The 114609-nt window shown below is 41.3% G+C and overlaps 4 protein-coding genes across 6 annotated transcripts; 2 read left to right on the top strand and 2 right to left on the bottom strand.

The window, feature by feature from the left end:
- Positions 1 to 13923: 13923 nt before the first annotated feature.
- On the bottom strand, positions 13924 to 70376 carry LOC128467562 (uncharacterized). The gene is made up of 5 exons (XM_053449224.1): positions 70078 to 70376; positions 67876 to 68205; positions 67676 to 67777; positions 66807 to 67241; positions 13924 to 14315 (listed from the first exon to the last, which is right to left on the bottom strand). Exons 2-5 carry the CDS (start codon positions 68153 to 68155, stop codon positions 13924 to 13926), a joined length of 1209 nt encoding a protein of 402 aa, XP_053305199.1. The 5' UTR covers positions 68156 to 68205; positions 70078 to 70376.
- Positions 70377 to 76631: 6255 nt separating this feature from the next.
- On the top strand, positions 76632 to 100881 carry LOC128467561 (uncharacterized; the record flags this gene model as incomplete). The annotated part of the gene is made up of 6 exons (XM_053449223.1): positions 76632 to 76980; positions 78913 to 79242; positions 79345 to 79446; positions 79855 to 80289; positions 80710 to 81062; positions 100270 to 100881. Coding segments are annotated over 6 exons (1680 nt in total), but the record flags the coding sequence as incomplete, so codon positions are not given.
- Positions 91111 to 98273, top strand: LOC128467979 (natural cytotoxicity triggering receptor 3 ligand 1-like). 2 transcript variants are annotated; one of them, XM_053449755.1, is made up of 3 exons: positions 91111 to 91245; positions 97482 to 97835; positions 98110 to 98273. In XM_053449755.1, the coding sequence occupies exons 1-3, from the start codon at positions 91167 to 91169 to the stop codon at positions 98175 to 98177; spliced, it is 501 nt and encodes a 166-aa protein (XP_053305730.1). In that variant the 5' UTR covers positions 91111 to 91166; the 3' UTR covers positions 98178 to 98273. The 2 variants fall into 2 exon arrangements, with proteins under 2 accessions (XP_053305730.1, XP_053305731.1); XM_053449756.1 differs by having other exon boundaries at positions 98076 to 98183.
- Positions 100882 to 102214: 1333 nt separating the features above from the next.
- NUCB2 (nucleobindin 2) lies at positions 102215 to 113459 on the bottom strand. 2 transcript variants are annotated; one of them, XM_053449752.1, is made up of 13 exons: positions 113377 to 113459; positions 108592 to 108735; positions 106960 to 107067; positions 106562 to 106688; positions 105289 to 105392; positions 104890 to 105075; positions 104498 to 104588; positions 104270 to 104328; positions 103952 to 104044; positions 103751 to 103840; positions 103327 to 103497; positions 103104 to 103185; positions 102215 to 102422 (listed from the first exon to the last, which is right to left on the bottom strand). In XM_053449752.1, exons 1-13 carry the CDS (start codon positions 113395 to 113397, stop codon positions 102313 to 102315), a joined length of 1386 nt encoding a protein of 461 aa, XP_053305727.1. In that variant the 5' UTR covers positions 113398 to 113459; the 3' UTR covers positions 102215 to 102312. The 2 variants fall into 2 exon arrangements, with proteins under 2 accessions (XP_053305727.1, XP_053305728.1); XM_053449753.1 differs by lacking the exon at positions 102215 to 102422 and having other exon boundaries at positions 103096 to 103185.
- Positions 113460 to 114609: the final 1150 nt, after the last annotated feature.

Genomic DNA, 114609 nt, shown 5'->3' with positions numbered 1-114609 from the left:
CATAAAAGTCACATTTCTTTCCATTCTCAGGTTGTTTTCCCAAAAGATGAAGTTCTGGAAGTAATCCGCCGCCGTCACATCGAGGAGGCCGCAGACCGCGAGACGGAGGCTGGAGATGGCGCCGCGCGGCAAATAAGATCACGCTGGTTGGCAGGATTTATGAAAAGCCTCCGCACCTGGCTCCGGGGGCAGAAATTGTGAATCAGACCTAAAATTAAATTGTTTATTGTTCGTTTGGAAACTTGCGTGTGAATGAATTATTTTATGAATGGTTGTGGAGTCGCAATACGAGCCTCGGCTCACCCTATGGGCTTCCTCACCCGGGCAACGGGGCGAGAATCGACACTTAATAAGGACGGTGTTTTCATTCTAAAAACTCAAAAATACTCAAACATCTGATAGACGTCACAAAAGATTATTTATTTATTAAGATAATATCGTCGTATAAGTATCTCTTACATCTCATCTCAACATAATGAATGCTGCGATACTCTGCGAGTGATCGAGACTCAACATCCACAAACTAAGTTTAACCCTCCGTTTATTGGTTTATTTAAACAAATGATAGAGGGTAATACAGCGAGGGGATTAAACATGCGTGGGATAGACATCCGGCTCCTGAATCTAAGACGAGACCAACGACTGGAAACCTGAATGAATTCAGTTAAATTTCCATAATATAGGGTCTAAAATTTCCCCAAAACCTTTTAGTAACAGCTTTACATATTAAATGTTTATTATCTTGTTATATTGTAACAGCAACCCAAATACTTTATTTCTAAATAAAATACTTGTAATAAAATGTTATTCTGTTTGCGAAGATTCCATTAAATGTCCGGCTTTGTTGTACGATGTTCTGCGCATGTAACTCGTTATGCTAAAGCACATAAGCAGCTTCCCGTTGCACCGAAATGGAAGTTCAGTTTAAGGAGAAAGTAACAAACGGCATCATCCCAGATAAATGTTAAATGTAGCGCTCGGTGCAGGGCCTCACGTGAGTTTCAGAACGTAGGTCTCCTCGACTGTCTCATAGTTGAAGGACGCTTCGAACCTGACGGCGCATTCTGTCTCTTCGGGTCTGAAGGTGATCGTGGAAGTGCAGCCGGAGCCGTCCGGATTGTCGGAGTTTTCTATTTCGCCATCGATTGGGAAAATTTCGTTGTACCAAGAGAAATTCCCGTCTTCTGCTTTGCGACCTTTAACGAAACAGGATAGCACCGCGTCTTCTCCAGATCTGGGATTGTCCGTCAGACATCGAATTTTTGTTAACTGCAGTTTCTCCTGTTCCTGTCCTTTAAAATAAAAATATTTTTGTTACACTCTTAATGTCCCTGTATATGCGGCCAACATTTTCTCCCATCACTCCCATCACTGCCAGGAAGGAATATATATTCCGAATAGCATTGTGAGTTATAGACAGGATAACATTTACATAGAAGACAAGTTATAATAAATGAACTAAAGCTCACTGGGTGTTGAAGCTTCTTGAGCTGAGGGTTCAGATAAACACCTGGCGCTTCCTAGAAACACAAATAAGAAATCAGGTGTGAATTCAGAGTGAAGACAACCAGATGAAACTAATTTATCCGATAAAGAGAAAGGATCCAACAAAACTAATAAAAATTAATGTCAACACAAAGTTTGTCAAGTTTCATTCATTCATATGCCTGCTACAGATAAGTAATTTGTTTTTGTTGCGCATGTTTTGAGATGGTTGCCAGCAATTACAAGATGTTGCTTTATCTGGGGTCAGACAGGCATAAACAAGCTTTGTTTAGTATTTTGGGCAGACAAAGTGGGTAAATGTGTTAAGCATTCAGGACTCCAATAAATCTAACAGGTGCTGCATATTAAGTATCATCAGATGCAAACTCCACAAGAAACAATTAAGGTCGGTGTGAAAGAGGTTATCTACAGCAAAAGAAAAAAGACGTCTATGGATAACCATTGCAATGCCAGAGATATCTATACTGAGAAAAACCTGAACTCAGATCATTCTAAACCTTAACTTTTTATAATATTGTCCAAAATCTTCTGTTGGGAGGTTGTTCCACATCCCCCACCCCTTCATCAAAGGAAATCTTCCTTATATTAAGTAAGACTTAATTACATTAAATAAAAGTACAAATCTCAGGAGGAGCATAATTAATGTGCAAATAACGATTAACCATTTTAGTTCCTATAAGGAAGGGTGTGCATTAATTTACCTCTAAAGACAAGCAAGGACTATATTATAATTTTGGGCAGCTTGCATTGCAGGCAGTGTGTGTTCTCACTGCACGTCCCATGTTGTTTTTTAATATGAAGCAGGACACTGTCTCACATACTGAATCCCCCTCCCCCCCCGCTCCCTGTCAGCATGCTCTCTGCATCTGCCTAGAGATCAGAGGATATTAGAAAACGGCTGTAGAAGGTAAGTAAGCAGGTGAGGGGGACAAGGCAAGGGGAGCACAGAAAAGACTGAGCGATAGAGAGAGCGCAACAAATTTTGTTTCTGAATAAAAAAAAAAAGCCCAATACTTTTGTCAGAACAGAAAGGGCAGGAAACAGAACTAATCTTCCAAAAACCAATGTGCCAAAAACAAATCGAAAATATTAGTTTGGGCTTCTTGCATAAGTCTTGCTAATACAGTAAGGGGATTTAAACATTCATGAGATAGTCATATGGCTCCTCAATCTAAGACAAGACCAACGACAAATGGGGCCGAGTTTCTGGGTTTCTGCCCACCCATAATAATTTGCTTACTTAAAAAAAAATCTAAATCTGTAAGATTGTTGTGCAGTTGCTCTGTTGGTTTAGATATATTAAATATATAAGCTGAAATAAGGATCATTAACAGCTCCTACCTTTGACATCTAAGAGGAAACATTTTTCTGTTGTTGTTCTGCTGGGTCTTTGGTTCATCTCACACCAAATCCGCACCTTTACATCTCTATCGCTCGGGGTGTATCTCAGTGTACTTGCGCAAAGAAATAACCCATCGCTTCCGATCAGCGGTTCTGATGTTTGGGTGTTTTCATTGAGCTCCTGGAGTTCTCTGAACCATTTCACTTGCAAAAATTTTGGTGCAAAACCAGAAATGTTTATGGCAAAAACGGCTTCTTTGTTAACTTCAGGCCTCGCCGGATGAACCGTGATGTTAGAGAGTGTTGGTACTTTTACGGGAAAACAAGTATGTGGCACAGTATGTAAATTCATTTTGTCACCACTAATAACAGCCAACACAAATTAAAAACAAATTCTCCTGATCTATTTGTATAATAGGACAATATAAAGATAATTTACATGCTCTTCGTCCTCATTACAAACACTATTTAGGTGCCAGGGGTCTTCATTACCTGGAAGTTTTAGAGAAATACATTTCCTTATCGGTTCTATCATGTCTTTGTGTTTCACGGAAAAGGTGAAAACCCTGGCGAAGTCTTCCGCTGTAGGCGTAACGATCAATGTGAATGTTTTTGATCCCGTCTTGCTGTTCTCATGAGTGGCCGCCTTCACTCGGCTTTTCACTTCAGTTTTACTCTCTAACCATTCGCCGCTGATGTCTCGAGGATCACAATTTTCTACTTTGCAGGAAAGGGTTAAAGGTTTTCCATACGTTGGAGATTCCCTGTCACAGGCGAGGTCATGAAAGATCGGAAGTCCTTAAGGATCAGGGAATACGTTTAGTTAGTAAAATAATCACAGAAACTCGAAAAGAGAATAACAGATAGGAATGGAGTTACAGAACATTAAAATTATACAGAATGTTTGTCCAATCAGGAGGAAGCAACCAGATGCATCCTGGGAAATCTGACCCAAGCACTACTAATATTAGGTATTCCAAGTATCTTAAAAACTGATGGACGTTGCCATAAAGGGGACACTTATTGCCCCTGTTGGAGTGGGACCCGCTACGCACCTTTTAATGTCATCACAAACGTTCTTTGAGTCGTCCTCCCGCAGTGAGTGAATTTCATTATAAATTCTGCCGCGTGATCTTGTATTCTAGGAGTCAACAGCAGTCGAGTGATCCTTAAGATCAGCGCTGGAGCTTCTTCTTCATGTTTGTCTTCTGTAACTTCTTCAGAATGAATCTCCTCCGAGCCCCGGTACCACTGAATAGTGCAGGCTTTGGGGTAGAAGTCTTTGATCGCGCATGATAACACGACGGGCTGCTGGCACTCAGGGAATTTGGGGATACATTGAATGTTACTTATATTGGGGGAAGAAACTAAAATAAATAAAAAAACAACAAATTTAGTTTTTTTTAACTAGAACAAAAAAAAACACACTTGCAGCGACGTCCTGCCTCGATTGGCTGGGGAGTGACATCACAGCAAGTGAAGGCAAAATGACAGCTCGATTGGAGGACTGGGAAGTGACAGAATGACAGTGTGTTAGGTGACGTCCTCTCCCCTGATTGAAGGATCGCAAAGAGGACGCCACCACATGTGCCGCCATTTTGACAGATGTTTCCCCCGTTTTATGTCTGTGGAGATGTGGATGAAGAGAGAAGATAAAAGGTAGAAGATGAAGAAAATGAAGAAGTGGTCGGCAGAGAAGGTAGGGAAAGAGACAGCATGAGAAAGAGAGTGAATGAGAATGAGTGTGAGAGAGTGAGTGAGAGTAAATGTAGACATTGAGCAAAACATTTCTTCCTGAATTAAAAATACCCCCGAACTTTCAGCCGAACAAAATGGGCAGGGGACAGAATTTGTTGTCTGAAAACTAAAAAGAACTGAAATATTTGTCATTTTTGGCCCATTTGCACGTCTAAAAGTTATTTATAGTTTATAAAATAAATCCACATCATGGCTTTAGCTGCTTCCATTATAAATAAAAGTCGTTCCATTTTACTTACTCAGACTTTTCATTTTCCAGATTACGCTTTTAGGGGCTTCGAGACTCCGGTGTGTGATTTCACATCTGATGGCCTTCCTTGCGTCGGTTATTTTGGGGATAAACGATAAACGGCTGGTGAAAGATAACAGGCCGCTTCCGTCAGTGAGCACTTCGCCGGTTTGGGGGTCCGTTTCGATCGGATCGCTGCCTTTATACCAGGTGACGTTCACAGGTTTGGGGTGAAATGAATGAATTCTGCAAGTCTATCTTATCTCCTAAATGTATCTCGCCTTCAGTACCTTGTATCGGATCCAGTACAGGAGGAGCTGAAACAGCAATAAAGGCAAAAAATTGTTACTGGCAGAGTCATGAAATTCTTTTGTAAGTTCTTTTGGTATTTATTACTTCTATAGAATTATTAATGTATCAAATCTATATCAAGATCACCAAGTGATACATTTTTATTTTTCTAGCCAACCTGTGCCCTCCTTGATTGATTCAGAAGGCATCCATGGCATGATATTTAAGGTGATATCGGAGCCTCTAAGCTTTGTATCAGTCTATAGGGTTAAGACATTGTAATTTGTCTAAAACCACATTGTTCGTTTAAATCCAGAAATGCAACAGGTCAGAGTCTAGGAATCTTTGTTGAATATATGTCACGGAGCCATGATTTCCGATAATTTAGGAGGAACTAAACCAAGAAATATAAACTTTCAAGACTTTTAATAAACAGTGAGTATTCTAACTTACAGAATAATGCAGACAGTGGAAACTAAATATAATAATAATAACAATAATAATAACAATAATAATAATTATTATTATTATTACCGGTATTATTATTATTTTTATTATTATTATGATTATTATTATATTATGAAAGTGAACCTGATGTCAGGGTTTGGAAAAAATTCTGTTACCTAAAAGCTGACTAAAAGGAGGGAAAAGAAAGGGTTGGCTCCCCAATAATTTGGACCCAGTTTACAGTAAAGAATAAAGATGCCCAGAGGGGACAAATCTCACATCGCTTCTGCACTGGCAGTCAATACTAAAAGAAGTTGAGTAATCCCTAAATCTTGAAGCTCTATAGCCCTCGCCGCACAGACTGATCTTTTCTGTTTGAGTTGGATATTATTTCAGGACACAAAAAGGAACTGGCGCAGATCATTACTTTTTCACATTGTAGTAAGATAAATAAAATGTAATCATATTTTTTAGCCGCTTGAATTCTCTCTCAATGCGTCCCACCTCTGGATTCGTTATTTTTCTCTGCGGTTTAAAACCCAGTATTCTTACCTCCGATCACTTTCAGGGTACAGGTTTCAGAGATGGGATGGTTTAGGGAGTCGTGTCTGACGCTCACTGTAAGTTCTGCTTCATTATCGACTTCTATGTCAGGAGTTATAAAAATGGAGCAATGATAATGATACAAACGCTTTCCTCGGTCAAACTCCCCACTTAGAATCACTTCCATCTGCATCGGTAAAGAGGAAGAAACTCCACGTTCCATTAACTGCTCTTCCTCGTCAGATTTCATTTTCTTCTGAGATGAGGTTATAATATCCATTTTTTCACCTCCTCTTCTTTTTAGAGATACACAAATTTCAGTGGATCTTTGTCTGACATTCATTATGTGACATGATAACGCTGCTCTCTCCATGTGAATCAACTTCTTATTTCCCGTAATCATTGAAAGCGTTGAGGTTACTGTAACAAAAATATAAATGTATATGCGAGTTATTGATACGAAGATATTCAGAAAAACAGCAATTCTGTATTTTTATCATAATAATAATAATAATGGCGTTTATCCAAAGCAAGAGATCCCAGCAGAGGGCACACAATTCTCAAAACAGTAAGAGAAGGGATGAAAAAAATGGGGAAGAGACCCAGAAATATTCCCTCTCGGGAACCATGATGCTTTGTGCCCCTTTCTAGCTGGGAGGACACATTGTATCACCTGAAACTTGTAGATATTTTAATATTACAGCAAAAAAAAAAAAAAAAAAAACACAACTTCTTACCTTTTCTAAACATGAAGAACCAGATGAAACACACAGTAAACACTAATAATATGGCAACAGATACCAAAACTCCAATGAGTACATTTTTGTTGACTCTTGGTTCTGTAAGAAAAAAATGTAATGTAAAAACTGAAATAAAGTAACAGATGATAATAAAAAGCCATTGTTCTTGGGTTTTGTTTTTCTACATAGTATTTTAGATAGAATGTAAGGAAGTTTTGGGTTAATTTGAGGTTAGTAGATAAGTGGAACAGCCTCCCAGCAGAAGTGGTAGAGGGTAATACAGTGAGGGTATTAAACATGCATGGGATAGACATACGGCTCCTGAATCTAAGACGAGACCAACGACTGATTAAGGTTTGAGTCTTCACAGCAGGAGAAACCAGCAGACTAGCTGCAAATATGGCACATATAAGCTGTTTGTGGGTTAGGGTGTCACTGACAAGCTGCTTGGGGCAAAGGTGGGACTCATAAGCTGTTTGGAGGCAAAGGTGAAGTTAGGGGGCCCTGGAGCAATTCTCACAGCAGGGCCCTATAGGTTTTTTTTGTTACGCCCCTGTCTATAAACTCTAAACCCTAATTTATGTAGACTCTATGCGTTACCTTCTACAGAGAGAGTAAAATTCACGGCACGTTCTTCCGTCAGGGATTTGTGTTTCACGAGACATTCATAGGTGGCACCATCGTCGTCGGTGCTTAGAGGATTTAATATCAGATAACTTGTTACGTTGTACGTCCCATCCTTGTTTACAGTAGGCTGGCCGACGGAGATCTGTCTCTCTAACATAACAGAACTGCGTCCATCTTTCAGATACCGAAGCCATCTTATTTCAACGGTCACACCGTTGAAATAGTTGATGACATCACACGTAACAGACTTTTCCGTTCCAAGTAAAATACTTAAGGTGGGAGGATTCACTGCGACAGTCGGTTGAACTGAAATAAAGTTTCATTTCTCTGATTATGTTTCTTTTATGGCAGTTCGCATGCATTGTTTTTACCCAATCATAATGCTCTTAGCAGATTCTGATATCATCTAGTGGCCATTGTATTCGTAGCACCAAACCAGGTTTCAGTGCCTCAGTGATCTCCTCCTCAGAGCTGAAGTGGGATTTTTGAACAGAGACGGATTTACCTTTTGTGCTGCCCTAGGGTCACGTCCCCAGCTGCTCCATCCTCTGTTGGGATCTTTTTCACATTAAAAGGCGTATTGTGCTTTGAAGACATGGAGCGCCAGGATATGAATTCATATTCCAGCGCTCTGTGTCTAAAAGGTCCATGGCACCTTCCAATGCTGTCTACGGATGCCATGTTGAGCCAGCACAGTCTCCATAGTGTAACTGGGCCAAAGATCTCCTCTGCTGCCCTAAACCTAGTTGGCTTGGCCAGAATACATCACTGGCTTTAATGTCTTGGGAACTGAAGGCATGAGCTGGGTGCAGTATTTCTCAAACACCTCCTGCCCATAGTTAAGACACACGCATGCAAACTCGTTCTAACACCATACACTTCCACATACATACCCCCTATCTCCCTCATCACGCTGGCACCACTAATCCTCGGCTTCCCTCTGACATTCTAACACCATGCAATGACACGCACACTCACGATAACTCTATAAAAGTATACACTCAAAATGACACCATACTGTAACACTCACACATGCTAACACCATGTATTCACACATAACACTGTACACTAATTCAATGCAATTCAATAACATTTACTCGCTCTAACACCATGAACTGACACATACTCGAATAATACATACACACACTCTACCATCATCAGTATAGCTGTTCCTTCCCCTCTCTCTTACTTTGAATAGAGCTCTTTACTACAGATTTCTCCCTACTACTGCAGGGTCAAGTGACACACATTGTGTGACCCAGATAACACCTTGGTAACCAGGGCCCCTGGGTGCACTCATGGCACCTGCCTTAATGTGCCCTTGGCTGACGGGACTCCTCTGTGAATTCACATGTAGAATAACGTCAGGCTGATAACTTGGAGAAAACCAAGCAAGGGTTGCTGTTGAAAGACATCATTGTCCCAGCTCGATTCCAACTAGAGGTTCCTATGGGCTCCTCACGACCCTCAAACCTTCGAGCGCATGAGACATTAGTGAGCGAGTGGAGAGTTGTGTCCAAAATCTGGTGACCTCAGGAACTTTTCTTTTGGAAAACCAACCCCAAGAGCTGCTCACCTGACACATGGAGGGTGGATGAAGCTTCTGCTTTATTCGGTGTATAAAACACAGTGCAGGTGTACTCCCCGCCATCAGCGACCTGGACCTGCGGGATGTATAACGAAGCGTCTCCTTTTTTAATGTCCTTTTCTGATACATTTGACCCCGGTCTGCCAATTTCATGACCGCGAAGGAGTTCGTATCTATAAACCTCCGACGCGCATCCATTTGGGGACTTCCTGATCCATCGGACTGAAACGTACTTCAGATCCACTTCGGGGGTTTCGTATCCAGATAAAAAACAAGGGATTTTAACATCTTGGCCCAATAATCTCTCAATCACTGGGTTATTTGTTGTGACTGTAAAGGCATCTGAGAGATTAAGGAAACAATTTATTAAGGACACAAATATTCCACACATTTTATAACATACTTCCAAACCCTTCTTTCTGTTTTGTGTCTCTTGTACACAAAGGTTTAAAACATTTAATAGATAAATGCAGAGGCTGATCTATACTGGATACAGTGTTAAATAAATGTATCCATTCAAACAGTAGGGTAGCTTATTGAAAAAAAGGGAATTGGTCCAGTGACTGTCTATAAAAATCCAGGGCAGTTGTCACAGTGATAAGTATAAACACTAGCCCAGAATACAGGAAAATTCTAATGTGGGGAGCTTCTTATACCCAGTAAAGCCAGTAAAGCCCCCTTCCCTGCCCAGTAAAGCCAGTTCCCTGCTTACCCAGGTGGGTGATGAGTAACGAGGAGACGAGGCCGGCAGACACTGAGAGGAGGAAATTCTCTCTCTTTCTCCTTTTCTCTCCCATCTTCATAAGTTTTTAACAGACTTTCACTTTCAATCTAAGTTCAACTACTGCTTTACGGGGAGTGTGTGTCCTACATACAAAACATATAATTAATTACATACAAACTCACCCAGAACATTGGAGAGAAGAGGAGAGAAAATATCCCCGTCTCAGCGGCTGCCGGTCCCGTCTACGCCTTACTCATCATGTCCATCGGTAAGCAGGAGAACTGGCTTTACTGGGCAGGGAAGGGGAGATTTACTCTCTATTCATTGATTAGCATTTCCCTGTGTTCTGACCTAGTTTATTTATTTATCATTGTGACAACTGTCCTGGATTTTCCCTTTATTGATTAGTCTCCCTAGATTTTAAGATGGTGTGATTGCTTAAGACTTTACCCGGCATAGGCAGGTCTCTAGGCGCATACATTACAAGTTTCATTTTAACCCTTGGTATACTCAGGTGCATACTGTGCCACACTGTGATTAATTAACTTAAAAAAGTGAAATGGTTCCGAAAATTCCGGGGGGCTCAACCAGAATAGAGAAACATCAGAACCGCTGATCGCACAACTACATTGAGATACACCCCGAGTAACAGGATAACAGTAATAAAGGATAATGGGAAAAATTAAAAAAGGAATAAAGGAGGAAATAGAGGAAAGAGCAGATTTTAGGTGAAAAAAACTTGATTTGGTCTTGTCTCACTCAAGATTCCTACGTGTAATCTCCGGGTTGTTGCCCTGAATTCGATACCGATCTCAATAAAAGAACAGGTTACACTGAACTGACAGACCTATTAATTACAGTCTCATTAGAACTGTGGCAAAGTTCCTGAAATTTTGAAGAGCCAAACGAAAGAACCCCCAAAGAACCCATATGAAATAAAGACACTGGACACCATTTGTGGGATAGGGCATTTAGGCCACAGCTTTTCCAAAAAAACAACCTGCCAGCCGATGAGCGTTCGGCACAACAGGCATTTAATAACCACCGATTAACCAAGAGTCCCAGGCCTGCGGGTGCCATAAGCCGCCCGCAGGACACGCCTATGGGCAATGCTATGGGCCAAATGATCCAAGTTATCTGAAAACTGCGCTGGCCAGGGGACCCAGACCGCAGCTGTGACAATCCAAATGAATGAACATAGCAGAGGAAAAGAACAAATAAAGAAAATACACAATGCAACCACAAAAATCATAATTTTTGAAGAGACCCAGGGCGGGCGGCAACGTCTGGAAGCTCGCTGCAGGCGCAGGAAAAGAGGTAAGAGTCACCGCTTCACCTTCATATAAACCCTCTTAGCTGCAACATTGTTACAGCTCTCCACCAATGGAAAAGGGGCTTCCTGCAGCCACCTGCATGGGCCAGCAGTCATGATCCAGGGGGCCCACCTTACTTGCATTTGTTTATAGCCATATAGTTATCCATCACCCATAGGGTTGCCACCTTTCTTGCAAAAAAAAATACAAGCCATGCTAATTTGCATAGTTAATTATATATGCATGACATCACAAAAACATAATGTGCACCTACCCCCCCAATATTTCCTGTCACAGAAACATAATGTGCACCTACCCCCCCAATATTTCCTGTCACAGAAACATAATGTACACCTACCCCCCCAATATTTCCTGTCACAGAAACATAATGTGCACCTACCTCAGTTCACTTGTATCAGTGCAGGCAGGAGTCGGCACATAAGGCTTTTTCCTCAGGCAGCGAGCTTGCACAGGCCGGCTGGTCTGCAGATGCTGCCAGACGCCAGAGCGCTGGGGGAAGTGACGTCATGAAATTAAACATCACTTCCCCCGCGCTCAGCATCCGCCAATCACGCTGTTGCGGCACGTAGTGCTGCGCTAAAAACACCCTTGCATTGCCGGTATTTTTAATATACCGATACCCGCCAGGTGCTCTAAATGCCGGCTGTGCCGGTGAAATATCGGCCAGGTAGCAACCCTAGTCACCCACGGCAACAGGACTTTGGCAGTTATCTGCTTACATGCCTCGGTGATGTCTCAGTGCCCTGCTGATGTAAATCGGACCTAAAATTAAATTGTTTATTGTTCGTTTGGAAACTTGCCTCTACGAGCCTCCACTCACCCTATGGGCTTCCTAACCCGGCAACGGGGTGAGAATCGACACTTAATAAGGACGGTGTATTCATTACAAAAACGCAAAAAATACTCAAACACCTGATATACGTCACAAAAGACTCCGAATCATTAAACACATCAGCAAGTGATTTAGAGCCAGAACTCTTTTTATTAAGATGCCCGTCCTATCTCCTGCATCTCAGTGTAATGAATGCTGCGATACGCCATCATTATTGGTATTTAAACGAGACAAACAACTGGAAACCTGAATGAACTCAGAGTTTTAAATATTTATTTTCTTGTTATATTGTAACAGTAACCCGAATACTTCATTTCTAAATAAAATACACGTAATAAAATGTTATTCTGTTTGCGAAGATTCCATTAAATGTCCGGTTTTGTTGTGCGATGTTCTGCGCATGTAACTCGTTATGCTAAAGAACATAAGCAGACGAAATGGAAGTTCAGTTTAAGGAGAAAGTAACAAACGGCATCATCCCAGATAAATGTAGCACTCGGTATACGGCCTCACGTGAGTTTCAGAACGTAGGTCTCCTCGACTGTCTCATAGTTGAAGAGCGCTTCGAACCTGACGGTGCATTCTGTCTCTTCGGGTCTGAAGGTGATCGTGGAAGTGCAGCCGGAGCCGTCCGGATTGTCGGAGTTTTCTATGTCGCCATCGATTGGGAAAATTCCGCTGCACCAAGAGAAATTCCCGTCTTCTGCTTTGTGACCTTTAACGAAACAGGATAGCACCGCGTCTTCTCCAGCTCTGGGATTGTCCGTCAAACACCGAATTTTTGTTAACTGTAGTTTCTCCTGTTCCTGTCCTTTACAACAAAAGGCTGTAGGTTCAGACAAAAATCCGGGGCGTCCTAGAAATACAAATATGCAAGAAAACAAGAATTTCTAGTAAAGGCAACCAGATAAAATCAATGTTATAATTAACCTAAAGTGTCTTACTTTAAGTCGAACAATCTCCCAGCAGAAGGATTCATGCAAATTTGTTTTTTAATGAAAATTTGCCTGTTTTGTTAATTCGTACAAATCTCCAATATCGAGGAGGGACCCAACAAAACAAATGGAAATGAACGTCAAAACCACTCAAAAGTTGTGCTTTAAATAAGTCATCTCTGTCTGTTGCACATGTTTTGGGACAGTTGCAAGTAATTACAACATATTGCTTCATCTGGGGTCAGGTAGGCATTAACAAGCTATGATAAGTATTTTTGGCAGAATTCCCTGAAAATGTGGTTAAGGTTTAAAGTGGGTACATGTGTTAAGCATTTATATGTCCAATAAATCTAACAGGTGCTGCATTTTAAGTATCAGCAGATTCTCCACAAGAAACAGCCAAGGTCAGGGTAAAGGAGATTACATGGAAAAAGAAAAAACACCTTCACATGAAATTAAATCGTGAAATAATGTGAATAAAAATGATAATAATAAATATACTCCTACACGTTCTGCAGCTCCCTGGAACAACACTCCTCACAAGTGTACAGCAACAATATATCAGAAAGAGGGGCGCATAAACATGTGGAGAAAAATAACAACACAAAAGAAACTGGTGATCACAATCTTTGTATCAGTTTATTGGGTTAAGACATTGTAATTTGTCTACAGTCACATTGTTTGCCTAGTAATTATGTCCTTTCTTCTTCTTGAACCCCCAGAAAAACAAGGAAGAGCTGCTAGGACACTTTGCTGAGTTTGGTCCCAACCCTGCGCAGGTGGAGGTGTATGTTTATGGAGGAGTGCATGCGCAGACACCCAATGTTCGCTTCACTAGTCCCTCACACAGCTGTCCCTTTAACCAAATAGTGGCTTCAGCGATAGAAAAGGAATTTAGTTTCATCATTTAATGGAGCGGCCGCCTCATCCTCAAGGACAAGGAAACATGGCTGCTCTTGGTGATCTCCGCGGATCTTGTTCCTTAACGGCTACAAAAATATTTCAATCTACACGGATCTGGAGAGCGTTTAGAAATTCAACCACAGCAGTAACGTACCGGTGACCTCCATGTCTATGCATTGTTCCTGACGGCTGCCGGTCGCAGGGTGGGAAACCCGACAGATGTATTTTGCCCCGTGATCTCCTTTTATATTTGGCTTCATCGTCAGAGAGCTTAAAATGCTGTAGGAGTCGTCGTCATGCTTATTTTCCCTCAGTCGATGAGAATATTTGGGATCGAGGACCTCGGTTTCACCGGAATCGCATCTCAGAAGTTCTGTTTCGTTGCTGGCGGCGTCTCGTTTCAGCCATGTAATAATTAAAGGTCTCGGTTTAAATCCAGAGATGCAGCAGGTCAGAGCCACAGAATCTCCATGGATTATATGTCGCGGAGCCACGATTTCTGATAATTTAGGAGGCACTAAACAAAGAAATATAAAGTTTACAGAGGGAAAGACTTTTAATTTTAACAAAGATTATTCTAATTTACAGAATAATGACAGTGAAAACAAAATATAATAATAATAATAATAATAATAAAATATATAATAATAAAATATATAATAATAATAATAATAATAATAATAATAATAAAATATATAATAATAAAATATATAATAATAATAATAATAATAATAAAATATATAATAATAAAATATATAATAATAATAATAATAATGTTATGAAAGTGAAACTGATGCCAGGGTTTGGAAAAAAATCTGTTCCCTAAAAGTTGACAGACAGGGTTGGCTGCGAGACGCAGCAGGGACAATTATTCCCAGGATCCCCAATATTGTGTAATAATAATATTGTTTCTGCACTGACAGTCAATACTAAAAGGATTTCAGTAAGTTGTAGTTTGTAACACTGAGGAGAGTTAAAGGAAGCAAATTCTATGCGGTTGATGTTGTTCCAATTGGAATTTTATGTTTATTCCAAGGAAACCTAATCAATGGCTACAAACAAGCCAGGAATTCCATGTATTCTTCCAGGAAAACAACTTAATGGATTTTTAATTGAGACGCCCGTGCTGGGATAGCCATAAATTGTGGTCTCTTTGCGGCCCCCGGTCCATTCATGTTTAAATTCCTTCACTGTATTAGCTTCTACCACTTCTGCTGGGAGGCTGTTCCGCTTATCTACCACCCTCTACCATCTATTCAGATCTGTTCTGCTTTTTCAGGACATCCTTTTCTGTTTTTATGCGCTGATTTGGCCAGAAATGCTTGACTTTGAACCCAAAGATTGTGCGTAAAAATAATGGCTCTGGGAGCGGAGGGCTTTAACTAATTAGTGTGATGGAAATCCCCCAGGATTTGATATCAGAAAAGATCAAATTAGTTAAAAAAAAATAAAATAAAAATAAAAATGGGGATTTATTTATTAAGTAATTGGGTTCCGTTCTGCATAAACACCCGCCAACCCCCCCCCCGCTCCGCCAGACACTTCCGAAAATAATCCTGCTTTATTTCAGCACGGAGTGTCAGGGATTTTATTCCGAAGAAGAAGAATGAGGTTTTTATTTGGCGTTTCTGCAAAAATACTCTTCTCGGGAATTTTACCGAATTCCAAGAGTTTTGTTATTATTCAGATTATGTTTAAAAAATCGTCATTTCCCTTTTCCCTGATAAGACTCGGACCTGAATATAGTTGGCCCAAATTCATTTAAATCTATTTAAACATAAAAATTTTAATTTTATTCTGTAAAACCTACAATTATTGGCCACATAAAAAAGCTTTATGATCGATACATTTATGGAAACAAATTTACAAAAAAAAAACAAATTAAAATCTCTTGTTTTGTTTATGTCGATGTCCTCCTTTTATCTGTATTTCGGGATAGAAAGGGATTTATTTACCCGCCGCGGCCCGAGGATATTATCAGTAGACGCAGCCTGCGCTCATCGTAGAGACGTTGTTGCGGGATAAACGTTTGATTTTCTGTCGCTCCCGGCCCGCGGAGGCTTTTGTCTTTCTCCTGAATGATCTCCGGAGCTGGAATTCGGGGCCACTGTTGGAAATATTGAGGCCCAGATAGGTCCTTCTGCCCCATTCCATCTCATGCTCCTCCAAAGTTTTCAGCAAATAGGAAGCAGATTCTGCCCCAGGCTGGGATTTTTCACAAAATAAACAAAATGTTTTCAAATATTTCTGAGAATGACGATAACGTTCAGCAGCTACGATGTTACAACCAGAAAGAACAGAAGCCCTTCCCAAACATTCTATCTAGAGAATGAACCAGAAGCTCGTTGGTTGTTTCAGAATACTAGAGTTTCGTTATCATAATCAGGGCCGGCCGAAGACTTAACGCCGCCTGGGGCGAAGTTTAAAACGCCGCCCCCCCGCCGACGCCTGGGGGGGGCGAAGTTTAAAACGCCGCAGCCCCCCCAGGGCGTCGGCGGGGGGGGGCTGCGGCGGTTTAAACTTCGCCCCCCCCCGGTACTTACCTTTAAACAGTCCTGCGGCGAGTCTCCCTGCTCTGCCACGGTGCAGGCTTGTAATGCTGAGCGCCGGAAATTCACGTCACTTCCGGCGCTCTGCATTACAAGCCGGCACCGAGACTGAACAGGGAGACTCGCCGCAGAGGAGAGAGAGAGGGGCGCCGAGCGGGTAAGCAAAAACCACTCGGTGCCCCTCTCTCTCTCTCCTCCGCTTCAAAAAAAAAAAAAAAAAAGTGCTTGGGGCCGCCCCTTCTAAAGTGCCGCCTGGGGCAATTGCCCCAGTCTGCCCCATTATAGGGCCGGCCCTGATCATAATAATCCATTTATGATCTAATTAGCATATATTATATCCCAGCATGCACCTGGCCCTTATACTTTATAGGACTGGTGCGAGATATAAAACGCACAAAAAAATCTGAAAGAATTATTGAAAACAAACTAAAAGAACTCCTAAAAGCTTATAGTACGCAACTCACACCGGGCCCCTGGGACAGGCTCCTCAAGGGCCCGAAAAGCATTAAAATGACAGCAGAAGACTTTGTAAATCTAGAATCTAAATTGACTTCTTCAGGATGATTTTGTAGAATATTACATAGCATTCTTTTATTCAGTTACAATGTTCCGTGTTTTCTCTTTATTTTTTATTTTTTTTATAGGCTTCCATTAAATTATTTATTGATTTAGAAATCGCTCTCATATTCCGCGGGGGGGGGGGTTTCACGCGCTGATCCTGCGCGGGCTCTGGGAAGGTGAAGCCGTTACCGCAGACTCATCGGAGGACTCGTTATGTTCATTCTATTTGTTTCATTACATTCACATTAAGGCCGGTTTTTCGAAGCTGCGTTGAGGATCCTGCTCTGGACGGCGGTAATTACTGCTCTGAACGCAGATAATCAGATTTCCCCAGAAAGACTCTTTTTAAATTACTAGAGAATGTGCGCACGCGAGGAAATAGATTCCCTGAGAAAAAGCAGCGAGTGCCGGAGGAATGCGATGTATGGGAACTACACAGAAACATAGAGCCTGCCGGCAGATCGGCCCCATTCGGCCCTTCTCGTCTGCCCACTTTTTTGCTGTAAAGACTCAAACCTTAATCAGTCGTTGGTCTCGTCAGGAGCCTTATGTCTATCCCATGCATGTTTAATCCCCTCACTGTATTACCCTCTACCACTTCTACTGGGAGGCTGTTCCACTTATTTACCCTCCCATCAGTAACGTAAAACTGCCTTCCATCTAAGTTTCTGCCCCTCTAGTGTTAGATTATGGCCTCTTGTTCTAGCATTTCTCCTCCTTTGAAGTAAACTCCCCTCCTGTTCTTTGTTTCTAGTATTTTTGAGTGAATGCTTTATTGTCAGGTGGCTGGTTGTTTGTTGCCATAGAAACAGAAAACGCTTCTTATCACTTAATCTGTGATTAATCTTAATTGCCATTTAAATTTCCCAATGCTCATGCCACCTCCTTATGCACATACCCATTGTACAGCGCTACGGAATTTCATGGCGCTAAACAATAAATAATAAATAATAATAATATTCTTGTGCTCTCACTGCTGCCCTCTGGTGGCGGAGAGACCGATTTGCACGTCCAAGAACCGTTATTTGCAGATCCTATGATACGGAATCCAATCAAACGAAAGCGGAAGGACTGAAGTCAGAAGGGATGCCGAGTTCTATCGATAACAGACATTGTCCGTCATTTAATAAATAGGAGCTCAGAACTAATTTCCAACCTGATTAATCAACGCGTTCCCAGCCGCCAGGAGTTATGGATTTCCAATAATTACGTGAAATCAATCGGAGAATTTACTGCAAAAAACGCACTTTACCTAAAGAATACGCCATAAAAAGAAGGAGAACTCCTAACGCATGTTCTAACGCACATTGTGTGATCTGATACATAAGAAAGGAGCAGAAAGAGTAACAATGAGTTAAATTCTCCTTTTTGGTTACTTTTCTTTTTTGGTTACTTTTCCAAGTTATTCACACAAGTCGAATTTTGAATCATTACAGAACATTTGGAGAATTTTTTTTGTATTTTATTTTAAAGGGAGGTATATAACATATTCTAAGTGAAGAGCCAGATACAGAGGTTCCTGGCGGCTGTAGCAATTCCGCACGTGGCGTCCTCCACAGCCTCTTCCTCGGAGACCACGGCCCCCTCGGTGTCCTGCGGGATCGAGGGTTTACGCCATTCTTCCTTAGTGAAAATAATCTGAAAATGGAAAGAAATGTGACTTTTCTGCTTATTCCGGGAAAATATTCCATATATCACCTTATTGTTTTAAAATGATATAAAATAATAAAAATGAGACCAACTAATAAGATCCCATTAAACGCGGTGACCTCAGAGCAGCGCTCTCACCTCGTCTGACTCTGTCAGGGATATGACATCATACGCAGCCTCTTCCTCGGAGACCACGGCCCCCTCGGTGTCCTGCTGTCCTAAAGCTTTAAGCCATTCTTGCTTAGAAAAAATAATCTGAAAATGGAAATAAATGTCACTTTACTGTTTATTCCGGGAAAATATTCCAGATATCACCTTATTGTTTTAAAAATTAAAATGATATAAAATAATAATAATGATATCGAGTAACAAGATCCCATTAAACGCGGTGACCTCAGAACAGCGCTCTCACCTCTTCTGACTCTGTCAGGGATATGATGTCATCAGCAGCCTCTTTCCCGGGGTCCACGGCCCCCTCGGTGTCCTGCGGGATCAAGGCTTTACGCCATTCTTGCTTAGAAAAAATTATCTGAAAATGGAAATAAATGTGACTTTTCTGCTTATTCCGGGAAAATATTCCATAAATCACCTTATTGTTTTAAAATGATATAAAATAATAATAATGATATCAAGGAACAAGATCCCATTAAACGCGGTGACCTCAGAGCAGCGCTCTCACCTCTTCAGACTCTGTCAGGGATATGACGTCATCGTTTATCTAGAAACAAAAAAAAAATGGTTATTTCCAAGTATATACTTATAAAAAACTCATATCACGTTGTGGAAGGGCTGAGAGGGGAGCAACCGATAAACGGGTTTCAGCTTCTAATCTGAACTCACCCCTTCCTCCGGCTCGGGGGGGGGGGACAGTTTTCGCATTTTATCCAAAAAAACAGGGGAGAAAACCAAAGAAAATGGTGAATAAATATATTATTTGTCAGAAAACGAAACAAATATGTATATATATAGGAGGGGGTATTAAGGTAATAGCAGAGAATGAATCAGATAATAGCGGGTGGTGAATAAAGCTCAATAACTAAATCATTCACTTACCCCGTAATCGCAGCTGCACCACGACTCGCACCAATTCCCCAAATCCATCCAAAACTGCAAACACAAAGTCATTCATCTCATTTACAATATTCAGACGATTTTTTTTTTGCCCAAACCCTCTTCTGCCCCATGTCTGCCTCTTTTGCCCCATGTCTGCCTCTTCTGCCCCACTGATGCCCGAGACAATCCCACGTAAATGACCCAAATCTCAATAAAATATTTTAACTTTGCCGGAGACGCTCGGGGATGTGTAACGTATTTAATGCAAATAGAAATGTTTTAACCTCTATTAATCGCTTTATATTATTAATTCGCAGTAAATGAAGTTACCTTGCCAAAAGACATGTTTCTTTTGCAGAAAAATCAACCAATTTATGCAAATTCCCTGCTTTCACAGAAAAGCCCAACGAACTCTCTGATAATCCAACAGTGAATGAGGTTCGTGCAGCAAACGGAACACTGAGCGTACTCTGACATCATCAGGACACTGTGACATCACCGAGGCAAGCAGGCAGATAACTGCCAGAGTCCTGTTGCCATGGGTGATGGATAAATATATGGCTATAAACAAATGCAAGTTGGTAGCTGTAACCAAACTAACCCCAATATATATAAATCTATATCATTCTGTGGATGATTTATTGATAAGGTTACATTTTATTCACAAACTAATAAAACAATTTATAATGAACTGAAACTGGATTTATCTCCTATTTCTATTAATAACAAATGGTAAGGAGCTAAAAAAAACATTTTACATTTCCAGTTAAAATCAGGGACTTTATCTTAAAATCATGAGTTATGGATCATATTATAAAATATACATAATAATAATATAATATAATATTATAATCATTCTGTTTTTTTTGTTTTTTTTTAAAAAATATCTGATATTTCCAAGAACACAAGAACAGAAAGCATGGATTTTCATAAACCGAAAGCCATTTTCCACCCAAATAAACCCTCAAAATAAATATTTATTCATAAAATAATAAAATGTTCTAATTAATCGAAGCGACATTTGTTGATAGATTTCTGTTAAAATTAAGGAGTTTGGGAATAATAGGGCAAAAGAGAAATAAATATCTTAATATAATATTACTGTATATAAATTTCTCTATATGTCGGGCACTCGCTGGTTAATGATCTCTGGTATCGTTTGTCCCAAACCGTGTAAATATTAACCCACAAAGTGCCCTCCAGCGGCTGCTCTTTTATTTAATTTGTATGAAGAAAACTGCGATGCTCGGGATAAACATTACGGGGATAAAACCAGGAAATGTATCGGGGAAAAATAACGTTTGATCTGTTATGTTATATACTACTAGTCCTGTCTACCCATTGTACCGCGCTACGGAATATGATGGCGCTTTGTAAAACAATAAGAAACAGAAAGAAATATCTGCAGTTTTCCCCCATACTAGTCAGAAAATGAAAAGGTTGGCATTTAAACTGGGAGGGGCTTCTACTAGGCCACACCCCTTATCACCAACTGGACATCGTGGCTTTTAAATTAACGGCTCCCGGTTCTGGACGGTAAATCAGGATCCGGATAAATACAAACAAACAGCTCAGAATAACAGAACCCTGGGGACGGGTTATCTATCTGTCTGTCTATCTATCTATCTATCTATCCGTCTGTCTGTCTGTCTATCTATCTATCTATCTATCTATCTATCTATCTATCTATCTATCTATCCGTCTGTCTGTCTGTCTGTCTTTCTATCTATATCTATTATTTATCTATCTATCTATCTATCTATCTATCTATCTATCTATCTATCTATCTATCCATCTATCTATCTATCTATCTATCTATTTTATCTCTATTTCTGCCGCTTTCCATTTCTTATTAATAGAAATATGAAGACAAACACCGTTTCACTTAATTATAAATGATTTTATTAGTTTGGGAATAAAATGTAAATCACCCATAGAATGATACAGATTTATATATTGGGGGTAGATTGGGTTGTAATAAATATGTTTTGGTACAGCTACCATCGTGCATTTGTTTATAGCCATGAATTTATCGGTCACCCATGGCAACAGGACTCTGGCAGTTATCTGCTTGCTTGCCTCGGTGATGTCACAGTGCCCTGATGATGTCAGAGTCTGCTCAGTGTTCCGTCTGCTGCACTAATCTCATTGACTAGTGCGCTTGCTGAGAGTAAACTAGGTTCCTGTTCGCAGCTTATTTATTGATATATTTATTGCTGAAAAAAAGGATGATGTTTTTTCTAAAGGTAACAATTTACTGTCAATTAAAAATAGCTAATGATTGTTATGATAAGATTGCTGAAAATTAGTTATTTCCTCCCCAAAGTAGGACTCCCCAAAATCCTTGTTAATAACAATTATACCCCGAAGGTCCCAATCTATCCTTTCTGTATAAGAGGAACCGCGTCCGTCTATTAATGGGAAATAAATTACTTTTTAAAAAATTGTTTCTAATTCTCATTCTCCCAGATGCTAAAACTCTTCTTACCTCTTTATACCACCTCCCCCTAAAATCTGATTCAGTCTCCACTAATACCTTAGTAACCCTTCCCTAATACATGTAATCTGGTGTGGTTATTTTAACCTGTAAAATGTTTATTCTGTATCCAGATGTTTGAAATAAACATTTTCTTTTGATTTTTTTCCACAGTTTTTTCGATATTTAATGACATTTTTCCGGTCTGATATTGAAGAGGAGGTGAGTTCAGATTAGAAGCCGCTAAATCCCTCAGATCCCCGTTTATCGGTTATTTCCCCAATGTGATATGAGGTTTTTATAACTATGTATTTGGAAATAACCAAGTTTTTTTATTTTTTGTATAGATACCGGATGAAATCATAATCCTGACGGCGTCAGACGAGGTGAGATCGTTAGTAAATACGCAGTCTGTAACCCTCTGGTTTTAGGCTGATATCGCGATGTTCTGAGATTTTTGCATTTAATGGGATGTTTACATTTATATCATTTTAAGAAACAATGTAAGATGCGGAATATTTTCCCGGAATAAGCATAAAAGTCACATTTCTTTCCATTCTCAGGTTGTTTTCCCAAAAGATGAAGCTCTGGAAATAATCCGCCGCCGTTACATCGAGGAGATCGCAGACCGCGAGATGGAGGCTGAAGATGGCGCCGGGCGGCAAATAAGATTACGCTGGTTGGCGAGATTTATGAAAAGCCTCTGCAGCTGGCTCCGGGGGAAGAAAATGTAAATCAGAGTCCTGTTGCCGCGGGCGACGGATAAATATATGGCTATAAACAAATGCAAGTTGGTAGCCGTCCCCAAACTACCCTGTATATAAATCTATATCATTCAATGGATGATTTATTGATAAGGTTACATTTTATTCACAAACTAATAAAACAATTTATAATTAACTGAAACTGGATTTTTTAAGAAACAACGTAAGATGCGGAATATTTTCCCGGAATAAGCAGAAAAGTCACATTTCTTTCCATTCTCAGGTTGTTTTCCCAAAAGATGAAGTTCTGGAAGTAATCCGCCGCCGTTACATCGAGGAGGCCGCAGACCGCGAGACGGAGGCTGGAGATGGCGCCGCGCGGCAAATAAGATCACGCTGGTTGGCAAGATTTATGAAAAGCCTCTGCAGCTGGCTCCGGGTGAAGAAATTGTGAATCAGACCTAAAATTAAATTGTTTATTGTTCGTTTGGAAACTTGCGTGTGAATGAATTATTCACAATACGAGCCTCCACTCACCCTATGGGCTTCCTCACCCGGGCAACGGGGTGAGAATCGACACTTAATAAGGACGGTGTATTCATTATAAAAACGCAAAAATACTAAAACAGCTGATAAACGTCACAAAAGATTATTTATTTATTGAGATAATATCGTCCTATAAGTATCTCTTACATCTCATCTCAACATAATGAATGCTGCGATACTCTGCGAGTGATCGAGACTCAACATCCACAAACTAAGTTTAACCCTCCGTTTATTGGTTTATTTAAACAAATGATAGAGGGTAATACAGCGAGGGGATTAAACATGCGTGGGATAGACATCCGGCTCCTGAATCTAAGACGAGACCAACGACTGGAAACCTGAATGAATTCAGTTAAATTTCCATAATATAGGGTCTAAAATTTCCCCAAAACCTTTTAGTAACAGCTTTACATATTAAATGTTTATTATCTTGTTATATTGTAACAGCAACCCAAATACTTTATTTCTAAATAAAATACTTGCAATAAAATGTTATTCTGTTTGCGAAGATTCCATAAAATGTCCGGCTTTGTTGTACGATGTTCTGCGCATGTAACTCGTAATGCTAAAGAACATAAGCAGCTTCCCGTTGCACCGAAATGGAAGTCCAGTTTAAGGAGAAAGTAAGAAACGGCATCATCCCAGATAAATGTTAAATGTAGCGCTCGGTGCAGGGCCTCACGTGAGTTTCAGAACGTAGGTCTCCTCGACTGTCTCATAGTTGAAGGACGCTTCGAACCTGACGGCACATTCTGTCTCTTCGGGTCTGAAGGTGATCGTGGAAGTGCAGCCGGAGCCGTCCGGATTGTCGGAGTTTTCTATGTCGCCATCGATTGGGAAAATTCCGCTGCACCAAGAGAAATTCCCGTCTTCTGCTTTGTGACCTTTAACGAAACAGAATAGCACCGCGTCTTCTCCAGATCTGGGATTGTCCGTCAAACATCGAATTTTTGTTAACTGTAGTTTCTCCTGTTCCTGTCCTTTAAAACAAAAATATTTTTGTTACACTCTTAATGCCCCTGTATATGCGGCCAACATTTTCTCCCATCACTCCCATCACTGCCAGGAAGGAATATATATTCCGAATAGCATTGTGAGTTATAGACAGGATAACATTTACACAGAAGATAAGTTATAATAAATGAACTAAAGCTCACTGGGTGTTGAAGCTTCTTGAGCTGTGGGTTCAGATAAACACCTGGCGCTTCCTAGAAACACAAATAAGAAAACAGGTGTGAATTCAGAGTGAAGACAACGAGATGAAACTAATTTATCCAATAACGAGAAAGCATCCAACAAAACTAATAAAAATTAATGCCAACACAAATCTGTTTTTGTTGCACATGTTTTGAGATGGTTGCCAGTAATTACAAGATGTTGCCTTATCTGGGGTCAGACAGGCATAAACAAGCTTTGTTTAGTATTTTGGGCAGACAAAGTGGGTACATGTGTTAAGCATTCAGGAGTCCAATAAATCTAACAGGTGCTGCATATTAAGTATCATCAGATGCAAACTCCACAAGAAACAATTAAGGTCGGTGTGAAAGAGGTTATCTACAGCAAAAGAAAAAAGACATCTATGGATAACCATTGCAATGCCAGAGATATCTATACTGAGAAAAACCTGAACTCAGATCATTCTAAAACTTAACTTTTTATAATATTGTGCAAAATCTTCTGTTGGGAGGTTGTTCCACATCCCCCACCCCTTCATCAAAGGAAATCTGCCTTATATTAAGTAAGACTTAATTACATTAAATAAAAGTACAAATCTCAGGAGGAGCATAATTAATGTGCAAATAACGATTAACCATTTTAGTTCCTATAAGGAAGGGTGTGCATTAATTTACCTCTAAAGACAAGGAAGGATTATATTATAATTTTGGGCAGCTTCTAATGCAGGCATTGTGTGTTTTCACTGCACGTCCCTCCCCTTTCTCTTGTTGTTTTTTAATATGAAGCAGGACACTGTCTCACATACTGAATCCCTCTCCTCCCCGCTCCCTGTCAGCATGCTCTCTGCATCTGCCTAGAGATCAGAGGATATTAAAAAACGGCTGTAGAAGGTAAGTAAGCAGGTGAGGGGGACAGATACAAGGCAAGGGGAGCACAGAAAAGACTGAGCGATAGAGAGAGCGCAACAAATTTTGTTTCTGAATAAAAAAAAAAAGCCCAATACTTTTGTCAGAACAGAAAGGGCAGGAAACAGAACTAATCTTCCAAAAACCAATGTGCCAAAAACAAACCGGAAAAAATTATTTTGGGCGTCTTGCATAAGTCTTGCTAATACAGTAAGGGGATTTAAACATTCATGGGATAGTCATATGGCTCCTCAATCTAAGACGAGACCAACGACAAATGGGGCTGATTTTCTGGGTTTCTGCCCACCCATAATAATTTGCTTACTTAAAAAAAATCTAAATCTGTAAGATTGTTGTGCAGTTGCTCTGTTGGTTTAGATATATTAAATATATAAGCTGAAATAAGGATCATTGACAGCTCCTACCTTTGACATCTAAGAGGAAACATTTTTCTGTTGTTGTTCTGCTGGGTCTTTGGTTCATCTCACACCAAATCCGCACCTTTACATCTCTATCGCTCGGGGTGTATCTCAATGTACTTGCGCAAAGAAATAACCCATCGCTTCCGATCAGCGGCTCTGATGTTTGGGTGTTTTCATTGAGCTCCTGGAATTCTCGGAACCATTTCACTTGCAAAAATTGTGGTGCAAAACCAGAAATTTTTATGGCAAAAACGGCTTCTTTGTTTGCTTCAGGCGTCGCCGGATGAACCGTGATGTCAGAGAGTGTTGGTACTTTTACTGGAAAACAAGTATGTGGAAACAGTATGTAAATTCATTTTGTCACCACTAATAACAGCCAACACAAATTAAAAACAAATTCTCCTGATCTATTTCTATAATAGGACAATATAAAGATAATTTACATGCTCTTCGTCCTCATTACAAGTGCTATTTAGGTGCCAGGGGTCTTCATTACCTGGAAGTTTTAGAGAAATACATTTCCTTATCGGTTCTATCATGTCTTTGTGTTTCACGGAAAAGGTGAAAACCCTGGCGAAGTCTTCCGCTGTAGGCGTAACGATCAATGTGAATGTTTTTGATCCCGTCGGGCTGTTCTCATGAGTTGCCGCCTTCACTCGGCTTTTCACATCTAACCATTCGCCGCTGACGTCTCGAGGATCACAATTTTCTACTTTGCAGGAAAGGGTTAAAGGTTTTCCATAAGTCGGAGATTCCGTGTCACAGGCGAGGTCATGAAAGATCGGAAGTCCTTAAGGATCGAGAAATACGCTTAGTTAGTAAAATGACCCAAAAAAAAAGAGAATAACAGATGGAAATAAAGTTGTTAAAATGTTAAAATGATACAGAATGTTTGTCCAATCAGGAGGAAGCCACCAGATGCATCCTGGGAAATCTGACCCAAGCACTACTAATATTAGGTATTCCAAGTATCTTAAAAACTGATGGACGTTGCCATAAAGGGGACACTTATTGCCCCTGTTGGAGTGGGACCCGCTACGCACCTTTTAATGTCATCACAAATGTTCTTTGAGTCGTCCTCCCGCAGTGAGTGAATTTCATTATAAATTCTGCCGCGTGATCTTGTATTCTAGGAGTCAACGGCAGTCGAGTGATCCTTGAGATCAGCGCTGGAGCTTCTTCTTCGTCTTCTGTAACTTCTTCAGAATGAATCTCCTCCGAGCCCCGGTACCACTGAATAGTGCAGGCTTTGGGGTAGAAGTCTTTGATCGCGCATGATAACACGATGGGCTGCTGGCACTCAGGGAATTTGGGGATACATTGAATGTTACTTATATTAGGGGAAGAAACTAAAATAAAAAAGAAACAACAAATTTAGTTTTTTTAACTAGAACAAAAAAAAACACACTTGCAGCGACGTCCTGCCTCGATTGGAGGATTGGGAAGTGACAGAATGACAGCGTGTTAGGTGACGTCCTCTCCCCTGATTGGAGGATCGCAAAGAGGACGCTACCACATGTGCCACCATTTTGACAAATGTTTCCCCCGTTTTATGTCTGTGGAGATATGGATGAAGAGAGAAGATAAAAAGTAAAAGATGAAGAAAATGAAGAAGTGGTCGGCAGAGAAGGTAGGGAAAGAGACAGCATGAGAAAGAGAGTGAATGAGTGTGAGAAGAGTGAGAGTAAATGTAGACATTGAGCAAAACATTTCTTCCTGAATTAAAAATACCCCCGAACTTTCAGCCGAACAAAATGGGCAGGGAACGGAATTTGTTGTCCGAAAACTAAAAAGAACTGAAATATTTGTCAGAGTCATTTTTGGTCCATTTGCACGTCTAAAACGTATATATAGTTTATAAAATAAATCCACATATTGGCTTTAGCTGCTTCCATTATAAATAAAAGTCGTTACATTTTACTTACTCAGACTTTTCATTTCCCAGATTACACTTTTAGGGGCTTCGAGACTCCGGTGTGTGATTTCACATCTGATGCCCTTCCTTGCGTCGGTTATTTTGGGGATAAACGATAAACGGCTGGTGAAAGATAACAGGCCGCTTGCCTCAGTGAGCACTTCACCGGTTTGGGGGTCCGTATCGATCGGATCGCTGCCTTTATACCAGGTGACGTTCACAGGTTTGGGGTGAAATGAATGAATTCTGCAAGAGAGATCTATCTTGTCTCCTAAATGTATCTCGCCTTCAGTACCTTTTATCGGATCCAGTACAGGAGGAGCTGAAACAGCAATAAAGGCAAAAATTGTTATTGGCAGAGTCATGAAATTCTTTTGTAAGTTCTTTTGGTATTTATTACTTCTATAGAATTATTAATGTATCAAATCTATATCAAAATCACTAAGAGATACAATTTTATTTTTCTAGCCAACCTGTGCACTCCTTGATTGATTCAGAAGGCATCCATGGCATGATATTTAAGGTGATATCGGAGCCTCTAAGCGTTGTATCAGTCTATAGGGTTAAGACATTGTAATTTGTCTAAAACCACATTGTTGGTTTAAATCCAGAAATGCAACAGGTCAGAGTACGGGTTTCAGAGATGGGACGGTTTAGGGAGTCGTGTCTGACGCTCACTGTAAGTTCTGCTTCATTATCGACTTCTATGTCAGGAGTTATAAAAATGCAGCAATAATAATCATACAAACGCGCTCCTCGGTCAAACTTCCCATCTAGAATCACTTCCATCTGCATCGGTAAAGAGGAAGAAGCTCCACGTTCCATTAACTGCTCTTCCTCGTCAGATTTCATTTTCTTCTGAGATGAGGCTTCTGTTACTTCACATTTCCGGGTTATAATATCCATTTTTTCACCTCCTCTTCTTTTTAGAGATACACAAATTTCAGTGGATCCTAGCCTGACATTCATTATGTGACATGATAACGCTGCTCTCTCCATGTGAATCAACTTCTTATTTCCCGTAATCATTGAAAGCGTTGGGGTTACTGTAACAAAAATATAAATGTATATGTGAGTTATTGATACGAAGATATTCAGAAAAACAGCAATTCTGTATTTTTATCATAATAATAATAATAATGGCGTTTATCCAAAGCAAGAGATCCCAGCAGAGGGCACACAATTCTCAAAACAGTAAGAGAAGGGATGAAAAAAATGGGGAAGAGACCCAGAAATATTCCCTCTGGGAACCATGATGCATTGTGCCCCTTTCTAGCTGGGAGGACACATTGTATCACCCGAAACTTGTAGATATTTTAATATTACAGCAAAAAAAAAAAACACAACTTCTTACCTTTTCTAAACATGAAGAACCAGATGAAACACACAGTAAACACTAATAATATGGCAACAGATACCAAAACTCCAATGAGTACATTTTTGTTGACTCTTGGTTCTGTAAGAAAAAAATGTAATGTAAAAACTGAAATAAAGTAACAGATGACAATAAAAAGCCATTGTTCTTGGGTTTTGTTTTTCTATATAGTATTTTAGAGGAAGTTTTGGGTTAATTTGAGGTTAGTAGATAAGTGGAACAGCCTCCCAGCAGAGGTGGTAGAGGGTAATACAGTGAGGGTATTAAACATGCATAGGATAGACATACGGCTCCTGAATCTAAGACGAGACCAACGACTGATTAAGGTTTGAGTCTTCACAGCAAGAGAAACCAGCAGACAAGCTGCAGACTAGCTGCAAATATGGCACATATAAGCTGTTTGTGGGTTAGGGTGTCACTGACAAGCTGCTTGGGGCAAAGGTGGGACTCATAAGCTGTTTGGAGGCAAAGGTGAAGTTAGGGGGCCCTGGAGCAATTCTCACAGCAGGGCCCTATATTTTTTTTTGTTACGCCCCTGTCTTTAAACTCTAAACCCTAATTTATATAGACTCTACGCGTTACCTTCTACAGAGAGAGTAAAATTCACGGCACGTTCTTCTGTCAGGGATTTGTGTTTCACCAGACATTCATAGGTGGCACCATCGTCGTCGGTGCTTAGAGGATTTAATAACAGATAACTTGTTACGTTGTACGTCCCATCCTTGTTTACAGTAGGCTGGCCGATGGAGATCTGTCTCTCTAACATAACAGAACCGCGTCCATCTTTCAGATACCGAAGCCATCTTATTTCAACGGTCACGGGGTAGAAGTTGATGACATCACACGTGACAGACTTTTCCGTTCCAAGTAAAATACTTAAGGTGGGAGGATTCACTGCGACAGTCGGTTGAACTGAAATAAAGTTTCATTTCTCTGATTATGTTTCTTTTATGGCAGTTCGCATGCATTGTTTTTACCCAATCATAATGCTCTTAGCAGATTCTGATATCATCTAGTGGCCATTGTATTCGTAGCACCAAACCAGGTTTCAGTGCCTCAGTGATCTCCTCCTCAGAGCTGAAGTGGGATTTTTGAACAAAGACGGATTTACCTTTTGTGCTGCCCTAGGGCCACGTCCCCAGCTGCTCCATCCTCTGTTGGGATCTTTTTTGCATTAAAAGGCGTACTGTGCCTTGAAGACATGGAGCGCCAGGATATGAATTCATATTCCAGCGCTCTGTGTCTAAAAACGGCACCTTCCAATGCTGTCTACGGATGCCATGTTGAGCCAGCACAGTCTCCATAGTGTAAATGGGCCAAAGATCTCCTCTGTAACAGGCTTATTGAGCAGTAATGTCGCCCCCTGGCCGTGCTTCCCTAAACCTAGTTGGCTAGGCCAGAATACATCACTGGCATTAAGGTCTTGGGAACTGAAGGCATGAGCTGGGTGCAGTATTTCTCAAACACCTCCTGCCCATAGTTAAGACACACGCATGCAAACTCGTTCTAACACCATACACTTACACATACATACCCCCTATCTCCCTCATCACGCTGGCACGACTAACCCTCGGCTTACCCCTGACATTCTAACACCATGCAATGACACGCACACTCACGATAACTCTATAAATGTATACACTCAAAATGACACCATACTGTAACACTCACACATGCTAACACCATGTATTCACACATAACACTGTACACTAATTCAATGCAATTCAATAACATTTACTCGCTTTAACACCATGAACTGACACATACTTGAATAATACATACACACACTCTACCATCATCAGTACAGCTGTTCCTTCCCCTCTCTCTTACTTCGAATAGAGCTCTTTACTGCAGCTTTCTCCCTACTACTGCAGGGTCAAGTGACACACATTATGTGACCCGGATAACACCTTGGTAACCAGGGCCCCTGGGTGCACTCATGGCACCTGCCTTAATGTGCCCTTGGCTGACGGGACTCCTCTGTGAATTCACATGCAGAATAACATCAGGCTGATAACTCGGAGAAAACCAAGCAAGGGTTGCTGTTGAAAGACATCATTGTCCCAGCTCGATTCCAACTAGAGGTTCCCATGGGCTCCTCAGGAGCCTCAAACCTTCGAGCGCATGAGACATTAGTGAGCGAGTGGAGAGTTGTGTCCAAAATCTGGTGACCTCAGGAACTTTTCTTTTGGAAAACCAACCCCAAGAGCTGCTCACCTGACACATGGAGGGTGGATGAAGCTTCTCCTTTATCCGGTGTATAAAACACACTGCAGGTGTACTCCCCGTCATCAGCGACCTGGACCTGCGGGATGTATAACCCAGCGTCTCCTTTTATAATGTCCTTTTCTGATACATTTGACCCCGGTCTGCCAATTTCATGACCGCGAAGGAGTTCGTATCTATAAACCTCCGACTCACTTCCATTTGGGGACTTCCTGATCCATCGGACTGAAACGTACGTCAGATCCACTTCGGGGGTTTCGTATCCAGATAAAAAACAAGGGATTTTAACATCTTGGCCCAATAATCTCTCAATCACTGGGTTATTTGTTGTGACTGCAAAAGCATCTTAGAAGTGAAAGAAACAACATTTGTTTAGGACATAAATATTCCACACATTTTTTTAACATACCACTTCCAAATCCTTCTTTCTGTTTATGCGTCTCTGGGAGATCTGTCAGTTCGTTTTTAGGTCAGAAATTAATCTGTAGTTTAGTGAGTAGGACTTTTTAGGAATAAAATTGTGTTCTGCTATATATTTAGTCTAGCTGTAGTTTACCCTTGGGTGGTAGTAAGTGCTATATGGAATGTACCGTCAGCTAGGCCTACTGCGTCATTAGACCATGGCAGGCTTGGGAGACGAGCATGGCCTGCTTGCACTTATATAGGGGAAGATTCAATGCGATGGTGCCGGCCCTTTTAAGACCTCTGTGGTGGAGGCAACCTCCGCGCCGCCTGAGCCCCAGTCCTGGGACTAGCAGTTCTCGACTGAGCCGTCGATCTGACAGGGATGCAGCCTCGTCGTGCACGCACTGCGCTGCCCAATGGCCATGCCTCAGCACTTCTTCCCACATCTTAAAAGGGAGACCGATAGTTTGACAAAACAGACACAAACGGTAAGGGTCGCAGTTTAGTGTTACTGCGGATTCTAGGTCCTGGATTGCCTGTGGGACGCGGTTTCGTTTGGCATTGGGGCAGCGTTCGAGTCGGGTTCATGTGAGAATGACGTTAGGAGGATTGGTCGCTGGCGTTCTCACAGATTTAGGAGGTATGCGCCCCCGCGAATTCTTTGATTAATTCTTTGTCGTTGCAGGTCTCCTTTCCCCATGTGTATGGATTATAGGACACTCATTTGTATTTTGGGCTACAATAAAAAAATATATATATATATAAAAAAAAGAGCTTCCAAACCAATACTCAGGGCAGCCGTGAAGACTCGCGAAACGCGTTGTGCTTTATCCTTTTTGGACCTCTGGAAATTCCGTCTATCTGAAACGTCACAGACGAGAGCCAGGATACTATTCAGCGCCTCTAGTCGCGAGGAGAGAAAACGCTGATCGACTACCTGGAACTGCTATTCTCGTTTACTGATTTTCCTCTGGAAATTCTTTTTATACGCATATGATGTGATCAGATCTCGATGTTGAAGTATACGGATAGTTACACGCAGGGCCGGCCGAAGACTTAACGCCGCCTGGGGATTTTAAACTTCGCCGACGCCATAATCTACGATCCCCCCCCCCCGGTACTTACCTTTAAACAGTCCTGCGGCGAGTCTCCCTGCTCTGCCACGGTGCCGGCTTGTAATGCTGAGCGCCGGAAATTGACGTCACTTCCGGCGCTCTGCATTACAAGCCGGCACCGGGACCGAACAGGGAGACTCGCCGCAGAGGAGAGAGAGAGAGGGGCGCCGAGCGGGTAAGCGAAAACCACTCGGTGCCCCTCTCTCTCTCCTCCGCTTCAAAAAGCAAAAAAAAAGCACTTGGGGCGGCAAAGTGCCGCCCCTTCTAAAGTGCCGCCTGGGGCAATTGCCCCAGTCTGCCCCATTATAGGGCCGGCCCTGGTTACACGCAATACATGTTCTACTACCAATCGATTTTTGTTTTATACATTAAACTCTTACTCCCTTTCCCAAGTGGTTTTGGACTGCTTCTCCATTAATATATTTTTACTACGAGTTACGCTATGTACATTTTATTGTTATTACGTTTATTTGTTTTTCATGTAAATTATCCATACCAACTTGAAAGAAGAATCGTGGAGTGATATATATAGATACATAAGTATATATTTTTTTATCTTATCATGGTGGTGTTTTTTAATATACTTATTTCAATCACTTACAGCTCACCTACTCTCACTTTATTTTAGACTAAGTTTGGTACATGCACACTTGGGTGACAAGCGGCGGGCATTCTTTACACGCCCATGAAGGTTCATGGGGGGCAGTTTTATAAGTGGTGGGTGGAATTTAAAAGATGGTTATAAACTTGGTTATTGATGGTGATTAGAAGATTTGGTTTAGAAGACATTAGCCGGGTGCCGTTGCCGCCCCCACCCCACACTTTGTAGCAGGTTATATTAGGTCCAATGTCAGGTTTATATATATGCAATTGTATGATGTATTCATGTTATCATTGTTACAATAAATGTTTTCAATATATTTCTGTGTCTGAATTATTTTCCGCCCCCAGTCCCTTATAGCAGTCATGTACAAAAAGGGTTAAAAAGTTGAATACATATTTGCAGAGGCTGATCTATACTGGATACAGTGTTAAATAAATGTATCCGTTTAAACAGTAGGGTAGCTGACTAGGAAAAAAGGGGAATTGGTCCAGGGACTGTCTATAAAAATCCAGGACAGTTGTCACAGTGATAAGTATATAGACTAGCCCAGAATACAGGAAAATTCTAATGCGGGGAGCGTCTTATACCCAGTAAAACTAGGAAAGGCCCCCTTCCTTGCCCAGTAAAGCCAGTAAAGCCCCCCTTCCCTGCCCAGTAAAGCCAGTTCCCCGCTTACCCAGGTGGGTGATGAGTAACGAGCAGACGAGGCCGGCAGACACTGAGAGGAGGGAATTCTCTCTCTCTCCTTTTCTCTCCCATCTTCATAAGTTTTTCTACAGACTTTCACTTTCAATTTGAGTTCAACTACTTTCTTCCTGCTTTACGGGGAGTGTGTGTCCTACATACAAAACATATAATAAATTACATACAAACTCACCCAGAACATGGGAGAGAAGAGGAGAGAAAATATCCCCGTCTCAGCGGCTGCCGCTCTCGTCTACGCCTTACTCATCATGTCCATCGGTAAGCAGGAGAACTGGCTTTACTGGGCAGGGAAGGGGTGACTTTATTGGGCCTAAAAATTAGCATTTCCCTGTGTTCTGGCCTAGTTTATTTATTTATCATTGTGACAACTATCCTGGATTTTTAGGTGCAGTCACTGAATGGATCACCTTTTCTCTTTATTGATTAGTCTCCCTACATTTTAAGATGGTGTGTTTTATTAACACTTTACATGGTATAGGCAGGTCTCTGAGCGCATGCATTATATGTTTTATTTTAACCCTTTGTATACTCAGATGTATTATTCCTATATCCAGAAGTTTTGGGACAATTACTTATTTAAATGCTATGTTAACACTGTTTCTTTCAGATGCCTTTAGAGTCACGACAAACAAACCAGTGATTGAGAGATTATTGGGCCAAGATGTTAAAATCCCTTGTTTTTTATCTGGATACGAAAGCCCCGAAGTGGATCTGAGGTACATTTCGGTCGAATGGATCAGGAAGTCCCCACATGGAAGCGAGTCGGAGGTTTATAGATACGAACTCCGTCGCGGTCATGAAATTCACAGACCGGGGTCAAATGTATCAGAAAACGACATTAAAAAAGGAGACGCTTCGTTACACATGCCACAGGTCCAGGTCGCTGATGACGGGGAGTACACCTGCATTGTGTTTTATACACAGTATAAAGGAGAAGCTTCATCCACCCTCCATGTGTCAGGTGAGCAGCTCTTGGGGGTTGGTTTTCCAGAACTAAAGGTCCCAGTCCCCCCCAATTTTGGCCGTCGCTCAGCATTGCTCAGACTCCCCATTTTATCTTTAAGGTTCTATGCGTTCTGAGGTGTGAGTAGTAAATAGGAATCTCAGGCTGGGATACAGGGAACGCACTTAAGTCCTTCAACTGCAACCCTTGCCAGGCTGTCCCTAAAAGTAATAACGTTATCCTGGTCCTCAAAACCAGCTCTGTTAATGACATAGAGTTTTGCGTCTAAAAGATGTGCATCTTGGTGAGAGGTTTACGTGGAAAGACACCGGCAGGCCTCTGTATCCCTGTCGCCAGTGAACAAGATGAATCCCTTCAGGCTTCAAGAACTTAACAGTCCCTGATTATCTGAGGACAAGACTTCTGAGGTCTTAAAAAGCCAGTCTTGGCCACTAGATGTGTCATAAACCACAAGAATCACAAGCCAATATTTTGTTTTGTATTTCAGTTCAGCCAATCGTCAAATTGAATCCTTCTACCGTAAGGATTTTACTCGGAACGGAAAAGTCTGTTATGTGTGATGTCATCAACTTCTACCCCGTGACTGTTGACGTAAGATGGGTTCAGTATCTGAAAGATGGACGCGGTTCTGTTCCGTTAGAGAGACACATCTCCACGAGCCCCGCTGCTCTAAACAAGGATGGAACATACAATGTAACCAGTTATCTGATGTTACATCCTCAGAGCGCCGGTGACGACGGGACCACCTATGGATGTCTCGTGAAACACAAATCCCTGACGGAAGAACGAGCCGTGAATTTTACTCTCTCTGTAGAAGGTAGAAAAAGTGAACAAGAACAAAAAGAGAAACAATTGCCTTTTCTTTCCTTTTTGTAACATTCATTCTTTTTCTTTCAGAGCCAAGAGATGTCAGAAATGTCAGTATTGGAGTTTTGGTAGCTTTTGCTTTTTTTAGTAATGTTCCTTTCTGGTTCCTTTTCTACCCTCTCTGTAGAAGGTAGAAAAAGTGAACAAGAACAAAAAGAGATACAATTGCCTTTTCTTATTATCTCTTATTTTCTTACTTTTTGTAACATTCATTTTTTATTTTTCTTTCAGAGCCAAGAGGCAGCAGGAATGTCAGTATTGGAGTTTTGGTAGCTTTTGCTTTATTAATAATGTTCATTTTGGGTTTACTCTGGTTGTCCTGGTTTAAAAAAGGTAAGAAGTTGTGGTTTATATTTTTGTTGTAATAATAAAATATCAACAAGTTTCAGATATAATCCGTCCTTCCAGCTAGAAAAGGGGCACAAAGCGTCAGGCATCCCGAACAGGAATATTTCTGGGTCTCTTCCCCATTTTTTTCTGTCTCTTATCGTTTAGAAAAATGCGTCTCCTCTGCTGGAATCTCTTGCTTTGGATAAACGTCATTATCATAATTTTATTTATTTATTTAGCACCAGCAGATTCCGTATCGCTGCACCCAGACATTCATTTCTGATGATTTATCAGAAAAAAATCTTCTAAGATAACTAAAAAAAAATAGTTTAATAGTGTTACTCCTACCGTGCCCTGCCAGGTTCTGCGGAGTGCATCCTCCAGGTCACGTGGTACGACTCGTACCACACGCCATGCTGCTGCTCGCCTACGGCGCTCGTGGGGTGACGTACACACTGACACTGCTCGCTTGCGCTGCTCCCGATGACATCATACCTCCCTTCTTTCCTCCTATTGGCCCTTCTCCGTAGTATCCCTTCTTGCTCCTATTTAAACCTTCCTTAGTGCCCGAGTCTTACTGTTGTTTGTTCTGGGTATTTGTGTTTTCTTTTTTATTCTGTGTCTTCAGTGTCCCCCGTGGCTTGTCTACTGAACCTCGATCCTGAGCCACCAGCCCCGACCTTGGATATCCTTGACCTTGCATCTGTGCCGTCTGCCCTGACCTCTGACTTTCTTATACGACATTGGCTTACTTGTGCTCCAACACTTTGTAACCTTATCTACCATCTCTGCTACGTGGGTCCAGCTCTCCTTTGACTTTAAATAATAAAAAAAAAAAAATTAAAATGAGAATTGCTGTTTTTCTGAATATCTTCGTATCAATACCTCGCATATACATTTATATTTTTGTTACAGTAACCCCAACACTTTCAAAGATTACGGGAAATGAGAACTTGATTCACATGGAGAGAGCAGCGTTATCATGTCAGATAATGAATGTCAGACAAAGATCCATTGAAATTTGTGTATTTCTGAAAAGAAGAGGAGGTGAAAAAATGGATATTATAACCCGAAAATGTGAAGTAACGGAAACCTCATCTCAGAAGAAAAGGAATCCTGATGAAGAAGAGGAGTTAATGGAACGTGGAGCTTCTTCCTCTTTACCGATGCAGATGGAAATGATTCTAAGTGGGAAGTTTGTCAGAAGAAAGCGTTTGTATGATTATTGTTGCTCTATTTTTATAACTCCTGACATAGAAGTCGATAATGAAGCAGAACTTACAGTGAGCGTCAGACACAACTCCCTAAACCATCCCATCTCTGAAACCTGCAGCCTGAAAGTGATCGGAGGTAAGAATACTGGGTTTTAAACTGCCGAGAAAAATAACGTATCCAGAGGTGGGACGCATTGAGAGAGTTAAATCGGCTAAACTTAACAATCTACAATGTAAAAAATAATGATCTTTGACAGTTACTTTTTTGTGCCCTGAAAAATATCAAACAGAGAAGGTCAGTCTGCATGGTGAGGGCTTTAAAGCTCTGGAATCCACTCCTTATGGAGCTGGTAACCGAGTGGCTTCCTTTAACTCTCCGCAGCGTCACAAATAACAACTTTCAGATTTAGGGATCACTCAAATCCTTTTAGTATTGACTGCCAGAGCAAAAATGATGTGAGATTTGTCCCCTCTGGGCATTCTTACTGGCATCAGTTTTATTATTATTATTTAGATGTTGTTTGCATTATTCTGTAGGTTGGCTGTGGACGTTCTCAATAATCTTAGATAACAAATTAATTATTACTTATCAAAGTCCTATTTTCACTCTACAAATATTATATTTTTTGTTAAATTCCTCCAAAGTTATCGGAAATCGTGGTTCAGCGACATATAATCCATGGAGATTGTGCGGCTCTGACCTGTCTCCAGGGGAGGGCTGGCAGTCTAAGGCCTGGGGGGCAAGTCTAGTCAAGTGGCCCATTGCACCACCAAAGGGGCTGCGAGCGACATTGAAAGCGGCCGCCGTGCGGCAGTCACTCCACCGGCGCCTAATGAAATTAAAACCCAATGGCCGTGCCTCAGCTCTTCATCCCACCCCTTTTGAGAAGTGGGACGAAGAGCTGAGGCATGGCCATTGGCCTGACTGCCGCATGGTGCAAGGGCGTACCTAGAGTATTTGGCACCTGTGGCACATCCTGTATGTGGTCCCCCCCACACACACACACTTTAAAACTGCATAGTTTCTATGGTTAGGCAAACATTGACAGGGGTACAGCATAACACCTATCACTATATACTTAGGGATTACGCTGTACCACCGTCAATGTGTGCCTATACATTGAGCCAGACACTGACAATCCTGCAGTACAACCCCTATCACTATATACTAAGCCAAACATGGATGTGGTGTAAGCCTAACACTTCAGTGACTGGCTTAGTATATAGTAGGGATGCACCGAAATGAAAATTCTGGACCGAAACTGAAAATTCAGCATTCACTTGACCAAAACCCCAAAAAACAAACAAACAAAAAAACTTTAAAATACTTCATTAAAAGTAACACACCAAAATTAGACAATAAAAATCAATAACAATATAAATATATATATAATTAACAGCAATCACAATCCAATCATGCCCAGATTCTAGCATGTGCTGGCGGACTTAGCATGATAGGAGTGTGATTGCTGTTTGCAATTATATATATAAATATATTAATAGTGTTATTGAATTTTTCTGTCCAATTTTGGTGTGTAATTTACTTTTAATAAAAGTGTTGTTAACACACCAAAGTTGGACAAAAAAAATAACTGATAACAGCAATCACACTCCTATCATGCCTAGGCAGCCAGTACATGCTGGAATCGGGGCGTGATAAGAATGTGATTGCAGCCTCCTTATGCCATGCTATCCCCCCACACTTACACATCCATGCTATCTGAAACCCTCATTCACAAACATTCAGCATAACACCCATCACTCTCACACACTCACTAATCCACTCTCCCTGAATCTTGTCCTACCTTTCCTCTGTCACTTTTCCTCCTCCTCTTCGTTCTTCCTCTTCTTCTTCTTCTGTGTCCTGTCCTTCCGGTGCAGAAAGCGCGGAAGCCGGTGTGCGTGGCTTCAGTGTTGTGCGCCGGGATTTGACATCAAGTCCCGACGCACAGCCACAGTTGCCGCGCGCATCGTTTTTGGAGGCTACGGTCGATCTAACCCTAAACACCCCATTAACCATAACTGCTCCTTAATTAACCCTAAAGATCCCATAAACCATAACTGTTCCTAAATTAACCCTAAACACCCCATCAACCATAACTACCCCTAAATTAACCCTAATGACCCCATCAACCATAACTGCCTCCTAACTTAACACTAAACACCCCATTAACCACAACTGCCCCTAAATTAACATTAGTTATGGTTGATAGGGTCTTTAGGGTTACTTTTAGGGGCAGTTATTGTTAATGGGGTATTTAAGGTTAATTGAGGGGCAGTTATGGTTACTGGGGTCTTTAGGGTTAATTTAGGGGGCGTTATGGTTAATGGGGTGTTTAGGGTTAATTTAATGCTAAGGACTGAGGGTTAATTTAATTAATTTAATAAAGTATTAACTTAAGTTAGATGTAAAGATCGGCAAACTAAGGGGAATCTAAATCCTGGGGGCAGTGAAGATTATTAATGTATTTATTTATAAAAGTATGGTGTCAGTGATGTTCTCTGGATGAAGAAAACTTGATTAGATAACAAAAAAAAGCTTAACAGACTGAATTTTAGGCATTAGTTTATTAAAATGAGAATTGCTGTTTTTCTGAATATCTTTGTATCAATAACTCGCATATACATTTATATTTTTGTTACAGTAACCCCAACGCTTTCAAAGATTACAGGAAATGAGAACTTGATTCACATGGACAGAGCAGCGTTATCATGTCAGATAATGAATGTCACACAAAGATCCACTGAAATTTGTGTATCTCTAAAAAGAAGAGGAGGTGAAAAAATGGATATTATAACCCGAAAATGTGAAGAAACAGAAGCCTCATCTGACGAGGAAGAGCAGTTAATGGAACGTGGCGATTCTTCCTCTTTACCGATGCAGATGAAAGTGATTCTAGATGGGAAGTTTGACCGAGGAGCGCGTTTGTATGATTATCATTATTCCATTTTTATAACTCCTGACATAGAAGTCGATAATGAAGCAGATCTTACAGTGAGCGTCAGACACGACTCCCTAAACCACCCCATCTCTGAAACCTGTACCCTGAATGTGATCGGAGGTAAGAATACTGGGTTTAAAATTACCAAGAAAAATAACGTATCCAGAGGTGGGACACAGTGAGAGAGAGTTACATCGGCTAAACTTAACAATCTACAATGTAAAAAATAATGATCTTTGACAGTCACTTTTTTGTGTCTCGGAAAATATCAAACAGAGAAGGTCAGTCTGTGCAGTGAGGGCTTTAAAGCTCTGGAATCCACTCCTTATGGAGCTGGTAACAGAGGGGCTTTCTTTTAACGCTCCGCAGTGTCACAAATAACAACTTTGAAATTTAGGGATCACTCAAATCCTTTTAGTATCAACTGCCAGAGCAAAAATGATGTGAGATTTGTCCCCTCTGGGCATCCTTCCTGGCATCAGTTTTCATAACGTTTATTATTATTATGATTTATATGTTGTTTGCATTATTCTGTAGGTTAGCTGTGGACGTTCTCAATAATTTTAGATAACAAATTAATTATTACTTATGAATAATCACTGTTCAAAGTCTTATTTTCATTCTACAAATATTATATTTTTTGTTTAGTTCCTCCAAAGTTATCGGAAATCGTGGCTCCGCAACATATAATCCATGGAGATTCTGTGGCTCTGACCTGCTGCATCTCTGGATTTAAACCGAGACCTTTAATGATTACATGGCTGAAACGAGACGCCACCGGCAACGAAACAGAACTTCTGAGATGGGATTCCGGTGAAACCGAAGTCCACGATCCCAAATATTCTCATCAACCGACTGAAAATAAGCATGACGATGACTCCTTCAGCATTTGTAGCTCTCTGAGGATAAATCCCATCATAAACAAAGATAACGGGGCAAAATACATTTGTAGGGTTTTCCACCCTGCGACTGGCAGCCATCAGGAACAATCCACGGACATAGAGGTCACCGGTACGTTACTGCTGTGGTTTAATTTCTCTTAAGATCTGTAGAGCCAGAAAATAGCTCTGTAGCTGTTAGGAAACGTCTCATGTGATACTCAGTCAGTAATCACTTTCATGTCCTTGAGGGCGCAGATTATGGGGGGGGGTTTACTCTCCATCGGGTCAGGACTTGCAGGACTGAGACCTCTATGGCCAATATGTGCAGGGCCGGAACCACCTATAGGCAAAGTAGGCGGCGCGGTCATTCATTAGATGGGAAGCAGGAAGTCGCGCAGGCAGTCAGAGCGAGTCAGCCAGTTAGGAGGACCTTATGGGAGCGCCGCGGCACCCTATTGTAATTATGCTCCTGTCCTGCGTACGTATGTTGGTGGGAGGAGGGAGGGGGAGGCTCATGCTGAGCTGCTGTCTGCTGAGACTTGAGTGGGGGCGGCCCAGCCAGTGGCTGGCTTGTATACAGAGTAAGGAGGAGGAGAGAGACAAAAATCCTCCTCCTCCTGCTGCTGGGCCGTCCTCAAGTTTCAACAGTAAACTAGAGTATGTGCATGTGAGAGGTGACCAGCCCCAGACCCAGCCCCAGCGCAGTAGGAGACTGACAGGTTAGAAGTCTGGGTGTTGACTGAGACGAGGTCAAGAAAAAGGTAAGTACCAAGTCTATTTTTTATAAACTTAATTTGCCTGCCTTATCCGAAATTAGCTAGTCTAGTAAAGTGTTGCATGCAAAAACATATTGGTTACTGACTGTGACAATGACAAGCAAAAACATCTGTTAATTTATGCATAAAAAGTGCTGAGGTAACAAGCATTAAAAGAGGTGGGGTATATGTGGGTGTATTTAACTCCCATGCAATGGCCGGTATTTTTTGCAGGGGCAGACGGGCAGGGTGATTGGCAGGGGGGGAGCTCCCAGAGCCAGGGCCGTGCCTCAGAACTTTGTCCCACGTCTTGGTTGATGGGGTCTTTAGGGTTAATTTTAGGGGCAGTTATTGTTAATCGGATATTTAGGGTTAATTTAGGGGCAGTTATGGTTAATGGGGTCTTTAGGGTTAATTTAATGCTGAGGACTGAGGGTTAATTTCATTAATTTAATAAAGTTAATTTAAGGTGCAGTTAGAGGTAAACGGGGGCAACCTAAGAGGAATCTAAATCCTGGGGGCAGTGAAGATTATTAATGTATTTATTTATAAAAGTATGGTGTCAGTGATGTTCTCAGGATGATTTGAATCTTTGAATCATTCGAATCTTTGAACGACTCTCTGACTCTTTGAGTCAGACTGCCCTACCTGTAAGCAGGCCTGAAATAAGCCTGCTGCCTTTAGTGTGTGTGCTGCTGACATCCAAGCAGTACACTAAAGTTGAAGTACACGTGTGCAGAGAATACAGCATGGTGCTCTATGCTTCCTGAGTGAGAGTGAGAGACTGCAAGTACCCAGAGCGTCCAAGTCCTGCATCCTGTACCAGTGAGGTGAAAGCAGAGCTGCAGACAGACATCTGTGTGGGAAGACAGTCATTACTCTCAGCCAGGAGGTTAAAGAGGCAGCATCCCAGAGCTGCCTGAAGACACTAAGGAGAGGTACTTCACTAATATATATATATATATATATATATATATATATATATATATATATATATATATATATATATATATATCTATATCAACATATATATCCTTGTCTCCCCGGGTAGCGCTACCTGCATCAAGGGCGCCAACACAGGGACATCTGGGTGGGAAGAACATCTACATTTGGGGTGGGGGAGCTGGCGTTGCAAGTTAATCAGTTATCTGTGTTATCTGTGCACCCACTGCTAGAACTGAACTGCACAGGCGCAGCAGCTGGGTCCTTATATTATAATACCTGTTTATTTCAGTATATTTTATATATATATATATATATATATATATATATATATATATAGTTTGCATTTTAGTTGTGTGTATTATTTTCTTGTGTGGAAGGGGCCATTTCTCAGTGGGTGGGTTCCCCTACTCAACATAGTACAAATCACTGAGTGGAGGCACTGTGTAAAGAAAGAAGATGTCCCGATCTCCCAGCAAGTGGGGAGGCTCAGGTTTCCTGTCACCAGCGTCACTGAAATATGTAACTTCCAGCCTGACAGCGGAGCAAGGTAAAAAAGGGGTTACATAAATTACCCCCTTGTACTGTTTAAATACCCCAGTGTTTTCAATTAAACTGAGTCCTGTTTGCACCTCAACATGAGTGCTGTCTGATGCTCGGGGTGGGCTATTATGATCCTTTATCGTCCTTTTCAGGACAATAGCCACACAGTGTAGCTAAGCTCCGGCTAGCCAGTGGCAGCACGTCCCCCCTTCTGTCTATAACGCTGGTAGTGTCTGGCGCTGAAGCGGTTAATCTCTGGCGTCCTGGCCGGCGGAAGCAACGTTTGGCGGGAGTACCCAGTCGGGGTAGCTGGCGTCTCGTCACATTATTTATTAACACAAGTACAGGCAGATCTTGAAGGTCCTGTACATTCTTTCTAGGCTAAAATAATATTTATCCATGAAGCCTGATAGAGGGGGACTGTGCTTGGGACCAGAACCGGTATCTAAAGTAACACACAGACACTGGGCTAACACTGGGTAATACTGGGCTGGCTAATAACAATAAAAAAACACTTTGTGAACAATAAGAACTCGACAGGTTTGTTTACATCGACAACTGCAGTCCCAAAGTTGGCCACTAGGTGGCTGTGGCAGCATATGGTAGAAGTTCAAACTGCATCGAAAACAATCACTGCTTTATCAGCCGTTATAGTGGGTTTTTATAACTTGATTGAGTTATTTCCAATGCTACCGATCTAAGTTTATCGGTAAATCCCCCAATATTTTAAAATTTCAGATAGAAATCAAGAAAACATTTCATTTTGGGCAAACGTATTTTTTTTTATTTTTTTTGCGTACAAAATCACACATTGGTTGACACTTTTAAACTCAGCAGATGTTTTATGAACGTAAAAGAAACGCGAAAATCTGAAAAACACACACGTTTGGTTATTTAAATTTCATTGTAAAAACCAGAGAGATGGGTCTGCAGAACTTAAAAGTATTAAAAATTCTGATTGTCTGGTAAATGTTGCATTCATAGCCCATGTGTGTGGTGTAAGTGGGACTAATATATATTTATAAAATATATTAATTTATATATATATATATGTATATAGGCAGAATTAGTCATGGTGGGCACTGTGCTGGGGTAATTAAGGGTCACTGGCTGTCTCCATTGTTCCTATGGACGGTCTTTGTGGATTTGCACCGACATGAGTTTAACCAGTTAACCTTAACCCTGAAGTTTTTTAAACACACTTAACCCTTTAGTGCTCATTACTAGGTATTTGGAGGATATTAACTTTATTTTTATTTTTTTATTTAGGAAACGACCACAGAAATGAAGAATGTTGCTGCCTTTTGTAGGACTTTACTGGCTTTACTGGGCCTAAGACACTCTATTCACTGATTAGCATTTCCCTGTATTCTGACCTAGTTTATTTATTTATCACTGTGACAACTGTCCTGGATTTTTAGGGGTAGTCACTGGATCGATCACCTTTTCATTTATTGATTAGTCTCCCAAAAGACATAAAGACTCTGGCAGCAGTTTCAAAATTACATTCAAATCTACACAATCAGAAGAGTAATGCAACATCAGATTGGATCAGTCCTCCAACCGTGCAACGTTCTCCGTCACAGCTCAACGGAGGATTTGGTTGAGTAGGGATCAGCGCCAAAGACAGGTTATAAAATTACAATTTTGCAGTACACCCATCCCTCGTTCAGATGATCACTCAGCGGGTTATCAATAAATCCGGCGCATTGAGTTTTTACGCCCACAATTAAAATAACGGCTCCTGGTTCTAGATGGTGAGTCAGGATCCAGACCTCCCGTTCTACATTCACAAAGAGGCATCTGGGTTTTGGTGAATTCCGGCACTAATCGGGGACGCCGTATATATATATGTCACCCGAAACAAACCGATAAATACAAACAGCTCAGCATAACGGAATCCGGAGGACAGAAAATAATAATTTAAATAACATAAAAAAAACCTTCATAGAACTGCGGAGTTTGTGCGTTAGAAGGAGAGCGGCTGGAATAAAAAATGTTTGTTTTCCTGGAAATATTACATAATTAAAAAAAATTAAAATTTATAAGATATATATATATATTTTATAACATGATCAATAACTCAGTATTTTAAATTCCCTTATATAACCTGTAAATCTATCTATCTATATTTTTTTATCTCTATTTCTGCTGCTTTCCATTTGTTATTAATAAAAATATGATACAAACACTGTTTCAGTTAATTATAAATTGTTTTATTAATTTGTGAATAAAATGTAATCAATAAACCATCCATACAATTATATAGATTTATATATATAGTGGGGGTAGGTTGAGGTTGTAAATAGTATGTTTAGGGCCAACAAAAGAACCAAACACCTGATCAATTCTCTGTTTATTAGAAGTAAATTAGAAGGAAAATACAGAGGAACCGTACAATATCACAAAATATCTATAATGGTACAAAGATTAACATACCGAATAAATTTGATAAATTTGTTGTGACATCATTGTAGCGAACATATTAGAATCACTATATTACCACGCCAAACGCCAAAGATCTTAACCCCTTGGCTGCTAAGCCATTTCACACCCTGGTGCTAAGCTAGTTTTCGGCATTTTGGTGCATCTCACGTTTAAACGTGTTTCAAGTAAATTTCTTGGGAATAAACTATACAAACCATATATTGTTTTTTTCAGCACACCCAGCAGATTCCAAATATACCATTTTTATATGTGTATGTCTCATTAGGTTTGCAAAATACAACCAAAAATGGGAAAAAAGTGTAATTTTTCACTTCCAACTCAATAAAAACTAGTTTGTAATGTTATTTATCTAAACTCTAATATCAAAACCTGTGTTGCTAAATATTTGTAGTAGGTAACCGGTCTAAAATAAACAGACATTGAGAACAGTAGACTGTGTTTTTCTAATATTTTATTGCTAAAAGTTAAATTTATTAGACTATCACAAAATTCATCTTTAAACTTAATGCATGGCTGCGTCAATTAAACAGCTCTAGCTGCCCAGGATGTTAAAATATGCCAACAAAACTATATATTTTTAGAAACTACACCCCCAGCCGCAGCAAATGAGGTCTTATTTGTATTTGTATCACAAATCTGACGTGCACAACAAATAAGTGAATATCACACAAATAAAAATAAAAAATAAATAAAATTAAAAGCGACAAGTTCATTTATGTCTTCCGCACTCCAGGTTTGTCCTAGAAACACATGCAGCCCCTCATTTGATGCGCCAAGGGGTGTAGTTTCTGAAAATATATACTTTATGTACCATAATTTAATTTTCCAGCTGTCTAGAGCTGTCTAAATGCAGCCATCACCCCTAAATGTTTTAAGACAATTTTTTAACAAGATTCTCCAATCTGCCATATCTGAAGTTAAGGTGGTCTAGACATCTGGGAAGTTAAATTAGGGTACATAAAGTACACATTTCAAGAAACTACACCCCTTGGAGCTTCAAATGAGGGGTTACATGTATTTCTAGGACAAAAGTTAAGTTCACAGATAATGATGGAATATGTCGCTTTGGCTTGAAAATATGTTTTTTCTATCCATAGCGACATGTTCATTTGTGTCTTGCGCACTCCAGGTTTGTCCTAGAAACACACGCAGCCCCTCATTTGATGCGCCGAGGGGTGTAGTTTTTGAAAATATGTACTTTTTGTGCCATAATTTAACTTCTTACGTGAGCAGTAATGCCACGTCAAGGCTTCAACCCTAATTACTGACCATTCACACGCTTTTCATATCTCCATTCACTCGCAGAAGCACACACCATACTTTCCATACATTCACTCGCAGAAGCACACACCATTCTTTCCCCTTACAATCCCAAAGAGATGATCGTAAAGGGAGAAAAAAATCACTTTTACAGCAAAAATAAGTTTTGCAGTAAAAATGCAAGGGGCTCCAGGGATGACATGGTTAACTTACGTACTACAGGCTATACGGCTGATTTTTGCAGTTTATCTGGATTTCAAAAATTGCCTTCCTCTACCGTTAGCTAAATTTAACCCCATGATCAAAGGGATCATGGGGTTAAAAATTAGTATCGGCCATTTTTAAAAAGGGAACGTGACTTTTTATAGCTGTATGATCACTGTGGTAACATTGGCTACCACAGTGATCATTTAGTTAGAATACTTAAACTTTTTTTTTTTTTTAAGTTAAACCAGTTTATGGTTAGATAATTTAATTTGGGGGTCTCTAGGCAATTTTGATCTTTATTTATCTGCCTTTAGAGACCCCCAAATCATTTTTTTTACTTTTTTTGTACATTTTTATTTTTTTAACATAATATTTTTTATTCTTTTTTTACAAGCATTATACCGTTGGAAAGGTGAGGCGATTACCTTTCCAACGGTATATGTTGGGGGTCTGTAGCTGCTCAGATGCCTGAGATACAGGCATCTAAGCAGCATGCCCCCATACTGTGAAAACTGACAATTGTCAGTTTTCAATAAAGTTGCGCGGTGACGTCATCGCGTCATTACGCGCGACGTCACCGGCCGGATCGGGTGGTCCCAGTGATGCCCTTCAAAATGAGGGGCAGATCGCCGGGGTAGGTGGTGTTGGGGGTCCACAGACCCCCATCAAGGTAGGAGAGTGCTAGCGACGGCATGGTGCCGTCGTTAGCACCTGACTGGGACTGCTAGCGACGGCACCATGCCGTCGTTAGCAGTCAAGGGGTTAATATCTGATAGCATGCGTTTAACCAAATACGTCATAGATACAGAGAATGAATCATGTAAAAAAAAACAAGAATTGAACAAGACGAAACAAAAAGAAAAATACCAAAAGAAAACTAAGAGCTCCTGGTTGTTGCCCCCAAATTCGATACCGATTGACTATCCAATTAAAATAAGTATGTGTAGAAATATTCCATGACATCAGTAACTAAAAAGAAAAAGGTGAAATGCAGATTATACTGAACTAACAGGCATATTAATTACAGTCGCATTAGAACTGTGCCAAAGTTCCCGAAATTTTGAAGAGCAAAAGAACCAAACCCCCCCCAAAGAACCCATATGAAATAAAGACACTGGACACCATTTGTGGGATAGGGCATTTTGGCCACAGATTTTATTAAACACACAAATAACCATTCCCCGGGCCAGCCGAATAACCAACCATTGTTACATCCAAAAAACAATCTGCCAGCCGATGAGCGCTCGGCCCAACAGGCATTTAATAAGCACCGATTAACCAAGAGTCCCAGCCCTGCGGGTGCCATAAGCCACGCGCAGGACACGCCTATGGGCAATGCTATGGGCCAAATGATCCAAGTTATCTGAAAACCGTGCTGGCCAGGGGGACCAGAACGCAGCTGTGACAATCCAAATGAATGAACATAGCAGAGGAAAAGAACAAATAAAAAAAAAACACACAATGCAACCACAAAAAACTATTTTTGAAGAGACCCAGGGCGGGCGGCAACGTCTGGAAGCTCGCTGCAGGCGCAGGAGAAGAGGGAAGAGTCACCGCTTCACCTTCATATAAACCCTCTTAGCTGCAACATTGTTACAGCTCCCCACCAATGGAAAAGGGGCTCCCTGCAGCCACCTGCATGGGCCAGTAGTCATGATCCAGGGGGCCCACCTTAGTTGCATTTGTTTATAGCCATATAGCTATCCATCACCCATAGGGTTGCCACCTTTCTTGCAAAAAAAAAATACAAGCCATTCTAATTTGCATAGTTTATTATATATGCATGACATCACAAAAACATAATGTGCACCTACCCCCCAATATTTCCTCTCATAGAAACATAATGTGCACCTCCCCCCAATATTTCCTGTCACAGAAACATAATGTGCACCTCCCCCCCAATATTTCCTGTCACAGAAACAGATGTCACCTACCCCCCCAATATTTCCTGTCACGGAAACATAATATGCACCTACCCCCCCAATATTTCCTGTCACAGAAACATAATGTGCCCCCCCCAATATTTCCTGTCACAGAAACATAATGTCCACCTTCCTCCCCCAATATTTCCTGTCACAGAAACATAATGTGCACCTACCCCCCCAATATTTCCTGTCACAGAAACATAATGTGCACCCCCCCCCAATATTTCCTGTCACAGAAACATAATGTGCACCTACCCCCCCCAATATTTCCTGTCACAGAAACATAATGTCACCTACCCCCCCAATATTTCCTGTCACAGAAACATAATGTGCACCTACCCCCCCAATATTTCCTGTCACAGAAACATAATGTGTACCTACCTTCCCTCCCCCCTAATATTTCCTGTCACAGAAACATAATGTCACCTACCTCAGTTCACTTTTATCAGTGCAGGCAGGAGTAGGGGCATAAGGCTTTTTCCTCAGGTAGCGAGCTTGCACAGGCCGGCCGGTCTGCAGATGCTGCCAGACGCCAGAGCGCTGGGGGAAGTGACATCATGAAATTAAACATCACTTCCCCCCGCGCTCAGCCTCCGCCAATCACGCTGTTGCGGCACGTAGCGCTGCGCTAAAAACACCCTTGCATTGCCGGTATTTTTAATATACCGATACCCGCCGGGTGCTCTAAATGCCGGCTGTGCCGGTGAAATATCGGCCAGGTAGCAACCCTAGTCACCCATGGCAACAGGACTTTGGCAGTTATCTGCTTACATGCCTCGGTGATGTCTCAGTGCCCTGCTGATGTAAATCGGACCTAAAATTAAATTGTTTATTGTTCGTTTGGAAACTTGCGTGTGAATGAATTATTCACAATACGAGCCTCCACTCACCCTATGGGCTTCCTAACCCGGCAACGGGGTGAGAATCGACACTTAATAAGGACGGTGTATTCATTCTAAAAACGCAAAAATACGTCACAAAAGACTCCGAATCATTTAACACATCAGCAAGTGATTTAGAGCCAGAACTCTTTTTATTAAGATGCCCGTCCTATAAGTATCTCCTGCATCTCAGTGTAATGAATGCTGCGATACGTCATCATTATTGGTATTTAAACGAGACCAACGACTGGAAACCTGAATGAATTCAGAGTTTTAAATATTAAATGTTTATTTTCTTGTTATATTGTAACCTGAATACTTAATTTATAAATAAAATACATGTAATAAAATGTTATTCTGTTTGCGAAGATTCCATTAAATGTCCGGCTTTGTTGTACGATGTTCTGCGCATGTAACTCGTTATGCTAAAGAACATAAGCAGAAGAAATGGAAGTTCAGTTTAAGGAGAAAGTAACAAACGGCATCATCCCTGATAAATGTTAAATGTAGCGCTCGGTGCAGGGCCTCACGTGAGTTTCAGAACGTAGGTCTCCTCGACTGTCTCATAGTTGAAGGACGCTTCGAACCTGACGGCGCATTCTGTCTCTTCGGGTCTGAAGGCGATCGTGGAAGTGCAGCCGGAGCCGTCCGGATTGTCGGAGTTTTCTATGTCGCCATCGATTGGGAAAATTCCGCTGCACCAAGAGAAATTCCCGTCTTCTGCTTTGTGACCTTTAACGAAACAGGATAGCATTTTTGTTAACTGTAGTTTCTCCTGTTCCTGCCCTTTACAACAAAAGGCTGTAGGTTCAGACAAAAATCTGGGGCGTCCTAGAAATACAAATATGCAAGAAAAAAAGAATTTCAAGTAAAGGCAACTAGATAAAATCAATGTTATAATTAACCTAAAGTGTCTTACTTTAAGTCGAACAATCTCCCAGCAGAAGGATTCGTGCAAATTTGTTTTTTAATGAAAAATTGCCTTTTTTGTTAATTCGTACAAATCTCCAATATCGAGGAGGGACCCAACAAAACAAATGGAAATGAATGTCAAAACCACTCAAAAGTTGTGCTTTAAATTAGTCATCTCTGTCTGTTGCACATGTTCTGAGACGGTTGCAAGTAATTACAACATATTGCTTCATCTGGGGTCAGGTAGGCATAAACAACCTATGATAAGTATTTTTGGCAGAATTCCCCGAAAATGTGGTTAAGGTTTAAAGTGGGTACATGTGTTAAGCATTTATATGTCCAATAAATCTAACAGGTGCTGCATTTTAAGTATCAGCAGATTCTCCACAAGAAACAGCCTAGGTCAGGGTAAAGGAGATTACATGGAAAAAGAAAAAACACCTTCACATGAAATTAAATCGTGAAATAATGTGAATAAAAATGATAATAATAAATATACTCCTACACGTTCTGCAGCTCCCTGGAACAACACTCCTCACAAGTGTACAGCAACAATATATCAGAAAGAGGGGCGCATAAACATGTGGAGAAAAATAACAACACAAAAGAAACTGGTGATCACAATCTTTGTATCAGTTTATTGGGTTAAGACATTGTAATTTGTCTACAGTCACATTGTTTGCCTAGTAATTATGTCCTTTCTTCTTCTTGAACCCCCAGAAAAACAAGGAAGAGCTGCTAGGACACTTTGCTGAGTTTGGTCCCAACCCTGCGCAGGTGGAGGTGTATGTTTATGGAGGAGTGCATGCGCAGACACCCAATGTTCGCTTCACTAGTCCCTCACACAGCTGTCCCTTTAACCAAATAGCGGCTTCAGGGATAGAAAAGGAATTTAGTTTCATCATTTAATGGAGCAGCCGCTTCATCCTCAAGGACAATGAAACATGGCTGCTCTTGGTGATCTCCGCGGATCTTGTTCCTTAACGGCTACAAAAATATTTCAATCTACACGGATCTGGAGAGAGTTTAGAAATTCAACCACTGCAGTAACGTACCGGTGACCTCCATGTCCATGCATTGTTCCTGACGGCTGCCGGTCGCAGGGTGGGAAACCCGACAGATGTATTTTGCCCTGTGATCTTCTTTTATATTTGGCTGCATCGTCCGAGAGCTTACAATGCTGAAGGAGTCGTCGTCATGCTTATTTTCAGTCGGTTGATGAGAATATTTGGGATCGTGGACCTCGGTTTCACCGGAATCCCATCTCAGAAGTTCTGTTTTGTTGCCAGCGGCCATGTAATCATTAAAGGTCTCGGTTTAAATCCGGAGATGCAACAGGCTAGATCTGCAGAATCTCCATGGATTATATGTCGCGGAACCACGATTTCTGATAATTTAGGAGGCACTAAACAAAGAAAAAAAAAGTTTATAGAGGGAAAGACTTTTAATTTTAACAAAGATTATTCTAATTTACAGAATAATGCAAACAGTGAAAATAAAATATAATAATAATAATAATAATAACAATAAAATATATAATAATAATAATAATAAAATATATAATAATAAAATATATAATAATAATAATAATAAAATATATAATAATAAAATATATAATGATAATAATAATAATAATAATAATAATAATAAAATATATAATAATAAAATATATAATATAATAATAATAATAATAATAATAATAATAATAATAATAATAATAATAATAAAATATATAATAATAAAATATATAATAATAATAATAATAATAATAATGTTATGAAAGTGAAACTGATGTCAGGGTTTGGAAAAAAAAAAATCTGTTCCCTAAAAGTTGACAGACAGGGTTGGCTGCGAGACGCAGCAGGGACAATTATTCCCAGGATCCCAAATATTGTGTAATAATAATATTGTTTCTGCACTGACAGTCAATACTAAAAGGATTTCAGTAAGTTGTAGTTTGTAACACTGAGGAGAGTTAAAGGAAGCAAATTCTATGCGGTTGATGTTGTTCCAATTGGAATTTTATGTTTATTCCAAGGAAACCTAATCAATGGCTACAAACAAGCCAGGAATTCCATGTATTCTTCCAGGAAAACAACTTAATGGATTTTTTATTGAGACGCCCGTGTTGGGATAGCCATAAATTGTGGTCTCTTTGCAGCCCTCAATGCCCCCGGTCCATTCATGTTTAAATTCCTTCACTGTATTAGCTTCTACCACTTCTGCTGGGAGGCTGTTCCGCTTATCTACCACCCTCTACCATCTATTCAGATCTGTTCTGCTTTTTCAGGACATCCTCCGGAGCTGGAATTCGGGGCCGCCGTTGGAAATATTGAGGCCCAGCTAGGTCCTTCTGCCCCATTCCATCTCACGCTCCTCCAACTGCCCCACACCATGCTCCCAATGGAGCCACCATGCCCCGATCTATCTGGGACCTGGATAGGGGTCTGGAAGAGCCCAGTCCTGTATAGTGGCACGTGGTGGGGGGGCCAGTCCTGTGTTGTGGGCCACAGAGGGCATGTGACAGATTGCCCGGGTCTCATACATGTAGGTCGCAACCCCTAATGGTGGCCCTGTACCTGATATTAATTAAATGAGAAAGAGCCGTAGTTATTTGCCGTTACGTCGTGGCTCCCTGAGTCCCTATCAAGAGAGAGCAGGAGAATTATGAGATCACTCGATGCGCTGAGATATGAGATGATCAATGACTGTAGGGCGGATTTGAAAGAGAATCGGAAACCGAGATCTCTGCTACAAAGCCCCCCACAGTCCCTGTTTCCAGCAGGTGTGAAAGCCTCGAGCCGGGTATTAGTGGGGTCCTGGGTAGATTTATAAATGGCGGCCCCTGCTGCGTCAACCAATAGGATTAAAAGCAAAGGAATCCCTAATAACCTCCCCTAGAGCGATGCTTAAAATAAGGAAGTCTTTTTTTTTCTGTCTTTATAGATCATGAACATTTCACAAAGTTTTCAGCAAATAGGAAGCAGATTCTGCCCCAGGCTGGGATTTTTCACAAAATAAACAAAATGTTTTCAAACATTTCTGAGAATGACGATAACGTTCAGCAGCTACGATGTTACAACCAGAAAGAACAGAAGCCCTTCCCAAACATTGTATCTAGAGAATGAACCAGAAGCTCGTTGGTTGCTTCAGAATACTAGAGTTTCGTTATCATAATAATCTATTTATTATCTAATTAGCATATATTATATCCCAGCATGCACCTGGCTCTTATACTTTATAGGACTGGTGCGAGATATAAAGTCCAAAATTAACAATTGCACACCAATCACCACTTTTTTAGCCCGGTGCCAAGTAGCTGCAACAGCAAATCTTATAAAATCCAAAAATAGTTACGAGATATAAAGCGCACAAAAAAATCAAAAAACAAACGAAAAGAACTCTTAAAAGCTTATAGTACGCAACTCACACCTGGCCCCTGGGACAGGCTCCTCAAGGGCCCAAAAAGCATTAAAATGACAGCAGAAGACTTTGTAAATCTTAAATCTAAATTGACTTCTTCGGGATGATTTTGTAGAATATTACATAGTATTCTTTTATTCAGTTACAATGTTCCGTATTTTCTCTTTTTTTTTACAGGCTTCCATTAAATTATTTATTGATTTATAAATCGCTCTCATATTCCGCGGGGGTGGGGGGGGGGCGTTACACGGCTGATCCTGCGCGGGCTCTGGGAAGGTGAAGCCGTTACCGCAGACTCATCGGAGGACTCGTTATGTTCATTCTATTTGTTTCATTACATTCACATTAAGGCCGGTTTTTCGAAGCTGCGTTGAGGATCCTGCTCTGGACGGCGGTAATTACTGCTCTGAACGCAGATAATCAGATTTCCCCGGAAATTACTAGAGAATGTGCGCACGCGAGGAAATAGATTCCCTGAGAAAAAGCAGCGAGTGCCGGAGGAATGCGGTGTATGGGAACTACACAGAAACATAGAGCCTGCCGGCAGATCGGCCCCATTCGGCCCTTCTCGTCTGCCCACTTTTTTGCTGTAAAGACTCAAACCTTAATCACTCGTTGGTCTCGTCAGGAGCCGTATGTCTATCCCATGCATGTTTAATCCCCTCACTGTATTACCCTCTACCACTTCTACTGGGAGGCTGTTCCACTTATTTACCCTCCTCCCAGTAACGTAAAACTGCCTTCCATCTAAATTTCTGCCCCTCTAGTGTTAGATTAAGGCCTCTTGTTCTAGAATTTCTCCTCCTTTGAAGTAAACTCCCCTCCTGTTCTTTGTTAAATTCCTTTTTTTTCTAATATTTTTGAGTGAATGCTTTATTGTCAGGTGGCTGGTTTTTTGTTGCCATAGAAACAGAAAAGGCTTCTTATCACTTAATCTGTGATTAATCTTAATTGCCATTTAAATTTCCCAATGCTCATGCCACCTCCTTATGCACATACCCATTGTACAGCGCTACGGAATTTCATGGCGCTAAACAATAAATAATAAATAATAATAATATTCTTGTGCTCTCACTGCTGCCCTCTGGTGGCGGAGAGACCGATTTGCACGTCCAAGAACCGTTATTTGCAGATCCTATGATACGGAATCCAATCAAACGAAAGCGGAAGGACTGAAGTCAGAAGGGATGCCGAGTTCTGTTGATAACAGACATTGTCCGTCATTTAATAAATAGGAGCTCAGAACTAATTCCCAACCTGATTAATCAACGCGTTCCCAGCCGCCAGGAGTTATGGATTTCCAATAATCACGTGAAATCAATCGGAGAATTTACTGCAAAAAACGCACTTTACCTAAAGAATACGCCATAAAAAGAAGGAGAACTCCTAACGCATGTTCTAACGCACATTGTGTGATCTGATACATAAGAAAGGAGCAGAAAGAGTAACAATGAGTTAAATTCTCCTTTTTGGTTACTTTTCCAAGTTATTTTGAATCATTAGTCGAATTTTGAATCATTACAGAACATTTGGAGAATTTTTTTTTGTATTTTATTTTAAAGGGAGGTATATAACATATTCTAAGTGAAGAGCCAGATACAGAGGTTCCTGGCGGCTGTAGCAATTCCGCACGTGGCGTCCTCCACAGCCTCTTCCTCGGAGACCACGGCCCCCTCGGTGTCCTGCGGGATCGAGGGTTTACGCCATTCTTCCTTAGTGACAATAATCTGAAAATGGAAAGAAATGTGACTTTTCTGCTTATTCCGGGAAAATATTCCATCTATCACCTTATTGTTTTAAAATTATATAAAATAATAAAAATGAGACCAACTAACAAGATCCCATTAAACGCGGTGACCTCAGAGCAGCGCTCTCACCTCGTCTGACTCTGTCAGGGATATGACGTCATACGCAGCCTCTTCCTCGGAGACCACGGCCCCCTCGGCGTCCTGCTGTCCTAAAGCTTTAAGCCATTCTTGCTTAGAAAAAATAATCTGAAAATGGAAATAAATGTCACTTTACTGTTTATTCCGGGAAAATATTCCAGATATCACCTTATTGTTTTAAAATGTAAAATGATATAAAATAATAATAATGATATCGAGTAACAAGATCCCATTAAACGCGGTGACCTCAGAGCAGCGCTCTCACCTCTTCTGACTCTGTCAGGGATATGACGTCATCAGCAGCCTCTTTCCCGGGGTCCACGGCCTCCTCGGTGTCCTGCGGGATCAAGGCTTTACGCCATTCTTGCTTGGAAAAAATAATCTGAAAATGGAAAGAAATGTGACTTTTCTGCTTATTCCGGGAAAATATTCCATAAATCACCTTATTTTTTTTAAAATGATATAAAATAATAATAATGATATCAAGTAACAAGATCCCATTAAACGCGGTGACCTCAGAGCAGCGCTCTCACCTCTTCTGACTCCGTCAGGGATATGACATCATCGTTTATCTAGAAACAAAAAAAAAAAATGGTTATTTCCAAGTATATAGTTATAAAAAACTCATATCACGTTGTGGAAGGGCTGAGAGGGGAGCAACCGATAAACGGGTTTCAGCTTCTAATCTGAACTCACCCCTTCCTCCGGCTCGGGGGGGACAGTTTTCGCATTTTATCCAAAAAAACAGGGGAGAAAACCAAAGAAAATGGTGAATAAATATAAAATTTGTCAGAAAACGAAACAAATATGTATATATATAGGAGGGGGTATTAAGGTAATAGCAGAGAATGAATCAGATAATAGCGGGTGGTGAATAAAGCTCAATAACTAAATCATTCACTTACCCCGTAATCGCAGCTGCACCACGACTCGCACCAATTCCCCAAATCCATCCAAAACTGCAAACACAAAGTCATTCATCTCATTTACAATATTCAGACTATTTGTTTTTTGCCCAAACCCTCTTCTGCCCCATGTCTGCCTCTTCTGCCCCATGTCTGCCTCTTCTGCCCCACTGATGCCCGAGACGATTCCACGTAAATGACCCAAATCTCAATCAAATATTTTAACTTTGCCGGAGACGCTCGGGGATGTGTAACGTATTTAATGCAAATAGAAATGTTTTAACCTCTATTAATCGCTTTATATTATTAATTCGCAGTAAATGAAGTTACCTTGCCAAAAGACATGTTTCTTTTGCAGAAAAATCAATCAATTTAAGCAAATTCCCTGCTTTCACAGAAAAAGCCCAACGAACTCTCTGATAATCAAACAGTGAATGAGGTTCGTGCAGCAAACGGAACACTGAGCGTTCTCTGACATCATCAGGACACTGTGACATCACCAAGGCAAGCAGGCAGATAACTGCCAGAGTCCTGTTGCCATGGGCGACGGATAAATATATGGCTATAAACAAATGCAAGTTGGTAGCTGTACCCAAACTACCCCCAATATATATAAATCTATATCATTCTGTGGATGATTTATTGATAAGGTTGCATTTTATTCACAAACTAATAAAACTATTTCTAATGAACTGAAACTGTATTTGTCTCCTATTTCTATTAATAACAAATGGTAAGGAGCTAAAAAAAAAAACATTTTAAATTTCCAGTTAAAATGAGGGACTTTATCTTAAAATCATGAGTTATGGATCATATTATAAAATATATATAATAATAATATAATATAATATTATAATCATTCTGTTTGTTTTTTTTTTTTTAAATATCTGATATTTCCAAGAACACAAGAACAAAAAGCATGGATTTTCATAAACCTAAAGCCATTTTCCACCAAATAAACCCTCAAAATATATATTTATTCATAAAATAGTAAAATGTTCTAATTAATCGAAGCGACATTTGTTGATAGATTTCTGTTAAAATTAAAGAGTTTGGGAATAATAGGGCAAAAGAGAAATAAATATCTTCATATAATATTACTCTATATAAATTGTTACAAACGCAAACTGCGATGCTCGGGATAAACATTACGGGGATAAAATCAGGAAATGTATCGGGGAAAAATAACGTTTGATCTGTTATGTTATATACTACTAGTCCCGTCTACCCATTGTACCGCGCTACGGAATATGATGGCGCTATATAAAACAATAAGAAACAGAAATAAATATCTGCAGTTTCCTCCCATACTAGTCAGAAAATGAAAAGGTTGGCATTTAAACTGGGAGGGGCTTCTACTAGGCCACACCCCTTATCACCAGCTGGACATTGTGGCTTTTAAATTAACGGCTCCCGGTTCTGGACGGTAAATCAGGATCCGGATAAATACAAACAAACAGCTCAGAATAACAGAATCCGGGGGACGGAAAATAATCGTTTCAATGACATAAAAAAACCTCCCCAGATCCCCAGGAGAGCGGCTGGAATAAAAAATGTTTCTTTTTCTGGAAATATTAGATGATTAAAAAAAAGAATGATTATAATATATATTTTTTACAACATGATCAATAACTCAGTATTTTAAATTCCCTGATATAATCTATAAATCTATCTATCCGTCCATCTGTCTATCTATCTATCTATCTATCTATCTATCTATCTATCTATCTATCTATCTATACATTTATCTATCTATCTATCTATCTATCTATCTATCTATCCGTCTGTCTGTCTGTCTATCTATATCTATTATTTATCTATCTATCTATTTTATCTCTATTTCTGACGCTTTCCATTTCTTATTAATAGAAATATGAAGACAAACACCGTTTCACTTCATTATAAATGATTTTATTAGTTTGGGAATAAAATGTAAATCACCCATAGAATGATACAGATTTATATATATTGGGGGTAGATTGGGTTGTAATAAATAAGTTTTGGTACAGCTACCATCTTGCATTTGTTTATAGCCATGTATTTATCCGTCACCCATGGCAACAGGACTCTGGCAGTTATCTGCTTGCTTGCCTCGGTGATGTCACAGTGCCCTGATGATGTCAGAGTTTGCCCAGTGTTCCGTCTGCTGCACGAATCTCATTGACTAGTGCGCTTGCTGAGAGTAAACTAGGTTCCTGTTCGCAGCTTATTTATTGATATATTTATTGCTGAAAAAAGGACGATGTTTTTTCTAAAGGTAACAATTTACTGTCAATTAAAAATAGCTAATGATTGTTATGATAAGATTGATGAAAATTAGTTATTTCCTCCCCAAAGTAGGACTCCCCAAAATCCTTGTTAATAACAATTATACCCCGAAGGTCCCAATCTATCCTTTCTGTATAAGAGGAACCGCGTCCGTCTATTAATGGGAAATACATTTCTTTTTAAAAAATAGTTTCTAATTCTCATTCTCCCAGATGCTAAAACTCTTCTTACCTCTTTATACCACCTCCCCCTAAAATCTGATTCAGTCTCCACTAATACCTTAGTAACCCTTCCCTAATACATGTAATTTGGTTTGATTTTTTTAACCTGTAAAATGTTGATTCTGTATCCAGATGTTTGAAATAAACATTTTCTTTTGATTTTTTTCCACAGTTTTTTCGATATTTAATGACATTTTTCCGGTCTGATATTGAAGAGGAGGTGAGTTCAGATTAGAAGCCGCTAAATCCCTCAGATCCCCGTTTATCGGTTATTTCCCCAATGTGATATGAGGTTTTTATAACTATGTATTTGGAAATAACCAAGTTTTTTTATTTTTTGTATAGATACCGGATGACATCATAATCCTGACGGCGTCAGACGAGGTGAGATCGTTAGTAAATACGCAGTCTGTAACCCTCTGGTTTTAGGCTGATATCGCGATGTTCTGAGATTTTTGCATTTAATGGGATGTTTACATTTATATCATTTTAAGAAACAACGTAAGATGCGGAATATTTTCCCGGAATAAGCGTAAAAGTCACATTTCTTTCCATTCTCAGGTTGTTTTCCCAAAAGATGAAGCTCTGGAAATAATCCGCCGCCGTTACATCGAGGAGATCGCAGACCGCGAGATGGAGGCTGAAGATGGCGCCGGGCGGCAAATAAGATTACGCTGGTTGGCAAGATTTATGAAAAGCCTCTGCAGCTGGCTCCGGGGGAAGAAAATGTAAATCAGAGTCCTGTTGCCACGGGCGACGGATAAATATATGGCTATAAACAAATGCAAGTTGGTAGCCGTCCCCAAACTACCCTGTATATAAATCTATATCATTCAATGGATGATTTATTGATAAGGTTACATTTTATTCACAAACTAATAAAACAATTTATAATTAACTGAAACTGGATTTTTTAAGAAACAACGTAAAATACGGAATATTTTCCCGGAATACGCAGAAAAGTCACATTTCTTTCCATTCTCAGGTTGTTTTCCCAAAAGATGAAGTTCTGGAAGTAATCCGCCGCCATTACATCGAGGAGGCCGCAGACCGCGAGACGGAGGCTGAAGATGGCGCCGGGCGGCAAATAAGATCACGCTGTTTGGCAGGATTTATGAAAAGCCTCCGCACCTGGCTCCGGGTGAAGAAAATGTGAATCAGACCTAAAATTAAATTGTTTATTGTTCGTTTGGAATCTTGCGTGTGAATGAATTATTTTATGAATGGTTGTGGAGTCGCAATACGAGCCTCGGCTCACCCTATGGGCTTCCTCACCCGGGCAACGGGGCGAGAATCGACACTTAATAAGGACGGTGTATTCATTCTAAAAACTCAAAAATACTCAAACAGCTGATAAACGTCACAAAAGATTATTTATTTATTAAGATAATATCGTCGTATAAGTATCTCTTACATCTCATCTCAACATAATGAATGCTGCGATACTCTGCGAGTGATCGAGACTCAACATCCACAAACTAAGTTTAACCCTCCGTTTATTGGTTTATTTAAACAAATGATAGAGGGTAATACAGCGAGGGTATTAAACATACGTGGGATAGACATCCGGCTCCTGAGACCAACGACTGGAAACCTGAATGAATTCAGTTAAATTTCCATAATATAGGGTCTAAAATTTCCCCAAAACCTTTTAGTAACAGCTTTACATATTAAATGTTTATTATCTTGTTATATTATAACTGTAACCCGAATACTTTATTTCTAAATAAAATACATGTAATAAAATGTCCGGCTTTGTTGTGCGATGTTCTGCGCATGTAACTCTTAATACTAAAGAACATAAGCAGCTTCCCGTTGCACCGAAATGGAAGTTCAGTGTAAGGAGAAAGTAACAAACGGCATCATCCCAGATAAATGTTAAATGTAGCGCTCGGTGCCCGGCCTCACGTGAGTTTCAGAACGTAGGTCTCCTCGACTGTCTCATAGTTGAAGGACGCTTCGAACCTGACGGCACATTCTGTCTCTTCGGGTCTGAAGGTGATCGTGGAAGTGCAGCCGGAGCCGTCCGGATTGTCGGAGTTTTCTATGTCGCCATCGATTGGGAAAATTCCGCTGCACCAAGAGAAATTCCCGTCTTCAGCTTTGTGACCTTTAACGAAACAGGATAGCACCGCGTCTTCTCCAGCTCTGGGATTGTCCGTCAAACACCGAATTTTTGTTAACTTTAGTTTCTCCTGTTCCTGTCCTTTAAAATAAAAATATTTTTGTTACACTCTTAATGTCCCTGTATATGCGATCAACATGTACTCCCATCACTCCCATCACTGCCAGGAAGGAATATATATTTCGAATAGCATTGTGAGTTATAGACGGGATAACATTAACACAGAAGACAAGTTATAATAAATGAACTAAAGCTCACTGGGTGTTGAAGCTTCTTGAGCTGAGGGTTCAGATAAACACCTGGCGCTTCCTAGAAACACAAATAAGAAAACAGGTGTGAATTCAGAGTGAAGACAACCAGATGAAACTAATTTATCCAATAACGAGAAAGCATCCAACAAAACTAATAAAAATTAATGTCAACACAAAGTTTGTCAAGTTTCATTCATTCATATGCCTGCTACAGATAAGTAATTTGTTTTTGTTGCGCATGTTTTGAGATGGCTGCCAGCAATTACAAGATGTTGCTTTATCTGGGGTCAGACAGGCATAAACAAGCTTTGTTTAGTATTTTGGGCAGACAAAGTGGGTACATGTGTTAAGCATTCAGGACTCCAATAAATCTAACAGGTGCTGCATATTAAGTATCAGCAGATGCAAACTCCACAAGAAACAATTAAGGTCGGTGTGAAAGAGGTTATCTACAGCAAAAGAAAAAAGACGTCTATGGATAACCATTGCAATGCCGGATATATCTAAACTGAGAAAAACCTGAACTCAGATCATTCTAAAACTTAACTTTTTATAATATTGTGCAAAATCTTCTGTTGGGAGGTTGTTCCACATCCCCCACCCCTTCATCAAAGGAAATCTTCCTTATATTAAGTAAGACTTAATTACATTAAATAAAAGTACAAATCTCAGGAGGAGCATAATTAATGTGCAAATAACGATTAACCATTTTAGTTCCTATAAGGAAGGGTGTGCATTAATTTACCTCTAAAGACAAGCAAGGACTATATTATCATTTTGGGCAGCTTGCATTGCAGGCATTGTGTGTTCTCACTGCACATCCCATGTTGTTTTTTAATATGAAGCAGGACACTGTCTCACATACTGAATCCCCCTCCTCCCCGCTCCCTGTCAGCATGCTCTCTGCATCTGCCTAGAGATCAGAGCCAAAAAAATGGCTGTAGAAGGTAAGTAAGCAGGTGAGGGGGACAAGGCAAGGGGAGCACAGAAAAGACTGAGCGATAGAGAGAGCGCAACAAAGTTTGTTTCTGAATAAAAAAAAAAAGCCCAATACTTTTGTCAGAACAGAAAGGGCAGGAAACAGAATTAATCTTCCAAAAACCAATGTGCCAAAAACAAACCGAAAATATTATTTTGGGCCTCTTGCATAAGTCTTGCTAATACAGTAAGGGGATTTAAACATTCATGGGATAGTCATATGGCTCCTCAATCTAAGACGAGACCAACGACAAATGGGGCTGATTTTCTGGGTTTCTGCCCACCCATAATAACTTGCTTACTTAAAAAAAAATCAAAATCTGTAAGATTGTTGTGCAGTTGCTCTGTTGGTTTAGATATATTAAATATATAAGCTGAAATAAGGATCATTAACAGCTCCTACCTTTGACATCTAAGAGGAAACATTTTTCTGTTGTTGTTCTGCTGGGTCTTTGGTTCATCTCACACCAAATCCGCACCTTTACATCTCTATCGCTCGGGGTGTATCTCAATGTACTTGCGCAAAGAAATAACCCATCGCTTCCGATCAGCGGTTCTGATGTTTGGGTGTTTTCATTGAGCTCCTGGAATTCTCTGGTCCATTTCACTTGCAAAAATTTTGGTGCAAAACCAGAAATGTTTATGGCAAAAACGGCTTCTTTGTTAACTTCAGGCCTCGCCGGATGAACCGTGATGTCAGAGAGTGTTGGTACTTTTACTGGGAAACAAGTATGTGGAAACAGTATGTAAATTCATTTTGTCACCACTAATAACAGCCAACACAAATTAAAAACAAATTCTCCTGATCTATTTGTATAATAAGACAATATAAAGATAATTTACATGCTCTTCGTCCTCATTACAAACACTATTTAGGTGCCAGGGGTCTTCATTACCTGGAAGTTTTAGAGAAATACATTTTCTTATCGGTTCTGTCATGTCTTTGTGTTTCACGGAAAAGGTGAAAACCCTGGCGAAGTCTTCCGCTGTAGGCGTAACGATCAATGTGAATGTTTTTGATCCCGTCTTGCTGTTCTCATGAGTGGCCGCCTTCACTCGGCTTTTCACTTCAGTTTTACTCTCTAACCATTCACCGCTGACGTCTCGAGGATCACAATTTTCTACTTTGCAGGAAAGGGTTAAAGGTTTTCCATACGTTGGAGATTCCCTGTCACAGGCGAGGTCATGAAAGATCGGAAGTCCTTAAGGATCAGGGAATACGTTTAGTTAGTAAAATAATCACAGAAACTCGAAAAGAAAATAACAGATAGAAATGGAGTTACAGAACATTAAAATTATACAGAATGTTTGTCCAATCAGGAGGAAGCAACCAGATGCATCCTGGGAAATCTGACCCAAGCACTACTAATATTAGGTATTCCAAGTATCTTAAAAACGGATGGACATTGCCATAAAGGGGACACTTATTGCCCCTGTTGGAGTAGGACCCGCTACGCACCTTTTAATGTCATCACAAATGTTCTTTGAGTCGTCCTCCCGCAGTGAGTGAATTTCATTATAAATTCTGCCGCGTGATCTTGTATTCTAGGAGTCAACGGCAGTCGAGTGATCCCTGAGATCAGCGCTGGAGCTTCTTCTTCTTCTTCGTCTTCTGTAACTTCTTCCCAATGAATCTCCTCCGAGCCCCGGTACCACTGAATAGTGCAGGCTTTGGGGAAGAAATCTTCGATTGCGCATGATAACACGACAGGCTGCCGGCACTCAGGGAATTCGGGAATACATTGAATGTTACTTATATTAGGGGAAGAAACTAAAATAAAAAACAACAACATTGGAGCATCGGGAGTGACATCACAGCAAATTCAAGTGAGGGCAAAATGACAGCTCGTTTGGAGACAGCTCGTTATGTCTGCAGAGATGTGGATAAAGACAGAAGAGAGATGAGATGAGAGAGGGTAAAAGATAGACGATGGTGAAGCGGAAGTGGTCGGCAGAGAAGGTAGGGAAACATTTAGAGAGCGTGGGAGAGAAGGAACGAGAATGAGAGTAAATGTGGGCATTGAGCAAAAAATTTAGTTCCTAAATTAAAAATCCAATTTTTTACAATTTTCAGCCGAACAGAATGGGCAGGGAACGGAATTTGTTGCCCGAAAACAGAAACGAAATGAAATATTTGTCCGAGTCATTTTTGGTCCATTTGCACGTCTAAAAGTTATATATAGTTTATAAAATAAATCCACATCATGGCTTTAGCTGCTTCCATTATAAATAAAAGTCGTTACATTTTACTTACTCAGACTTTTCATTTTCCAGATTACACTTTTAGGGCCTTCGAGACTCCGGTGTGTGATTTCACATCTGATGGCCTTCCTTGCGTCGGTTATTTTGGGGATAAACGATAAACGGCTGGTGAAAGATAACAGGCCGCTTGCCTCAGTGAGCACTTCACCGGTTTGGGGGTCCGTTTGGATCGGATCGCTGCCTTTATACCAGGTGACGTTCACAGGTTTGGGGTGAAAAGAATGAATTCTGCAAGAGAGGTCTATCTTGTCTCCTAAATTTATCACGTCTTCAGTACCTTGTATCGGATCCAGTACAGGAGGAGCTGAAACAGCAAGAAGGTCTTTTGTAAGTTCTTTTGGTATTTTATTACTTCTATATAATTGTTAATGTATCAAATTTATATAAAATCACTAAGTGATACATTTTTATTTTTCTAGCCAACCTGCTTGGTTGATTCAGAAGGCATCCATGGCATGATATTTAAGGTGACATCGGAGCCTCTAATCTTTGTATCAGTCTATAGGGTTAAGACATTGTACCGTAATTTGTCTAAAACTACATTCTTTGCCTAGTAATTATGTCCTTTCTTCTTCTTGAACCCCCAGAAACACGAGGAAGAGCTGCTAGGACACTTTGCTGAGTGTGGTCCTGACCCTGCGCAGGTGGAGGTGTATGTTTATGGAGGAGTGCATGCGCAGACACCCAATGTTCGCTTCAATAGTCCCTCACACAGCTGTCACTTTAACCAAGTGGCTTCAGTGATAGTTAGAAGAACTAATTAAAGAAAAGGAATTTATTTCCTTCATTTAATGGAGCAGCCGCCTCATCCTCAAGGTCAAGGAAACATGGCTGCTCTGGGTGATCTCCGCGGATCTTGTTCCTTAACGGCTACTAAGATATTTCTGCACTGGCAGTCAATACTAAAAGGATTTCAGTAAGTTGTAGTTTGTAACACTGAGGAGAGTTAAAGGAAGCCCCTCGGTTACCAGCTCCATAAGCAGTGGATTCCAGAGCTTTACGGCCCTCACCGCGCAGACTGACCTTCTCTGTTTGAGTTGGATATTATTTGGGACACAAAAAGGAACTGGCGCAGATCATTACTTTTGACATCATAGCAAGATAAATAAAATGTAATTACATCTCCCATGATCGTTACTCTGCTGATAAGTTTAGCCGATTTAACTCTCTCAATGCGTCCCACCTCTGGATTCATTATTTTTCTTCACGGTTTAAAACCCAGTATTCTTACCTCCGATCACTTTCAGGGTACAGGTTTCAGAGATGGGATGGTTTAGGGAGTCGTGTCTGACGCTCACTGTAAGTTCTGCTTCATTATCGACTTTTATGTCAGGAGTTATAAAAATGGAGCAATAATAATGATACAAACGCTTTGTTCTGACAAACTTCCCATCTAGAATCGCTTCCATCTGCATCGGTAAAGAGGAAGAAGCTCCTCGTTCCATTAACTCCTCTCCCTCGTCAGATTTCATTTTCTTCTGAGATGAGGTTTCCGTTTCTTCACATTTCCGGGTTATAATGTCCATTTTTTCACCTCTTCTTCTTTTTAGAGATACACAAATTTCAGTGGATCTTTGTCTGACATTCATTATCTGACATGATAACGCTGCTCTCTCCATGTGAACCAAGTTCTTATTTCCCGTAATCTTTGAAAGCGTTGGGGTTACTGTAACAAAAATATAAATGTATATGCGAGTTACTGATACAAAGATATACAGAAAAACAGCAATTCTAATTTCAATAAATAATGCCTAAAAGTCAGTCTATTAAACTTTTTTTTGTTATCTAATCATGTTTTTCTCAGATAAATTATCAGAAATGAATGCCAGGTTGCAGGGTTCACAGCGCTACGGAATCTGCTGGCGCCATATAAATAAAATTATGATAATGACGTTTATCCAAAGCAAGAGATTCCAGCAGAGGAGACGCATTTTTCTAAACGATAAGAGACAGAAAGAAAAAATGGGGAAGAGACCCAGAAATATTCCTGTTCGGGATGCCTGACGCTTTGTGCCCCTTTTCTACCTGGAAGGAAGGATTATATCTGAAACTTGTTGATATTTTATTATTACAACAAAAATGTGAACCACAACTTCTTACCTTTTTTGAATATGGACAACCAGAGTAAACCCAAAATGAACATTATTAAAAAAGCAAAAGCTACCAAAACTCCAATACTGACATTCCTGCTGCCTCTTGGCTCTGAAAGAAAAAGAATGAATGTTACCAAAAAGAAAGAAAATAAGAGATAATAAGAAAAGGCAATTGTATCTCTTTTTGTTCTTGTTCACTTTTTCTACCTTCTACAGAGAGAGTAAAATTCACGGCTCGTTCTTCCGTCAGGGATTTGTGTTTCACGAGACAGCCATAGGTGGTCCCGTCGTCACCGGCGCTCTGAGGATGTAACATCAGATAACCGCTTACATTGTATGTTCCATCCTTGTTTAGAGCAGCGGGGCTCGTGGAGATGTGTCTCTCTAACGGAACAGAACCGCGTCCATCTTTCAGATACTGAAGCCATCTTATTTCAACGGTCATGAGGTAGAAGTTGATGACATCACACGTGACAGACTTTTCCATTCCAGTTAAAATACTTAAAGCTGGAGGATTCACTTCGACAGTCGGTTGAACTGAAATGAAGGACATTCCTAGAATTATTGGATGTTGGACTTCGAATGTTATGTTGTGTCCCAATAATAATGCTCTTAGCGGGTAGTGATCCCATTTAGTGGTCATCTTATTCATAGCACCAAACCAGATTTCAAGGCCTCAAAGGTTTCCTCCTTAGAGCTCATCAGGGGACCTTTGGGGTCTTGAAGGATGAAGGAACTTATTTTTGTTCTCTGACTTCACTGGACACTAAAAGCTTTAACTGACTTCTGAAGACTCTTCTAGGACCAGTTTGTTTAGACCCGTTTCTTTTGTGTAGGTCCTCCGCTCTTGTTGTGTCTTCATGGGTCAAGGTACATTTGTGTTAACCGGTAACCACCCCGTTTAAATTGTACAGCGCTGTGTAATATATTGGCACTTAATAAATGAAGGATAATAATAATAATAATAATAATGTACAAACATTATATAGTAAAACACAATGTGACAGATGGACTTGGTAGTAGCCGTAGGATGGTTTTTACTAAAGCAGGATGAAACTATATATCAGACTTGTGTGTTCATACAGATCTCCGATAACGAGGAGAAACCCCAACGAAACAAACAAAAGCAAGTGGCAAAACCGCCGAAATTTCGTTCATTCGTTTGTTTCCAGTGATTACAAGATGTTACTTTTTCTGGGGTCAGGCAGGCTTAAACAAGCTATGATTAAGATTTCTGTCAGCATTCTCAGAAAATGTGGTTAAGGTTCAAAGTGGGTACATGTGTTAAGCATTCAGAGTCCAATAAATCTAACAGGCGCTGCTTATTAAGTATAAGCAAATTCAAACTCACCAGGAAAAAATCAAGGACAGGGTGCAAGAGGCTACCTACAGCAAAAGAAAAATAACAAGGCTATAGTTAACCATTGCAATGCCAGAGACGTAATATCTAATAAGATTTTATAATATCTTTAAAAAAAAAGGTACAAAGAAAAATATAAGTCTCAGATGTTCTGTGGACCTCAATTTACTTCTGTTTGGAGGCTGTTCCACATATCCACCACCCCCTCAGTCAAGTAAATCTTCTTTGTATTAGTAAGTAAGACTTTATTACATTAAATAAAAGTATACATTTCAGGGGTCGTGTGAACCTCAAGCTTCTCCTGCTGGGAGGCTGTTTCACATAACCACCACTCTTTCATTAAAGTTCCTTAGATTAGGTAAAACTTTGTTACATTAAATAAAAGTAAAAAATCTCAGGAGGGAGGCATAATTAATATTCAAAGGACAATTAACCATTTCAGTGCCTGAAAGGAAAGCTGCGTATTAAGGTACCTCCAAGATCCACTAGGTGGCGCTCACATAAAACCAAAGAAAAAGAAGAGATACAAAATGATAGTGCAGACTCCAACAATGTATCCTTTGTAACCACAAAGATCACCCAATGCATTCACGATAATTAGCGTATTGCCCGCTGTTTTGTCCGAAATCTCCGCGGTGCGTGTGGTAAATGAACCAAATGTCTTTTTTTTAATTATATTTAATTATGGGATAATATCCCACTGAATATGAAGATAAAAAAAACTATAAAAAGCTTTGGTTTTATGTGAGCGCCGCCTACTGGATCTTGGTTCTTAAATTTTGCTTTCAACATTTGGAGAGTGTTGTGATAGGAAGGCTGTCCAAAAACCACTGAAGAGAACTGAAGAGAAGTATTACATTTATTTTATTCTAATTCACATATTTTCACACCTGAATTATATTCACATTTATTTGGGTTATCTAAGAAATACCCATATTGGTATTTCCTATTTATTTTCTGGGTATTTTATTTTGATCGTTTCACACGTATTAAGGTACCTCTACAGATAACTGTAGACACGACACTGTCTCACATCCGGAGCTGCTCACCTGACACATGGAGGATGGATGAAGCTTCTCCTTTATAAGGTGTATAAAACACAATGCAGGTGTACTCCCCGTCATCAGCGACCTGGACCTGCGGGATGTATAACCCAGCGTCTCCTTTTTTAAGGTCATTTTCTGATATTTTTTACCCCGGTCTGCTGGCTTTATGACCGAAAATGACTTCATATCTATAAACATCCGACACGTTTCCGTTTGGCGACTTCCTGATCCATCGAATTGAAATATATTTCAGATCCACTTCTGGGGTTTCGTATCCAGATAAAAAACAAGGGATTTTTACATCTTGGCCCAATAATCTCTCAAACAATATTAATTTATATATAATCTGCAAACTAATATCGTCTGAATCCTCATTTCTATCTATGCACTTATTACATATCTGGTCACAAAAAGGGTTAAAATAAAATGTATAACGTGTATATCCAGAGGCTCGTCTATACTGTAAAATACAGGGCGACTAAATGATATAAGCAAAAAAGGAGAATAATCCTGAAAATGAAACAAAAATCCCGGGTAATTGTCAGGGTGATATAAACTAACCCCAGAGTAGGGAGCTAGGGTGACCACATGTCCCGGATCACCAGGGACAGTCCCGCAAGTCCTGGGTCGCAGAATGACAATTTTGAGTGAAGGAGGTCTCAGCCAATTAGGAGAGACTTCTGAGTCCCTCCTTCACACCAAGCTCAGTGTGTGGGACTGTGATTGTGCGGCTGTGTGTAATGTCTGGTTATAGAGGGGTTAATTCTCTGAACCTGCTTATTTCTGTAATGATTGTATGTAGATTATATGTATATAATAATATACATATATTATTAAATCTGAAATCAACATGATTCCCAAGACTTTATAATAATCAATATAAAATGTATTTATGTGTATGTGACGGTGTGTATATGTGAGATAGAGATATATATCAGATGTATTTTACACGTATGTGACGGTGTGTATATGTGAGAGAGATATATATAAGATAAGATGTATTTTACGTGTATGTGGCAGTGTGTATATGTGAATCAGTATGTGGCAGACCCAGTAAAGTCCCCTTACCTGACCAGTAAAGCCAGTAAAGCCAGTAAAACACTGAGAGGCGGAAATTCTCTCTCTCTCCCCCATCTTTTTCTACAAACATTTTTAGATTAATTTAACTATTTGTTTCCTGCTTCATGGGTGTCATACATACATAGCATATAATTAACACATGATTAATTACATAGAGCGCAGTATAAATAGTTACAAAGTAACGAGATAAATAGATCTCTGAATGACTGAAGTGCAGTAAATGCATACACAGAAACACGACTTTTGGGAGGAGGATGATTTTGGTGCGATTTGCAGATATTATAAAATGTATAGAATATTTACATCCTAAATTGATATATTTTTTATTCTTTCAGATGCCTTTACAGTCACAACAAATAACCCAGTAAAATCCCCCAAAGAAAAAATAGCAATCCCGCGTCTTCAAGAACATCAATATTGCTTTTTTCCCTGTTTTAGCTCCTTCTATACCGGATCTAATACAGATTTGGGACGACGGGATAGATTTAAGACACAAGATTTGCCTGCATTTTAAAATTGGTTCATTTAACCCACAACCTCTGGACGTTAACCGTTATGAAGATGTTAGGGACCAGGAACCAGACGGACACAAAACGTAAAGTGGAAAACACCTTTTACTGTAATTATCAAGAAAACAAAGCCAAATCATGATCCTGGAGCGGATACCAAAAGGCAAGCCGGGGTCAGGAACAAGGAGATCACCGATGTCAGGAAGGAGTCAGGAGTCCAGGAGTGGAGTCTGCAGAAGAAGGGCCGGTTAGGGAGAGATAATGGATCTCCCGCTGAAGGCCCAAAACAGTGGCGTAATTACAGGGGTCCCAGGCCACACCTGCCCAGGTCGGAAGGGCCGTTTATTAAGAATTTTGACTGGCATGGGGTGACAGGAACCTATCGGGGGCCACGTTACATCACGTGGGCCCGTGTTGAACCCGAGGCTGCTTGCACAGTGACACAGACGTAGGAAAGGTAAGGAAACATTGTGACAGTGTTAGAAAGCATGAAGCATGTGTGTGATGGTGTTACATAAAGTGATGGGCGTTAAGGTCTACAGTGCACTTTAACTACTATCACTATATACTGTGCCAGGCACTGATTATGGTACCGCTGTCAGTGTCTGGCAGTTATGCTGTAACACCGTCAATGTCTGGCTAAGGGGGAAACAACACAGGGCCCATGAACTTTACTATCTCCTCTCCCCTCTGTCTATCTCTTCACCGGCTGCTCCTCTGGAATCAACCAATGAAGAGCCGCTGCATACAGCACTTGTTGATTGCAGAGCTTAAGCACCCCCCCCAGCCTCACCTCACAGTCTATGTATTTACCGGTATACATTGACACAAATTCCTGATAAAGCAGGAAGTGTAAACTGAAAGAAAACGTTTGTAGAAAACATTTCCAGTAAGATGGGAGAGAAAAGGAGAGAAATGTTTTCCCTCTCAGTGTCGGCCGGCCTCGTCTGCTCCTTACTCCTCATGTCCATCGGTAAGCGGGGGAATTGGCTTTACTGGGCAGGGAAGGGGTGACTTTTATACAGACTGGGAGCTGGGATCATGTAACCACGCAGTCTTAAGGTTTAAAATACCACACAAGGTTATATTCCTTTTAGAAATTATAGTCCTTTTATAAAGGGTCTGGCAAACAAACATAAATATAAAACAAACAAAAAGAAAAGCCTTGCTCTCTGAGCTCTGACTAACAATTTCAACTAACTATCGTTGGACGGCTTACCGGCTGCCAACAAAAAAACATTATTTAGCACAAACCATTTCCTTCTTTAGGAATCGTTCAGCAGACTGATTCACATACACACCGTCACATACACATAACATACATCTTATATTATATATCTCTCACACACACACTGATTCACATACACACACCGTCACATACACATAACATACATCTTATATTATATATCTCTCACACACACACTGATTCACATACACACCGTCACATACACATAACATACATCTTATATTATATATCTCACACACACACACTGACTCACATACACACAACATCACATATACATAACATACATCTTATGTTATATATATATATATCACACACACACTGACTCACATACACACCGTCACATACACATAACATACATCTTATATTATATATCTCTCACACACACACTGATTCACATACACACCGTCACATACACATAACATACATCTTATATTATATATCCCTCACACACACACTGATTCACATACACACACCGTCACATACACATAACATACATCTTATATTATATATCTCTCACACACACACACTGATTCACATACACACACTGTCACATACACATAACATACATCTTATATTATATATCTCTCACACACACACTGATTCACATACACACCGTCACATACACATAACATACATCTTATATTATATATCTCTCACACACACACACTGATTCACATACACACACCGTCACATGCACATAACATACATCTTATATTATATATCTCTCACACACACACTGATTCACATACACACCGTCACATACACATAACATACATCTTATATTATATATCTCACACACACACTGATTCACATACACACACCGTCACATACACATAACATACATCTTATATTATATATCTCTCACACACACACTGATTCACACATACACACCGTCACATATACATAACATACATCTTATATTATATATCTCTCACACACACACTGATTCACATACACACCGTCACATACACATAACATACATCTTATATTATATATCCCTCACACACACTGATTCACATACACCAGGCATGTCCAAACTTTTTTCGAAGAGTGCCAGATTTGATGAAGTGAACATGTGCGAGGGCCGACCATTTTGCCTGACATTTCCTGAACCATTAAAATTAAATACAAATTAACTATTTTATGCAAAGTTTATTGAAAACGGCATACCACATCTATCCCTATCTCCCCTCCCTACCCCCCTTCTCACAATCTCCCCTCTCCCTCCCTAACCCCCTTCTCACAATCTCCCCTCTCCCTCCCTACCCCCCTTCTTACAATCTCCCCTCTCCCTCCCCCTTCTCACAATCCCCCCTCTCCCTCCCTACCCCCTTCTCACAATCTCCCCTCTCCCTCCCTACCCCCCTTCTCACAATCTCCCCTCTTCCTCCCTACCCCTCCTTCTCACAATCTCCCCTCTTCCTCCCTATCCCTCCTTCTCACAATCTCCCCTCTCCCTCCCTACCCCCCTTCTCACAATCTCCCCTCTCCCTCCCTACCCTTCTCACGATTTCCCCTCTCCCTCCCTTCCCCCCCTCTTAACGATCTCCCCTCTCCCTCCCTACCCCCCTTCTCACAATCTCCCCTCTTCCTCCCTACCCCTCCTTCTCACAATCTCCCCTCTTCCTCCCTATCCCTCCTTCTCACAATCTCCCCTCTCCCTCCCTACCCCCCTTCTCACGATCTGCCCTCTCCCTCCCTACCCCCCCTTCTCACGATCTACCCACTCCCTCCCTAGGTCACTTACCGTCAACTCCTGTGTTGGGAGCGTGAGGCGTTTGTCTCGGGTGCCGGCGCTTCACAGCTGAGTGCCGGCATATGACTTTATATGCCGGCGCTCAGCGTGAAGCGCCGGCACCCGAGACAAACGCCTCACGCTTCCAAACTTGCACTCTGGGCAGCGCAGAGGCAGGCGGCGGCGGCGGCAGCAGCGGCGGCAGCAGCAGCAGCGGCGGCAGCAGCAGCAGCAGCGGCGGCGAGCAGAGGAGTCCTGGATTTCTGTCAGTTAGGGGGGCCCAAGAGGTGCCGAGCGGTCGTTTTCAGCAACCGCTCGGCACCCCTTGGGCCCCCCTGACTGGCAGAACTCCAGGGACCGGTCGCAGTCGCGACCCCGGTAGTTCCGCCACTGCCTACAATTTCTTTATCAGATGCCCTTGTGGCTGTGTGTGCCGGCGCAGGGAGAAGGAAAGCCCAAATCTAACGACATCCGAGATTGCAAGATTTGGGTTTTCCTTCTCCCTGCGCCGGCACACACAGCCACAAGGGCATCTGAGGAAGAAATTGTGTAGGGGAGGGTTAGATTTCAACCCTCGTCTACAGTCAAACATGAACCCTGTTTAAAGTTACTGTAGACGAGGGTTGAAATCTAACCCTCCCCTACACAATTTCTTCATCAGATGCCCTTGTGGCTGTGTGTGCCGGCGCAGGGAGAAGGAAAGCCCAAATCTCGCGCTTTCCTTCTCCCTGCGCCGGCTGATGACGCCAAGTCCCGTGGCTCACCTGGGGGCCGTATCAGGGCCGGACTTTGGACATGCCTGACATACACACACCGTCACATACACATACATCTTATATTATATATCTCTCACACACACTGATTCACATACACACACCATCACATACACATAACATACATCTTATAATAATTATTAGGAAGCCATGGGGACCATGTTGATTTCAGATTTAATAATATCTTTATATTAAAATATACATATAATCATTACAGACATGAGCAGAGGATTAACCCCTCTATTACCAGACATGACACGCAGTCATACACACATACGTGGTGCTGGCTCCAGCTTACATTGAAGGAAGAGCTAAGCCTATCAGGAGAGGCTTCTGATCTCTCAGCCAATCAGGAAAGTTGAGGAGTCTCTCCTGATTGGCTGAGACATCCTTCACTCAGAATTCTCATTCTGGGACCCAGGACTTGTGGGACTGTCCCTGGCAATCCGGGACATGTGGTCATCCTAGAGCAGTGGTTCTTAACCTGGGTTCGATCGAACACCAGGGGTTCGGTGAGTCAGTCTTGTGGGTTCGGCGGAGGTCAAGACACACACCCGACAATGACATGAGAGTGGCACTTGCCAAGGTAAAGCCGCGCATTTCTGAACTGGTCTCTGAAAGGCAACAGCAGAAGTCGCACTGATTTGCAGTAAATATTCATTATTATGGTTTTGTTTTTGTGTGAAAATCATGTTTTAATATTTTAATGGTTTTGTTCTTAATAGTTTTGTTCTTTAATGGTTTTGTTCATTTTGTGCACCTATGTATAAAAATATACCTAAATATATACCTATGTTTTGAATTTGAATAAATCATATTTTATTTTTCAAATTAAGAAGGGTTCAGTGAATGCGCATATGAAACTGGTGGGGGTCAGTACCTCCAACAAGGTTAAGAACCACTGCCCTAGCGCCTTGCTCTTGGGTTAGTTTGTATCACCCTGACAATTATCCTAGATTTTTAGTGGCAGTTTCAGGGTTAATCTCCTTTTTCCTTATAACATTTAGTTGCCCGGTATTTTACTGTATAGACGAGCCTCTGGTTATGCACATTATATATATATACCGTATATATTGACTCTTTTTGTGGCTTGATATATAATAAATGCATAAATAAAAATGAGGATTCAGAAGATTAGTTTGTTATGAGATGCAGACACTAAAATGTGCAGATTACATAGAAATTAATATTCTTTCTTTAATCTCTAAAATGCCTTTAGAGTCACGACAAACGAACCAGCGATTGAGAGATTATTGGGCCAAGATGTAAAAATCCCTTGTTTTTTATCTGGATACGAAACCCCAGAAGTGGATCTGAGATATATTTCCATTCGATGGATCAGGAAGTCGCCAAACGGAAACGTGTCAGATGTTTATAGATATGAAGTCATTTCCGGTCATAAAGCCAGCAGACTGGGGTCAAAAATATCAGAAAATGACCTTATAAAAGGAGACGCTGGGTTATACATCCCGCAGGTCCAGGTCGGTGATGACGGGGAGTACACCTGCAGTGTGTTTTATACACCTTATAAAGGAGAAGCTTCATCCATCCTCCATGTGTCAGGTGAGCAGCTCCGGATGTGAGACAGTGTCGTGTCTACAGTTATCTGTAGAGGTAAATTAATACGCGTGAAAAGATCTAAATAAAATACCCAAACAGAAAATAAATAGGAAATACCAATATGGGTATTTCTTAGATAACCCAAATAAATGTGAATATAATTCAGGTGTGAAAATATGTGAATTAGAATAAAATAAATGTAATAGTTCTCTTCAGTTCTCTTCAGTGGTTTTTGGACAGCCTTCCTATCACAATGCTCTCCAAATGTTGAAAACAAAATGTAAGAGCCAAGATCCAGTAGGTGGCGCTCACATAAAACCAAAGCTTTTTATAGTTTTTTTTATCTTCATATTCAGTGGGATATTATCCCATAATTAAATATAATTTAAAAAAAAAGAAATTTGGTTCATTTACCAAACACACCGCAGAGATTTCGGACGAAGCAATACGCTTATTATTGTGAGTGCATTGGGTGATCTTTGTGGTTACAAAGGATAAATTGTTGTCTCTCTTCTTTTTCTTTGGTTTTATGTGAGCGCCATCTAGTGGATCTTGGAGGTACCTTAATACACAGCTTTCCTTTCAGGCACTGAAATGGTTAATTGTCCTTTGAATATTAATTATGCCTCCTCCTGAGATTTTTACTTTTATTTAATGTAACAAAGTTTTACCTAATGTAAGGAACTTTAATGAAAGAGTGGTGGTTATGTGAAACAGCCTCCCAGCAGAAGAAGCTTGAGGTTCACAGGACCCCTGTATGCTTTTATTTATAGTAATAAAGTCTTACTTACCAATGCAAAGAAGATTTAAATGACTGAGGCGGTGGTGATATGCGGAATAGCCAGAAGGGGCTGGCTGTGGGCTGGATAATGGGCTGGTCCAAAGGAGAGCACCCATGATAAATAAGAAGGAGAAGTTACCAGAGGTCCACAGAACATCTGAGACTTATATTTTTCTTTGTACCTCTGTATTATAAGTTGGTGTTTTAGTTGAGATTTTTAAAGATATTATATAATCTTATTATATCTCTGGCATTGCAATGGTTAACTATAGCCTTGTTATTTTTTTTTGCTGTAGGGAGCCTCTTGCACCCTGTCCTTGATTTTTTCCTGTGGAGTTTGCATTTGCTTATACTTAATAAGCAGCACCTGCTAGATTTATTGGACTCTGAATGCTTAACACATGTACCCACTTTGAACCTTAACCACATTTTCTGAGAATGCTGACAAAAATCTTAATCATAGCTTGTTTAAGCCTACCTGACCCAGAATTCTCAGAGGGAGAGACGGCTCATCTATAGCAGACAAACAAATTAACAAAATTTCAGCTTTTGCTTTTGTTTGATTCGTTGGGGTCTCTCCTCGTTATCGGAGATCCGTATTAACACACAAGTCTAATATATAGGTTCATCCTGCTCTAGTGAAAACCATCCTACGGCTACTACCAAGTCCACGTGTTACATTGTGTTCTATTATATAATGTCTGTACACTATTATTATTATTACTATTATTATTATTATCCTTTATTTATTAAGTGCCAATATATTACACAGCGCTGTACAATTTAAACGGGGTGGTTACTGGTTAACTTAACACAAATGTACCTTGACCCATGAAGACACAACAAGAGCGGAGGACCTACACAAAAGAAACGGGTATAAACAACAAGTCCTAGAAGAGTCTTCAGAAGTCAGTTAAAGCTTTTAGTGTCCAGTGAAGTCAGAGAACAAAATAAGTTCCTTCATCCTTCAAGACCCCAAAGGTCCCCTGATGAGCTCTAAGGAGGAAACCTTTGAGGCCTTGAAATCTGGTTTGGTGCTATGAATAAGACGGCCACTAAATGGGATCACTACCCGCTAAGAGCATTATTATTAGGACACAACATAACATTCGAAGTCCAACATCCAGTAATTCTGGGAATGTCCTTCATTTCAGTTCAACCGACTGTCGAAGTGAATCCTCCAGCTTTAAGTATTATGATTGGAATGGAAAAGTCTGTCACGTGTGATGTCATCAACTTCTACCCCGTGGCCGTTGACGTAAGATGGGTTCAGTATCTGAAAGATGGACGCGGTTCTGTTCCGTTAGAGAGAAACATCTCCACGAGCCACGCTGCTCTAAACAAGGATGGAACATACAATGTAACCGGTTATCTGATGTTACATCCTCAGAGCGCCGGTGACGACGGGACCACCTATGGATGTCTCGTGAAACACAAATCCCTGACGGAAGAACGAGCCGTGAATTTTACTCTCTCTGTAGAAGGTAGAAAAAGTGAACAAGAACAAAAAGAGATACAATTGCCTTTTCTTATTATCTCTTATTTTCTTTCCTTTTTCTAACATTCACTTTTTATTTTTCTTTCAGAGCCAAGAGACGGCAGAATTATCATTATTGGAGTTCTGGTAGCTTTTGCTTTTTTAATAATGTTCCTTTCTGGTTATCTCTGGTTGTCCTTGTTTAGAAAAGGTAAGAAGTTGTGGTTTATATTTTTGCTGTAATAATAAAATATCAACAAGTTTCAGATATAATCCGTCCTTCCAGCTAGAAAAGGGGCACAAAGCGTCAGGCATCCCGAACAGGAATATTTCTGGGTCTCTTCCCCATTTTTTTCTCTCTTATCGTTTAGAGAAATGCGTCTCCTCTGCTGGAATCTCTTGCTTTGGATAAACGTCATTATCATAATTTTATTTATATGGCGCCAGCAGATTCCGTAGCGCTGTGAACCCTGCAACCTGGCATTAATTTCTGATAATTTATCTGAGAAAAACATGATTAGATAACAAAAAAAAGTTTAATAGACTATAATTAGAATTGCTGTTTTTCTGTATATCTTCGTATCAATAACTCGCATATACATTTATATTTTTGTTACAGTAACCCCAACGCTTTCAAAGATTACGGGAAATGAGAACTTGATTCACATGGACAGAGCAGCGTTATCATGTCAGATAATGAATGTCAGACCAGGATTCACTGAAATTTGTGTATCTCTAAAAAGAAGAGGAGGTGAAAAAATGGATATTATAACCCGAAAATGTGAAGTAACGGAAACCTCATCTCAGAAGAAAATGAAATCTGACGAGGAAGAGCAGTTAATGGAACGTGGAGCTTCTCCCTCTTTACCGATGCAGATGGAAGTCATTCTAGATGGGAAGTTTGACCGAGGAGAGCGTTTGTATGATTATTGTTGCTCCATTTTTATAACTCCTGACATAGAAGTCGATAATGAAGCAGAACTTACAGTGACCGTCAGACACGACTTCATAAACCACCCCATCTCTGAAACCTGCACCCTGAAAGTGATCGGAGGTAAGAATACTGGGTTTTAAACCGCAGAGAAAAATAACGAATCCAGAGGTGGGACGCATTGAGAGAGTTAATTCGGCTAAACTTAACAATCTACAATGTAAAAAATAATGATCTTTGACAGTAACTTCTTTTGTGTCAGTCTGCGCGGTGAGGGCTTTAAAGCTCTGGAATCCACTCCTTATGGAGCTGGTAATCAAGTGGCTTCCTTTAACTCTTCGCAGTGTCACAAATAACAACTTCCAGATTTAGGGATCACTCAAATCCTTTTAGTATTGACTGCCAGAGGAAAAATGATGTGAGATTTGTCAGGTTAGCTGTGGACGTTCTCAATAATCTTAGATAACAAATGAATTATTACTTATGAATAATCGCTGTTCAAAGTCCTATTTTCACTCTACAAATCTTATATTTTTTGTTTAGTTCCTCCAAAGTTATCGAAAATCGTGGCTCCGAGGTGTATAATCAATGGAGATTCTGTGGCTCTGACCTGCTGCATCTCTGGATTTAAACCGAGACTTTTAATGATTACATGGCTGAAAGGAGACGCCACCGGCAACGATACAGAACTTCTGAGATGGGATTCCGGTGAAACCGAGGTCCTCGATCCCAAATATTCTCATGAACTGAGTGAAAATAAGCATGACGACGACTCCTACAGCATTTTAAGCTGTCTACTAAAGCCAAATATAAAAGAAGATTACGGGGCAAAATACATCTGTCGGGTTTCCCACCCTGCGACCGGCAGCCATCAGGAACAATCCAAGGACATGGAGGTCACCGGTACGTTTCTGCTGTGGTTGAATTTCTCTGAAGATCAGTGGAGCCGGAAAAAAGCTCTGTTGCTGTTAAGAAAAGTCTCACGTTCGTGTCCTTGAGGGCGCAGTTTATGGGGGGGGGTTACTCTCCATCGGGTCAGGACTTGCAGGACAGAGACCTCTATGGACAGTATGTGTGCCTGGATCTGATCTCCAGCAGGTTTCAGACAGATATTTTAGGCTGGAAAACAAGTATTTTATATTTGTGTATTTTATTTGAACACAAAATGGAGTCAGAACCGTTTTGTTTCCTTAATCATATAAAGGATTTTTTTAGTCATTTTTCTCTCTATAATTGAAAACAAAGAATCTTTAGGAAATATTTGCTGAAGCAGCTATATTCATAAATCAGTGTATATTCTATGAGAAAGTTTAAGGATTAGAAGCCGCTTATCTCTAGGAATGTAAATTGGAATGGGGGGTACATTGTAAGACCCCCGGAACTGATTTACTACCTAGGAGGTCACTTCTAGAGATATGAGTGATCAAGGATAAACTCCAGGTGTAGATGCAATTGTATAAAAGTTATTTCTTAGACTGGAGCGTCTCTTAGAGGTAAATGATGGAAATACAACGGTGCAAATACGCTAAGAAGTCCTAATTATAATGGGGAAAACCCACAATTATGATTTGACGCAGACAACCCCGCTGCTAAAAGCACCTCCTTCCGGCTGCAGCAGAAGTTGCTTACGCGAATCGCATAGACGTCTACACGCTGCCCGGACAACACACCGGGAGTCAGAAACACCGGTAAGTGTTCTATGAAATGCCTTTTAACCCCCTTAATGCCACTCTGCCTCCAGAAATGCCTTTTAACCCTCTATACGCCACTCTGCCTCCTGAAATGCCTTATACCTCCCTATATGCCACTCTGCCCCATAATATACCTTTTAACTAGACTTGGGCACCAGGGGGCTCTTCGTGTTCGTCTTCGTGCTTGTCTTCGGGAAAAAAAAAATCATCGTATTCCGTGAATATTCGCCCGTTCCTGTCTTCTCTTCGGGCGAATATTCGTGGACATTCTTCGTATTTTTCTTCGTTTTTTTTCCATTTAAGGGTTTAATACGGGGTTAACGCGTACCGCAGCAGCTCTGGCGCCAGGAGTTTAACCCCTTCAGCACCGGGACGTACCTGGTACTTCCTGGTTACTGGTCACCGGTAGACCGGGACGTACCAGGTACGTCTCCTCCAAAAAACGCCCCCACATCACCACGATCGCGGTGATCGTGGAGGCGCTGCTGCTACTGTCTGCCCAGGACTCCTGGGCAGACAGCACAGCCTGTCTAAGCCCGCCCCCATGCCTACGATCACTCCCACGGAGTGATTTTGTAGGCAGAAACAGCGATTGCAGAAAGATCTGCAATCGCGGTTTCAGCTGCCACAGGCAGCTTCAGGGAAGGGGTGGGGGTGTTGAATGGGTCCCCACACAAGTGTGGGGACCTGACCCAACACCCCCCTGCTGCCTGATCGCTCCATGAGAGCGTCAGTGCAGCGTTAACCCCTTCAATGCCGCGATCGCGGCATTGAATGCCGCGATCGCGGCATTGAAGGGGTTAATTCCCGTTTTGTAGGGGGCTCTGCTGCTGGTGGTCTGCCTGGAAACCCAGGCAGACCAGCAACAGCAAAAACGAGCCCCCAGAAGTCCTCTGATCAGTCCTGTAGGACTGATCAGAGAGACTCCTCCCCTACAATCTCCAGTCTGTTGGAGATTGTGTCCCAGCTGCCAGAGGCAGCTTCAGGGACAGGGAGACAGGGTTCTTTGGTCTCCACATGAGTGTGGAGACCAGCCCCCCCACCCTCACCCTTCCTCAGTTAACCCCTACCCTCCTCTTCCTCAATTAACCCCTTCAATGCTGCGATTGTGTATGACCCCCATCGCAGCATTGCAAGGGTTAATATTAGTCCCCACAAGCTTGTGGGGACTAAATACCAGTCAATGCTGTGCTTCAATGGAGCATCAGCATTGAAAGAGTTAAAAAAAAAATGTAAAAAATAATAATAAAAATTTTTTAAAAAATAAATTAATTTAAAAAAATTAATAAAATAATAATAATAATAAAAAAAATAACAGCACTGACCTGAAAGTCCAGGGTGCTTCCAGGTCAAATGCTGGGCTGATCAGATCGCTCCTGGCCAATAGGAGTGATCGGATCATTATGGCAGCCCACGGATGACCCTGCTCTACAAAGAGAGAGGGGTCATCTAGGTTAATTATGAAAACACAAATTATTAATAAATGAAAAAATCATAATTATTACCTGATCACTTGTCGGTGACATTTTAAGTCGCTGATTATTGATCGGTCTCCCTGATTGATGTCAGCGGCCTAAACCTGTCACTTACAAGTAATCTGATAAAAAAAATATTTTAAAAAATGTAAATGCACATGTTCCAGTTTTGCCCTCATAGCTTCCTCAAATAATGCATGAACCATGCATGTGAGGCCTTGTTGGACTCATGGGATGTTGGTGAACAAAATGTGGTGTTTTCTTCCACTGTTGCACTTATGGTGTGCAAGAAATTCAGTGCAACATTGAAATGTATGCGTTAAAAACGCAATAAAATAATTTCCCTGTGAAGTTTGGCAGACATCAGTGAAGAAATGGCTAACTGAAAACTGTCAAAACTACCCTAGTTGAACACCTTGACTTGTCTACTGTTCATAAATATATACTTTTATGGGGTAATTTACAGTGGGGGGCTTCCAAAATCTCCCAAATGGGATATGGGCCCAGGAAACCAATTTCTGAAAATTCCAAATGTGAAAACTAAAATGCGCATGTTCCAGTTTTGCCCTCATAGCTTCCTCAAAAATTGCATGAACCATGCATGTGAGGCCTTGTTGGAACCGGGGGATGTTGGTGAACACAATTTGGTGTTTTTTTCTGCAGTTGCACATATTCTATACAAAATATAATATAAAATCTAAAGCAACATTGCAACATATGCAAAAAAAAAAATAAAAATATAAAAATACCTCAAAATTTGGCAGCAATTGGCGATAAAATCCCTGTTTGAAAAGTGTCAAAATGACCCTAGTTGTACACCTTGATTTATCTACTGTTCATAAACATATAATTTTGGGGGGATAATCAGTATCTGTGACAACTATTGCAGTTATTAGACTACCATGCCAAATTTGAAAAAAATTACATTTCAAAAACGTAATGCATGCCTTGCAATATTTTCCCCTATACTGGTCAAAATAGATAAAAATCCTGGCCATGTTGGGTGGTTTCCAAATCAGGACAACTTAATGAATATATTTGGGATAATTTTTTCCCATTGGTTCAATGTGTGTACAATTTGTATGTATACAAAACTGTAAAAAAATGCATTTTTTTCATTTTTTCCCCACTTTTTCCAGTTTATTTCAAATAAAACAATGTACTACCCAGCTTAATATGGTTTCAAATGAAAGCCCTACTTGTGCTGAAAAAAACAATATATGATTTGTGTGGGTGCACCACTTGATAAGAGAAAAATTACAGTTGAAGAAAGACATGGCAAAAACACAAAAACGGCTCCGGTCCTTTAGCGACACCCTAGCTTAAAAATCCCGGTCCTGAAGGGGTTAAATGTCCATATGAACAACTCTATTGGTCGTCAGCAGGGGGCTTGTCTGCCAATGCTTGATGGCAGACGAGCCCCCTGCTGGCGACCAATAGGGTCGCTCGTACAGACTGTTATACTCCTGGTGCCGTAACTTGTCCGGCAGATCCCGCCGGTCTCCCTGTTCTATCATTTACTAACTGATAGAACAGGGAGACCAGTGGGATCTGCCAAGTAAGTTGCAGCATTGGGGTTTTAAAAGTCTGTACGAGCGACTCTGTTGGTCACTCGTACAGACTTTTAGGTTCCTGGTGCACTTGTTGCACCTTAAGGGGGTTAAGGGGCCGTGGGAGTGAGCCCGGCCCTTTAACCTATGGATTTCCGCTCCATAGGTTCGCTGTCAGGGGTTACAAAGGCCGTACGAGTGATCCTATTAGTCACCTGCAGGGTCTTCCTCTGGCCTCAACCAATTGGTTGATGCCAGAGGAGGCCCCTGTAGGCGACCAATAGGCTCATTCGCACTGCCCTGTAACCCGTGACGGCGAACCTGCAGATTTCCGATGCCGCGATGTCAAGGTAAGTTAGAAGGGGGGGAGAGTGGTAGATGAAGACGATCACTAAGATCTTCATGTCTTCGCCTTCGCCTACGTTTTACCGCCGCTGTCTTCTCTTCGGGGTGTCTTCGGAACCAACACGAAAACGCACTTTTCGTGTTCGTTTTCATGGTCGCCCGAAGACGAATGCACAAGTCTACTTTTAACCCCTTAAATGCCAGAGTGGCATATAGGGGTATAAGGCATTTGTGGAGGCAGTGTGGAAAGCCTGGGGGCAGATGTGCATAACTGGGGGGGGGGGCAGGTTGGAAAATAAAAGGAAATAAAAACAAAATATTTTTCTCAATCATAGCTTTTATTAAAAAAAAATAGTTCACATAGTAAATTAATATTCAGATTTTGGGAGGTCATCTTATAATCGAGCAAATATGGTATAACTTTAAGAAAGTTATAACCTGTAATAATGACAATGATGTAAACGGTATTTTTACCTGTAACTGAAGTTTGACATTATTTGCATCTATTAGAAATTAGAGTAATACAGAGAGATAGCGATCTTTTTGTTACCCCCCTGATAATTATTATTTTTGGGTTTTATTTTTGGTTGCTGAGTAGATTGGAAATTAATTGATTTGATATTAAATGCTGTTTATATAAAGTGATATCATTTGATGGAGCTGGGATGTTTATGCCGTGTGTTTGTTCACCTGTTGCATTTTGTATGTTAGACTCATAAGATAATGATTCATATCTGATAATTAATCATCAATACACTGTGTTTTAAATTGATTTTCTGTGTTATCTTATGCACTAACTGAGAGTGATGAAAACCAGTATAAAATGGTGTCTAGGGAATAAAATATATATATACTTTACTTTTTTCTTTTTACCGGATACTCAGCGGCTACCCGTAACAACACTCTCCTGGTGTTTAGAAATATAGATATGATCCACTAGGGGGCGCTCGTGTAAACCGGTTTCAATCAACAAAAATAAAAAAGAAGAAAAAACTATGATGGTGTAGTAGTCAAAAAAACAAGTGGTCTTGTTGTGGGTATATTTATGCACTCACAATATCTAAGAGTCGGTCAAGGTCCATGTAAGTCAACACCTCAGGGTCCGTGTGTAGGGATTATATAGGAGGAAACACAAAAACATACAAAACAGTAACGTTATGCGCCAGGGCACGCCAGGATAGATGTACACTTACAGTTAAGACAGGTGTGTTGTGCCTGTACTGGATTGTATAATAAACATCCTCCATACTGTGCTTTTTGATCTCTGATATAAATATTTATATGTTTATTTTTTTCTATTGAGTTTGGTTCATCAATAAAGCATTAAGGACCACCCCCAGAGCATTCATACTCTTGTCTTCATTCATCTCTTTATGTTATTATTTGTGTTTTTATTGGTGTTCCATTTAACTGTTCATATTCTTTTTTATGGAATATGTGGAAAAGGTAAGTATTGTGTGGGACATCTAGTGATATATCAATTTTGTCAGCCTTAAAAGTGTTGGAGTATTTGGCTCTCTGTTCAATAGTATAGCGAGGGCACATATACTATTGTGCCAATGGTGTAAATTTTAGAGGGATGTTGTATATACCGTATTGGCTCGGATATAGGCCGCCCCCGTATATAGGCCGCACGCTAAAAGTTTGGTGCTTTTTTAAAGAAAAAGTTTTTTTCTTTAAAAAAGCACCAAAAAAACATGCTGCCACTCTGTCCTCTCCCCCCCACCGAGATATGCTGCCACTCTGTCCTCCCCCCCGAGATATGCTGCCACTCTGTCCCCCCCCAACCTATGCTGCCCCTCTGTCCTCCCCCCCCCGAGATATGCTGCCACTCTGTCTTCCCCCCCCGACTTACCAGAGCAGACTCCCAGGTGTCTTGCGGGGCCGGAGGGGGACATCAGCGGAAGTGCCGGCACCGGAAGTTGTATACGCGTATTGCGTAGATGTCTTCCGCCGGCCCTCCAAGACACCCGGGAGTCTGCTCTGGTAAGTCGGGGGGGGGGTGTAAAATTCATCATGCGGACGTCCACGCGATGCGCTTAGACAACCTCCCGTGCCGGTACTCCCCCCGTGGGAAGTGCTGGCAGGGGAGGCTGTCTGAGCGTATCAGACAGTAGGATACGGGTCCCCTGCACCGCTGCGGAGGATCTGTATCCTAACCCCGCTGCCTGCCCGGCGCCCGGGACTGCATGTCCCGGGCGTCAGGCGCTAGACCCCGAATATAGGCCGCACCCCCACTTTAAACACTTAAAGTGGGGGGGGAAAGTGCGGCCTATATTCGGGCCAATACGGTATGTATATATGCACATATATCTATGATCTTAACTTCTTTAAATGTGAGCTAGGAAATCTAGCTCCAAGGGAGGTCTTAATATGGAGCTAGATATCCTAGCTCACATTTAAAGAAGTTAAGATCATAGATATATGTGCATATATACAACATATTGGATCATATTTATCTTATGCACTGTATGACTTATAGATATTTTGTAGATTGTGTTTTCACAATAAATAATATTTTGATTGACTATCGTGATGATAAAATATCTCATTTGAATTCCATTTTTTGGCGCGATCTGAAAGGATTTAGGATCAGAGATAAAATATAGGGGATCTCTTTATATTAATATTGTGGTCCTACAATAATTAATAGCGTCAGCATTTTGTGTATGCTATAGAATATTGGTTTTGCCCTATTTTATCTCATTAATATCCCTAACACTCCCCACAGACTAGAATAGCGACCCGCTACTGGGCTGAGGTGGGGCAGAGGTAAAACGCATCGTGCGGACGCTCACCGGCTGTGGCGATGCCCGTAAACAACCTCCGCTGCCGGGACCTCTGCACGATGTGCTTTAACAATCTCCCTTGCCGGGACTCCCCCCTTGTTAAAGCACACCGTGCAGACGTGCCGGCAGCGGGGGCTGTTTACCCGCATCGCCGCAGCCGGTGACCGTCCGCACGATGCCCCCCCCGTGGAAAGTGCTGGCAGGGGAGTCTGTCTGCGCGTATCGGAGAGTAGGATACAGGTCCCCTGCACCGCTGCGGGGGATCTGTATCCTAACCCCGCTGCCTGCCCGCTAGACCCCGAATATAGGCCGCACCCCCACTTTAAAGACTTAAAGTGGGGGGGGGAAGTGCGGCCTATATTCGAGCCAATACGGTATAATAATAATATAAATGATAATTGTTGGAATTTTACTGGTTTGAAGGCAGTGCTGGCGTTTATGGGGGGACCTTCTTCGGAAAACTTTTGTCCAAAATCTTTGTGTTTTACTGTTGTTTTCAAAACGTTACATAAGAAACTATTCTCTTGGGGGTGAGAAACTGTTGTTACCATTCCAGGAAGACGTCTCACCTCACCTCATATATATAGAGACATATACATAATTTTAATTACGGACACACGGGCTTTATACGGACACTCTACTTACCTGCTGCAGTCTCGGTGGAGATTTCTTCCTACTGCTTTTATGCATAACCCCGTTGTTATGCCAACTCTTTTGTAAGTTGCTCTGCTTCATGTATTAAACTGATATTAGTATTTACTGCACCAGTGGTGGTTTTTCATCTGTATTACAGATTCTAAGAAGACACCAAGGTCTTGTTTGCTGAGCTGCACTTAAAGTTACTTTTGTGAGTGCAATCTACACACAATTATTAATTCTATTGACCAGAATATATTACACTATTTTTATTTCATTTGCTATCTCCACATGTTCATGCACCCCTTTTTCGTTACATTTAGCTCCTTCTATACCGGATCTAATACAGATTTGCGATGACGGGATAGATTTAAAACACAAGATTTGCATGCATTTTAAAATTGGTTCATTTAACCCACAACCTCTGGACGTTAACCGTTGTGAAGATGTTAGGGACCAGGAACCAGACGGAAACACAAAATGTAAAGTGCAAAACACCTTTTATTGTAATTATCAAGAAAACAAAGCCAAATCATGATCCTGGAGCGGGTACCAAAAGGCAAGCCGGGGTCAGGAACAAAGAGATCAGTCAGGAGGAGCCAGGAGGGATGTCAGTTAAAGCCAGGTCATGCGCAGGTAATCAGGAACATAGGAGGAAGGGAGCCTGTGACGGATCGTCCTGTGCCCCAGACTATACACATCCGCCCGTCAGCTCCTTCCCTGTCCGAAGAAAGCAGTCACAGACCAGCACTTCCCTCAATCCCTCAATCATGAGACAGGACTTCATGCTTTGAGGTTAAAACAGAACTCTCTTAATTACAAACACACAGAACTTATATACAATCTCCATTCACTGTGCACCGAACCCAACCCCCAATCCTATCAGCCACATCCCCTCACAAATCCCATCACCCCCATCCCCTCACAAATCCCATCACTCACATCCCCTCACAAATCCCATCAGCCACATCCCCTCACAAATCCCATCACCCCCATCCCCTCACAAATCCCATCAGCCACATCCCCTCACAAATCCCATCAGCCACATCCCCTCACAAACCCCATCACCCACATCCCATCACAAATCCCATCGGTATACAGGGGATGTATCAGGTGAGGGGATTAAGGGATACAATGGGTTCCCCCACCTGTGTTATCCCCCCTGTAGTGCGGGTGCCGTCTGGGCAGACAGGGCTGTGCTGGCTGATTAAGAGCCCCAGCCAGATTATAGGATCGTCTCTTTGAAGGCCGGAGCTGCAGCCACATTCAAACCGGGTACACATAAATATAATAATAATAATAACAGTGAAGATCAGACAGGGTTCTTCACAGAGCAGTTTAAATAGCCAGAAGGGCCTGGCTGTGGGCTGGATAATGGGCTGGTCCAAAGGAGAGCACCCATGATAAATAAGAAGGAGAAGTTACCAGACAGGTGAGTAACCCTGACAGCCTGTTAAGTAGCCTTTAGCTGTGTAACTCTGACACCGAGCAGAAAAGCAGTCAGACCACAACAGAAGACAGCAGCCGGGTCCCTTTAATAAACAATGAAGGAATTAATGATGGCCGGGTTCCATTTTACCAGTGATTTATCACACATGTCTCAGCTGGACACGTCTCGCTCCTCTACAATCCACCATGAAGGCGACTGCCAGACTTATCTTTCTCTTCTTCCAAGGGCAGACTGACCCATCGGCCACGGTCTGATAGTCGGAGAACCCGCAAGAGTCAGGGTGGGGTCTGCAGAAGCAGGGCCAGTTGGGGGCAGATAATGGATCTCCCGCTGAAGGCCCAAACAGTGGCGTAATTACAGGGGTCCCAGGCCACACCTGTCTAGGTCAGAAGGGCCCTTTATAAAGAATTTTGAACTGGCATGGGGTGGCAAGAACCTATCGGGGGCCACGTTACATCACGTGAGCCCGTGTTGAACTCGAGGCTGTTAGAAAACATTAAGCATGTATGTGATGGTGTTACATAATAACTCCCATCGCTGAGGGAGGAGCATCACCACACAGGGCCCATGAACTTTTGTTGCCCGGGGCCCTGGGTGGTCTCAGTCCACCCCTGCTCCCATCGCTTTACTATCTCCTCTCCCCTCTGTCTATCTCTTCACTGGCAGCTCCTCTGGCATCAACCAATGAAGGGCCGCTGCATGCAATACTGGGCTGTTTTCAGCACTTGTTTATTGCAGAGCTTAACTGGGGGGCAGACACCCCCTGTCTCTAGAGCACCCCCCCTCCAGGCTCCACCTCCTGTGATTACACTCAGGCTCACCTCACAGTCTAATTGTAATTTGTCTATGTTTTGTTTCAGTGTAAACTGTAAGTGAAAGTTTGTGAATAAAAACTTACTGCACTTTACTGCACTTCAGAGAATACAGGGGGTTAAAATAAAACACATAAGAGTATTGCGACATCTATTCATCTTACTATGTAAATATTTACACGGAATGGTCTATATAAAGCAGGAAGTAGTTGAACTCAGATTGAAAGTGAAAGTTTGTAGAAAAACATCAAGATGGTAGAGAAACGGAGAAAGAATGTTTCCCTCTCGGTGTCGGCCGCCCTCGTCTGCTCCTTACTCCTCATGTACATCGGTAAGCGGGGGAACTGGTTTTACTGGGCAGGGAAGGGGTGACTTTTATACATACCGCGAGCTGGGATCATGTAACCAGAGCTGTAGCTAGCAACTTTTGCGCCTGAGGCAAGAATTGAAAATTGTGCCCCCCAGCTATTTTTTTCACAGAGGTTATTTTATTTACACTGTCCTTACACACACATTTATACATACACACTGCCTTTACACACACATTTATACATACACACTGCCTTTACACACACATCTGCCCATTAATACGCATATGTGCATTTACTGCCCTTACACACGACTGCCCATAAATACCTATATAGACATATGTTACTGTGAAAGACCGAAATTGGTGAATGTCGACTTTCACCGGTGAATGTCAACACATACCAAATACGTTGGTGAAAGATCGAATATTTCATTTCATGATATGATATTCGGACACTCACCGGTGAATGTCGACAATCACAGATATGCTCTGGTGGAGGTCGAAAAGAGTACATTCGGACCCTCACCGGTGTATGTCGGAGACAAATAGGCGACTGGCTGTCTCCCGCTGCTGTCAGTCCGTATGCCAAATCCTTTGCTCTGCTGTCAGTCCGTATGCAACTCCCGCCAAATCCTTTGCTCTGCTGTCATTCCGTATGCCAAATCGTTTGTTCTGCTGTCAGTCCGTATGCAACTCCCGCCAAATCGTTTGTTCTGCTGTCAGTCCGTATGCCAAATCCTTTGTTCTGCTGTCAGTCCGTATGCAACGTTTGATGGTGCGAGTAACGTTTTCTACATTTTTTACGACACCCTTATTTATAATCAATGGATACCGCAGTGAATCGTGATCTTTTTCTTGAAAAGTTAAATGCATTAATTGCGGAAAAACGAGAAGACAATTGTTTTTATTTTTCTCAAGAAAAGTACTCTAAAATACTTTCTGAAGTGGTTTCTGCTAAAACTAAGTGCAATACACCTTTGGATTACAGACGATTAAAACGTTTTGATGTTTTAAAAATTAATGATGAAGAGAAGTTAATTGTACCATTAAAACAAGGAGACACGAATATCCAGTATTATGTTACCAATGAGGAATTGTTCAGTATACTATATGAAACTCACACCAGAATAGGCCACGGAGGAAGAACACGTATGCTGAAAGAATTGCAAGTTAAATACAAAAATATTACGTATGAAGTTGTCATGTTGTATTTAAATTTATGCAAACAGTGTCAAATGAAACACAGTGCACCTAAGAAAGGTATTGTTGTGAAACCAATGGTCAGTTCTGAGTTAAACTCAAGATGTCAAGTTGATCTGATAGATCTACAGTCAAACAGCGATGGCGAATATAAATTCATAATGGTTTACCAAGATCATTTAACTAAGTTTGTCCAGCTACGACCTTTGAAAACTAAGAGAGCTGAAGAAGTAGCGCATCACGTTCTTTCAATATTTTTAACATTTGGTGCTCCAGCAATATTGCAATCAGATAATGGTAGAGAATTCAGTAATCAAGTCATATCCGAACTATGCGCTATGTGGAAAGATGTTAAGATAGTCCATGGAAAGCCTCGTCACAGTCAAACACAAGGCTCAGTTGAAAGGGCCAATCAAGATATACAGAATATGCTATCCGCATGGATGAACGATAACGATACAAATAAATGGTCAGATGGTTTACCCTTTGTACAATTTGCCAAGAACACTACATACCACGAAGGAATACGCCAAAGTCCTTATGAAGCCATGTTTGGCGTTAAGGCTAAAAGAGGCATAGCATCGTCTTTTTTGCCTAGCGAACTAATCGCAAATATTGAAACCGAAGAACAACTCAAAGAAATTGCCAATACTTGTGAAACCGAAAAACAGCATGAAGAAACTGTTGATACTTCTGAAAAAAATTTGTGCGGTGGTCTTTCGGAAAACCATATTTCAAGGAAAAATATTGAAGAGGACCTGCATTCTACTACGTTTCCACATCAAGCTCTAACTGGAAAACACGAGTTAATTTCAAGAAAAAGAGCGGCCGCGAAAGAGAATCTTGTACTGCAAGCAAACAAAATGTTACGCACCTCACAAAAACAATTTCCTCCTGCTCAAATTGGCGATAGTGTACGAATACAAGTGCCTGATGTCGACCGTGGTCGTACAGATAGCCGAAATGTGTTAGCGGTTGTTGTTGGGATAGAAGACTCCGACTTCTATAAACTGGCAAATAAAAATGGTACCCTCAAGCAGCTTTACACACGTAACCAGTTCGTAATTTGTAAAGAAAAGTTACTTTCCATAAATGAGATTTCGGCTCAAGAAATTTCGCTGAGAGAAGCAGCTGCAGCTAATTCGAGAAGCGGCGGGCAAGGCTATACACGCTGTCATTGCAAAAGGAAGTGTTCCACAAATAAATGCAGTTGCAAAAGCAAGGGACTTCTGTGTAATTCAAAATGTCATAATAGTTTCAGTTGTTGCAATAAATAAGTTAATGTAGTTGCAAAAGCAAGGGACTTCTGTGTAATTCAAGATGTCATAATAGTTTCAGTTGTTGCAATAAATAAGTTAATGTAGTTGCAAAAGCAAGGGACTTCTGTGTAATTCAAAATGTCATAATTGTTTCAGTTGTTGCAATAAATAAGTTTCTAATCACATAATTGAATCCTTTTATTATCACCCTTGTGATATTTTATCGCCGCTGAAATACGGAGAAGAAAATAGAAATCTCCGACATTCACCATTAGTACTTGGTGAATGTCGACATTGGCCGGTGTAAGTAAGAAATAAGGGTATTTAGCAATTATTTTGGACATACACCAAGCGACTATGTGAATGTTGTGACTTGATTACTGGACATACTGGACATACTGGACATACTGGACATACTGGACATACTGGATTACTGGACATACACCAAGCGACTATGTGAATGTTGTGACTTGATTACTGAATTAGATCTATCAGATCAACTTGACATCTTGAGTTTAACTCAGAACTGACCATTGGTTTCACAACAATACCTTTCTTAGGTGCACTGTGTTTCATTTGACACTGTTTGCATAAATTTAAATACAACATGACAACTTCATACGTAATATTTTTGTATTTAACTTGCAATTCTTTCAGCATACGTGTTCTTCCTCCGTGGCCTATTCTGGTGTGAGTTTCATATAGTATACTGAACAATTCCTCATTGGTAACATAATACTGGATATTCGTGTCTCCTTGTTTTAATGGTACAATTAACTTCTCTTCATCATTAATTTTTAAAACATCAAAACGTTTTAATCGTCTGTAATCCAAAGGTGTATTGCACTTAGTTTTAGCAGAAACCACTTCAGAAAGTATTTTAGAGTACTTTTCTTGAGAAAAATAAAAACAATTGTCTTCTCGTTTTTCCGCAATTAATGCATTTAACTTTTCAAGAAAAAGATCACGATTCACTGCGGTATCCATTGATTATAAATAAGGGTGTCGTAAAAAATGTAGAAAACGTTACTCGCACCATCAAACGTTGCATACGGACTGACAGCAGAACAAAGGATTTGGCATACGGACTGACAGCAGAACAAACGATTTGGCGGGAGTTGCATACGGACTGACAGCAGAACAAACGATTTGGCATACGGAATGACAGCAGAGCAAAGGATTTGGCGGGAGTTGCATACGGACTGACAGCAGAGCAAAGGATTTGGCATACGGACTGACAGCAGCGGGAGACAGCCAGTCGCCTATTTGTCTCCGACATACACCGGTGAGGGTCCGAATGTACTCTTTTCGACCTCCACCAGAGCATATCTGTGATTGTCGACATTCACCGGTGAGTGTCCGAATATCATATCATGAAATGAAATATTCGATCTTTCACCAACGTATTTGGTATGTGTTGACATTCACCGGTGAAAGTCGACATTCACCAATTTCGGTCTTTCACAGTAACACATACACTGCCCTTATACACATCTACCAATAAACACACATATACTCGACTACAAATTAGGGGAAGACTGTGAGAGTCAGTGCAGTCTTCCCTCCTTCTGACCCTACCATGACATTGAGAGGTCCTCTCCCCCGTAATCATCCCCAGAATCTCTTTGTCCCCTTATTCACCAAGCCATACCTCTCTTTTACTAACTCCCTGTAGTTCAGTTATAGATCAAATAAGCACATAAAACAGCAGTTACGTGTATAGATCAACTGAATAAGACATACAAACCCCATATTTGCAGGTATACATTAATAATGTATGGAAACATTGCCAGTACAGATCAACACATCAACACACAAACCCAGCTTTATTGTATAGATCAATTGAAATTCTGTTATAGATCAAATAAACAGAACCAGACATACAAATGTTGTATTTGCAGGTATACAATAATAATAATGCATGGAAACATAGCATTGCAAGTATTGATCAATAAAACATACAAACCCAGCATTGCAGGTATAGATCACCTGGAAATCACATGTAAACTCAGCATTGCGGGTATCAAATAAAAAACACACAGAAACAGCTTTCCAGGTATTGATATACTGAATAAGACACCCAAACCCTGTATTTGCAGGTATACATAAATAATGTATAGAAACATAGCATATATGGATCAACAGAATAACACAGAAACCCAGCTTTGTAGGCATAGATCAATTGGCATTCACATAAAAACTTAGCATTAAAGCTATAGATAAACCCCCTAAATTACAGGTATACCTCACAGATTGCACACCCCAAAGCCAGCCCTGGCGTCCACGCTGCCCACATAGAACCTGGCCAGCACCCAAATTACACATACATAGGACCTGCCATCGTTGTCCCCAAACATCCCATCATGAGTTAACTTTGTCCCCAAACAGCTGCCCTGTGCAATTTTGGTCCCCAAGGCTCAAACACTCAAATCTACACCCCCTTTTTCTTACTATCTACCCCCTCTCCTCCATTCTCACTATCTACATACTATCTATCTATCTATCTATCTATCTATCTATCTATCTATCTATCTATCTATATATATAGATAGATACACAGTCCCTACAACCCTTTCTCCCCATGTCTTACCTTTCTCATCTTCTATCATCTAATATCATCCTGCATCATACATTATCTTCTCTCTTCGTCATGGGAACGTGAGGTCTGTCACCCCAGGCCTCTGCTTTAGTGCTCCCTCATCACTATGCACCGGGGTGATGTCATATCCCTGCGCTCTGCATCATTTGCTGGCGTGCAGTGGTTAGGGAGCACGGAAGCCGAGGTCTGAATTGACAGACTCCGCGCTCCCTAATGTTGGGCCGGTTAGAGAGGGATTGTGATCTCCCCAACCAGCCCAGAGCTCTATAGAGGCAAAAGGTGATTATTGTTGACCTTATTTGCATGCACCTACCCAGAATCCCTTGCGGTTGTGGCAGCACCATGAGATTTCTGAGGGAAAAACAAGCCATCTGGCTTGTCTGGTGTCTGTAGATGAGTGTTTAATAATACTTATACATACACATTGGCTCCCACATACACACTCACATCTGCACACTGACACACACACACACACACATATATATGTATACACACACCGTATTGGCCGGGGCGTAACTAGAAGCCTCAGGGCCCCGATGCGAGAATCCGTTAATCTCACTATCTACTCTCTCCCTACCCCTCCTTTGTAGGTCACGAGGCCTCTGTCTTGCTGCTCCGCTTCACTGTTGAGCGCCGGCATATGACGTCATATGCCAGCGTGAAGCACCGACACCCGAGACAGACGCCTCACGCTCCCACCACTGCAGTCGGGGCATCGCTGAGACAGGCGGCGGCAGAGGAGACAGAAGGGCGTCAAGCGGTTGCTGAAAACAGCTTCTGATCTCTCAGCCAATCAGGAAAGTTGAGGAGTCTCTCCTGATTGGCTGAGACATCCTTCACTCTCATTCTGGGACTGGCGGGACTGTCCCTGGCAATCCAGGACATGTGGTCACCCTAGCGCCTTACTCTTGGGTTAGTTTGTATCACCCTGACAATTATCCTAGATTTTTAGTGGCAGTTTCAGGGTTAATCTCCTTTTTCCTTATAACATTTATTTGCCCGGTATTTTACTGTATAGACGAGCCTCTGGTTATGCACATTATATATATATACCGTATATATAATGACACTTTTTGTGGCTGGATATATAATAAATGCATAAATAAAAATGAGGATTCAGAAGATTAGTTTGTTATGAGATGCAGACACTAAAATGTGCAGATTACATAGAAATTAATATTCTTTCTTTAATCTCTAAGATGCCTTTAGAGTCACGACAAACGAACCAGTGATTGAGAGATTATTGGGCCAAGATGTTAAAATCCCTTGTTTTTTATCTGGATACGAAACCCCCGAAGTGGATCTGACGTACGTTTCAGTCCAATGGATCAGGAAGTCCCCAAATGGAAGCGCGTTGGAGGTTTATAGATACGAACTCCTTCGCGGTCATGAAATTCACAGACCGGGGTTAAATGTATCAGAAGAGGACATTAAAAAAGGAGACGCTGGGTTATACATCCCGCAGGTCCAGGTCGCTGATGACGGGGAGTACACCTGCATTGTGTTTTATACACCGGATAAAGGAGAAGCTTCATCCACCCTCCATGTGTCAGGTGAGCAGCTCTTGGGCTTGGTTTTCCAGAACTAAAGGTCCCAGCCCCCCCAATTTTGGCCGTCGCTCAGTATTGCTCAGACTCCCCGTTTTATCTTTCTAAGGTTCTATGCGTTCTGAGGTGTGAGTAGTAAATAGGAATCGCAGGCTGGGATACAGGGAACGCACTTAAGTCCTTCAAACGCAACCCTTGCCAGGCTGTCCCTAAAAGTAATAACGTTATCCTGGTCCTCAAAACCAGCTCTGTCAATGACATAGAGTTTTGCGTCTAAAAGATGTGCATCTTGGTGAGAGGTTTACGTGGAAAGACACCGGCAGGCCCCTGCTCCCCTGTCGCCAGTGAACAAGATAAATCCCTTCAGCCTTCAAGAACTTAACAGTCCCTGATTATCTGAGGTCAAGACTTCCGAGGTCTTAAAAAGCCAGTCTTGGCCACTAAATGTGTCATAAACCACAAGAATCACAAGCCAACATTTTGTTTTGTATTTCAGTTCAGCCAATCATCAAATTGAATCCTCCTACCGTAAGGATTTTACTCGGAACGGAAAAGTCTGTTATGTGTGATGTCATCAAATTCTACCCCATGGCTGTTGATGTAAGATGGGTTCGGTATCTGAAAGATGGACGCAGTTCTGTTCTGTTAGAGAGACACATCTCCATGGGACACATGGCTTTAAATAACGATGGGACATACAATGTAACCGGATTTCTGACAATAAATCCTCAGAGCGCCGGTGACGACGGGACCACCTATGGATGTCTCGTGAAACACAAATCCCTGACAGAAGAACGAGCCGTGAATTTTACTCTCTCTGTAGAAGGTAGAAAAAGTGAACAAGAACTAAATGAGATACAATTGCCTTTTCTTATTATCTCTTATTTTCTTTCCTTTTTAACATTCACTTTTTATTTTCTTTCAGAGCCAAGAGGCAGCAGGAATGACAAAATTTTTCTTTCGGTAGCTTTAACCTGTGCTTTATTATTAATGTTCCTTTCTGGTTATCTCTGGTTCTCCTTGTTTAATAAAGGTAAGAAGCTGAGGTTCATATTTTTGTTGTAATAATAAAATATCAACAAGTTTCAGATATAATCCGTCCTTCCAGCTAGAAAAGGGGCACAAAGCGTCAGGCATCCCGAACAGGAATATTTCTGGGTCTCTTCCCCATTTTTTTTTTCTGTCTCTTATCGTTTAGAAAAATGCGTCTCCTCTGCTGGAATCTCTTGCTTTGGATAAACGTCATTATCATAATTTTATTTATTTATTTAGCACCAGCAGATTCCGTAGCGCTGCACCCAGGCATTCATTTCTGATGATTTATCTGAAAAAACTTTCTAAGATAACTAAAAAAAAAATAGTTTAATAGTGTTACTCCTACCGTGCCCTCCCAGGTTCCACAGAGTGCATCCTCCATGTCACATGGTATGACTCGTACCACACGCCACGCTGCTGCTCGCCTGCGACGCTTACGGGCTTCTGACTTTCTTATAGGACATTGGCTTACTTGTTCTCCACCACTTTGTTAACCTTATCTACCATCTCTGCTGCGTGGGCCCAGCTCTCCTGTATAACAAATACACTGACTTTTAATCTTTTTTTTATTATTATTAAAATTAGAATTGCTGTTTTTCTGAATACCTTTGTATCAATAACTCACATATACATTTATATTTTTGTTACAGTAACCCCAACGCTTTCAAAGATTAGGGGAAATAAGAACTTGATTCACATGGACAGAGCAAAGTTATCATGTCTGATAATGAATGTCAGACAAAGATCCACTGAAATTTGTGTATCTCTAAAAAGAAGAGGAGGTGAAAAAATAGATATTATAACCCGAAAATGTGAAGAAACCGAAACCTCATCTCAGAAGAAAATGAAATCTGATGAGGGAGAGGAGTTAATGGAACGTGGAGCTTCTTCCTCTTTACCGATGCAGATGGAAGTGATTCTAGATAGGAAGTTTGTCAGAATAAAGTGTTTCTATCATTATTGTTGCTCCATTCTTATAACTCCTGACATAGAAGTCGATAATAAAGCGGAACTTACAGTGAGCGTCAGACACGACTCCCTAAACCATCCCATCTCTGAAACCTGTACCCTGAAAGTGATCGGAGGTAAGAATACTGGGTTTTAAACCGCGAAGAAAAATAACGTATCCAGAGGTGGGACGCATTGAAAGAGAGTTAAATCGGCTAAACTTAACAATCTACAATGTAAAAAATAATAATCTTTGACAGTTACTTCTTTTGTGTCTCAAAAAATATCAAACAGAGAAGGTCAGTCTGCGCGGTGAGGGCTTTACAGGTTTGGAATCCACAGCATTGTAAGCTCTCTACTAAGGCCAAACATAAAAGAAAATCACAGGGGTAGATACATCTGTCGGCTTTTCCACCCTGCGACTGGCAGCCGTCAGGAGCGATGCATGGACATGGAGGTCACCGGGACGTTACTGAATTTCTCTGAAGATCTGTGGAGCCAGAAAATAGCTCTGTCGCTGTTAGGAAACGACTCATGTGAGAGTCAGTATTCACGTTCGTGTCCTTGAGGGCGCAGTTTATTGGGGGAGGGGGGGGAGTTACTCTCCATCAGGTCAGGACTTGCAGGACAGAGACCTCTATGGACAGTATATGTACCTGGATCTGATCTCCAGCAGGTTTCAGACAGAAGTTAAGGGAACGCCCGTCTCTACCATCCTCCTGACAGATATTTTAGGCTGGAAAACAAGTATTTTATATTTGTCAGAACCATTTTGTTTCCTTAATCATGTAAAGGATTTTTTTCTGTCATTGTTCTCTCTATAATTGAGAAAAAAGAATCTGTTATGAATATAGCTGCTTCAGCAAATATTTCCTAATCAGTGTATCTTCTATGGGAAAGTTTAAGGAGTAGAAGCCGCTTATCTCTAGGAATGTAAATTGGAATGGGGGGGATACATTGTAAGACCCCCGAAACTGATTTACTACCTAGGAGGTAACTTCTAGAGATACGTGTGACCGAGGACAAACTCCAGATGTAGATGTAACTGTATAAAAGTTATTTCTTAGACCGGAGCAACGGTGTAAATATGCTAATTATAATGGGGAAAACCCACAATTACGATTGGAGATTATGATATGATATGATTATGATTATGATAATAAGCCCTGTCTTTAAAAGCTTCTGTTCCAGACAAATTGGGCCGGAAAGACAATTGAAAATTTGGAACCTCACAAGATCCTGACACCATATTTTACTCTTATAATTACCTTGAGTATCTAACATATACCGTATATAACCCGTAATAATGACAATGATGTAAAATGTATTTTTACCTGTAACTGAAGTCTGACATTATTTGCATCTATTAGAAATGTCACTCTTTAGACAGTATTAAAGTATTTTAATTGTTGTATTAGTAAAACTGATCTTTGTGTTTTAAACTTGATTCATTTTGACATGTTTTGAAGATATATTTTCTGTTATCTCGTGCACTGCATGACTTACATATGTATTTTGTAGATTGTGTTTTTACAATAAATAATTATCACTATCTATTTACTATCTAAATTACTATCACTATCGTGATGATATAATATCTCATTTGAATTAAAACTTTTGGCGCGATCGGAAAAGATTTAGGATCAGAGATAAAATATTATATTAATATTGTGGTCCTACAATAATTAATAGCGTCAGCATTTCGTGTATGTGGTAGAAGATTGGTTTTGCCTTATTTTATCTCATTAATATCCCTAACACTCCCCACAGACTAGAATAGCGACCCGCTACTGGGCTGAGGTAGGCTGAGTGCAAACACAGAGCCGCGTGCAGAGGAGGACCTGATGGAGAACTTTGTGGTGGGCTATATATATATATATCTTTGTGGATTTGTACCGACCAAGCTCATCTGAGATTCAACGCCATGAGTTTAACCAGTTTACCTGAACCCTCAAGTTTTTTAAACACACTTAACCCTTTAACGCTCATTACTAGGCATACGGAGGATGTTCACTTTTTTACATTTTTTTATTTAAGAAAGGACCACAGAAATAAACACAAAATACTCGCCAAGCACAAAGAGGAAAGAGAGGGTGGAATTAAATCTCCCAGATTGAAAGGAAAATGTTACTGCCTTTGGTAGGACGAAATGAGGGGAACACAACAAGAGCGGCGGTCCTATAGGAATTCCAAAAAAAAACTAAACAAAAAGAAACACCTCACTATAGTGCAACAATCATTAATTCATAATTCACTTTTATTTGCTACTTTGGTCCAGATCCGTGGAATCCCAAATTTGGGCTCTCCTGACAGATGGAGTTTCTTTAGTTCTATTAAAAGCCAAAATGTGGTGGCAGATCCAAGAAGATGGCCCGCAGTACAGCTTTCTCAATCTTTTATGGAGCGATTTGATGTCATATCAGCTCCTCGGAGTAGTCGTAGACGTTGAGCATGATCGTAACGGTCTCTTGAAGCAAAGCAAGAAGTATCTGTAGGGCAGTTAGGGCACTTGATGGCTCTGTGATACCCCAGGCTCTGGTAGGTGTCCTGGAGGCAAATGCTGAGGATTTCCAACTTGCTGAGATCCCAAATGGACAGCTTGGGCACCAGCTGAAAAATAACATTAAAATATTACATCACTTAACATCTAAACTGTCTTGTGATGTCACGTGATGAGGAATGACCAGAACATGCTATTTTTTCAATGTTTGTGGCACACAGCGGCAGCTCATTACACAGAGTGTCCCTGATGCCCACTGGTGGGGTGTTTTTCATAATCTAGGGGTGAAAGTTGGTGGAAAAGTGATCATTTGAATAATTTTGGCAATTTGTTGCTTTTAGCAGGAATCTGTGTCTAGTTAATACAGCCCGGTAACTTCCAGTCCAGCAGGGCAAAGTGTCTCATAGAATACACAGGGGGTAGGTAGACTTGGCCACACATTTACCCCACCAAGTTTCATATATTACACCCACTCTCACATTTATGCCCCTGCAAAAAGAATTTTTAACAGTATTCTCAAATGTTACGTCATATAATAGCTTGGAAGAACTTCTCACCCCAACCCGGGTAACAGGGGTCTAAGAGGATAAACTACCCCTAGGCTAGGAGGTAAAAAAAAAAAAAAAAAGATGCTTGCCCCTGGCTGTCAGGCTAACATTGATTTGATTAAATATGTACAGATGTTCGCTAAGCAATTATAACTCTTGGACTACAAACGAAGTTGAGGATTTACAGCTGGTCCTTCGAGATGGTCAGAAGCTCGGTACGCGAGTGCAGCGCGTTTTACACACCTGGCTGGAAATTGAGACTGGCGTCGGGTACGGACGGGGGGACGGATTGCTGCATTTTTTTCTGTTCCATTTGCTGTACGACCTGGAAAACAGTAAATCAGTAAACTACATGGTGAGAGCACAACATAAGGTGATGGGGACCCTTTCTTTTTCAATGCGTTCCTTTCCAGCGGCAGCCCCGCCTTGACGTGCCTCGGTATAAGTAACCCCGCCCCTGCGGTACCTGCTGCAGCTCTTGTTTCTGCGCCTGAATGTGCTCGTGCTGTTTCTGCAGGTTCTCTCGCTCTCTGTACAGCTCCTCCGCTCGCCTCTTCAGCTCTGCCTCCTTCTGAGAAATCTGGTTTTCAAATTCTTCTAATTCCTCCTCGGTGTAAATCGGCTGTTCGTCGACCGTCTGCAAACCAAGGCATGGAGAGATCTTGAGTCATCGTGACAGCAAGCGATGCAGCGTTCGGAATAAATGTTTTAAAATACCGCTCCCTGTATCACAAGGAATTTACTTAAATTACTTTACTTGCAAATGTTCTGCGTAATTCTGACCCGCAAAAATGCAAGATGGGAAAAAGACTTGCTTAACCCTGTGAGTTCTGCGGGGGTGGGTAACAAATGCTTTTACATTATTTCTTTATTCTTTGAGAAATGATTACCTCCCAGCCGTCCGGCTCCAGAAATTCCCTCTTCTCTGTGGCTCGGATGAATTCTTCCAAGTTGATCAACCGGTCCTTGTCAATATCAACCTTTAAAAAAAAAATCCAGTTAGTGGGACTCTAGTATAATTAACCCTCTGGGTGCCGGGGAATATTTTCCAGGCTTGTGGAAGCAGGAGACCAGGACAGGAACGCAGTTACCTCGTTCATTACGTGCTCTCTCATCCGTAACCTCTCTTCCTCCATTTCTATCATGTCATCCTCTTCATTTGTGGGATCGTAAGCTTTCGCTAACTGACAGGATATAAAATAATTATTAATTAATTTTAATAATATAAATGACAATTGTTGGAATTTTACTGGTTTGAAGGCAGTGCTGGCATTTCATGGGGAGACCTTTTTCGGAAAACTTTTGTCCCAAATCTTTGTGTTTTACTGTTGTTTCAAAACGTTACATAACAAAATATTCTCAGGGGCCGAGAAGCTGTGTCTCGTTACCATTCCAGAAAGACGTCTCACCTCTTTTGTAAATAGCGCTTCTAGTTCTTGTTCGTCGATGTAACCATCGCTGTTGGTGTCTGCATCGTGAAAGGATTTGTGAGTATTTGTTTTTTGGGGGGGGGTGCATGTTTTTATATACATAGAATAAACAGCAAACTCTCTGAAACTCCCTGGTCCTTTGGCGTAGCGTTGGGCACCGAGACGAGGATCCTGAAATGAATTTATACATCAAGGAGTTTTACTTACCGTGTAACTTAAAAAACGTCTTGGGGTCAAAGTCGGATGGGTCGAGTCCATCTGTTTCCTCCCACACTTCCTTCAGCTGGTCTTTGCTCCCCTACGATTATAAATACAATTAAAAATCACGTGATCTCTCCCCTACCTGCCAAAGTGATTGCCCACTCACAAGAGCAGGGCCCTCAACTATATCTTCCAAGTGTCCCTGTTTAGATAGGCCAGTCCTTCTCTCCTCCCCTGATGCCCCTCTCTCCTCTCCTGATGCCCCTCTTTTCTAGGAGTTCAGAATGTTTGCTGGGTATGAGGGTTCTGCAGCCCTAGAAGCCCCGCAATAGGGCCTAAAATCACATCAAACACCTAACTGCACTTCCTGGGTAAAAGCACCCCTCTCTGTCACTCACAGGATGGTTAATTTTGGGGTGTTCCTTGTGTTTTTTCTTCATCTCCTCGTACTTGGCTTCCTCCTGCTTTCTCTTCTCCTCGTCGAGGGTTCTCAGATACTCTCTCCTTTCGTGCTCTTTCATCATTTCGTACCTTTTAAACTCTTCGTGGCGCTCTTTGTCGTAATTCTCTAAATCCTTTGTCGCCTGAAGACAAATTTAAATGAAGACGTTTACGTAAAATCGATTCCTAACGCATTTACCCCACGTCCGCGTATAACCTTATCAGTATTCGTTATTAGCAAACATATAATTAACCAATTTAACCCTTGGGCTTCAGAAGGTCAGCATGCGAGAACCGTTTGCCCCGTCTAGTTGCCCACCTTTCTGATAACAGAAGAAAGTAAAGGGAACACTCACGGCTCTGATCAGCAAGTCTAAGTCCTTCGGTTCAAAGGAATGAGGGTTGTTGTGGTTAAGATGATCAAACTGCTTGAGCAGCGCCCGGTGATCGATACCCGTATCTGGAATTGGAAGGCGTCAATAAGTTAGGATACAGCCTGATACTAAAAAGGGACGTTCACAACAACAGACTAGTTAGTTAGTTTGGTCCATTTGTTTTTTGGACAACAAATTAAGTTTCCTGCCCTTTCGGTTCGACCGAAATTCAGGGGGGCTTCTTCAATTCGGAAACTAAATTTGCTGTCACTCACCTTCATTCATGCTCTCATTCCCTCGCGCTTACTCTCAAACTCTCATTCGTGGACGAAAAGAGAGAAGACACAGGGAGAAGCGGACGAAGAAAGAAGAACAAGAAGAGGCAAGAGAAGAAGTGCAGTTGTGGGAAGGGAGGTAGGAATACCGAATCTGTCGGCGGGGAAGGTAAGGAGACATCGCGAGATTACAATGAAACGCAAATGAAAATCCAGAGCTTCTGCTGCTCTTCATTTTTTTTCGTTGGAGTCTTTCCCTGTTTTTGGACATTCATACGAACGGCTGAAATTGTCAAATTTTGTTAAAATTTAAATTTGCACGAATCCGAACGTCTAGCAGAGATACGTTACGATACAGAATACTTTAAAGTGGTTTACAGAGCTTCTATAATACAAAGCCAGAACTGTGCATTTTATGAAGCTCGCCTGATGATTTCCCTTTATTTTGTATAAGAACGGGAAATATTCCAGGCGTCTCGCAATAAAATGAAAAACGGGGCAGCTAAGAAAAAGAAAAATGCTGGGATTTAATCCAAGATAAATCTGGCCAGCATGAAGTCATTTGGGATCTGCTGATCTTCATGTTCTGTCAATACAATCGCTCCGTTAGCGATACCAGCGCATGGCGGCTGCCAGTCCTTGCTAATATCCCCATTCCTGCAGCATCAGGTCACCTTCCCACAGATGGGTGTGAGGAGATACTGTTCCTAGAGGTGCAGACGCAGATAAGTAGCCTTTTACTAACGTCTATTCAGATAAAGGTTATTTTGGGATAAGAATGTGAAATGTTACGTGAAAATCCATGCTCTGAATGTGCAGGAAATTCCAAGCATCGCATTTGGATGACCTGACCCCCTAATCTTCCATACCAAGAAGCGAGTTATAACGCGATGCGCGTCGTAGCGTCAGCTCTCAGAGTAGCTGGTCAGCCATCGGCACCGTTACACATTTCTCATGTATGTAAAATACGCGGCTCTCACTTTCCGAGGCGTCCATCTTGGCCCGGATGAGCATGCGGAGTCTTGCCACCTCCTGCCTCTTGAGTTCGTCCAGTTTGGTTCGGATGTGGTGACTCACCAAGTCCAGCTCCTTGCTGATCTTTCCACTCTGTGAAGGGTTAAAACAATAAAGGAATTGGTAATGATTAAGTCCAGATCATGGAAATGAGAATTAATCAAAGAAACGCGGGTCACGTCTAAGCTGCAGAGGCGTCCAGAGCTACAGACCACCATCCAGAGGTCCAAACTACCATGCGCTGCCTCTTACCCTCTGCGAAGCCTCCGGCACAGCTCTCTCACACACACACACAGCCTCCATCCGCTCAGCATGGTCTCTGGCGCATGCCCACAGTGCCCACCTCCACCCCGCATCCACAAACCTTGATATCTTCAATATCAGCCGACTGGATCTTCTCCCTAAAATGCGGGTCCGTTTCCAGAACTTCCACCACCTCCCTGAGATATCGGTCATAATATAATCCAGTGTCCTGTGAACGGGAAGGAGCAGGAGGGTCAACACCTTTCTCTACAATACAGCATCACTTACCGTCCGCAGCACTCGATTATTTCACCCCTTTACCCCGCCGGCACCCAACGACGCATAACGACCCCCGAGACTTGGGTTTTGTTTTTTGTTAAAAATTAAGAAGCTGCCCTCATCTAAAGCTTTTGCCTTCAAAACCCTACATGTTACAGTTACATATTCTAACAATTCATATATATATATATATAATCTTTTTTTTATTATTACTATTATTTTTATTATTATTATCTTATTCTTATTATATAAAAGATACATGTTATTTATATTTTTTTATTTATATAGCGCCAACAATTCCCGCAGCGCTTCTTACAGTCCCTACATTCAAAGGGTCTGACCCGACAGACTGAGACGAGCCGATACGCGAGGCTCCTGTATACGGACGCATTATATTAAATCCTGTTACGCCGGCAACTCATTTTTCCCCCTATTATGCTGATTTTATTAAGCCCGCTTTATGCATAAATAACCAGAAATATCCGCAAATGATTATAATAAAAATTCATGAGAAAGCCGGCAGGCTGTCCTGCGTCACGGAGGGGTTAATGTGTCATTCGGATGGCGGAGCCGCTAATGGACGTGATATTTAGTTAATGTCTTCCAGGCGGTGGTAATTGGTGTTGTAAATGCCATCCGGCAGTCCGCCTTCGGGTCTGTTTGCGAAGATAAGAACCGCGCTGATCCGCGTAACATTAACGGGGGGGGGACGGGGACGCAACATCCGGTCATTTCCTGAGGCTTTATTTATAGTGACAAAAGGGCTGATTTCAGTAAAAGTTTCCATTCTCTTGACGGATACATTTAAATTGCGCTTAGAAACACATTTTATCGCCATGGTGAATAAAATTATTTAATGGTGTGAACACGAGTCAACAGATTCTTTTTCTGATTTAAAAAAGAACAATTCTAGGTGGAACATTTCGAAGCGGTGTTATCACTATGGCAACCAAATGCTGATTGGACCATTATACCGGTTGCTATGGTGATAAGAGCACTTTTAAAGCCTTGCACCTTGCTTGTTTTATTAATCTTATACATTACATAGCAAAACAAACATCAGTAAGTAGTATTAGTAGTAATAATATTTTAAATATATATCGTCAATAAAGATTGCAGGCCTGCGAGCCGAGCCCTCTGTACCTAACGTATTGGGCCTTCTTTTGGTCTAATTTGGTCAGACCCTTTGAATGTAGGGACTGTAAGAAGAGCTGCAGGAATGTTTTGGTGCCATTTAAATAAAAGATATTATTAATAAAAATATGAATAATAAGAGCAAATAAATAAATAATAAAGATAAATTTAAAAGCACGCTGGGTTTTTGTTTTACTCAATAAGTGTCTGATATACAGACTCTGGAGTAATGGTAGGACAGAGCGTTAAGTTAGGGACTTTTCTTAGGAGTGTTGGCAGATATGAAGAGATATAACCCTCCGTTGGCATGTGAAAGCGCGTGTCACTGTGGCGTACTCACTGTGTTTTGAGGCTCCTGGTCCTCCGCGGCGGGCTCCTTCGTCGCTTTGGTCTTGTCTTTGTCTATAGGTACCCCGTTTACGGTAATTAGGATATAGGCGAGCAGAACGCAGGACTGGACAAATACCGCCCGCCGCCATCGTACCTGGAAGGTGAGAGCCGGAGCTTAGCAACAATTTACTGCCACATTTCATGTATCCATCAAAAGGAACATTCCGCCGGTTGCTATGGCGATTACTCCACATTTATAACCGGTCTGCGAGAAATAAGCTTATTTTTTTTAAACAGTTGTGCTTCTAAATATAAAAATTCAATTTTCACAGACTGGTTTTGCTGCCTTTAACCTGATAATTAGAAGACACGGCACGGAGCGGCTCGGTAACCGGCTCAACGCAGGAATTACATTCAACGCCATGGCCTGGAGATACAGAAGTCTCTTAAATGTTACCAGGTGGCTATATTTGTCCTAATGCTATTCATTACTATTCAAATATATATATATATATATATATATATATATATATATATATATATATATATATACACACACCACTATTATTAAGGAAAACATATATCATTATTAAATATATATTTAATTATTAAGAGAAAAATGATCATTATTATTAAAATATATATATCACTATTAATAAGAAAAAAATATATCATTATTAAAACATATATATATATAGAATTCTTAAGAAAAAAAATTATTATTTTTAAAATATATATATATATATATATATATATATATATATATATATATATATATACACACACACACCACTATTAATAAGAAAAAAATATCATCATTATTAAAAAATATACATTATTATTAAGAAAAAATGATTATTATTAAAATTAATACATATATTATTATTGAGAAAAAAAATATCATTATTTAAAATATATATATATATATAATTATTATTATTAAGGGAAAAATGATCATTATTAAAATAAATATATATAACTATTATTAAGAAAAAATATAATTATTATTAATATATATCGCTATTAAGAAAAATATATATCATTATTATAAAATAGGGGGTAATGCTACCATAGAAATGATATACTTTTTTAATACTATAATATTTTTTTTATTCAGAATTTTTTGCCAGGAACCCTTAAATATCATGTGAAATGTCAGATGCGGTGTTCTTACACCAACTAGGTGCAGCCAACACGTGAAGAACTGCAACGTGTAAACGGCACCCCTTACTCGTTGGAGTAGATGTTTAAAGCATTTTTTATAATTTGTGGAGATGCCAAGAAAGCTTGTTAATAAAGAGGAGAGAAGGGGAGAGGAGAGGAAAGGGGAGAGGAGACAAAGCATGGTTTATGTCTTTTATCTCCCTGGCGAGTGCCGGTTACATTAACCTTTAAAATAAACCCTGCAGGGCTGATATTCCGTGAGCTTCATTAAGGTGAGCGAACCCCAGACCTGAAGACATTTAAAGGCTTCGTCTCCTAAAGCAGCCACCAGGCGATAAACACGAGAGGAGGGGTACGGGGCAAAATATGGCTGATTTTTAATGGAATCTCTTCATAGGCGTACAGAGGCCCTTTATCACTCCCATCACTCCTGTGTCCCAATGGCCCTTTATCACTCCCATCACTCCTGTGTCCCAATGGCCCTTTATCACTCCCATCACTCCTGTGTCCCAATGGCCCTTTATCACTCCCATCACTCCTGTGTCCCAATGGCCCTTTATCACTCCCATCACTCCTGTGTCCCAATGGCCCTTTATCACTCCCATCACTCCTGTGTCCCAATGGCCCTTTATCACTCCCATCACTCCTGTGTCCCAATGGCCCTTTATCACTCCCATCACTCCTGTGTCCCAATGGCCCTTTATCACTCCCATCACTCCTGTGTCCCAATGGCCCTTTATCACTCCCATCACTCCTGGGTTCCAATGGCCCTTTATCACTCCCATCACTCCTGTGTTCCAATGGCCCTTTATCACTCCCATTACTCCTGTGTCCCAATGGCCCTTTATCACTCCCATCACTCCCGTGTTCCAATGGCCCTTTATCACTCCCATCACTCCTGGGTTCCAATGGCACGTTGTGTTCGCTGACCCAAGTTTAAGTTTAAAAGGCTAATTGATGGTTAGAAAACCCTTTTTGTAATTATGTTACAGCCAGAAATTTCCTTGTTTTCCATAAAAACAGCTGAGTGACCCCAAACCTTTGAAGTATAGCACATGTAATACCCCCCCCACACATAGAGAAGGCTATAATTACCCCAATACCTGTGTTGACGGCTTATCCATTTCTGTGTTGATTTGGGATCCCTTTGTCCTCAGCACAGAAAAGGTTATGCTGAAAACACTATGTTTTGAGATAAAACGCGGGATATTATGATGTTTGCAGGGTTTGGTAACGTTGTATCTGTGAGGGCCGCTTCCCGGCAGGCCGTTTACAACATTATTATCTTAAGATCCTAATCTGAATAAAGCGAGATATGAAGATATCCGTTACTCTGCAAACACCCCGTCCGTCCGTCCGTCTGTCCTGCCGAAGGACAACGTGCTGTTTGGGAAACTCAGAAATCAAACAAAAAAAAAACGTGGGTTACGTTAACCTTTTGCTCGTTTTGATAAAGGTCACCGTGATCCGGTTACATATAATCCAACGCTACGGCTTTTAACATCTTTACAGATGACGCAGAGCCGGATTTCTCATTACGGACCCAAAACCGCAGATCAATAGAACCTTTTAATCGCGTTGAATGTTAACTCTTTTGCTATTTTTGGGGGGAATGCTGAATTGTCACATGATGCGACAGCAGGCACTGATAGTGGAACAGCACCTCGAATCCTGTGAGTGTTACATGATACACGCTTTCCCCCCGTCTCTTTGAAAAAAGAATAGAATATAATACAGGGCTGACGTGTCCGATAAACCCGACGAGGGCCAGGGCTGGGATTAGGTGGAGATCGGGCTTCACCTGAAAGGCGGGTACCTGCGCGAATTACTCCAGGTGGAAGAACAAGTTTAGAAACACAGAGGGACCCGAGTTTGCGGGGAAAGGCGAATCCTATTAATCCGCGAAATCGCGTTTTAGGTTATTGTGCAAACTGATGGGGGGGTTGGTTAAATCGCGGCTGCACGCACTGCAATTATGGCCGTCAGTGTCGGATTCCCTGTTGTGAGTTTACTCATCATACTGTGGGGTAGTGCGTACCATGCGCTGACTACACTGAGATGGGTAGATAAGTGGAACAGCCTACCGGCAGAAGCGGTAGCGGATTTAAACATGCATGGGACAGGCATATGGCTCCAAAATCTAAGACAGGACCGACAACTGCCACTCTGTAATTATCTAGAATCAGGAATTAGAACGTGCAGGGATGACATCAGAGACACGTGGTGAGGTCATTGGAGACGCGGGGTGATGTCATTGGAGACGCGCGGTGACTAAAAGCCACTTATTGATTAGAAGGTTGAAGTCCCTTCCCTAAGCGGAGATCGAATCCTAGACATCTAACGCTAATAATAGTCGTCATGGAAACCCTGACTGGTCATTATTTAAAGATACACTTAATTGAGTCTCCTGCATTCAAGCAGGGATATCAACCATACAATACTGGGAGCAAAAGCACCAACTGGGAGGCTTAGATATCATGAGATCTGTATGAATGAGGCAGCGCCAGACTGTGTGACCCTGAGAATCTGCCCCTGCACCCTGAGATTAGAGCAATAACCCTGAGGTTCGGGGTCAGGGCCCATCATGCTCGGGCGGCAGATTAATGACACTTGTCACGTCTCCCTGGAGAATCTGCCCCTGAAACCTCATCCAGGAAGAGACCGCGGTCCCTGATTAGATTGTAAGCTCCTTTGGCTCCCCCATTGTGTCTAGGGGTTTAGTTTGGCTCCCAGGAAAACCATGCGATCCGTTTAGGTGGAAAGCGCTGATCGGGGTGTAAGGAATAATTCCTCCGGGGCAAATAACGTTACTGCTGCAGTAATACCCCAACGGCCACATGACGGGCCGGCAACAAACGCACCCCTTATTCACCAACGAAACATCTAAACACCTGGGATAAATATTTACCGCTACGGAATAAACAAAGTATGGAAAGTAACCCGGGGGGGGCGGGGGCAACGCAGCCTCAAGTCAATCATTTATTACAAGTCATTTAAACACATAGATAAGAGACGGCGCTCCGGTGTCACCACGGTAACCGCAATCAGCAGACGCAATAAACTTAATTTACTTTGTACCCCATTCAGTGATTATTAATGAGACCAACTAACAATAATATACAAGTACACTGCATACAGTGACACGCACAGCTACACACACTGCATACAGTGACACACACACCGCTACACACACACTGCATACAGTGACACACACAGCTACACACACACACACACACACTGCATACAGTGACACACACAGCTACACACACACTGCATACAGTGACACACACAGCTACACACACACACACACACACTGCATACAGTGACACACACAGCTACACACACCGCTACACACACACTGCATACAGTGACACACACTACATACAGTGACACACTCTGCATACAGTGACACACTCTGCATACAGTGACACACACCGCTAAACACACACACACACACTGCATACAGTGACACACACATCTATACATACACTGACACACTACATACACTGGCACACACCGCTATACACACTACATACACTGACACACACACACTGCATACACTGACACTCACAGTATTCAGAGACACAAACAGCCTACGAGTAGCTGAGTGTGCTGGGAGTTGCGGCCTTACCGTGCTGCCGGTGCCGGTCATGCTGTGTATCCCCGGTAAGTGTGTTCGGTCACGGTGATGTGCACTTGATTCACTGCAGGCTCCGCCCATATCCCAGGGATCAGCCACGCCTACCAGTGCTCGCTGTCCCCGTTGTCCTGGAAACAAGCTCCGCCAGCAGCATACTGATTGGCCGGCGGTGCCGAGGTTATCAGGTCGCGGTGTGCTGTTATTGGCTGTCCCCGCGGGCTGGTTTAGGCTGTCACTGGCATCGGGAGGGTTGGGTGAGGTGTGGAGAGACGTGGCGCAGGGGGGTGTTCTGCCTAAGGGCCCCGGGGGCCACACGGGGGTGGGGGCATCAGCTGGGGTATACACTGGCATATACAGGGACAGCTACTGCATGGTATTTAGAGGGGCATCAGCTAGGGTACCTGCCTGCTGGGGGTAAATACAAGGGCGACTACGGCCTAATAAAGAGGGGCTTTAGCCAGGGTACCTGATGCCGGGTGTATAGAGGGGCATTTGCTGGGGTACCTGCTGCATGGTGTATAGAGGGGCATTAGGCACCTGCTGCCAGGTGTATAGAGGGGTATTAGCCGGGGTACCTGCTGCTGGGTGTATAGAGGGGCATTAGCCAGGGTACCTGCTGCCACGTGTATAGAGGGGCATTAGCCGGGGTACCTGCTGTTGGGTGTATAGAGGGGCGTTAGCCTGGGCACCTGCTGCCAGGTGTATAGAGGGGTATTAGCCGGGGTACCTGCTGCTGGGTGTATAGAGGGGCATTAGCCGGGGCACCTGCTGAAAATCACTAAAAGGCTGAAGTTGGTTGGGCTGAAATTGTCCGAATGGTCCCACGTCGCCCCATAAAATCACCCGCATCGCGTCACATCGCCCTGTAATATCACACCCGTCCCTCCGCCGGGGAATATTTGGGCCGCTCGTGTAATTGTGAAATCGATACTCTTAGTGGGCCCTTTGATGCCGGTAACAAGTGCTGCAGGTCATCGCGTCCCGGAATCACGTGATTTCATTAAACGTACGCAGGGTTCTAGCGCCTTAACCCCTTCGTGACTGAGGCTGTTTTAACATTTCACTTCCAGGGACGTGCCGGCAGTATAAATTTTTTTTTATCCCGCGAAATCTGTCTGTCTCCATCTTCTGTTCGGGAAAAGTTCGTCCAACGTTTTTGTTTTAGGAAATCCCATTCGTCCGTCTGGTTGCCATGAAAACAAGAAATAAATGCGTAGTAAAAAT

Source organism: Spea bombifrons, chromosome 10 (genome assembly GCF_027358695.1).
Source record: "Spea bombifrons isolate aSpeBom1 chromosome 10, aSpeBom1.2.pri, whole genome shotgun sequence".
NCBI classification, from domain to species: Eukaryota; Metazoa; Chordata; class Amphibia; order Anura; family Pelobatidae; genus Spea; species Spea bombifrons.
This window is presented reverse-complemented; position numbering and strand designations above follow the sequence as displayed.

Bases quoted from the DNA above. Each gene is read 5' to 3' on its own strand.
- LOC128467562 (XM_053449224.1), bottom strand. From the start codon at position 68,155: ATGGAAAAGTCTGTCACGTGTGATGTCATCAACTTCTACCTCATGACC. The intron at 67,778-67,875 runs GTAGAAAAAGTG...TTTTTCTTTCAG, and splicing joins TTTTACTCTCTCTGTAGAAG to AGCCAAGAGGCAGCAGGAAT. The intron at 67,242-67,675 runs GTAAGAAGTTGT...TTTTTGTTACAG, and splicing joins GTTGTCCATATTCAAAAAAG to TAACCCCAACGCTTTCAAAG.
- LOC128467979 (XM_053449755.1), top strand. From the start codon at position 91,167: ATGGTAGAGAAACGGAGAAAGAATGTTTCCCTCTCGGTGTCGGCCGCC. The intron at 91,246-97,481 runs GTAAGCGGGGGA...TTAATCTCTAAG, and splicing joins CTTACTCCTCATGTACATCG to ATGCCTTTAGAGTCACGACA. The intron at 97,836-98,109 runs GTGAGCAGCTCT...TGCGTCTAAAAG, and splicing joins ATCCACCCTCCATGTGTCAG to ATGTGCATCTTGGTGAGAGG.
- NUCB2 (XM_053449752.1), bottom strand. From the start codon at position 113,397: ATGACCGGCACCGGCAGCACG. The intron at 107,068-108,591 runs GTGAGTACGCCA...TCCCGTTCACAG, and splicing joins ACCAGGAGCCTCAAAACACA to GACACTGGATTATATTATGA. The intron at 104,045-104,269 runs GTGAGACGTCTT...ATATCCTGTCAG, and splicing joins AAGCGCTATTTACAAAAGAG to TTAGCGAAAGCTTACGATCC.